At 46.7% G+C, this 124173-nt stretch overlaps 3 protein-coding genes across 8 annotated transcripts in view; 2 read left to right on the top strand and 1 right to left on the bottom strand.

The window, feature by feature from the left end:
- Positions 1–12154: 12154 nt before the first annotated feature.
- Positions 12155–17569, bottom strand: FAM72A (family with sequence similarity 72 member A). Its single transcript, XM_069875830.1, has 4 exons — positions 17405–17569; positions 15434–15511; positions 14295–14419; positions 12155–13469 (listed from the first exon to the last, which is right to left on the bottom strand). Exons 1-4 carry the CDS (start codon positions 17548–17550, stop codon positions 13375–13377), a joined length of 444 nt encoding a protein of 147 aa, XP_069731931.1. The 5' UTR covers positions 17551–17569; the 3' UTR covers positions 12155–13374.
- A 365-nt stretch (positions 17570–17934) lies between these two features.
- SRGAP2 (SLIT-ROBO Rho GTPase activating protein 2) lies at positions 17935–115130 on the top strand. Of its 6 annotated transcripts, none has more exons than XM_069876080.1 (23): positions 17935–18000; positions 18688–19244; positions 49746–49938; positions 59103–59265; positions 70422–70484; positions 74532–74747; positions 75651–75779; positions 80665–80886; positions 81431–81532; positions 82393–82590; positions 86700–86784; positions 89976–90003; positions 92095–92125; positions 92834–92894; positions 95344–95421; positions 97142–97276; positions 98604–98709; positions 99323–99547; positions 101786–101865; positions 105100–105280; positions 105695–105841; positions 107912–108239; positions 110810–115130. In XM_069876080.1, the coding sequence occupies exons 2-23, from the start codon at positions 19178–19180 to the stop codon at positions 111191–111193; spliced, it is 3222 nt and encodes a 1073-aa protein (XP_069732181.1). In that variant the 5' UTR covers positions 17935–18000; positions 18688–19177; the 3' UTR covers positions 111194–115130. The 6 variants fall into 6 exon arrangements, with proteins under 6 accessions (XP_069732181.1, XP_069732180.1, XP_069732182.1 ...); XM_069876079.1 differs by having other exon boundaries at positions 80662–80886; XM_069876078.1 differs by lacking the exons at positions 17935–18000; positions 18688–19244 and adding an exon at positions 41660–41796.
- A 4862-nt stretch (positions 115131–119992) lies between these two features.
- Positions 119993–124173, top strand: part of IKBKE (inhibitor of nuclear factor kappa B kinase subunit epsilon) — a 13381-nt gene continuing 9200 nt past the window's right edge. The window contains exons 1-9 of the mRNA XM_069875880.1: positions 119993–120248; positions 120362–120462; positions 121201–121341; positions 121691–121820; positions 121926–122107; positions 122382–122542; positions 122784–122894; positions 123028–123207; positions 123562–123764. Of these exons, the coding sequence (XP_069731981.1) occupies positions 120376–120462; positions 121201–121341; positions 121691–121820; positions 121926–122107; positions 122382–122542; positions 122784–122894; positions 123028–123207; positions 123562–123764 (1195 nt within the window). The 5' untranslated portion in view covers positions 119993–120248; positions 120362–120375. The remainder of the gene's footprint in view (positions 120249–120361; positions 120463–121200; positions 121342–121690; positions 121821–121925; positions 122108–122381; positions 122543–122783; positions 122895–123027; positions 123208–123561; positions 123765–124173) is intronic.

The following is a 124173-nucleotide window of genomic DNA, read 5'->3' as shown; positions in this document are numbered from 1 at the left end:
AAACGTGCCCTTGAGAAATCTCGCTGGATGCCTCGGCTACCTCTGGATGGAGGGCAGAGCAGCTGCAGAAGTTGAGGGGAATTATAGCGCCGTGTAATTTGGGTTTGTTCCTGTCGGAGAAGAGGTTTAACGTATCTTGCTCTTGCAATTGTGCTTTCATGCTAGGTGTGGGAACAGCCTCTCTGCTGTTAAGAGGAGCAAGCACAGCCTTTTGCTCCGCTTGGGGATAATTCTACTGAACACCTCGCTGCAGGGAGCCATGGGTGCTCTTCTCATCTGCCCCACTTGAAAGACCACGCTCAGAATAGAAAAGCTCAAGGAATTGCTTGGGAAGCTACAAAGGTCCCCAGAGCCCTGGGCAACCCTATTCAACTAATATTCTGACTGTGACAACCAATATCCACTGTCCTGCCCCCAAACTAATTAATTTTATACATGAGTGAATTTAACACCATCATTTAGCTCTGTCTGCTGGCGGAGACTTTGAAGTACAAACTGATTATGTAGGGAACAAGCTGCGAGCTAGTTAATAAGTTCCGACAAAGCGTGTACTGCTGGGAGGCCATGTGAGATTAAACGTAGAGTTTTATTGTTATTTTGTCTTGGACTTCAGCTCAGAGAGACGTGAAGGAGCAGGAGAGAACCACAACGGCAGCATTGGGAGGTGTTTAAAAACTATATAACTGTTAATGGATGGGACCCAACTCTGCCTTTGCTGAAAACCTCATTCTTCACGTCATTAGCTTGGTTTTGCTTCTCTTCAGGCTGGTTGTTAATGGAGGAAATCAAAGTGAATCAGGTCAACAGCTCTGCTTTTGTGGAGCTGATTGGGGTGCAGTGTGAGATGGCTTAGACCTGTGTTGGGTAGCCCCTGGGGGAAGAGTTCTTGCCTGGTTCTGCCCTGGCACTTCCAGGGGCTCCAGATTTGATAGAATCATTGAGTAGTTTGGGTTGGAAGGGACCTTAAAACTCATCTAGTTCCACCCCTCTGTGATGGGCAGGGACATTTCCCACTGGATCAGGGGGATCAAAGCCTCATCCAACCTGGCTTTGAACCCCTCCAGGGATGGGGCAGCCACCCCTGCTCTGGGCAACCTGGGCCAGGGCCTCCTGACCCTCATAGGGAAGAAATTTCTCCTTATGTCTAGTCTAAATCTGCCCCTCTCTTGTTTATACCCATTGCCCCTTGTGCTACCACTACAAGCCTTTGTGAACAATCCCTCCCCAGCTTTCTTGTAGCCTCTTCAGGTATTGGAAGGTCGCTACAAGGTCTCCTTGGAGCCTTCTCTTCTCCAGGCTGAGCAACCCCATTTCATCCCACGAGGTTCTTCCCTGTGGTCTCTGGAGACTCTGTGCTTGTGGTGAAAGGCTGAGGCACAAATGAGCCCTTCTGCAGCAAGGAGAAAGCGAGTCCCTGAGTATTTGCCAGGATGCAGCCCTGCTGGGAAGCATTTGTAACCTTTCTGCCAAGCAGCAGCAAGGACCAGTCCAGGCTGGGAAATAGGAGATAAGCTCAAGCATCCACCCTGACTTGCAGTCAAACAGCACAACCTTTCTGACATCCTAGGTCATTGCTTTTTCCTCCTTTCAAATTCGCTGTACGGCCAAGGAAGAGAGGGAGACAGGACAAAAAGGAGTGGAATCAAGATCAACGGCACGAGGTTTAACAAGGCTGAATGCTGGGTCCTGCACTTGGGGCACAACAACCCTGGGCAGCTCCAGACTAGGAGAAGCCTGGCTGGAAAGCTGCCTGGAGGAGAAGGACCTGGGGGGGTTGGTTGAACAGGAGCCAGCAGGGGCCCAGGTGGCCAAGAAGGCCAATGGCATCTTGGCTTGGATCAGACACGGCGTGGCCAGCAGGTCCAGGGAGGTTCTTCTCCCTCTGGACCCGGCACTGGTGAGACCGCTCCTCGAATCCTGGGGTCAGTTCTGGCCCCTCACCACAAGAAGGATGTTGAGGCTCTGGAGAGAGTCCAGAGAAGAGCAACAAAGCTGGTGAAGGGGCTGGAGAACAAGAGGAGCAGCTGAGAGAGCTGGGGGTGTTTAGCCTGGAGAAGAGGAGGCTGAGGGGAGACCTCATTGTGCTCTCCAACTCCCTGAAAGGAGGTTGTGGAGAGGAGGGAGCTGGGCTCTTCTCCCAAGGGACAGGGGACAGGACGAGAGGGAATGGCCTCAAGCTCCGCCAGGGGAGGGTCAGGCTGGAAAGGGTGATTGGTCCCTGGCAGAGGCTGCCCAGGGAGGGGGTTGAGTCCCCTTCCCTGGAGGGGTTTAAGGGGCGGGTGGACGAGGTGCTGAGGGACATGGGTTAGTGATTGATGGGAATGGTTGGACTTGATGACCCGGTGGGTCTCTTCCAACCCGGTGACTCTGTGGGCGCTGAGGGGAGGGCGCGGTACCGCCGGCAGCCGCCAGGGGGCGCCATGACAGAGGCTGGAGAAGAGGAGCCCCTCCGGCTCCTCAGGGTCCTTCTGGCTTCAGCACAAGCGACAGGAATCCCCCCCGGGTCTGCTGCTCCTCCTCTAGCTGAGGCTGCTGGTGGGCGCTGGAAATGGCTTTTTTGCAGTTTCTGAACACGCTGGGATGAGCGATGGGGCTGTGGAGGAACTTGCTGCATCATGAGCGCTGCAGGGATGTCTTCAGAGCGAGCTGGGGCTGTGGTTCAGCTGCTTGTGCTGTTAATTCCCATCTTTCCTGGCTGCAGTAGGAAGACTCTGGTTGCATCCTCCAAAACAAGTTGCCAGTGGGGCTCCAGGGTGGCCACAGGGCTGATACCCCTGTGGCTGAGCTTGGATGGGGTCTGGAGTGGTCACTCTTCTCACATAGCATGTGGTCAGGCATGAGGAGGCTTACCTGTTAGTAAAGTTGAATATTGTTTGAGTCACTTTGCAACAATTGAAGGGAAAAAGGGTGGCTTTCCCCTCTTTTGGGCTGTTTCTAAAGCTGTGGTGCAAGCCCTGTTCTCACCCAGCTCCCTCGACACTGTTGTTGGAGGCCGTTGCTGGTCCACGGGTGAATTATCCCCTGTCGGACCAAGTATGTCTGATGCCACCGGGGTCAGGATTTCTGCATCAGGAAGACTCGCCAAGCAGCGTTGCTGCCATTGCTTTCCCACTGTTGTTTCCTGGCCAAATCCCTTGTAAATGAGACGGAGCTCTTTGCCCCAAGGATGCCTGCCATACCGTTCCTCTGGTTGCACGCGAGCAGCTGAACGTTTTGGAACTGGTTGGGAAATTTTCACTGGTTTTAAAGAGGGCTTCGGTGAGATTTTGTTTGGTTTTGCATGTGTGAAATGTCTGGATTTGTTCCTCATGTCTGGCAAGAGAGTTAGGGAATATTCATATCCTGATCTTGCTTATGTTCCTCAAGCTGTTTCTGTTCCTACCACAACTCTGTCCATATATTGCCTTCTTTTATCCCCTGTAGAATAAGAGACATCTCCTACATGCTTCAAACTGTGAGGAGAGTGGGGAGGCTTGGTTTTGTTCGTTAACCACCCCTATGCAATCCCAGGTTGGTTGTTCTCCCTCTCCACCTTCCTCTGAGTCTCCTGACACATCCCATGGCTCTGGGAGGATGGAGCAAGGAGGAACAGGAAAATAAGCAGCATTTGAATTAGATAGTGGCATTTCTTACCCCTGCTACATGCCTTGAGAGCGGCTCCAGGCTTGGCCCCGCGTCTCGCAGAACAGATTTGGCATTCTTAGGAGAGCTGATGTTTTTGTCTAGTTGGGGCTTCTGATAAATGTTGGCACATCTGATTTATTGTCTAACTCTGTTCCCAAGGAGACCACATATGGAGCGGGCTGAGATAAGCGGCTTATAACCTAAAGGTGAATGTCTTAAAATATCAATGTCCCTTTCTCTGTTTCCGTTGATAGCGAGTTCTCGCTTTTTTCCCTGCTGTCTTTATTTCACCCTGTTATCAGAGAATTAAACTCTCTGTGTTGTGTTGAGGAACCTTTCTGCCTTTACAACTGGCTGAAGTTATAAATGTAGTTGGATTTTCTGTTATCACTCTTAATGCAAATTCGTTGAGCGTCGTGCCAGTGTCTTTTATTCTGTGGCCTGATGACAGCTCTCACGCTGAGACCTGGAGCTGGAAGACCCCCAGATCACCACGGAACGTGCACACGCATGCATTTGCTCTACTACCCCCACCCAGCCTTGCTTATTTGTGTGCTTCATCCTCCTCCTGCCTTGGTTAGAAGGAAGCATTGTTGTCCTGCTATGGCCGTGGGACTCAATATAGGCATGTTCAGCCTGGAGAAGAGAAGGTTGTGAGGAGAGCTTAGGGCAGCTTCCAGGACTGAAAGGGGCTCCAGGAAAGCTGGGGAGGGGCTCTGGATCAGGGAGGGCAGGGATAGGAGGAGGGGGAATGCTTTTAAGCTGCAAGAGGAGAGATTAGGATGAGATTTTAGGAGGAAATGTTTTGCTGTGAGGCTGCCCCATCCCTGGAGGGGTTCAAGGCCAGGTTGGATGGGGCTTGGAGCAGCCTGGTCCCATGGGAGGTGTCCCTGCCTGTGGCAGGGGTGGAATTGGATGGACTTTGAGGTCGTTTCCAACCCAAACTGTTCCATGATTCTATGACTCTACCAGCTGGAGAAAGGATTTGGTGTGTGGGGCACAGCTTGTGGTGATGCTGGGTTTATGATGATGCTTTTCCAGTAGTAACCCCAGCAAGGAGACTGTCACCTCCAGTGCACATCAACAACCAGGAGGACACCGAAGGGGGATCGGAGGGTGCAGCTGGGGGTCTGTGGGGGATGAGAAAGGGGTCTGTGGGGGCACAGACCGGCAGTGCCTTACACTAGGAAAAAAAAGACAATTTGTCAAGCATGAAGCACTTGTTATTTATCATTAAACGATTACTGGTTTGTGTTTAAAAATGGGAAGGGGAAGGACTTGTCTGTTTTACAAAGGAATTTGGAAGGTAGTAGGAGAGGCAGAAGTGCCTCTGATTGGCAAAACAAAACTGTTCCCAGAGCTTTGGAAGCACAGAAAGCTCTTGAACGAGAGACTGGGGTGTTCAAGCACTCTAGGAATGAAGGCAGTTGGCTCCTGAAGCCTTAGCCAAGGCAAAGGCAAGTTTATGAGCTGGAGGGACCAGGTGTCTTCTCAAGCATAGCGACAGACCCATCCTCAGAGGGGCACAAACGTGCTTCCTTGCTCAGCCTGGCATGCCCAGACATCCCTTGCTGCAAAGCCAGCCTCCCCACCTCACCAGGGAGAGAAAGGGTGAGTCTTGTCAACTTCTTATACACCTTTTTCCCCTGAGCACATTCCAACCCGTTCAGCACCTGGGGTCAATTTGCGAAGGTGTGCACAGACCTTGCAGGCTTGATGGATTCACCCAACTAAACCTGTACTTTGTACTCTCCCTCCCAGCTTTTCTCCAGTCGTACCTCAGCAGTGTCTATGGAAACAGCAATTTGGTCAGAAGCATCTTCACCTTCCATGAGGCGGGTAGGACTCCCCTGTGATGACTCCTGATCTGACCACTTGCCGAACAGGGAAGGTAAGAAGAAACAAGTCACTAGGTCTGTGCTGTGGCATCAAAGCCTGCGTTGGTGTGGAGTTTCTGCTCTTCAAAGTGCATGTTTTTCAGCCAAGATACGCTCGCCCTGATGCCTCTCCCCCTAGGTCATTTGCAACCCAAGCTTGTTTCCAAGGAGTAAACTGGGGCAGATGCAGTTTTGGTGGGGGAGAGGTAAGTGACAAAGAGGGAACCAGTTCTTTTTCTGGCAGCGAAATGTTCAGACTGTAATTAGTGTGTCTTCTCCACACATGTATGTGCTTGCACACACCCAGACGTAGCTGTCTTTGATGTCTGCTGGGAGGCTAGGAGAACACAGAGACAACGAAATCAAACGCTCGGCACAGGAAGGACATGGTTCTGTTGGAGCGAGTCCAAAGGAGGTCACGAAGGTGATCCAAGGGCTGGAGCATCTCCTGTACAAGGACAGGCTGTGAAAGAGTTGGGATTGTTCAGCCTGGAGAAGAGAAGGATCCAGGGAGACCTTAGAGCAGCTTCCAGGACAGAAAGAGGCTCCAGAAAAGCTGGGGACAGACTTTTTAGCGAGACCTGTTGTGACAGGACAAGGATAATAGTTTTAAACTAGGGAGGGGGAGATTTAGCCTGGATATAAGGAAGAAATTACTTTCAGTCAGAGCGGTGAGGCGCAGACCCAGGTTACCCAGAGGGGTGGTAGAAGTCCCATCCCAGGAAACATTCAGGGTCGGGTAGGATGAGGCTCTGAACAACCTGATCTGATTAAAGATGTTCCTGCTTCTGCAGGGGAGGTTGGACTGGATGTCCTGGAAACGTCCCTTCCAAGCCAAAGCGTTCTACAATTCCATGAAACTTGTTAGGGACAGAGCATGGGAATAACTGCACTGCTTTCCCTTGGGCTTTGGCAAAGGGCAGCCTTGGATCCTCCTGGCATCTCTTGCTATAGTGTACGAAGAGATGCAAGTGCTTTAAATACACTGGAGAGGCACTGGGAGGAGAAAGCAATGCTGCTTTGTTGTCAGGTCTGGCAATATACACCATAATTAATGCCAAAGCCACCAGTGCCCACATTTTCACCCTCCTGGCAGGAGCAAGAAGAGGCTCAAGTGATGCACGAAGAGTGGCAGGTGGTTATCAAAGCGCCTGCCGCTGCCGTTGTTATTAACTTCTGTGATTTTTGTGGTTGACTTGCAGCAAGTGCTGCTCGGTTTGCTGAGCATCTTCCATCAGGGTGGCACAAAGGTAAAGTTCATGCATCACTGGCATGTTTATATCAAATCAGAGTGGTAAAAAGTTATTTAGAGTGGCCAGTTCAGGGTGCTTTAAGCAGGTTTTGAATTTTGATTTCCCGTAAGAGCTTGAAGAAAAAAATGGACATATTCTGCTGAATATACACTTCTTGACACTTACGAATGCTGCCTTCCAGTAGGAGGTGGGGTGAAAATAACCATATTTATCTGAATTTTCACTCCTAATGTACAATGAAAGTAATTTGGGCTTTGACTAAAATTTGAAGCAGAAGAAAATTCACTTTAGAGTAAAAGGCACTTCCAGCCTGGGGTCCAACAAAAAGCACAGCAATGCTGTGGAAAGTCTTGCATTGGACCTTTGCACAAAAGCAGATTACTTAATTTTTTCCAATCATTTCAGGCTCTCATTAACATCTGAGTAGAAGCTGGGGTGAACCTGCAGTAACTTTCACAATTTTCCCTCAAATGTGACCCGGTGCTGTTCAATCTGTATTTTTAACCAAATAACTCTCTGATTGCATTGCCTTCACTGATCCCCTGGAGAGGAAACTCTGACAGCTTTGGCGTTCTGGTGGTCCAGAACCATTTACTTCATGGTAGAATCACAGAACAGTTTGGGTTGGAAGGCACCTCAAAGCCCATCTGGTCCCACCCCTGCCATGGGCAGGGACACCTCCCACTGGATCAGGGGCTCCAAGCCCCATCCAGCCTGGCCTTGAACCCCTCCAGGGATGGGGCAACCACAGCTTCTCTGGGCAACCTGGGCCAGGGTCTCCCTGAGAACTCATCTCAATCTCCCCTCTTTCAGCTGAAAATCTTTCTCCAGGCTGAACAACTCTCTCTATGTCCATTTAAACAGTGATGAACCAAGAGAATGAATTGATCTTTCAAAGCAAGTGGCTCTAAAGCAGTTTTAAAAGTCTGTAACTGAAGTGGCCTCAATTCTGTATCTGGCAGACTCCCCTAATGCCTTAGAGCTTTGCTTGAATATGTTGGTTTGGAAGGTTCATTCTTTTTGGGGCGAAGGGTCTGTCTGTGTTGGTCTCTTGGTCTCTCCGCACGCTGTGTTTGCAATTCAGGCCAAAGGCTCCCTGCCGTGCTCCCAGCACTGACTGGCACCCTTCGCATCCCGAGCAGCTTGCTGCACGCTATCTTGTGCTCTTCCATTGCCAATGTCTCTCAAAACCACTTTCTGGGTATGCTTTGTAAGCACAGCAGAAATAATACATCGGATTCATTCTTGCTGGTCTCAGACCTAAATATCTACTTACACTTTTGATATGAAGACGGATAAATTGGCAAGAGAAGAACAGCTACTGGCAAAACCTCCAGAAGGTGCAAAGGGCGTGTGAGCTTTGTATTTTGGATTTTCTCAGTGTCCTTTGGCCCTGAAATCCCTTTGCTTCTCTGGGCAGTCTGTTGCTGGCACGTGGCGTTGGCTCTGAGAGGTGGACAGATGATGGGAAGAGGTGAAATCGGATGATTGAAAACCAAAAATGAATTCTTATGAGATTGTTTTTGATCTGGAACTTCAGGTGCGTCCAGTAGGCACGGGACCAGTTTCACTCTGGTTTGATATTCCTGTGTAAATTGGGATTAGAGTCTCAAAACCGCTGTATTTCCAGCATTATCTCCATGAGTGGAAATTTCCTCTTCCAGAAGAGGCCATATGCCGGAGGGGGATCAACTAATAAGCTTCTGCCATAGCACAGCAGGGAAGAATCCTAGCACGGCTGCAGTTGGGTTGGAGCGATACCGCGTTATTTTTAATTAGCCGCTTTCCTCCAGGAAATAAGAATAGTCAGAGAAATACAAAAGATGAAGTATTTTTTTTTATCAGTCTCGCTTTATAGCTGCCTGCACGAATTTCTCTACCCGTTGACGTGCAGATGGCAGAGCCTGGGAGTGCGATGGTGCTAATTTCCCTCGTGTGGCTCTACCCAGAGACATCAAGCTGTCAGCGTTCGGATGACACAAGAAGCGAAGCACTAGAAATTTTATTTGGCTTCTAGTCGACCAGCTTTGTTGCCTGTTGTGGTTTTTTTTTTTCCCCCTCCTCGCTACTGTCCAAAACGCGAGGCGTGCTTCCTAATGAGAAATCAATCGAGTGCAGGCTCACTCTGTTAAGCTCGTGTCACGCAGGCAAGATGACAAGAGAGGCTGCAGACAGCAAAGCGGCTAAAATGTCCCTCTGGCTAAGTGCTGCTGGGAAGCGCTGATGCTTTCAAAGCATAGCGTGGTTGATGTTTCCTGATGCAAAGAGGGAATTTTGGGTGGTGCATCAATGACTTGGAGTTAATTTCACGGGAGATGTTCAAGGCAGGCATCCTGCTCTTCTGTCTTGTTGTTCTCATGTACTGCATAAATTGAGGAGCGCATCTCTCATGCTCTATCTGCGCAGGTTTGGAATAACCTGTTCTCTTTGTAGGCTTTTTTCTGGGTATTTGGCTAGAGGCTGCATCCGCTTTGTGTGCTAGAGCAAGAGAAAAGCCTAATCATGCAGGAGAAATCCAGACACACCGGCATAGAGAAGGATCTCTGCTGTAAACAGATGATTGAGTCTGTCTGCTGGAGGAGCTGAATGTATTCATAGACTTGCAAATGCTCGTTGGAATAGGAAGAAGTGATCCATAGCTGCAGGAGCAGGCACAGCTCAGTTCTGTGTTGTAGTCTTGGGACTAAGGAGTCTCCTCTTTGGGTTTACACAGCTGGGGCTTTACCTCTGACCCCCGATGAAGCCAATGCTGCTGTTCCCTTGCCATCCCCTGGCTGCTCTGTTTACAGGGCCCTGTGCCCGTACAGTTTCTTGCACAACAGGTACCACAGTTGTTACACTACACCAGCCTGCAGACACTCCCTTAATCCAAATAATAACACACAAAAGCTGTTCGCTTGGGATATGTGCTGTTCCTTGGGGTATGCTTTCAGAAACTAGGCTGCAAATGTAATAAAATATGTAACAATGACCTCTCACAACAAAGTAATTGGGTGATTTATAATAAATGACCATTTTCCTTGACTTTAAAAAGCACGCTTGCTCTTGCACGCTAGAGAGAAGAGCAGAAAATGAAAGACAGCTCAGTGATTTCTGTCTCTTATCCTCGGACTCCATCTCAGATTCAAACCCTGGGACTCCAGGTTCGGTCCGAGGAGAGGTGACCCATCTGTCATCTGGCCAGAAGTGGATGAACCGCATTCCAACCCGTGTAAGAAGAGTGTCTTTCAAGTCGAACCTCCCTCGCTAATCAGCGTATCGGTTTGTGCTGATAGAGATCACGTACGGAATTTCATTACAGAGCGATGCTTACCCTGGTCCTTGCAGCATGTTGTTTACTTGGCAGCTGCTTTGCATCCTGGAGTTGGCTGCGGTTCAATGGTAAAAGAATTCTTAGCTGTTTGTCGTTGGGAAGCATTTTGGGATGAATGGTGTTACCTAAATGTAAGATTATGCTTAGGCATGAATGTCTACTGGAATAGTGAAGATATTTAAATGTGCTTTTTCTAGCCTTATTTAATATAAAGGGGAATCAATTTATCACTGTCATGCTGTGATTTCTCCTGCGCCTCCAGCCAATATTGTGCATTGCAGATCAGGCATTGCAGGAAAGAAAGTGGTTAACCATCGATGGCAGCGAGATTACGCAGGTCCCTGCGATTTAAAAATCAAATCAAAGTTATTTATCCTCCGTGGTGTTTGGAATTCTACTTTCAAATGTGCTCATCCCAACAGGTCTGTGACCCTGAACCTACAAGTCTGTGTTACACAAGACCTTGGAGCTGCAGAGCTGCTGGGAAGGGGCCCGGGACGTGGTGTGAGCGAGGAGCGCCCTGTGACAGGCGCAATCCGTGGGCATTAAGGCTCGTAGCATCGATTCCAGCTGGGCTGTCGGTGCCAGGAGCACTGGGGAGTCTTGCGGAAGCACTGCCTTTGAGTCTGAAATTTAAGACCCTTTGCCTGGTGCTCTGAACAAACCTAGATCTGCTTAGAGCCACTCAAATCCTTTAATTATTTGCCTTGCGTACCTTAACGAGCAGAAGAGAAAAGCCTCAGGACTCGGTTCTTGTCTGTCAGCTTTGTGCTCTGCTTTTGCCTCCATTGGCTGCGCAGCGAGGATGACGGAAAATTTCACTGTGTAATCCTGCTCAAAGACAACAGCTCGGTGGCTGCTCCAATCCAGACTGACCATCGACCCCACAGGAGCCCAAGCCCTGCTGAGATATCCACTCTCCAAGTTAGCATCTGTTTTCACGTTCAGCATTATTATACCAAATACCATGTAACCATCATCTTCCAACTGACTCACACCAGATTCCAAGGTTGTGCCATGCACAACTACTTTGTATGTTAAGGATTATGGAGACAACAAAAAAGCCCACGGAAAATTGAGTTGTTTTGTTTCAAATGAAGCTTTTCATGGGGTGAAGTACTTGGGAACGTTTCTAGAAATATTGATCTGGGTTTGTGCCAGATCTTTGGTGTTAGATCTGTCTATCAGCCCTACACAGGGTGATCTTGGAAGCTTAACCCAAAACATGAAGGCTCTGCGAGCAGGGCTGATGGCTTTAGCACAAACAGCTGAGCTAGTTGTCTTTTTATTTTGGAGAGAGAACAGATCTGTTTGTTTGGTAACACTCAGGACAGCTGGAGCAGTAGATGGTATTTGTTTATTTTGTATATGATACCTACAACTCCTTTATCCTCAAAAAAGAACACTGAACTGACTTAAAAGTTGGCCCTTTTTTTTTGTTTCAGGCTGATGCCTGGTTGAGGTGTAATTAAGGCTGGTGTAATTAAAGTAGAGCTGGAAGTTCTGCTATGAACGATGTGTATGAACAGATAGGGAGCAAAACTAGAATTGTTGACTCGATGTGTGTCAGAGCAGCTCTAGAGCCAGCTCTGCTGCTCACACAGGGGTTGCTGGAAGGGTCAGGGTTATAAATGGCAAGTGCCAAATTTGCACCAAAGCGGAATTATATTATGGGAATTTTATTTGAACTATTTGTGCTACTTACACAAAAACAATCGGATGTATTTTTAGCTCGTGAATTCTGTTGGAAAGAAATCTTTGTGTGATATGTCACTTTGCCAGCTTAATCCTGTAGTCACAACATGATGGAATTCCTGCAGCAGAAAGAACTGGCAAGGAATGGGATGTTGTGTTGCAGAAGAGTTAACTGACTAAATACCTTTCAGACTGAGAAACTGTCATCTTTGTCAGTCTAAAAGGGAGGAGATTTTTTTAGGGTGTCTGCAAAACAAAACCATAGTAGTAAGAACCTCATTATTCAACTAGTTTAATACAAAATGCTATTTAATTGTTTTGATTGGCCAGTATCATTACACAAACTTTCGTTTAATGAGCAGGTGTTCTTTAAGGTCCCTTCCAACCCAAACTATTCTATGATTCTATAACACAGGAACTCAAAACAAGACATACACATCCAAGTCCATGTACATACATACATATATATATATCTCAATATACATTTAAACAATGCAGAAGAGGTAGTACCATTAATTAAGAAATGTGTAATGTACAGTAAAGGTATTAAGACAATTCAGATCTGCCTTAATTGCAGCTCTTCCAGGTATTGCAAGAGGCTATAGAATGATTCATTCAGCATCAGTCCAAGTTTAAATATGTACTCTGTTCTCTTGTACGATTGTACCTTTAGTTTTCCAAAGGTGATCCTTCAGGGAAGCAGGTGAAGGAGCATTTAGTTTATAAAAGTTAAATACTATGCCTGTAATAACTCAGATAGTGAGCTTTGAATCCATTATTTCTTACAGTAACCAGATTGTCTGTACGCTTCAGGATGTAAGGTTAGGCATGAACACCAAAAATTTAACCTGATTTCTTTTTTCATTCTCTAAAAAGACCCAGTAGGATGACTGAGTTCTGTTTTGGAGGGATGCCTAGGGGAAAAAATGAACTGTATCTCTACAGAAACGTGATCATAAAATACTGAAAGATGAAGATGGGGAGAGTCTGTAAGACAGGTCCCCAGCCCAACTTCAGAAGCATCCTAGCATGTGTTGGGTGCCTGGAGAACAAGCTGCTGAAAGCAGGAGAGCCAGATCATAGAGCCATAGTGCCAAAGCTTGCAGCCACTTATTCAGAACACTCAGAATAGAAGCTCTGGGCAATGGGCTGTGCAACCACGAAAGCAGAGCTCTTTCAGAACTTCGTCAGCCAGATCGACTATTTCTTAAGATTTTTAAGCCATACTTACAGCAACTGAAAAACTTTGCTCTCTGAATATTCCTTTAGGAAAGAAGAAAAATACAGTTAAGAAGCACTGTCAACTCTTGAGATTTAAAGGTAAAGAACAAATCAGATCTAGACCTCAGTAAAAGCACCTTCCCTCTGCATTTCACATCTAATCAAGGTGTGTCTCTAGTCAGAGGATAGACTCTTGCATCTGCCTAGCGTGTGTGGAAGGCTACAGTGATAGAGGAAGATGATGCCTTCCTTTTTTGGGATTGTTTTCCAGATTTTCTGGTTGCCTGTATTGTTTAGGCTGTGACAGGTCAGCAGGAAAAATAACTATATTCAAACCAAACAGCAGTGTAAGGAATCCAAGGAAGATGCTGTAGTATGTTGTAGTTAACATTTATCTGATATACTCCTCCTCAGAGGTGCAGGACGTATCTTCATCTGTGCTTTCCTCCAAATCTGGCAAGTTGCCCCAGAGCAAAACATTCACACCTGGTGGGAAGGAGACAGGAGGAAAAAAAGTGTATTTTTGGCTCATGACCTTATTTTTCAGTTGCACAACTGTATTTTCAGAGAAAATAAGTACTCTAATTATTGCAAAACCTGATAAGTCATGTTCATGATAAATATATCTCGACTATTCCCTATTTCTCTTCCAAAGTAATCTTGTAAGCGTTGCTGTTTACAGCACAGTTCAAAGAATACGTCCCTGCCCACAGATGTATTTATGTAGCTAATTCATGTAGCTATTGATAATCCCCTCATGGCTGATTTATTTATAAACGCATTGATCTGAAGCACAGGTGACACTGAAAGGTTTAGGCAGTAAGTTACTCCCATCTGTAAGGAGGAGGAATGATTTGTCAGAATGCTATGCACTCCTGAGGACTTGAGGCAAATTATGCTAGACAGTTGGCACCCAGACAACACCGAGCTGGAGAAACTCGCTCGCACGGGCTGTAACTTCAGGTTGGACTAATGAGGACTCAGTTCTAGAGGGTCAAAGCGCTACATGACTCACCCAGAGTGCCCGTTGGACAGCTGCCTAACAGCGCAGTAAAGCTATACGTGCCACTATAAATAGCAACCGGTGGTTGTGTTTGTGCTGGTTATAGCATCGCTTCAGAAAATCCTTCAGTTTTCTGGTGAAGATAAATTTCCACTGAGAAATTTGCATTTGCAAAGTAGCTACAGCTACTTGCTTTATGCCTCCATATGTTAGACTCCCTCCATATGCTTTATCTATATCGAGACACTTCATTAGAAGGGCTTAGAATTCAAGATTTTAGAGATGAGAAGGAAATACGTGTTCCTTACCAGAAGAGTCTAGTCTGTTGATGCCAAAGACTGCGTGGCTATGGAACATCCAGAGGTGGCCGTTGTTGCAGGACAGCAGGCAAGGTTTGCAGGGAGAAATCACATGATAACCCACAACATTACCACTAGAAAGACAAGGGAAGTCATGAGCAACACAAATCGTGTTGGCTTTTCCAGCTCAAACTGATGCAAAGTAGCCACGGTACCAGACCATTATGTAATGGTCCTGTTTCGATAAAGTTCAGGGAACATCTGTCAGGAGTTACAGAATATCTAAGTTTCAGATCTCTGGCACAGAGAACCACTTAGTAACCTAAATTGTGTAATCCAGACTAGTTTGCACATCAACAAATGGTGTTGTGTCTTTGTTTTGGAAGGCCAGTCATTCCATTGCAATCAACGTAGAAGTTCGTCTCACATAAAATCCATTTGTGCAGAAGCACTGCGCATGGGAGTAATGAGACTGGGAATATCGAAGCCTTTCCTGCTCTCCTAGGTTGAGACCCTGAACAATCATTTTTTTGACTTTCTCAGTCATAATCTAGTGAGAAGTTTCTTTTTCTCTCCTCCTGTCCGAAATATAAAATACTGTGTTCCTATCACACCATTTAAATCTGAGCAAGGTAAAAGTCTTTATTGTGAAGCTGGAAGGATCTTCTCACATAACTGTGAGCTACTTGAGAGGTGCTGTTTTCACTCTTAAATATCAGGCATTAATAAAGAGCATAAAAGAACTCTGAGAACTTCAGTGACAGCATGTTCCATCTGCTAGCAACAACTCGATCTGCCAAGAGGATGTTCTATTAATTAGAATGTGAGTAACTACTTCTTACTGTGGCCTTATTCACACAGTTATCTCAGTGTTGCTGCAGACATTTAATCAGGCAGGTGGCATGCAAGCTTTCCCTTAGACTCAGACTACTGACAAGGTTGTCACATTTCCACCAGGGATTTGCACAGAAATAGACTGGCAGCCGTGCCCACGTGTAGTGGGTTGAGTTTCTATCGAGCAGCATTAAATTTGAAATGGAGTGTGCAATCTGTTCATTCATCCCTTGCCTCTCCAATCGCACTCGTCCCCAGTGAGGTTAACCAGTAGCTCTCGAGGAGGTGTTGGTGTCACTGAATAGCATTCTTACCACTTCAAGCACGCGATGTTCTTCAGCTTGCATTTGCAGATCTCTGTGAAATAGCAGCTTCCGATGAAATCAACGGTACTAGATGGGAAGAAAGGGAAAATACAGATGTTTAGATGTGCCTATGATTACAGCTGTCTGGATAATACGGGTCTGAAGTCACAACAAAATGTTGCCATTAGACTTGTGGGGGGCAGGAGGGGTTAACTTTCCCAATCGTGTAATCACAGAATCATGGAATGGGTTGGGTTGGAAGGGACATTAAAGATCATCCAGGTCGAACACCCTGCCATGGGCAGGGACATCCTCCCATGGATCAGGTTGCTCAAACCCTCATCCAGCCTGGCTTGAGAACCTCCAGGGAAGGGGCAGCCACCGTTCCATCTTCCTATCAGCTGCTAATCGTGCTCAGATAGACACAGAGACGCGTGTGACATTACAAGAGCATATTGCAAGTCTTTTCAAATCAGCCTAGGAAGCACGGCTGCTCCTGACCCCAAGGCTTGCCCACTGGGCCCTAAGGCTGCCAGGCACACACCCAGCTATGGACATCACCCTGGTTCCTGACAAACCTCAGCTGAGGCTGCAGAGCCGTAGCTTAAAGGCGAGGACATTTAAAACCAAACCTTTGATTTCTTATCTCCATTTTAACTCATACTTTCTGATTAACATATGATTTTGCAATCTTATTTCCTTAGTATTCAAATATTGTTATGGGAAAGGAACATGCGACCGGCTTGGAGGAGAGTCCTGGAACCAGTGTGAGATCAGGTTTGTTCTGTTTGCACGATTTATTTCAAATTCCAATCTTTGCTTAAGGAGGGAGCTGGAGAAACTCCCTGTGGCTTCCCCAGCCTACATTTTCCTCATGGTAAGATGAAATTAGACTGTGACTCTGCCCCTCTGTTCTGCTCCTGTGAGACCCCACCTGGAGTATTGCGTCCAGTATTGTGAAGCATCAACAAAAGGATATGGAACTGTTGGAACAAGTCGAGAGGAGGCTATGAAGATGGAGCACAGGCTGAGAGAGTTGGGGTTGTTAAGCAGGGAGAAGAGAAAGCTCTGTGGAGACCTTAGAGCAGCTTCCAGTACTGAAAAGGGATCAAGAAAAGCTGGGGAGGGGCTTTTGATCAGGGAGGGCAGGGATAGGAAGGGAGGGAATGGTTTTCAGCTGAAAGGGGAGATTGGGATGAGGTCTTGGGAAAAAATATATTCCTGGGGAAGTCTTGGGCCAGAGTGCCCCAAGAAGTGGTGGCTGCCCCATCCCTGGAGGGGTTCAAGACCAGGTTGGATGGGGCTTGGAGCAACCAGATCTAATGGGAGGAGTCGCTGCCCATGGGTGGAACTGGATGGACTTTGAGGTGCTGGTTGCTGAGCAGCTTGGCATGGGCTGGCGACACGTGCTCACAGCCCAGAAACCACCTGTGTCCTGGGCTGCATCAGAAGCAGCGTGGCCAGCAGGGCGAGGGAGGGGATTCTGCCCCTCTGTTCCTCTCTCGTGAGACCTCATCTGGAGGACTGTGTCCAGCTCTGGAATCCTCAACATACAAAGGAGATGGAGCTGTTGGAACAGGTCCAGGGGAGGCTAGAAAGATGATCTGAGGGCTGGAGCACCTCATGCATGAGGAGCACAGGCTGGGAGAGTTGGGGTTGTTCAGCCTGGAGGAGAGAAGGCTGTGGGGAGACCTTAGAGCAGTTTACAGTGTGGAAAGGGGCTCCAGGAAAGCTGGGAAGGGGCTCTGGATCAGATTGAGACTAGACATAAGGAGAAATTTGTTTGCGATGAGGGTGGCGCGGCCCTGGAACAGGCTGCCCCATCCCTGAGGCATTCAGGCCAGGCTGGATGGCGCTTGGAGCCCCTGATCCCTGCCAGGGGGTTAGAACCGGATGATTTTTAAGGCCCTTTCAACCCAACCCGCTCCAGGAGCTTTCCAAAGCTCCCCCCCCGCGGGCGCTTTCGGTGCCGGCGCTTACCCCGAGGGCGGGACGTCGGTGGAGTACAGGTCGGTGTCGGTGTCGGCCAGCAGCACGGCCTTCATGCCCCGCGAGCTCAGGCGGTGCGAGCAGAAGCGGCAGCAGAGCACGGACACGCAGCGCTCCTCGAAAGCGCCGCCGGCCATGGCCGCTCCCTCCTGTCAGTTTGAATCGCCGGCCTCTCCTCCCCATTGGCCGCGCGGGGACACGCCCCCTCCCTCTGATTGGCCCGCTCCTCGCAGCCCATTGGCGGAGACGCGTAGCCCCGCCCCCTCCCGCATTGCTATTGGCTGCGGGGCACGCCCTGCCCCGCTCCCATTGGCCGCGCGGGGCGCTCCTTTGCATACCGCGCCCCGCCCCTGCGCAGTCCTAGGGGCGCGTCTCGGCGAAGGGGGCGTGGCCCGCGTGCAGACGGCGCCCTGCGATTGGTTCTCGGTGCTGTCCGTCTTCCCCACGCCGAGCGCTGATTGGCTGCCCCTCCCCGAGGGGGGGCGGGGCTAGCGGCGCGGCGCCGTCAAGGGGGGCCGGGGCGGCGGGGCGGCCGCTCAGCAGCCGGAGGACGCCGGGCTGCGGGGAGGCGGCTCCGCGGCGCCCAGGTAACCGCCCCGCCCGGCTTCACGGGGGGCTCCGTCCCCTCCCCTCCTCGCTCCCTGCACCCCCTGCTGCCGCCGGGACCCCTCCGTTCACCCCAGGTGGCCCCCAAACCGGGGACCCCCCCTCATTACCGGGACCCCCCCCCCCCCCCCTTCCCGTTTCCTCCCCCCCCGCCGCTCTCATTGTTCTTCCCGGGCGGGTTTGGATCCGGTTGGGTGTCGTGTTTATTTGTTTTTTCCTCCCTCGGGGGCTGCCGCTTCGCTCCCCCCCCCGCCTTTTATTTTTTACGCTGAAAAATTTTCGTAAAGAAAGGGAAAAATGTTAAAAACCAAAGTAAATAGCCAGAAAAAAAGTTGTGTCCTGCTCCCCGCCCCCCTCACCCCGGCTCTGACCCCCCCCCAGCCTGGAAAACACCCCTAAATAACCCAGACCCCCCCAGTCTGGGGGTGGCCCCGCTGCGGGATGCTGGGGGCTGGCTGCTTCCCCTCCTCCTGCCTCACTTCTCCCTCTTTTCCCCTCCTGGAGGTGTTTTCCCCTCCTCACCTGGCTGCTCTGCATTTCCCACCCCAAAAAAAGGTGATTTGCAATGTCAGGGCAGCTTTTTTGCCCTCCCCAGCCCTCCCTGCGCATCCCGTGGCTGCGAGCTCTGCCTTTCTCCATCAATAAATCTATTTATTTTGCCTTTTCAGGCAGGCACCTCGAAGAAAACGGCTCCTCGTCCTCCTTTTCCGCTCTCCGCTGGGATTTGGTTTGAATCAGCTCTGAGCCTATTTAAAAAAAACGAGAAGAGGAGGAAGAAAAAAAAAAAAAAAGCAAACCAAGCCCACCCAAACCATGTTGTGCGGAAGGACTTCCAGTCCCTGGCTTTGCTGTTAACGTTGAAGCATCAGGAAGAGCCTTTGGGGGCTGCAGGAGCTGCCAGGCTGATGCTGCTGCTCAAAGGTTTGGTGCAGGGAGATAAAACTGCTGCCTCTGCCATCCGCTGAGCTCCCCAACATCTGCGTTTTGCTGCTGCTCGGCTCCCTCTCCCACCCTGTCTCCATGGACCCATCGATTGATTTTTTTATTATTTAACTCTTCGAGGCGTCGCGTCGAGAGGAGCGAGATTGCGTTTCTGTCTTGCGTTCGGGTGGGTCTGGTTTGAGGTTAATTTTTTTTTTTTTTTTTGGAAAAGAAAACATGACGTCGCCGGCCAAATTCAAAAAGGATAAGGAGATCATAGCTGAATATGACACTCAAGTTAAAGGTAGGGATGGTTTTATTTGTGTCTCGGTCGCTTGCCTTGCAATTGTAGGAGTTTGCAGGCGATTTTTGGGTGGGGAAGGGGGAAATCATTTGCAGATTGCCTGGAATTTGCAGGGCTGGTTCGGAATACAACGCTGGATCGGGTTCGTAATGCTTTTTCTTGCCCCCTGGTATTGCTGGAAGGGGTCGGAATCAGAGCTTTTTTTATGGAATGCAACAAATCTTTGAGTTGTGAGAGATCCATATTTTTCTGTCTGCCGTTCTGAAATACGCCTTTGAAATATGAGAGCCAGTTAATTGCTTTTTAATCCTTCTCCTACCATGGGAATCCTTGAAAAATCTGTGTAATGTCAGCAGAGCGTATTTTCACGGGTGCCAACGGGGACTGTGCTGAGGGTCCCTGCAAAGCTGTTTGTGCTAGAAAGTTCCATTTATTCGAGATTTTGCTTTTGGTTGAGTCCATAATATCAGTGCTGGGTTTTATTTCCTGTGCTTGTGTTACACCTTTAGGTTGCAGTGTGTGTGTATCCACAGATATATACATACAGACATCTATAAATGAATAAAATGAATGCATCACTGTTCTTCTCATCGTCATAAGGAAGGTAATAAAGACTTAGAGGCGGATTTGCAATGCTCATGCGAGTCTTCTGCAGAATTCACTTGGCTGCGTTTCAGGCTATCATGTGCCCTAGGTGAAAAAAACTGAAAGGATGGTGAAATGTCTACTGAGCTGCTTATTTTTGCAAAGTTTTCAAGGTGACTCCTGTTGAAAAAAGGGAATTGTGGCTTCTGTATCGTTGGATCTATCCATCTAGGGGAGTTGTGAGATTGAGTGATTTATCTAACCAGGGAAAACTCGCGTGGTGTGTGCACAGCAGGCAGGAAAAATGGCCCATGGGCAGGGCTGATTGAGTTAAATCAATGCGATTTAAAAAAATGTGATTTAAATCTGAGTAGGAAACCTCCATTAAAGCTGTCAATTAAAATATTGCTTTGCAATTATGTGCTTAGTTATTTTTCCTACTGGGGGGGCTGCTTGCTGGTTGAATGTCGTGATCTCATGTCCTGCAAGATTTGTGTCCTGCGCTGACCCTACTGCTCTGTGCCTCAAAAAGTTTTGATGTTCATGTTAAAAATGCTGATCTGAGCAAACATAAAGCTGGGTAGGAGTTGATTTTCGTTTTTATATTTCTTAATTTTCGGGTTCTTAAAGTCAGAAATGGAGAAGAGCGTGTTTCTTTTTTACTGGTTTAGTTTCTATTCCTGTTTTCTAGCTGTCTTTGGAAATGGGAATTAAACTCTCTAAAATTAGAGGCTTGCATGTTCTTTCATTATTTACCCCATCAAAATGCGCGTGATGGGTACAAGCGTGTAGTCACAATATTTGTGAATTACATGCGATAAGAAGAAAAAAGGCTTTAGAATTAGCAAAGCGCTTTGTCTCACCTCTCTGCTTTCTCATCTGTAAGAAAGGCGAAGCCGTCTTTTCCTTCTCTTTCAAAAAAGAGACCCATCAGGATGGGTAAAATGGAGATGAGCCCTCCCTGTGTGCTGAGCTCAAAGATACACATGGCAGCGTGGTGACAATCACCTCATCTCTTTCAAAGAGCAGAGAGGAGTGTTCCTTCTTCATCTGGCTTCAACCTTCCAACAGCCTCCTTGGACATCAAGGGTGGCCGTTCCCCACCTTTGAGGTACCAGGTTTGGGGGAGATATAGAAGTTACAGGCTTTTCTTAAAATGAAATTTGCCATCCCCATCCCTGGAGGGGTTCAAGGCCAGGTTGGATGGGGCTTGGAGCCCCTGATCCAGTGGGAGGTGTCCCTGCCCATGGCAGGGGTGGGACTGGATGGGCTTTAAGGAGTCTTCCAACTCAAACCATTTCATGATCTCATGGACACCTTGGTTCAGAGTTGGGTAGTGATTTGGCTTTATAGGAAGCTCCAAGGTGGTGAGTTAGACCTCTTGACTCTCTAATTCCAGAGATGTGCTGGTTTCTGCTGCAGTGAGAAGATGTTACTAAAGGCATACTTAAATCCCCACGTTGGGTACTGGCTGGTCCTTAAACATACTTAATTTTGTTGCCCTAACCACAGTCTGACTACACCTACTCCTACTTGTACTCTGATCATGGAGTATTTGGTTTCTCCTGTCTTGTGAGATGATGCTGTGGAGGAATTGCTGTGGAGTGGGATGAATCAGGTGTTGTGCTACATGAATTATCAGGTATTGCCCGTTCCTCAGATGAGGAAACCTTGATACGTTTCCAGTGGCATCTGAAATCTCTGTGCCTTTGTTTCTGAGCTCCAGCCTGGCTCTGCCTTGGGTACAGTGTTTAGAGGCTTCGTTGAAAACCATTAATCCACAAACACTTACTTAAGCACTTTAGGTTGTTACTAATAGAATGATTGAGCTATGTTTAAAAATTTAATAGTCTTAAGTTGTTAATCAAAACCTATTTAAAGAATACTTTGGTTATGGTTAATAGGTAATTGTTACACTGAGTTTCTGGTTTTCTGTTGCTGAATGCACCTTGTAATTTTTCTTGTGTGCCCACGGGTGAAACTCCTTGTTCTCCCACGTTTGTCTGTTATGGGATTTGTTGTTGTCTTCCAACAGACGGTTCTTTGCTTCTTTTGGGTTGGTGTTAACTCTTCCCATGGTTTGTGCGTGCACCTGCTGGCAGGGGAGACCAACCTGAGGGTGAAATGAGTTTCTGAAGATGACGACTCTTCACCTCTTCCACATCCAACTGATCATGCAGCAGTCAGGGGACCTGGAGGGAGTGATGTGCTACTTCTGAATTACTGGTGCAGTGTGGCAGAGGACCAGCTTTGCAGTCTGTAGGTGTTGGTGCAGTGCATCCATCCTTGCAAGCTGGAACCAGACTGGATAGAACCTTGACTTACTTGGTCTGACCTTATAGCTGGCTAATAGAGACTAGGCTGGATGACCTCCTGAGCTCCCTCCCAGCCTGGATTATCCAATGATTCCCCAAATCCTGTGTTCAGTTTTGGGCTCCCCCTCACTTCAAGGACACCGAGTTGCTGCGGTGTGACTGGAGGAGAGCAGGTGAAGGGTCTGGAGACTGAGGGTCATGAGGAGTGGCTGAGGGAAATGGATTTGTTTTGCTTGGAGAAGAAGAGGCTGGGGGGAGACCTTATGGCTCTCTGCAGCTCCCAGAAAGGAGGTTGTGGTGAGGTGAGCGCTGGGCTCTTCTCCCGAGAAACAAGTGATAGGGTGAGAGGAAATGGCCTCAAGTTGTGCCAGAGGAGGTTTAGACTGGATATTAGGAACAATTTCTTCATGACAGAGTGGTGAAGCCCTGGCAGAGGTTGCCCAGGGCAGTGGTGGAGTCTCCATCCCTGGAGGGGTTCAAAAAGTGTGTGGCCGTGGCGCTCGGGGACATGGTTTAGTTGGCATGATGGTGTTGAACTGGATGAGCTCAGAGGTCTTTTCCAGCCTTGATGATTCTATGATCTAGAGCTTCAATTACAAACCTGTCTTCTGTAAAAGTGCAATAACCTGCTGTGGTGTCTGGACAGGGTGGCTCTCCTCAACGACTGCGATGACCTTGAGTCTTTTTGCCTTTAGACGATGCAAGGAAAGCCTGCATTGTGCGTGGCCGTGCCATCCGCGCTGGGATGTTTCGTGCTGTTGGCCAGGTGAGGTTGCCACTCTTTGCAGGCTCTTCCTGCGAGGCTTTTTGGGAACGCTCCTCTCTTTGAGGAGACTCCGAAATGGCTGCGTGCGTGCGGTAGGAATTCTCCTGGCAAGATGACACGGGGTCAGCAGGGGAGGGAAGTGCCGCTTTGATCCGTTTCTGTACCACGTGCTCCCAAAGATGGTGAGTTCTGGGAAGCCGGAAAGTGAGATTCTGTGGTCTCCATATGGAGCCTTTGATATCTCGAGCTCATTCCCTTGTCTGGATTGTCTCTCCCAATTCCTTTGTGTAAGTTGTGGTACAGCAGAGATAATTAATTGATGCTGCGTAGCGTGTTCCATGTGAGATTTGGATGCTGCCTGTCTGTGCCCAACCAAGCACTGTCAGAGTGTTTTTTGGTTTAGTGTGTTAAATTGGAGCGTACATTCGCTGAGGAAAGAAAACCCAGTGATTTATCTCTTAATTCTTCTTTTCGTTCTCCTCGTGTCCCACGAGAGCCTTATATTTAATTAGTTTGTATAAAGCTTCAATAAATAGCTTCATGGTTTGGGCTGCAGAAATGTAATACTGAAGGTTTTCACACAGCGGTGGCTCCTAAGCCCCTTCTGTCCTTGAGGAATCCCTAGCAGAGGTTAAAATGCACCTCTTGCAGATCTTGCAGCACAGCCCAAAAGTGTTAGGAATATGAAAATATAGAAAAATAAAGAGTTTACATCATAGCACAGGGGTGGCTGTGTGGTTATTTGGCTGAGGGCGTCCTAAGTGAAGAGAAGATGCAGGAGAACTGCGTCTGTGTGAACCTCATGAGGCTCAACAAGGCCAAGTGCAAGGTCCTACACCTGGGTTGGGGCAATCCCTGGTTTCAGTCCTTGCTGGGGATGATGGGATTGAAAGCAGCTCTGCAGAGAAGGACTTTGAGGTGCTAATTAATTAGCTGGCAGCCCAGAAACCACCCATGTCCTAGGCTGCATCAAAAGCAGCGTGGCCAGCAGGGCGAGGGAGGGGATTCTGCCCCTCTGTTCTTCTCTTGTGAGACCTCATCTGGAGGACTGTGTCCAGCTCTGGAATCCTCAATACAAGGAGGAGATGGAGCTGTTGGAACGGGTCCAGAGGAGGCTACGGGGATGATCAGAGGGCTGGAGCACCTCATGCATGAGGAGGACAGGCTGAAAGAGTTGAGGTTGTTCAGCCTGGAGACGAGAAGGCTCTGGGGAGACCTTAGAGCAGTTTACAGCTTGGAAAAGGGGCTCCAGGAAAGCTGGGAAGGGGATCTTGATCAGGGAGGGCAAGGATAAGATGAGGAGGAATGGTTTTTAGCTGAAAGGGGGGAGATTGAGATGAGCAGGGGTGGAACTGGATGGGCTTTGAGGTCCCTTCCAACCCAAACCATTCTGTGATTCTGATTTCTGCCCTCTGTTCAGGTTTTTCAGTTGCTCGCTGTGCTCTTGCTCTGTTTGCAGACGCGGGCACCGTGTGTGGGTGCTTTGGAGAGTCATGGCTGAGCTCTTGGCAACGTCTTCGGCAACGCCTATTTAATACACTCTGCAAAGAGACTTCTCGGCCACGCACCCTGATGTGGTGGAGTAGAATAGTTTTGAATTTTGAGTTTCTATATATTGGATTACCATTTATATTGCAAATGTAAAACTACCTTTTAAGGGGTTTTTACAGTTAATCATTACTTGGTGCGTGTAAGTGATTCCATTTGTTTGCAACAATGACTTGCTCCAGACTCCGGCGACGGAATTGCTGTAGGATCATCTGGTTTGCTGCAGTTCTTGATAGTGCTAATCCCTCGAGTTTTGGAGCTGGATTGGGCCAACGAAGCAGCCTGCTGCCAGAAAGGGGGAAGGGGCTGTGGGGAGACGGGGCTGATGTTAGAGCAATAGTTTATATTTCTTTGTCCTGTGTGCAGCTCCTAGTAATGGATTATTAACGAGATGGGAAGAGGTGAAAGAATGCAGGCTTCTTTCTCTCCTCTTCATCTCTGAAACTGCTCTGTTAGGGATTCATCACGCACGGCAAGGCAAGAGACCAAAGCTGACCGAGAGCATCGTACACTGAAGCATCACAGTTTCTTCCAAAGGCAGAAGGAATTGCCAGTGTAACTCAGTAGGATTTAGCCAGTTTTCCTGAACTCCCAACTAAGAAAGCCTCACAACATTTTTTCTTAGCCTTAAATCATTTCCTTTCCTGGTAAGGGTACACATTAGTATCTTGACTTTTCTTTTTTTATGTTTCTAATGCTTACTAATTTTTACCCACTTGGGGAATTTACTTGGAAGAACCAGTTTGCCCAATTGACTCTTCCAATTGTCATTATGAAGAGTGAAGAATCTAAACCTATGTTGAGATGGAAAGTATGTTTAAACACATGTTCTTTTGAATAGCTTTCGCTATGCCATGCACAGTTGATATTCATTACTTAGGACTTTATTTAGTTCATTTTTTTATGACTTTTGCAGATTTCATGCTTTCTGTTTGAGAATCTCTACAACGTCATGGGAGTTCTGCTCTCTGAGTATTGGCAGCACTTTGTAGGGAGTGGGAGCAAATACAGAGTTATGGTTAGATTTGCTGGGGATTTGATTTTTATTTTGCTGAGAGGAGGTTGTGATGAGGTGGGTATTGGTCTCTTCTCACAAGAAACAAGCGATAGGATGACACGAAAAGGCCTCAAGTTGTGCCAGAAGAGGTTTAGATTGGATACTGGGAAAAATTTCTTTACTGTAAGAGTGGTGAAGCCCTGGCAGAGGCTGCCTGGGGCAGTTGTGGAGTCCCCATCCCTGGAGGGGTTTGGAAACTGTGTGGCTGTGGCACTTGGGGACATAGTTTAGTTGGCACGGTGGGCTGATGGTTGGGCTGGATGAGCTTGGAGGTCTTTTCCAACTTGAATGATTCTATGATAAAAAACCATGGAGAGAATGGGAGAAAGTATCTTCACTGTAATTCCATCACTAGAGACAATTCTTTATTTCTACTTTGTTTCTCCTTTTCTTCCAAAAAAGCAATATTACAAAAGAAATCCAGAACCTTCTCTTTGTGAAATCTCTGGCTAGTGGTCAATGAAACTCCTGATGTGAGTGTTTAAAGTTGGAGAACACGTGGCTAATACGGTAACTGTGTCCAGGAAGCTCAGCTGTTATTTTTTCCAAGTTAGATGCTGCAAGTGGATTTGAACCCTTTAAGATATCGGGGTTTGCCTTCAAAGTGGCTTCTTATTGTTGTTAAACTCTAAAGCTTCTTCCTTTAACGACCACTTCTTCTCCAACGTTTTCTCCCAAGGTCTTGCTAAATATAGTGCAAAAATTCTTAGGTCCTAAGTGTTTCCAGCATTTGTGCCTCAAATTTATGTCTGTGAAATCAGCTGAATTAGGGCAGGGAGCTGCCTTATCCTGTGGCACATAAGCAGCTCCTGGCTTTTTGACTCTTGAGAAGGAGCCAAATAACCAGATTAACTCTAAACCAAGAGCGGATTTTAATCTACAGTCGCAAAGTGGCAGCAGGGTGATTTGGTCAGTCTGAATTTTTGATGTTGGTTTTTCTTATCAGAGGACTTTTTGGTGTTTTCTTGGACTGCTGTCATAGAATCACCAGGTTGGAAGGGACCCACCGGATCATTGAATCCAACCATTCCCATCAATCACTAACCCATGTCCCTCAGCACCTCGTCCACCCGTCCCTTAAACCCCTCCAGGGAAGGGGACTCAACCCCTCCCTGGGCAGCCTGACGTTGGACAATGGTTCTCCTGCACGGTATGAGCCGTGGAGCTGTGCAATTTATAGACGGGGAGTGCTTGCAAATTGAATCTACTTAAAATAACGACAGTTGTTGCCTGGGAATTATTCCCGGACTCTTTGGAGAGCGATCCAGGCTGCGGGGCTGCGCTGTGATGGTCCCGTGAGGAATGGGGAGTTGTTCCTGGCAGACCTGTAGCTGCCAGAATTGCTCAGAACAAGCAGATCGATTGTTTTCTAACCCAAGATCCCAAGTCTCGGTCCATCAAGACGGTTTTGTGTCACTGGTGGGTTTTTGAAAGGCAAACTGTACAGGGCAATGAGGGTGATTTTCTTGCTGTGGCCTTTGTTTGCTGCCTGAAAAGAGAAAGGAAGAAATGTTTTGCTGTGAGGGTGGGGAACAGGTTGCCTGGAGCAGTGGTGGCTGCCCCATCCCTGGAGGTGTCCGAGGCCAGGTTGGATGGGGCTTGGAGCCCCTGGATGGGCTTTAAGCTCCCTTCCACCTATTCTATGGCAGCAGCACAAGCTTGTGCTTATCCTACTTGTGGGGTTGTTTAGAAAGATCTTTATTTTCTTTGTTTTTTAGCCCGTGTCTAGGGTGAGGGGAGGCTGAAAAGCTGCATTTCTCTGCCTGCTGGTCACATCATCATTGATCCCCACAGTAAAGGAGAGAACAGGGCTCTAAGCTATTGTTGTAACACGTTAAGGTGTTTTTTCCCCCTTGCATTTGCAGCTTGAGACTTAGTAATGATGGATGAGGTGCCGTTCTGTTTCTCATTTCTCACCTTCCCCACCTCCCATCCATCCTGTCCCAGCGCTCCTAGGAATCGTGAGGACGGTGCTGCAGATAAGGTGGTGAATGCCGATGTTTTAATCGCCAGCCTGTTCAATTTTGTTTGGAGCGTGTGTGGATATTGCAATAATAAAACAGAGGATACTGTCTGCTGCCGCTGGTAGCTTAGTGGGCAGGAATCTTAAGGGAAAATCCAGTTTGCAGCACTAAGTCCTTTACAGCGATTGCTCTTTGTTGGCTTAGCGATCTGAATGAAATGAGGCAGGGATTGTAATTTCCCTCTGTCAACCATTATATTTGGGCATTAACTGATCCCTTCGTTTGCCTTCACGGCAGGGAGGGACCAATCCATGCAGGACAGGAGGAAACCAAACTGATGGACGGCTTGAAGGAACTTTCAGGGCTGTGACATGTTCATATCATGATGAGTTTATTTGGGGAGTATTTAGGATGCCTGTTGGTTGAGGTTTAAATACGGTGGGATACGTTACTTGTGTGTCTTTGAGGATGCTCCTACTCATTAGCACTTAATTTGCCAAGTTAAGTGTTAGGGGAAATTCCACAAAATCCTTTTCTTTATGCTGGATTTTGAGGTCCCTTCTGACCCCAAGTGCTTTCCTACCCTCTAGGCAACCTGTGCCAGTGCCTCACCACCCTCACAGTAAATAGAATCATAGAATAACCAAGTTGGAAGAGACCCACCGGATCATCGAGTCCAGCCACAATACTTTGTGCAGCGGATTTATTAATGACAATAAGGAACGATAGCCCCTGCAGTGCTTTATGGGTGATAGTTGAGAGCTCCGAGCAGGCCAGTAGAGGATTTTCCTCTGTGTTTGATAACCAGTTATTCAGAGATTTAATAAATGACTGTCTCTGTGAAGTGGGTTTGGAAAGGAGCCTGGTTTTGCTTTGGTCTCTTTAATGAAAGTAACTCGCCCTAATGCTTCTGCGTTCTCTCCATCTGTTGAAGAAGGAAGCTTGCCTCATCCCATCTACTCTTTAAAAAAAAAATAAGCAAACCCCCAGCAGTTCTGCTGCTCGTACCCATCCGTGTCCCAGCTCAGCGGGGCAGGCTCCGGGGCTGCAGAGAGATGCTGAAATATGAACAAAAGGCTTTGCCAGTAAACGACTAAGAAGTGTGCAGCTGGAAAAGGGAGGGGGAAAGGATTCCTGTGCTGGATGGGGGGAGGAACAAACGCCACGCTACAAAGGTCACAGGATGCAGTAATGATGTTTGGATGGAAACTTAACTTGTGCTGAATGAAATCGCGCTCTTGTGTTTCCCCCCTGGAGCCGAATGTCTAAAACTCTGGATGCTTCTTGTTCTGTTCCTTTTTTTTTTTTTCCCATTTTCTTTTTTTGGCTCTTGTGAGCTTCCATGAGTTGTGCTGTAGAGATGAAAACCATGGAAGAACGGAGGCTGGACAGCACGTGTGATAGGAAAGGCTTCAGTGCACCCATTTCTCCTGAGTTCTCCAGAGCTGTGGTGTTATTTGTTTCTGGTTACGCTTGTACAACTGTTTGTGAGTCAAAGTTTTGTCTATGTTAAACAAACATGCAATATTTCTGAACTGGCCAGGGTTGTTGGGTAAACTCAGATCTTGGGCTAACCACCCCTTGGAGCCGACTGCTGGAACCCTAATTGGATTTCCCACGTCAAGTCTTAATGCCCATTGCTAAATTCCCTTTTCTCCCTCCACGTGCTGTCATCCCGTCCAGATTGTCTGTGTTGTCTCTGAGGTTGGTTTGATCTTTTATCAATCCATGTGTGGTTGTTACCTTCCATGATATGATTAATTTCTGCCTGTAATGAATTACCTTACCCCAAAGTGGGAGAGAAATCCTTCTATTTAGCCCAGTTGTCTAGTGCCAAACACGCTCATATGCATTGTCTTCATATGCAAGGCATTAATCTTTACTTAAGCTTTAAATGGAATTATTCCCCTATCCCCATCACAGCGAACTTGACAGGAGATGGCTATAATGGGCTCTTTGCTTCCAATAAATTTCTGCCTTTCCCTCTTTCTCCTTAGAAATCTTGGCTAAAAGTGCTTCCCTCAAAGATGCTCCCAGAGGTTCAGATCATAGGGTTGTTTCAGATTTAAAACAAGGGAAGCCTGGAGGAGAGGAGGCTGAGGGGAGACCTCATTGCTCTCTGCAACTACTTGAAAGGAGGTTGTGGAGAGGAGGGAGCTGGGCTCTTCTCCCAAGGGACAGGGGACAGGACGAGAGGGAATGGCCTCAAGCTCCACCAGGGGAGGGTCAGGCTGGACATGAGGAAAAAATTTTTCTGGAAAGGGTCATTGGGCAGTGGCAGAGGCTGCCCAGGGAGGGGTTGAGTCCCCTTCCCTGGAGGGGTTTAAGGGATGGGTGGACGAGGTGCTGAGGGACATGGTTTAGTGTTTGATAGGAATGGTTGGACTCGATCTGTTGGGTCTCTTCCAACCTGGTGATTCTATGATTCTATGAATTCTGGCACCAACATCTCTGGAAATTGTCTGTAGGTAGAATTGCCTTTTACACCTTGAAAGCCCTGACAGCTGCTGCCAGCAAATAAGAGAATGTTTTGGTTTGGTTTGGGGATTTTGTCTTAGTTTCTTCTGAAACTTCAAGTTGTTTTCTGGTTGAGATGCTCCAACAGTTGGTCATTCTTGCTGTGGTTTATAAATTGGCTTGACCATCACTGATGAATTTTTCAAGCTCAAGCCTAAGGAGCACCCATGGTGATAGTCTTGGAGGGGAGAAGGCTCTGTGACTGTATTTTAGGTAGGAGCTTGCAAAGTCCAGACCAAGATGTTTGGAGTGGACAAGCGTGTTGTGTTTCTGCTGTGGGAGGTTCCTCCCAAGAGCAGCGTCTGTAGCTTGTGAGCTTCCATAATAAATACTTGCTGTGAGCTGGCAGATCAGCTATAATTTTCTGTGTCCTCTCTTGCCTTTTCCAGCTCGCTCGCATCGTTTCAGTGGTTTGAGGCTTTGTGTGAATAGTTCTCCTCCGTGCCCCACCCTTGCCCAAACCTCGAGCAGCGTGGACGGTTGAGATGAAAGTGCTGCTGATGTGCTGCTACCTGTACTTAAAGGTTTCTGCATCTCCTGGAAGGTTTGCTGTTGCCCTTGCTGCAGGTGGTGTTTAGATGTTGACTATCTAAACACATTTATCGGAGCTCAGTGCCTCTCCCTTCGAGAAGGTTGCTTTGAGACCTTGCAGGGAGAGGTGTGTGCAGAGGGTGGCAGCTCCACGCGCCTGTGGGAAGGAATCAGTTGGGAGTTATTAATTTTTGAAGGTGATGGGGACTCAACCTCGCCTGGGCTGTCTGTTTTAGGAAGGTTACACTCTGCTCGCAGCACTGCTTTGATGGTGATATTAAGAATAAATGCTGTTCTCTGCACTAAGGACTCTCCGATACACAAGGAAAACGGGTTTCTTTGCTTTCCCTGCCTCCTTTTTTTCAATTGCTTCTAGTCGTGTGCCTCTCAAAGCTTATTTTGTTCCCAAAACAAAGCTCCCTCTGAAGCCTCACTGTGCCTACTTCTGGCTTCTAGCAATAATATTAAAATCTTGACCATTAACATTTTGGAGTGCAGGTGTTCTCACTTCTTTCACATAGATTGGTTTTTCTCAGATAGAGGAAAATCTCTTTTATTTTGATTTTCAATGTACAAAGTATTTTTTTTCTCCCACTTTGGAGAGGTGAGTTGAGTTTCAAGTCCCTCAAATGAGTTCCCTGTTTGTTCGATGTGCTAAAGAGCTTTTCAGCTCTTATAGTTCAGGCTTTATTATAGTATCACTTTCTAAACTTCTACTTCACTTATCTTAAATCTACTTCCAGTCTTTGTGATGACCCCTCAGCTATCACTGAAAGTGTGGTCATTAATACATCACACATAATATAGGTAATTAAGAACTCTTGTGTCTCTGATATTTAAAGAAACCCCACAAACCTGCCCAAAAGCCAGAAGTTTGTAGAATTCTCCCATTCTGAAACTTCCTGTAGGGTATTTAAGGCATCGTAGATGTGATTCCTTGTCGACTTTGAAGCTAAACAAAGCAAATTATTTCGGGGTATAACTGTGGGCATAACTGTGTATTTATAACATGCTCGTAGTAACAATTTGCTTTCTTTCTGCCTCAAAATTCCTTCCATTTCCCTTTCAAATAGCTTGAAGTGTTGTATGATCATTGGAAGAGCATCCAGTCTAAATTAGCATTTTTAGCGTTTTGGTGGTGTTGGAGCTGCGTGGGTGCCGTTTTCCCCTTGGATGAGGAGAGGGATCCTCCTGTGTTTGGTGCCGTTAATTCCGATCCTTTTGGAGGAGCCTCTGTTCCTTGGGTTGCTGAATTGGATCTTTCAGCAGATCTTGCACGGTTGAATGACGTTGTGTTCCGAGCAGACAGACAGTAGGGAGAAAGATTAAAGGGTAGTGAATTACTCAAAATGACCTAAATCAAGGTCTCCATTGAGATTTAAGGGATTCAGTTACAGATCTTGAAACATGTTGAGTGAACATTGAGCTCTTTTTCTTTTTTTTTCCTGTCTGGCAACACAGTCGGCGTGGCTGGAAAGGATGAGCCGCTGTCTTTCAGAGGAGATAGTTGCATAGTGAATTTATTTTTTTATTCTTTGTTCTTGTTTGGGCTTTTTGGTGGTGATGGAATGACAAATCCCAGAATTTTTTGAATGAGAAAGTTAGATTTGGGAGGTGCTCAACGGTCCAAATGGAAACAGGGAGCAGGAGAAGAAATAAGTCAAATAAATCAAATAAAACTCCATTGAGTTCACTGCAAAACAGTCAAAACCGATTCCATGAGTGAGTCACAGTTGTACCATCTCAAATGAGGTTGTTGTGTAGCTGAACCATGTCTAGGTATCCCTTCTTTTAACTCCTTTCTCCCTTCTCTTTTCTTCTTCCCTGGCTTCTGCCACTGGGAAATTGTTGGGGTAATCAGTAGGAAGTAAACACTTCCCTGCAGTTTCCCAGCACAAATAAACAGGTTTGCTATTTTAAGTGCCAGTTTTTTTATGACTCTTCCAAAGTTTTTTGCTCCCCTGGGATCGAATCTTGAACGAATGTTTTCTTTAAGGTTTATTTTTAGGAATTAAAGGCTTATGTGAACCTCGGCGTTGGCAAGACGCTGGGTTGCCGGTCCTAGATGTCAAATTTGTAATTTAGAATTTGTACATCTTTAAGCTGCCAAGAAGAGAGGCCAGTTGAGAACATTGAAAAAGATGCTCATTTTGCCACCTCTCGTGCCAGGATTTTGCCGACACTTTCCTACCTCTGTGAGAAACGCTCGGTGTTGAAGCAAACCTTCAGCTGCTGTGGGAACAGGGAACTTCAGAGCTTGGTGAAGATTTTCAGTTTAAATAGGAGAAAGTTTGTGAACCTTGCATGTTAGTGGTGGAGCATGCAGGTCAAACTGATTTGGGCTGATTCTCTGTTGTTTTCTTGTGATCTGGTTCCTCAAGGTGGGCCCTCTTCGTCTTGTTTGTGGTTGTGAGAGAGCAAGCAAGAGCCCCAGTGCTGCAAAGCCCTTCTCCTTGGCTTTAACACATGCTGCTGGGAGTCGCCTATTGCTTTCTGAGCTGTTTATTTTGTCCTGGAAGACGAGGGTCAGGGAGGCTGCTCCATTCTGGGCCCCTCACCACAAGAAGGATGTTGAGGCTCTGGAGCGAGTCCAGAGAAGAGCAACGAAGCTGGTGAAGGGGCTGGAGAACAAGAGGAGCAGCTGAGAGAGCTGGGGGTGTTTAGCCTGGAGAAGAGGAGGCTGAGGGGAGACCTCATTGGTCTCTCCAACTCCCTGAAAGGAGGTTGTGGAGAGGAGGGAGCTGGGCTCTCCTCCCAAGGGACAGGGGACAGGACGAGAGGGAATGGCCTCAAGCTCCACCAGGGGAGGGTCAGGCTGGACATTAGGAAAAAATTTTTCACAGAAAGGGTCACTGGGCAGTGGCAGAGGCTGCCCAGGGAGGGGGTTGAGTCCCCTTCCCTGGAGGGGTTTAAGGGACGGGTGGATGAGGTGCTGAGGGACATGGGTTAGTGATTGATGGGAATGGTTGGACTCGATGATCTGGTGCGTCTCTTCCAACCTGGTAATTCTATGATTCAGGAAGCTTTCTCAATGCTCCCAAATGCTCTTAATCCCGATCAAAGTGTTAATGCTTTCTTTTTTTTTTTTGTCCTTGGCAGCCGGGACTAGAATAGACAAGGAAAGGGAAACAAAGCAATCAAACACGTTGGAGGAAGGGGAAGAGTGTGTCAAGAGCGAAGGAAAATCCGCTTTGCCTTGTCAGTCATTATGGTAGATTTAGAATTTTAGCAAGTGCCTGGCTCCTTGGTGATTTCATTTTCTGCGTGCCTTAGCTTGGTTTGAGGTTAGATGGCTCATCCTCTTGTGTCTTTCCAAAAGGGATGTTCTCTGCGCCGCGGTGACGGCGGGTACGTCTGCTGTTGCTGATGGCAGATTGGTTAATAATGTGGTTACTCTAAATAAACTAACAGTGCAGACTGTGCTTCTTTCATTGCCTAAGTTAATATTTTTATACACCTACTATTAACTTTCTGGTGATGAGTTGTTTTTTCAGTTTCCTTTTATTTTTTTCTGCTCAGCCAAGTGTGGGGTTTTTGTACATCAGTTCTGTAGCCTTGGGAGAGTTTGAAGAGCAAGTGGTGATTCCTCCCTACGAAGGCTTAAAAATGTCAGGAAGTGCTGCGGGCTCAGGGCTTGAACTCCTTTTTATCAAGCCAAGCAACTTGTTTATGGCTTCACTGCTGTCGTTTTGTTGTGGATAGAGATTCATTTCAGTTTTCTCCGGTTGGCACATTTCTAGATGGAGAAACAAATCCTATGAACTCAAGTGGAAGAGAGCTGGGTATGAGTGAGTTCACTCTTGGGGGCTGACTTCTTTCTTCGCACGCTAAAGAGTTCCTTAATTATAGTTTCTTTAGTATACTCCTCATATATAGCAAGTTGCAAATTGGGAATAAGTACAATCTATTTTAATGAGAGAGAAGTCAGTGCGGATGAGTCAACCTTCATCTTTTTTAGGTCCAGATTCCAATTCATTCCCTGTTTGTAGCGATTGAAATGTCACCAAATGTTCACACTGTCGGAATTGCTGGGAGTGACTCCCGTCTCGATGACTGATTGCACCACGCTGCCAAAGGTGGTGGGCTCCGAATCCTCCTGGCAGCTCTGGCTGAGAAGCAGGAGCCTGGATGGAGAGTGGGAGGATGAATCACTTCTCTGCTCCTCTGGACCCACATTGGGGCTGGGAGGAGCTTTTGGCCTCGCACGGCTGCAGACAGAAGAAGAAATTCTGCCTTGGGTTTTTGCAGATGTCATACAAGTGCTCAGGCTGGGATGGGGCTTCTGAGGCTTAAGGAAAATGGTTTTGTTGAGGCTGATATCTCTCTGTTGATTATGAATCAAAAAATATTCATGTTTTTAGAAATCACCCAAGTGCGATGATTTATCTTGTGAATGGAATATTGCTTAGAATCATAGAATCACAGAATAGTTTGGGTTGGAAGGCACCTCAAAGCCTATCCAGTTCCATCCCTTGTCACGGGCAGGGACACCTCCCACTGGATCGGGGGCTCCAAGCCCCATCCAGCCTGGCCTTGAGGAAGACATCTGGAGGCAGCATGACTTCTCTGGGCAACCTGGGCCACCCCACAGGAAAACATTTCTTCCTAATCTCTCTCAATCTCCTCTCTTAAATCTACCCTACTTCATAAATAATTACGCGCTCGTGCTGAGATGTGCGCAGTATCTCTAGGTCATTCAGGATGTGCCTGCTGGTTTTGATGTATTTTGACCTCTTCACAAATGGTGGAGGTGAGCTCGAGTTACTTTGTTCTTGGAAAGCTGAGGTGCAGCCGTGGCTTCCAACTTCCATTTGTGACTGAGGTGTTGGATGATTTACTTGGTACCCATCGTGGTACCCATGAGGGAATGGCCTCAAGCTCCACCAGGGGAGGTTCAGGCTGGACACTAGGAAAAATTTCTCACAGAAAGGGTCATTGGTCCCTGGCAGAGGCTGCCCAGGGAGGGGGTTGAGTCCCCTTCCCTGGAGGGGTTTAAGGGACGGGTGGACAAGATGCTAAGGGACATGATTTAGTGATTGATGGGAATGGTTGGACTCGATCTGGTTGGTCTCTTCCAACCTGGTGATCCTATGATTCTGTAGTTCTCTGTGCCTCTGTTTATCGTGGATGCTCTTTGAAACCTTCCCCCCATTGAAGATGATGATGTTGTCATGCACAACTTTCCAGACCTGCGCTGGTGTGTTTCTCCTAGTGAGATTTTCCTCCCCTCCGTCTTTAAATACGAGACCCGCTCTGTGCTGCTTAATTCATGGGCAGAGTTTTTAAAACCCAGGGACCTCAAAGACTGCGTTAGCTCTGACTTCCCGTACTCTGACGTTCAAAGAGAAGCTTGTGTGTCGTACGCTTTAAATAGCTCTCTGGCAGGGAGGTGGGCAGCGAGAGCTCACAATACAGCCAGCACTGGGATTATTATTAGATGACAATAGCCGGAATGAAAAGCCGTCGATGCTGCACCACGCTCGGACCATTGTGTGCAAGTGATATTTTTAATTTGCAGAGCCAGAGGTCTTTTCAGATCTCCTTCTCTTATGCTCCTCGCTGGAGACCTCTTCCACTCTTCCTATATTTCTTTGCTGGAGAGAGTGGAGGTTATGAAGGAAAGTGGCTGCTTTTAAAGCAGATTTTCAAATCCTGCTCGCATGGGTTAAGTTTTAGGCTGTCTGACAGGCTTTATCTGGGTTCCCCGTCGGGTGCTTGCAAGGTGACAGCTTTTGTGAAGATGAGTCAGCTGTAGGTTCAAAATGTGACAGTTTTGATACCTTTTTGTGAGTGTTTCTGTTTCAAAAGGAGGTTCATGTGTTCAGATGGAAGGTGAGGGTCTGTGTGTGTATTTCTGCAAAGCTGGAAACTCCCAAGGCTGCGGATGAAGCTGATGGAGCCCAGTGGAGTCACCTCCACCCTTACTGGTGGCAGCGACGAAGAGGATGTCTTGGTGTTCTGCAGAGCAATGGACTGAGTCAGCTTAGCAGTAACACGGCCAGAATTTCTAAGCAAAAAGGGTTTTTTTTTGACTGAGCAGGTGACACTTCTGTGCAGGAAAGCAGGCTGCTCCTTTGGAATTTCTCTGGCTCTGGTTACTCGAGTTACACATCTCCACGGCTGCATCCACACGCAGGCGTCCAGGCAAGAGAACTCCTCAGTTTCAAGGACCTGCAATTCCTGACAGCTGTATGGGCCAGGGAAAGAGCGTGCTTAAATATTTACCTTGCAAAATAAAACCTTTTTTGAAGCTGTGGATGGACAACTACATTGTGTTGTTCACAATACGCTGTGTGAAATGCCTTTTCCTAGTCTGGTTTCCTCCATGTGTGGTTTTCCCTTTGCCTTCTGAAGCTTTAGAGGAGAAAAGCAGCTGTTACACAAAATAAATGTGACTTTTTCTGGCTTTATCAGGAGATCCTAGAGGACAAATTTGCCAGTTTCACAGTTGATAAAGGCATTTTTTTATCTGATGCTATAGAGAAAAACATCTAGTGCAATCCCTCTGGTCTTTGTGGGTCTGCTGAAGGGATGTATCTGGCACCTCATAAACAACCCCAACTGCCTCACAGCACCTAATATAGTTCTATTATTTAAATATATTTTAATAGCTCTTTATCTGCCTTGTTTGCAGAGCGAAATGTTGGTCTGTTTGTCCCCCAGCGTTGTATCCTGTGTTCTTCTGGTTTGGTCTGCAGTTCTGTATGGTTAATTCGTGATTAATGACTTACTTTTTGAAAGTTGAGTCCCAAAGAGTAACTGGCAACTGCCTGGTTTTGGAGATGTGAACGTGTCAAACAGGGAACGGTTTGGTCGTAAGTCGTTGATGCAGCTTTCGAAAAGAGGGAACTGAAACTTCACGGAAAGAATTTTCTGTTCATTCTATTTCGAGTATATTGTGAAATCAAGGAAAATACCAACTAAAACTGAAGTTAAGATTGTGATAGCTGTGTATGCTGCAGCAAGAGTCGGTGCCTTGGGAGAAGGGTATGGTGGTTGGGAGGGTGTATCCATCAGGAATCTTACAGTAACAGCCCTTCAGCTGTGCTGAAATGTGGTTTTTGAACTGAACCGCAAGAAGAAACATTGAGCAGAGAAGTGATGGGGTTAAGCCACAACCTAGTTTAGAGTGGTGGGGATTTTAAAATTCTCTTCTTGGAGCGTAGTCATCTAAAATCCTCCCATCAAAGTAGAGGGGGAAGAAGTAGTTTCTCTTACAGCTTCATTTTTAAACATGGGGCTTTTTGTAAGAAGCTGCTGCCTGCTTCTGCTTCCAGTGGCTGCTGTCGGTGTCGGCTGTGGTGGAAGCAGCTGCTGTCACCAGGCGCATCGACTTCTTCCTCAGCAGCTCCTGAATTTGAGGAACATCATTTGCATCACTAAGTACGTTGCTGATGCAAGCTCCAAATGTGGAGCTGCTGGGTTCATTGCGATCCGTTTGTACATCTGGATTGTCGTAGCGGAGTGCTGCAGTGGCTAAAAATGAAGGTTTTCAGGTGGGATGAGGTGGAAAGCTGGAACGTATCAGTCTGTCTTCAGATTGATGGGCTTGGCTTCCTTCCCACGCAGTGGTCCTTTAGCTCTCCTTGAGGAGATTAAAAGCTGGACATCCTGTTCTTGAGGAGGTTTTGCACTTTTGGCTTGCCGTGTCGCTTACTTGTGAGTAGGAACGCTGCCACGATTGATGCCTTATGCTTATCTCATTAGTGTGATGGAATTCCCAGTCCAGCGCCGAGTGAACTTCCAGCCATGCGATGGGACAGCCAAATGCAGCGTCAGCAGCTGGGAGATGCAGGGTTTGGGGGATTTTACAGCTCTTTTTAGTCTGCCTGCAGACATAAGGGAGAGTGCAAGGTTAGGGATGGGAATCTTAGTTGCTGTGCTCCATTAATCCCAACTTTTGCCTTTCCCTAAGTTCAACCCTGACTTCCCATTAAAAGCAACTCGCCAAGAAGCTGCTGGAGTTTATCACACAAAAAGGCTGAGGTTCTTAAAACAATGAAATACTTAAGAACAAGAGAGAACATCTCCTTTGCTTTTATTTTTCAGAATTGTGGTAGTGTGTGTAATTCAGGACTTCAGCGTTTGCTGACTGACTACTTGGTGTTGCTGAAGAGCATCTGCACCTCATCACTTGCTATGAAATCTACTTCTTCAGGCAAATAAGCTGATTGTGTCCAGGCTTTCTTTTTAAACATAATTTTATTCTTTAATTACAGCATCCTCTGCAGATGTCGGAGCGTCATAAAATGAAATGTGGAGACAAATGGTGAGGTTGTCATGGCTTGCTCCAAGTTTGAAGCAGTAATTAAGCTGTTGGGGGAGCAGGGAAAAGTTTGACTGGTTTTATCTGTATGGCTTTTGGCAAATGACCTGTGGAGTCGTTAGTGGGAAAGGCAGATGCGAAATGAACTGTGTTCGGTGGTTTATCTGTATCAGTGCATCTACTTTGGCAGATATAGGATAAAAACTACTCTGGGTGATTAAGTCTTAAGATTTGAGGTTTTTACTGGGTCCCTGGTTGCTGTCTGGGGAAATCAAGGTAGGAACAAGCAGCAATACCCAGCTCTTGAGTGTTTCTTTTCTGGTTGATATGATAAACAGTGGTGTAGCTTTCACGTTGGGGGAATTACTGTTTTAACTTGGAAAAGCAGGTGCTGAGGATGCCCCAGCAGGTCCAGAATTGCTGCTACATGGCAGGAACTCAAGGGGATGCGTGGGAGTCAATTTGTTCCAGCAGACAGCGACCTGATCCTTTAATGACACTTTAGGTCCGTTTTCCTTTAACGCTGGTGCGTTATCTGCTCTCGGGTTCTGGATCTGAAAAAGTTGAAAGGTAAAAGAGATAAATTGTATGCGGATTCCAGCAGGATCCGCGTTTCCTGCCCTGCGTCTGCTTTCAAAGCTTTCCTGGCCGTCTCCACCACGTTCGACAGAGCGGTTTGTGTAATCCTGTCTGGCAATTTGTTTCGAGATGTTGGGTTTTTTTTTTAAAGCTCTTGTCTGAATGTTTTGTCCAGATGGTCTTGGTGTGAGTCAGACTGCAAGGTACAACGTCTTGCTTTGATAAGGCTCCTTGCTCTGTTCAGCTGGCTGATGGCTTCATAGCAGCAGCAGAACGATCTCCTGTTCATTGGAAATGACCATTCATCCTTTGAAAACCAAAATAAGCCCAGAGCGTCTGAAGCTTTCACCATCCCCTTCTCACTGTAAGCGATTCTCATGTTCCCGTGAAGGTGTTGGATTTTCAAGGGTGATAACACATCCATCTGTCCCGGCTCTTTGCAGGAATGTCTGTTGATAATAGTGATCCACCACGCTGAGAATTCACAAATGTCAATCACGGCTTCGTAGCATGAATGATTTATGCGTGTAATGAGCAAAAAATGAAAATTAAGTGTCTTGTATTGATAATTCATGATTCGGGGATGTCAATAACTGAGTTTCGTGAGTTATCTGAGTGTTGTCAGCATATAAATCGAATTTGAATAGTTTTACTTCAAGTTACACATGTAATTCCATCAATGGAGATTTTACTACGCCACTTATTTTCCAGCTTTGTATTGTTAAGATGGTTTTATTCTTGTCCCCTCCTGACACTGGCTTTTAAGTCCATATATTTCCAAAAATACCTCAAACCACCCCCCAAACAAAACATCCCTGGAGGGGTTCAAGGCCAGGTTGGATGGGGCTTGGGGCCCCTGATCCAGTGGGAGGTGTCCCTGCCCACGGCAAGAGGTGGAACTGGCTGGGCTTTAAGGTCCCTTCCAACCCAAACCGTTCTATCATTCTGTTATCTAACCGGTACTGGGAACCCAGACCGGTACCTGGTTCAGTGTCTCCTACTCTGGCTTCAACCGATTCAAAGTGATATATATTAATAAAAAGGTTTTGATTTTCCTCTGACTATTAGTCGTATTTCTACATGATCATCTTAATGAATGACTGCAATTAGCGTGGTGGATTGCCTCTATGTTTCTTTGGAAAAAGCTTTTTCTGCGAAGGTGGCTTTCCCCAGAGGGGACAGAGAGGAGCAGAGTGGATTTTAATTTGATTTTTATTGCAGAAGTTAGTGTGCAGAGCTGAGGTGGAACCTTATACATCTTCCCAACAGTGTGTGTGGTATGGAGCTTTGGAGCCATTTATTGTACGAGTTGGAGCCAAATAAGTGATATTTCTAAATGGCAAAGTGTGCATGTGTGTGTTTGTAAAAGAAGAGCTGGGTTTTTATGTTAATTTTCTGACAAAGGCAGATGAAGAACGAGCGTCTCCGTGTTCCTGGTCTGGGCTGCGCTGCACCGAGCAGGGGGTGTTGCTGTAGCTGACAAAGAACTGGTAGCAAAATGATGATTCACGTAGTTAAAGCTTTGTGGGCTCTGTCAAATATACATTTCCCCTCTTCACGAGAGGTGCTGTGGAGTAAAATGTGAATTCCTTTGAATTCAGCAGTGCTGCACTCACACAGCTGAATATTTATAGCTCTAAAGGAATGACTTCTCTCTTTCCTATGGTTGTATGGAAAAGCTGGCTTGGGATATCCTTGCTTTCCTTGAGTATTCCTGCTGTAAGCTCCTCTGGCTGAACAAAGATTGAGCTGGAAAGGAACAGAGAGACTGGAGTCTTTTTGTATAAACTCAATTTGTGGTTTTAAGTCGAGCTAATATCTGCTGGTTTCTGGCTGTGCTGTATTTGAATTAAAAACAATGCTCCAATTAGATTTCTTTTGTAAACAGTTAAGGCTGATTTATCTTAAACTCTGGTGCCAGTTTAGAGGCATCACTTTGATTTTATGGCATGGTTCTGGTTAATGGCAGGGGTTGGTCATCGCAGTGGGGAAAACAAGAGGTGGAAACCAGCTCTGTCATCAGAGTCCACTGCTCCTGCTGGCACATACCTTGGACCCTTTTGATCTCGTTGAAGTCATCTGTGAAATGTCTGTAATGATGCTCATTATTCACCTCTCCTGGAATGCGTACGGTTAATTAATAGCTCTCCAAACCTCCCCGAAACAGGCACGGCGCTCTCTGGCAGGGAGGCAGGGGTGGCCGGATCAGTCTGCTGGAATATATTTGACTCACCTTGTTGACTTCTGTGGGCAGTCGCTGTCTTCTCCATGGACTGAGAGCCTTACTCGGTGTTGCGGCAGGAAGGGAGACGGGGACAGAAGAAGCAGGGCTGTGGGGATCCTTGATGGGTCACCTGCACCGGTCTGCGGGCTGCTGGCCTGCGATGCCCTTGGGTGCTCGCTGGGTTCTTCGTCACCGACCAGGTGGGTCTGACTGGGATGGGATGGGGGGGCCAGGAACATCTCCAGCCTGGTGGCTCCTGGGCACCTCAGCTCTGGAGCTGGAAATGCGTGTTAGGGGCGAGGCTTCCGATCTGATCCGTTCAGACCGTGGCGGCTCCTAACGAGACCAAGGACCAGAGGAGAACTTATTGGCAGTATCAGGGAAAGATGCTTGTTTCCATGGTAACTTCAGGATGCCTCTGGAATATTGCTGCTAACCTAAGGCTGTCCTTCACTCTTATATAAATTACCAGACTTCAAAAATGAAGCTTCCTTCTGTTCGCTTTTTTCCTATCTTTACAAAATATCCCAGGTAAATGGGTGTTGATTCTCTAAAATGCCAGCTTAAGTACAAGCAAGGATGAAAACCATTGATGCAATTAAAACACCAACCCCACATTTATCTGTCCTTCCCCTGGCTGCCCAAGACAGGCGTGGAATTTGGCAGTCTACAGGACTGAATTTTGGAATTGAGTTTACTGAGCTGTGCTTGAGGAGTGTTTGCAGTCCCTTTCTGTTCCTCTTCATTTATTTCTCGCTCACTTATGCATGCGAACATCTTTAGTTACCAAAGAGGAGAGGGAGGGAGGGGGAGAAATCCTGAGGTGAAATTAAATTAGACACCAGCATTAATCATTCTGTTTGTATCTCTAAATATGTGACATAATTCACCATAGGAGTTTCCTCTTGGTGAAGAGAGTAAAACATGTAAGGCGTAAATTGCCACTTCTGTTCTAGCAATGTTATTGATTTGAAAAATACACTTGATGCTGCTTTGCATGAAGTATTTGTGCATAAGAGGGTAACGGTGGAGTCTTATTGAGGAGGGCAGGGACAGGGTGAGGGGGAATGGTCAACGTTTCTGGTGCTGCTGGATGCTGTTCAGGCTCAGGTTTTGATAAATGCTCCTAGAGCTTGTGTCTCGTGTCCTGTGTAGCTTTATAACTGAAGAAGGCGAGACAGAGGCTTAATTATTTGTTAAAGGATAAGAGGTCAGGAACAGAGAATGCCTCTGAACTCCAGGTAGCTCATATGGACCGAGGCTGAGTGTTCATTGCTGACCAAGCCAGGTAATCAGCCTGCTCGGTCTTTTGTTGAACTTAAATCAAAGATAACGCTATAATTCAGCATTATGTGACCCACTTCTCCAGTTTTTGAGGGGTTTGTGTGCTCTGTGTAATGCACAGGAGAAGTACGCGCACGCTGCAGAGCGATGATGAGCTCCTACACCTCCTTCTCAGTGCTGATTTCAGGTCATGGTTATCACTGCTTAGTTTTCTTCTGGATTTTTATTTTTTTTTCTGGATTTCTCCAATAAGGTGTGTTTTTTCCAAACTGCTTTCTGTGAAGTCTACTTAGCAGAGTATCAAGGAATGAATGCAGCTGGTCTGGAGCTGAGGGGGTCCCACAGCCCCTTCCTCGGAGCTCAGCAACATCTTCATTCTGCCTTTGTCTCATGGAACTGTTCTGCTGACTTCCTGATGGATTTCCATGCTAGAATAAATAGATATTTCTGTTGAAAGCAAGCGCAGCCTCTCCCTGTACAGAGGAATTTACCTTCCTTTGTGAAGTACAACATTCTTCATTCAAATCTCCTCCTGTTTTGAAAGGAAGAGCAATGAGTACCTGGCTCCCCTCCCTCCCTCTCTCCACACCCAGGTGGCTCATTGCTTACCAATGCATTTGGTGGTTTCTGAAGGGTGTTTCTGCACATTTCCCACACTTTTGGGTCAATCTAATTAATTCTCACACTCTGACGGACAAGACCAAGATGATGACTGCTCATGAGCCTTCCCTGGACTTGATCTTTCATTCCTTCATACTTTCTCGTGGCATATGCCACGAGAAAGTATGAAGGAATGAAAGATCAAGTGTGGATAGCGGTGTCCGGGGGTGGTTGCCTCATCCCTGAAGATGTTCAAGGCCAGGTTGGATGGGGCTTGGAGCCCCTGATCCAGTGGGAGGTGTCCCTGCCCATGGCAGGGGAGTTGGACCTGGATGATCTTTAAGGTCCCCTCCAACCCAAAATATTCCATGATTCTGCTTTGTTAGACAAAACAATATCTAAATATTTAATTAGAATTCCGTGAGGATTAAATGCCTTGGTGACTTTGTCAGTGTGTTTAGTTGCATAATATTGAGGATTTGCTTAAAAGCTTTGCAGATCTGAAGCCTTGTGTCAGTCTGCAGTCTGTGAATTGCAGATGAGTGTTTTATAGGGATATAGAAAACCAAAGTATGGGCTTGGTGCCTTCATGAGATTCTAGTGTTAAGGGTGCTCTCAGTTCCAGTTCCAGCTCTGGTTGTGATGGGGACATCACACAACTGCCTCACTCCTCCTGTGAGTGGCAATTTGTTCTGCCTAGAAGAGCAGGTAGACTCAAGTAATGCAAATATATTCTGATGTAGGTATGGAAATAAAAGGTGAGTGTCCTCCGTGCTGCACTGAGACCAGTCTTGAGTTTTGCCTCTAAGTTTCTCGTGTCCTCTTCTTGGACTTCACCAAGGCAAAACTTCATGCACTCGTCTCACCCCTCGAGGCAATTTATTGATCTCTATAAGAGTTTCAGCTCCTAACTCCTATTTTGTTTGTGTTTGACGAGAATCCCTTTATAGTTATAATGTGCAATACCTGATGTTAATAGTTCTCAAATGCATAAGAAATAGCTTGTGTTTTTAAAAGAAGATTTACCTTTTCCAGGGCGTGCAGTGTCTGATAGGATTATGAACCTGAACCTGAATCTTCCTCCTGGCTTTGGTCTTAAACAAAGGACTGCATTTCTTCCTTTTATCTCATTCTCACTTCAAAGCCTGGTTTTCAAATTACCAGCGAGGTGTTGAAGGCTGCGATGACTGACAGCTTTTGGCTAGCAACGCAGTGTGCCCCATCAAATCCTCCCTGTTACTGGCTTTTTGAAGTCCTTAAACCTCCTGGCCATGGTCAGGGTTGTTGACTGTTGTTTATCACAGTCCTATTTGTAATGAGCTATCGAAATAATAATATTGGGGCTGTTTTCACAGAACAAATCCTTTTGCTTTTGGAGCACAGCCTTGCCTTTGTGTGAGGTTAGGGGAAATGTGAGCAACTCTTGGCAATTAGTAATGTGTGCTCAAACTATGCAATCCAAAGCATCTTCTGAAACTTATTTCTGTATTTAAAAGGTTTAAACCTTTACTCAAAGCTGTAGTGTTGGTTTGGGTTTTTTTTGAGGAGGAATGGAGAGTTAACTTCACGCTAAGCATCTCTCTGGGGTTGGCAAAGCGAGGAGGAGGGTCCCTGTGCTGCTGCCGTTCTTCTCTGGTGTTTAGTACCCGAGCACGTGGCAGCTTCCAGGAGACAAGGATTTAAGAAACCCATCACAGAGAATCATAAAATCATGGAATGGTTGGGGTTGGAAAGCTCATCCGGTTCCAACCCCCTGCCAAGGGCAGGGACACCCTCCAGTGGATCAGGTTGCTCAAAGCTCCATCCAGCAATGTGCAAGATCTGAAGTTACTGCTCCAGTTCTCTTATGAGCTTTTGTTCATTTTGGACTGTTTTATCTTTCCTACACTGCTGAGGAGCCTGGGAGATAAGACCGTGTTAGAGCTGTGTGCACAATTTAACGCTTGGTGACTTCCACTCCTTCTGTATAATAGCATCTTCTATTGGGGGCGTCTGGGATAACTGGACTAGGAGCAAAGGTTTTGAATCTGCTGACTTCCACCTTCCCATGTGTGCTTTAATTCTGTTTTGCTTTGATTTTGGCATGCCTCCTGCTTGTCCTGAGCTTGCACGGCGTTACCATGGGAGGAGAACTCCTCACGCAGCAGCCGTGGGGACCACTAAGTTAGGGTGAGGGCGCGGGAGGGTTTGGAGTTCAGCTCTGCCAGTTGGAGCAGGTTTGTGTGGGTGAGAGGATTGCTGTTTAATCTGGGTGGGGGCTGGGGGTTGGTGGTGCTGTTTTGTTGTCATCCCACTCCTTTCCCAAGCTTGTCATCCTTTTGCACAGCGTGGCAGTCAGGATAGGGGTGGGAACATCTTGGGGAAGCTCTGGAGCAGATACATGGAGATGGGGTAGATACTCAAAAGCTGCTCAGGTTTTGTGTGCCTTCTCCTGGTACCCTGTGCTCTGCAGGCTGTGATTCACTCTCTTGCTGTCCAGGGAGAGCAGTTCAAGCTTAACTGCTGGAAAGAGCTTAAACCCTGCCTGGGGAGATGATCTCTCCTGGAGCACAAGGTCTCAAGAGTGTGAGTTCATCCTCCTAGCGCTGTTCATGACCTACCGAAGAAGGAGCAAGTTGGTACAGAAGTACTTTCAACTTTAGTTTACAGGATGCTTAAGCCAGAAAACCCTCAATCGTTGTGGTAAATTCTTTTTCAGAAGCTGTGTGCTGTAGAAGAGCAGGATATAGTCCCAGGCTAAAAGTGCGTCTGCTTGCTCAGGGCTGATTCCTTTGTAAGAGCACAGAGCCTCTGTAGAAACCTTCTTCTGTTTGGTGTAGTTTGAGAAGCCCCCGTGGTTCAGTAAAGCTCCATAATTGCACCACAGTTCTTATAATTTGCTCAATTGTAAAAGAAAGTATGATTTTTTAATAATAAAGGGTAAGCTACTATTAATTTTGTTTGCTGGATCCTTCCCAGGGTTGTAGGGTGGGAGTGTTTGGGGACCCGGACTTTGCAATTTAAGTACTGGGGTACTGGGGCACTCATCTACTTTGAAAGGATGGGATTTTTCAAGCAGGAATACTCAATTCATGGAGATCATCCAGTTTTTTTTTAAAGTGACCAGGTATGGTGGAGCCTAAAATCACAGAATCATAGGATGGTTTGGGTTGGAAGGGACCTTAAAGCCCATCCAGTTCCACACCTCCCACTGGATCAGGTTGCTCCAAGCCCCATCCAGCCTGGCCTTGAACACCTCTGGGTGCTTCAAAGTTTAAAAAGGTGGAAAAAAATGTCAAATAGGTTTTTAGTGTTGAAAATGACAAATGTGACTAAAATATGAAAGGCAGAAGATCCTTCCTTGCCCTTTGCATTTGTTAATAACTGGACATGCCCTCTGGTAGCTACAGGGAATGCTGAGAAGATAGGAGAAAGGACCAAAGTCAAATTATGCAACTGCCCAGCATTATACAACGCTCATTCCCTTGGTGACCTGGATGACTTTAGGATCTGGTGATGAAAGTGAATAAATGGTTTGCTTTAAATGGATGGGAAACTTTTCTATTGCTACTGGGGATGTTTTAATTATGTAGTTGTCAGCCACGTGAGCTCAAAATGCAATAGAAAGGATTCTGCAATGCAGGGTAAGGCTTATTGTGAGAAGAACAATACCTGGTGTTTAATGCTTATTCCACTACAGCCATCCTGACCTTGAATTAAACATGTTTATTCACCTTCAGGCACTTGCAGCATCTTTAGGATGCTGTTCCGTGTCATGAACCATCCTGGTGGGTGGGATCACTGAGGTCTATGGAGTTATAGAGAAGGAGAGGAGGTGGAGGGCTTTTTGGTGTTTAAAGTGGCTGTTAACCTAATAACCTGAGTAAATTAAAAGATGCAAAAGCAGCAAATTGAAGATTGAAGTGGTTGTTGTGACTGCAGACATGAAAAGGTCCCGTGTAACGCGGTGACCCTCGGGTTACAGCACGCACGGGCTCCGGCTCCACCGCGGTATGTTCTCCGAAGGAAAATATCTTTGGCTTGTGTAAGCAAGGGGAAAACAAGCAGACGCTTTATGCCCTGGAAAGCTGGGTAAGCCTCAGGAAATTCCTGCATTCTTGATTTGATTTTCTGGGGAAGGACCGGGCGGTGTGTTTTTTTGAAAGATGAGCAAGGTTGCCCTTCTCCAGCCCAGCGCCACGGCCCCGATAAGCTGGAGCTGAATAGCACATTGTTGCCTTGCGGGCAGCCCGATCTGTGGCTCCGTTCCCCTCGAGAAACACGGAGTTCAGTTAGAAGGAAGAAGTGCTGATACTGCATTTCTTACTAAAGGAAAAGGTTACTGCTTCTTGCTGCTGTTCAGCAGGAGAGCTGCGCGTGGAGCGTCCCACCTTGAGAACCAAGAGCTTGGGCTTTGTTGTAGCTCTATAATAAAAATACGTGTGCTTTGATCTTCTCTAGACTCTGAGCACTGCTAGTTCTTTGGAAGTGGCCCTTTGTATGTCTGCTTCTTCTCCTCGAGCTAGTTTCTCAATCGAGAATGTCGTGATGGAGACTGTCAGGGTTTCCAAGGTTGTTGCCCTTGTAAAAGGTCTGTTGGTTGAGGCACAGAGAGGGGTACGTGGCCACACCATCACCTGTCTGAGCTGTATGTGGTATTTTCTATTCCTGTATCTGGTATTTTCTATGCTGTTCTATAAGGTCTAAATGTGCAAATGCATCAGACACAAGGAAGACTTACCCCATCCCTGGAGGGGTTCAAGGCCAGGTTGGATGGGGCTTGGAGCCCCTGATCCAGTGGGAGGTGTCCCTGCCCATGGCAGGGGTGGAACTGGATGGGCTTTGAGGTCCCTTCCAACCCAAATGATTCTGTGATTTTATGACTCTAACCTCTGTCTGACAGCGCAGGGCACAACCCTCGATCCGTGGTGCAGCACCAGCACCACCAGGTAAACCTGCCCATCGCCTTCCTTGCCAGTGTGCGCGATCTGTTTGTTTTGAGATTTCTTTGTTGTTTGCTCAAGTATTTCAGGATTAGCAGGGCCTGGGAGGGGCACAGGGAAAGAACGAATCCTTGTGTACATTAGATCTTCCAGCACTTAAGCAGCTGCTTGATGCTCAATATACGCTGTGTGTATCTGTATCTGCTCCATTCAGCCTAGTCCCTCATTACAAAACTTGGATTTGTAAGGCTCTGCTCAAGTGGCAGGCTTAGTGCAAGCAAGACAACCCCATTCTACCCATGGCTCTGTCATTAAGACTTTCATTTTGAGTTTGAATGCTCGGAGTTCTTTAGAAGAAAATGCATCTTTTATTGTTTTCGTGTTGAGTTCATTGCCTGTGTAAAAGCAAAATACTCTCTACTAGCTGTGTCACTGAATATTTTTGCTTTTTTAGACTGGTACTGATGCATTTCTGCTATGTTTTCTTGCCCTGCTTGTCCATTTCACTGTTTTATCCTTCGCATTCAGGATCGGTAAGATGAGGTTATCAGCATGGCTAAAGGCCTAATTAGAAGCTTTTGTATTTGTGAAATGCTTGAAAACTGTAAAATATTGTGTTGATACAAATAGATCACTTCAGTAATAATTATGCATAACAGTAATAATGTTAACAGCTCTATCTGCATGCTTTGTGGGTCCTTTAGATGTAGCTATGTCACTTGCCGATCTTCTAAAGAAAGAGGGTCCTCCTGCAGATCATTCCCTGATGGGAAGCGCTATCGTGTTGGCTCTCCAAAGGGGGTCTCTATCTGTTTCCATGGCTTGGTTTATAATGAGAGCTGCACAGCTGGAGCCCCAGTAAACCAAGTGAATAAACTGAAGTCGGTGCCTTTGGGGAGCACCCCTGAATGTGCAGCCTCCTGTTTGTGCATCCAGAGTTGTCTGCGAAGGAATTGAATAGAAATTCCCTGCAGTGATTCCCTGAGCTGACGTGGGGCATTGCAGCATTCGGTTCTTTTTCCAGATTGAGATTCAGTACATTTTTAGGCAGTGACCGCTGCTTCTTCGTGCCAAAAAATACACTCGACCTTTGTGATTGATGCTTCTTCAGCAGCGAAGCTTTGCTTGTCGGGCTGTGCAGCAGGTTGCAGGTATCAGATGCCTTTCCTGCAGCATCAGCGCATCCGAGGTGTGGTTGCAATCACCTGTCTGCAGATAATCATGATGGAGCTTTGCTGGGATGTTACTAATGAGGGAATATACTTGCAACTGTATTTTACTGGAGAATTGTTATGGTCTTAATCGGGATTTCGTTTAATCTGTAGTGCTTTTATTTGTTGCAGAGATCCGTGCCCAGTTGGTAGAGCAGCTGAAATGCCTTGACCAGCAGTGTGAGCTTCGGGTCCAGTTACTGCAGGACTTGCAGGATTTCTTCCGCAAGAAGGCAGAGATTGAGATGGATTACTCAAGGAATTTGGAGAAGTTGGCTGAGAGATTCCTGGCTAAAACTAGGAGCACCAAAGACCAGCAATTCAAGTAGAGTATTTGCCTTTTATTTCTGTCCCCTTTTTTTCCTGCAAATGTGGTTGCAAGGGTAGGAATGGAAAAAAATGCTGATTGAGTGAATGTTGGTGTCAGCACCGCTGTGGATGTCGGAATAAAGTGTTTCCCGAGTTTGCAATAAACACAGAACCCATTTCATGTTCCCACACGTGTTTCATTTCAGTAATTCCTGGTAGGGCATATGTTGTCAGTAGGGAACGGAACAGTAAAAATTGGCACAGTCTAAAAGGAGTCATTTTCTTGGGAAGCTGGGCAAAGCTGTACACCAGATTTGATGGACAAAGCCAGGATTTCCTTCAATGTCAGTGGCTTTGGTCTGATGTTTTTTTTGGTTTTTTTTTTTTTAGAGTAACTGTTTCTAATCTGTTATACTCTGGGATTTGCCGTTGCAGCGCACTGTTTTCAATATCCTATGCATACTCAGTGTAGGATTTAAATGTTGTCTCTCTGCTAGTATCACTTCAAACCAGTAGAGAAATAAGGCTGATAGTAATTCTGAATGGAGCTGTGCCGTTTGGAAGGATGGGGAACCCCTAGATACTAAGTTGATGGGACTCAATTGAAATTTAAAGCTGTCCTTATTGATAATCAGTTTTCTCACCTGCTTGAAGCATTATTTATGACTAGGTCTGATGATACCTCATTATTCCCCACTTTATTCTTTGAGTTGCTATGACTAACGTGTATCGAATGTGGCTTCGAGGATTCAAAGCCTTCTGATTTACTGACTCCTGCCTTGAGGAAGGGACACAGGTGCTTTTCCCAGGAAGGAAGGAGGCAGGAGAGGACCTGTGGGTGAAGAAGGGGCTGGTGCAGACCGTGTGACACGGAGACGTCGGCCCCATGAGGAGGTGGCCAGCGCCAAGCGCAGCCACGAGGCTCCGGGTGCTGACATCTGGGCTCGGTGGGGTTTGTTGTCAGGGCAGCAGTTGGGGAAAACACCGAACAAAAGCAGCCCTGGGATGTGAATCACTTCTGCTTTGGACAGATTGGGCTGAGAGGATCCATCTGGGTCAGCCTCCGCCCAAAGTGCAACTCACTTTTAGCCTTGTTTGGGCTGGGCTCTATTTGTTTTGCTGTTGTTGCTGTGTTTGGAGGGAGATGGGGATATATCAGCTTTCCCTTCCCACTGGAAGCTTATTTGTGAAAGCCATTAAGCAGGCACAACTTCAGCTTCCTTTCTGTACAGCTTTGATGTCGTTTGCTATAGTTCTTGTTTAAACACACATTGTGTTACTCTGTTGGGAAGGCGCTGTTTTAGTTTTCCTTTATGATGAAAGTGGTTTTGGAACTATGAGGTGCACGTATTCTGCACATGCAGAATTTGAGTCCCAAATGCACTAGTTGTTAACTTACTCAAGAGTTTGGAATGAGGGATGAAACCAACTCTTATCTCTGTGGGCAGCGGTGTCACAGCTGCACGTGGTGCAGAGACATTTGTCCTGGGTCACATCGGTTGCTTCTTTGGTCACGTCTGTCTCTGGGCTGTAACATCCAGAAATCATAGAATCATAGAATCACCAGGTTGGAAGAGACCCACTGGATCATCGAGTCCAACCATTCCCATCAATCACTAAACCATGTCCCTCAGCACCTCATCCACCTGTCCCTTAAACCCCTCCAGGGAAGGGGACTCAACCCCCTCCCTGGGCAGCCTCTGCCACTGCCCAATGACCCTTTCTGTGAATTTTTTTTTCCTGATATTCAGCCTGAACCTCCCCTGGTGGAGCTTGAGGCCATTCCCTCTCGTCCTGTCCCCTGTTCCTTGGGAGAAGAGCCCAGCTCCCTCCTCTCCACAACCTCCTTTCAGGTAGTTGTAGACAGCAATGAGGTCTGCCCCCAGCCTCCTCTTCTCCAGGCTAAATACTCCAGGGATCAGTAAGGAAGCAATTCTAGTTATAACTACCTATCCCTTGCACTGTTCTGCTTGCACAGGGAGGAGGAGCTTGGCTGGTGCCTCCTCTGTAGAGGCTGGAGCCACAATCTCCTTTAGAAGCCCCCAGAAGACCATTTGATCAAAGCCAACCCTCAGATCCTCCTCCAAGGAGCCTGCTGTTACACGACTTGGAGATGCACACAGGCGGGCGGCCGCTCTGTAATCGCCTGGCTGCGACCCTATAAATATCCAGTAATAGCATGTTCTTTCGATAACACGATAATTATGTCGGAAGGTACCGTATCATTCAGAGGCTGCTTACCCCGTCGCTTGGCGTTTTTAGATCTCGTAACACGCTGTCAAGGAGGAAACCTGTCAAGCAGCAACCCTGTAATTTGCATGGGCTGTCATACTCGAGAGCTATCGTGTAATTGCCAAGTTGCTCCTGATGTGTTCATCCAAGGGAATGCTGTCAAGGGCAGGAGGCTTTAGTCTGACCCTTGAAATTGGATTGTGGGGCTTTCTCCACCATCCTTCTCCACGCTGGTAAAAGCAGGCGCTTAAGGGAAAGAGCGAGGTGACGTGCAGGCTTGTGCTGGGTTCCCAACAAATGCATTGGGTGGTGTTTATTTTTCCTGGACATGGCTTTCCCTGCAGGTTTGGAACGTTGGGTTTTGACAGCAAAGTGTGTGTCGCCAGTGATGGGCTTCAAGGGTGCTCGCACGCTGCACGCTTTGAAGCTTCACTGGAGCATCCTAAAATGTTTTGCAGAGGTAGGTGTGTGTGATTCTCATCTTGTGTCTTCGAAGAAGGGGAACAGATTGGGTTAGCCAGGGTGGCGTATGAGTTGATGACAGTTGGATCTATCCCAGGTTTTTCTTGCCTTTAACTACTCTACCGTGGCTGCTAGACTTCACGTTGCCTAGTCCCCTCTAAAAACAGCTTTTCAATCAGAATGGGCATTGAAGAGAGTTATCTTATAAGCTGTATATATTTGTTAAAGCTTCTTCAGTACCTGTTGGTAAAATCCTTGCACAAGAAGTGAGAGCTGGAGGGGAAGGCAAATGCATTTCACAGCCAAATTCTTATAACAGCTGCTGTTATGAGAACTTGATGGTCACAAGGTAGATGTGGTCCTTGCTCCTTAAAGCTCTGCCTCAGGAAAGGTCTCTGGTGTGGCAGTTAAATGGGAGCATCCCTCTTGGCAGGTGCCTGTCCTGCCTGTGGGGAGAAGGTCTGATGTTGATCCTCGGAGGAAGGCTTTTCCCCACAGCAGGGAAACCCTGGAACCTTGAATTCCAGGTTCTCCTCTTCCATGGGATTTTGTGGTAAAGGCGTTTGCCTATTCAAATAATCAGTTAACAGTACAAAAACTGTGGCAAACCTTGAGTGATTCCTTTAAACAGAGAAAATGGGAAAAGGAGGAAAAAAAAAAGAAAAAGGAAAACCTGAAAAGCAAATGCTATTTTAAGGCTGTATTTTAAATCAAGATAATCTTTGGAAGTAGGATACCGAGTAGCAATTGTCAGCTGGAGAGCTGGATGTCCAGGGTATCCCAGCATGAGGTTCAGATGGCTTTCTGGCAGCCTTTGCCTTGCAGTACAAGATGCAGAATGAGTCTGGCAACCTCCAGGCTTGAGCCCTTGTAAACAACAGATGTTCGTGACCGGGATCTTTTAGAAGAGAAGGGCAGGGAGCAGCGTCTGTGTCCGTGCCTGTGATTCTCCAAATTTGCAGTTAGCACTGAACTGTGTCGGGAAAGACTTTGAGGGGAAATCAAACGTCGATTTGAACGAGCAGCTTGTAGAGAAATTCAGCTTTGGTTTTCTTAAAAGTGAAAGGAGAGGCGATACAGGCTATGCGAGAGGTGTTGACAAAAGCATTTGGGTCACGTGGACTTCAGTTACATTATCATCATCATCATAATTATTGCAATTATTATTGTCATCATCATCATTGTTGATAAATATTGTCCCAGGCCATTTTGACCTGTGATTCTTTTTGGTGGAGCAGAGTTCTGAACGTTTTTTTTCTTTCACATAATGGCATTTGGAAGGTTTTTCTATGCATGAAACATTCATTAATTCATTGACCTCACAGAACCCAGAGAGCTGCGAACACACGACCAGCAAAAATTGATGTAGAACCCCAGGGAGAATCCTTGTGATGCTTTTCTTCCTATCAGCAATCCCAGCATCACACTCCATTGGTTGCTGTGATTGTGGCTGCTCTTCCTGAGCGCACTCAGAGGACAAAATTCAGTTGGGTTTGAAGAAGCCTGTACTGAAACAATTACATCTCTGCACCAGCACTGGGTCTTGCGCTGATGGTTTGCAGGGTGAACTTGACAATTGCCCAGATCTGAAAATAACCTTGTTTTCATCTCCTTCTCTGCTTTGTAGCTGATTTTAGCAGGTGGTTCAGGAGAGCTGGGCAGGATTCAGCACTGCAGAGCTCAGACCTGAGCCTGTGGGTCACTTGAGATGGGAAGGATTCCCCCGCCGGGTGGGAAATAAAGCAGTTCCTGGGCTTGCAGGCTCCGGGTCAATATTTTGGGATGTAGCAGATCCCCTTTGATTTGATGGAGAGGCAGAGGGAGGTAGAATGGGAAGCTACATTTTTTGTATGTCCCACCAGGAGAGTTGCTTTAATCCCCTCCATTCAGGGGAAGGATGGTCTGAGGAGTCTTTTCTATTCACACAGATGTGACGTGCCTGTGTTAATTTAAATGTTTCTCTCTTTAGTAATATTTTCAGTCCCATCTGACTCATTCCTTCAGCTTGTGCTTTAAGGAAACCCAATAGTCCTATTCCTGATTCATGGCAGTGTTTTTTTTGTTTGTTCTTTTATTTTAATCAAGTAGGGGGGGGAAAGGGCTGCTTTTTAAGGTGATTTTTCTGCCTTTGCTCTGAAGGGGGGTTGCCTTGCAACGCCCAACGAAGTGTCACTGGGCTTTGTTGCTCTCTTTTCCTTCCCTTAAAGCCGATAAATCTTGGATTGTCTGCCAGTTCCTTGTATGAATGAGTAATTTAATTAAGATGTTTCAGATACTTGGGACTCAATCTTCCCTTCTGATCTTTTGAGACCGGCTGAAACCTTTGAAGTAGAAGTTGCACAGAACCCGATCAAGATAACACCCGAGAAACCACAGCGCTTCATACTTTGTGGTTCCCTGAAAATCTGTGCGCAGCTTCCTCTTCCTGCTCCCAGACACCCCCGATCGCTGTGATCTGCTGTAATTTAGGCTAACCTAAATAAACTCTCCAGGCTCACTATCATCACACGATCTTTATATGAGTATAAATAACGCTTGAAATAAACCTGGAATTTGGCATCTTCCTCCTCTCCTTGCGGGGGAAGTTTGAGTCAAACAGCTGTTGTGAATGAGAAATCGCCAGCACTTTGGGAAAGTTCATAGCCAGGTCTTAAAGTTTTGGGTTGATCTCATCAATTTTGTCTCCAAAGGGTGTAATCCTCACTCTAGTCATTCTGCAAGGTCTGTGGAATCAAGCTCACTCTCTGTTATACCCAGTGCTCCTTATTGCACATTTTTCTGCCCTTTCCCATCCCTCCTGTGGTGACGTGAATCTGGAAGCAAGGTCTATTTGCCAGCTCCTTTGAGAATTGAAATGGTTAATGAAAACCACAATTTGCTTCTCTGCCATCTGCTCGAGGTTATGATAGAGAAGGCTCTGTTGTAAACACTTGGATAACTTTTGCTCCGTGTTGTGAAAACTGTTGCCGTGCTCCACCTCAGAAAACGCTGTGTTTTTCGAGGTGCTTCAACAGTTAATCTGTGTGTAGTTCCAAAGGCTACTCGGAAGGTTTGAAGCAAGGAACTGCCTCTTCCCTTTTCTCCTTAATTTCTCTCTGAAAGCCTTTATCTGCTTTTAGCCAGCACTAGGAAAACTATCACTAGCAAATAATGAAGAGGTTTTGTCTCGCTTCCTTTAAAAACTTTGCTTGGAAGATGCTAAACCTGTATGAAAGCGAGACAGACCGTTTAGAGAAGGTACCAAAGGGGTTAGGGACACTGAGAAAGCAAAGGAATTCAAGCGAAAAACCTTGAAGCGCGGAGCTGTGGCTGCATGAGGTTGAGCTCAGGGTGCGGCGCTGGCTGCGCGGACCCGAAGGTGGCAATCCCGGGCACGGATTGGAAGCGTCGAGGGTTGTGCTTATTTTCTCCTTGCAGGATGGCCTTTCATGTCTAACCACATGGAGTGTGTCAACAACCCATCTGGCGCCATTAGACACCAGCAATTTTACTCACCACGCTTTTCATGGGCTCTTGGTATTCGTGCTATGCGCTGCCTTAGAATAGCTCCGGGAGTTGTGGTGGAGCAGCCCGGACAGCTGGGAATCGTCCGATTAACTATTGCGTCTCCTAGGATGAGAGGAAATGGACTCAAGATGAGGGTTAGATTGGGTGTTAGGAAAAATCTCTGTACTGAAAGTGTGTTAAAGCACTGGCAGAGGCTGCCCAAGGCGGTGGTGGAGTCTCCATCCCTGCAGGGGTTCAAAAACTCTGCAGACATAGCACTTTGGGACGTGGTTTAGTCAGCACAGTGGGGTTGGGCTGATGGTTGGGCTGGATGAGCTCAGAGGGGTTTTCCAATCTTAATGATTCTGTGATTCTGGTTCCATTTGGTGCCTCAGCTTTCTTTAGAAAGCGAGGCACTCGCACCGTGCTGCTCTCTGGTCCCACGCTTGCATTCTTATCTGTAGTCACAGCCCTTGGACGTTGCTCGCAGCTCTACTGAGCTTCTGAAGATGGGGTTGGACTGATTCCTGAGGTGGGGGCATCCATGACCAGCCAGGTTCTCTTAGTGGAGTGATAGTGAAAATTCATAACAAGATGGACAATGCAACAGGAAAATTAGTGGATCGGAACAGCGGGGTGGTTACGTGCTGGCAGTTGTGCAGATGAAGGGTGCAGAGCCTGGAGAGGCTGGTCAGCAGGCTGCATGCAGCTGAAGGACTCCTGCCTGCTCAGAGGAAACCTGCGGCTGCCCTGGTCTTGGGAAGAGGGGAGCAGCGAAGCGATGCAGCAGTAACAGGCTCTTAAGGGCTTCGAGGCAGGATTGTGAAAAGGTAGGAGAGGGTCAGCTGGTAGAGAGCCTGAGCCTTTGCTTCCTAGCTTTCATGCTCAAATTTTTTATGGTGGTTGATTGCAAGAGCTACAGCAAACGAAAAATAGATTTAGAGAGCAAATAAGAAGTCGGATCCTAAGATCTCATCTCAGTCTCCCCTTTTTCAGCTTCAAACCGTACCCCTTGTCCTATTCCTGCTCTCCCTGATCAAGAACCCCTCCCAACCATCACCTTCTCCTTGCACCACCTACAGTGTCTTATTTAGTTTGTTTCCTGACTTCTGCCTTTATCAGTTTGCCCGTTGGCAGAGATGGTTTGTGCACCTCTGAGCCAGCACTGTTCCTCAACAGAGCTCCTTCTAACCCTTCCTTTTCTCCTCCTGCCCTCTTTATGGGAAGAAACTCAATCATTGCTTCTTGTCTCACCTAAATAGAAAGCCCCCAAGCTTTTATTTTATGTATTTATTGCCATCTCTTGTGGTGGCAGCTTCTGTATCAGCATCTGCCCCTCCGAGGGCCGGCTGGGGCCTGGAGATTCACAATTCTATTAGCTGAGCCTCACCGTCGCTAATTAGCACTCTGGCATATTAACAAAACAAACAGTATGCTGCAAACGCTGATTGCAGGAGATCTAGGGGCAGCGATTTGATTTATGTAGCTTAACATCTGGCAGCTTCAACCTTATGCAGTTCTGCATTTTGATCTCTCCATCTGGTTTTGCGCATCAGCCCTATCTGCAGTACGGGATGGTAGGGTACGAAGGCAAATATTGTCTCTAAATAAAACCTATGCCTTCTCACAGCTTATTTCCTATTTTTTTAACTCAAAACACCAGGAGAAATGGAAGGCCAGGACCCTCTTTATACCCTCTCCTGCTGTGCACGCCCCCATGTGCTTCAAACCATGAAGCAGTCCAGATCCCATGCTGCAGTCATTTCCTGAGCCTCTCATTCTTATTTTTAAGGAAAAGAAACAAAGCATTGAGATCAGCTGTTCTCAAACATTAGGAAAAAAATTTTCACAGGAAGGGTCATTGGAGGGGGTTGAGTCCCCTTCCCTGGAGGGGTTTAAGGGACGGGTGGATGAGATGCTGAGGGACGTGGTTTAGTGATTGATGGGAATGGTTGGATTCGATGGTCCTGTAGGTCTCTTCCAGCCTGGTGATTCTATGATTCTATTCTTCTTTACCTAATATTACCCGTATTGCACTACGGATCCAACTGTCAGTGTTATGAGGAAGGTGATGGAAGTCTGCTATGGCTTCACTGTCACCTTCTCCCAGTGTCAGATGTCTCTTGCAGCAGAGATTGCTGTCCTTTTCAGCACAGAATATTCCCTTTTCCATTGGAAAAGGGACACCTCCTACTGGATCAGGGGCTCCAAGCCCCATCCAACCTGTCCTTGAGCCCCTCCAGGGATGGGGCAGCCACCCCTGCTCTGGGCAACCTGGGCCAGGGCCTCCCAACCCTCACAGGAGAGCATTTCTTCGTAAGATCTCCTCTCAATCTCCCCTCTTCCAGCTCAAAACTCTCTCTCCCTGCCCTCTCATCTCCCCTTTTGTGTTGCTTGTTTGCAGGTTGCAGGGTGAATCAGCCGTAACAGGATGGAGAAAGTTCAAAGATGAGAAAATAAATCTCGCTGTGTGAACGTTGCTTTCACCCTTGCTCAGGACAGATAGGGACACTTGCACATAATTGGTTTTGTACATGAAACGTAGCATTTTGTTTTCTATGCAGATGCTGTTTAGCAAGCTGGGTGTCTGAAATCTTTTTATTGTGGTTAAGTCCCAAATGCCTGAGACAGGGCTGTGAAACCTATCGTCAGACGCCGGAGCCGTCGCTCTCCCTCAGGCACTGCAATTTATACACCAATTCTTGGATTCAAAAGGAGAAATTAGAGCCTGTATTTGGAATACTGTGCCTTGCATTGCCTGGTCTGTTTGTTGGGGGACAAGAGCCCATGGCCATGTGAACCTAGTCCTGTGTGGGTGAGGGTGTGTTTTCCACGTGTGCAATTTATAGCCTTCCTCTGCTCTCCTCTCCCTCAGCTAATCCATACATCCCAGCTGCATTTCTATCATTTATAGCTATAGAACATCGTGAACAGAATCATTTTTGTCCGCTTCAGGTGAAGTCCTTTCCAATTCTTGTTTCTTTTTTGTGTCCTTTATAGGAAGGATCAGAATGTGCTGTCACCAGTCAATTGCTGGAACCTCCTGCTTAATCAAGTGAAGCGGGAGAGCAGGGATCACACCACCTTAAGTGACATCTATCTCAACAACATCATCCCACGCTTTGTCCAGGTCAGCGAAGATTCGGGGCGCCTGTTCAAGAAGGTAACTGAATGCTACAACGCATCTTTTTTTGTTTGGCCCTTCTGAAATATAAAGTTTTAGCTATTACTTCTGGTGGATCAATTTATTGTTGACTGTGCCTAACACGTGGAGCTTTTTTTTACTCTTCATGGATAACTGGGCTTGACTTACCTTTGATTTCTGTAGTTTTTTTCTTCTCCTTGTATTTTAGGGTTGTCCAGAGAGTTATCAGTTGAGATCATTGATGTAAATTCAGGCTGTGTTTTTCCCTCTGAACCTGCACACAGTTTTGTATGCGCTTCTATTAAATAAGCAGAAACCCTCCAGGTCTTAAACTCTGAATATCACTGAATGATTTCGGTTGCAAGGGACCTCAAAGCCCATCCAGTTTCCACTCCCTGCTGCTGCTCCATCTCCATCCAACCTGGCCTTGAACACCTGCAGGGATGGGGCAGCTACCAACTCTCTCTGGGCAACCTGGGCCACTGCCTCACCAATATCACCAGGAACACCCAAATTTTTATCTGCCGTGGAGGAGAAACTGCTGTTAAAAGACAAGTTAGGGAGAATTCCCACCATACCAAATAATAAAAGGACATATTGTCCTTCAAGGCCAGGTTGGATGGAGCTTGGACAGCCTGATCTAGAGACACGTGTCCCTGCCTATCGCACGGGGCTGGAACTGGATGGTCTTTAAGGTTCCTTCAAACCCAAACTACTCTAAGATTCTCAGGAAGAAGGAGAAATGCAGCTGAGATCTCTTTTGTTAGCCATGTCCCCTTTCTTTCCCTTTGATTTCCACATGGAAAAATAGGTGGGACAGTGTGGGCGGGTATTTTCCTATTAAGAATCTGCTCTTCCACTTGAAGGAACCAGATATGGAAGCTTTGAAACTCCTATTAAATGGTAATGCCTCATCTCTTCAGAGATTTGCCAATCGCTGTAACATCTGCTGGTTAACATGTTAAAACATTGCAGTTCTAGCTTTGAAATCAATTTCTCATCCCCCGCTCCCACCCCTTTGCAATGTGATGATCTCAGAGAATTATTTCTAGTGCTGCCAGGCCTGGAGACTGGGTTTGCTGAAGGACTTGAGCTTTGAAAGAATACTTTTGTGGAGACACATCTGAAATCTCATTGTCTCTGAGAGAGAAATGGAAGAGGAACACTTGATAAAAATCCTTCTAGTGTATTTTCATCTCTTTTTGCCTTCAGTGGTGTCAGGTGTTATTTTAAAAAAGTCACATGAATAGTGTGTGACTTCGAAATTAAAAGCATGTTGGAATTAATAGTGTGTGACTTCAAAATTACAATCTCTTCATGTGCGGCTGGCAGTAACTGGAGACCTTGTCGACTTTTCACTCTGGTTTTGGCAGGCTTTGGAAATATCTTAAGGGAAGAGCGTTGGGATAGTTTTTAACATCTCTATATTACTTCCATTGCCCAAGAGCGTCTCTGTAGTGCAGCCTGTTTAGTCTGTGAGCAAATGAGCAGTGCTGGATATAATAATACCCATATTGTGTGGGGTATTTTGTTTTCAGGTGTACTCGAAGCAGCTGTGCCTTGCGTGGTACCTGCGAGCAGGATTTGCTCCTTTGCAACAGGTTTTTGTGTGTGTTGGCAGCTGATTTCTGTAGGGAATGAACCTAAGTGAGGTGCCCGTGTGCTGTTTTGTTCCTGGCCGTGGCTGTGAGTATTTCTTGAATTTTTAATGGATGGCAAGAAGGTATAAAAAAATACATTCAAGTGGCACCTTCTGCTCTTTTATTTTTGAGACGTTACCCAAGCAGATGAGGAGCCGTCTCTTTTCCAAGGAACATCACACTGAGGCCTTTTTGACCTTTTAAAACTTTGTGGTAATTACATTATGGTTGATTAGATACTTACACGGGATTATTGAATGGCAGTTACTCTTCAATTCCTTTAATCCTTCCAAAGGAGAAGTAATCTCCCCGCTGAATTTCAACAAGGGCTGAGCTTGAGCAAGGTGGCCGAGAAAATGCCTCAGCGTGTTAGTTCAGGGCAAGTGTTTCCATCCCAGTTTGGCTGGAAACAAACGCCTTAATTTTCAGTCCCTTGTGTGAGCGTGGTCTCACATGATTTGACTTTATTTTGGGCAGCAGGACTTGAATAAAAACAAATAACTAACCAAAACCGAAACAGCCCTCTGGTTTCTTTCTCGCAGACCAAAGACAAACTCTGTATTAATTTGTGCAAACAAAAAGGGACTTGTTACTGAATTCTGAGGCCTTGCTGTCTGTTTGCCAGGCAGACCGAATTGGGTGAAGGCCAGAACAGGTATTGGATTGCTGTTCCACTTGTGCTGGATGGATAAAAACCAAAAATTGCATCCTGTCTTATCTAGAGACTCTTAGTTAGGTGAGATAGCAGCTGCTAAAGAGAGAACTTGGGCTGAACTCGGATCTGCCACTACTTGTGTGTTTTCACTGGAATCTTTTACCTCCCTGAGCTGCAAGAAGTAGCCTAAGCGGCTAGAAAAGCCAGCGTGGATGTCATGTGTGAATTTTGAAATGAAATCCTGGGGCGTGAGATTCTTTTTGCTGGGTTTTTTATAATGTAGGGCTTTCTCAACTCAGCGCTTTGTGTCACGCTGGGGTTGAAGAGGTGAGCTGGGAAGAACAGACGAGATAAAAAGGACGTGCTTCGGGTCCCTCTTGTTGCTCAGCTCTCGAGTCGCTGTGTCTGGCGCTCTCTGAAGTGGTGAGATTTTTCAAACGGGAGAGATCTAAGTAGAGCGTGCAGCTGTAATCCAGCCTTAGGGCTGCGAGGGGCCTGGGTGGGTGTGATAAGGGCCATGCTGGGAGGGAAACGCATCCCCAGGGGTGGCGGAGATGCTGAGGGAGGCAGGACAAAGCCTGAGGTGGGCAAACGAGGAGCGTCCCTGGCTAGAAGGGCACCATTCGTGGTGGCAATGTGGGATTGGTCTCTTCTAGCAGCTGCAGTGGAGGATCCTCAGGCTGAGACAGGTTTTTATCTGCTCTTTCTTGGACCCCTCAGGCCAGTTACACAAAGGGCACAGCAGCGCTGAGCTCAGCCACGTCCATCCTGAACCTCTGACATTCCAGCGGTGGTGCCTGCGTTGCATCCAGGTTTCCAGAGGGATTGTGTTCGCGGCGTTTGGATTTGTGGTATCATAGGAAGCCCGCGTGGTCTGGCTTTGGTTAACGCAGCTTTTCTGTTGGTGCCGTACGATGAAGAGATCCCTCTCCAGGGCTGTGTTCCCATGTGGAGGGTCTCGTTTGTTTTGAGTGTTAGATGGAAGTTTGCCAGCCACTTCAAAGGTATCTTTGTTGATAAGAGAAGCTGTGTTTGCTGCCAAAGCCGGCGCTCGAGTGGTGCTGGATGTGCCGTGTGGGTCAGCCCCGTTTCTCCCTGCCTCTCGGATCTGTTTACTTCTGGTTACCATCCCCTGCAGAACCTTCACGTGTCCGAGCACGGGGCTGTTTGCACCGAATGTGAGTTTGTATCTTACTGGAATTTGCAGTCTTAAGGTGCAACTGTGCTCTTTCCTTGTGCTTTGTTTTGGTTTCTTTCAAGGAAACACTTTTATGTTGCGGTCAGCAAGGGGCTTGCAGATGAACCTGCTTGGTGTTGGTGTGGGGATCTGGCCCCAGGAGCAGGGTCAGTGCAGTCCTGCGCCGCTGCAAAAGAAACCAAAGATAAATGATGTAAATAACCGTGCTCTTGAGCAAATAAAACTGGGAGGGAATTGGTGGGGTTGTCTTGAAAACAAATTTTTACACTTTGTTATGGGTAGACCTGTATTCTAAGCAGAGACCAGTTCCTTCCCTGGAGGGGTTTAAGGGACGGGTGGATGAGGTGCTGAGGGACGTGGTTTAGTGTTTGATGGGAATGGTTGGACTCGATGATGCGGTGGGTCTCTTCCAACCTGGTTATTCTGTGATTCTTTCCTGCATCTGCCTACCTTGCTCTAGCGTGTGCCTCTCGTGCAGTGATGGTCTGGCTGCATTTCAAGCACTTATCCTCTGCTCTGCTTGCAACCTGGGGCTCTGGGCAGCTCGGACTGGGAGGTCACTGGGCATCTTGGAGGATGGCTCCATCCTGCCCCGCTCTGATTGTTCAGGGAGATGTGTCCTCTTAGTGTGGAGTTATAGGGGGGCAGGGAGGGGTGGTTGCCCTACAGATTTTGCTTTGAGTGTGTAGCGTTCCTTTACACTATTGTGGTGAGTTCAGTTGTGGTATTTATGGGGACAAAAGGGACTGAAGAAAAGTGAGGATTTGAAATGCGCTTCCTGTTTAATACCTTTGATCATGGAAAAAGCAGTTTCTCTGCTAGTACACTGCGCAGTGTTTGATGTGAAATGAAAAATCCACAATGAGTTGGTTAAAAGCCTTGCAGTAATCAAGGCAGAAGAATTATTAATTCTCTGAAGGGGTCCGTGCTGCAGATGACCTACTTTACAGCTGCAGCGTGTCTCATGGCTGCGTTGGTACCAAGATATGAGGAATCTTAATATACAGCACACACGGAAAAGCCACGTGCTTGAAAGACATGCAGTGGTCAAAATGTTGTGATAATATTTCTCCATAGCAGTGTAAACCCCTGAATATAGAAATGCCGTGAGTAAAGCTGTTGCTGGGGTGCAGAAGTGGTAAATCTGGCTGTATCCCTGCCCTCGCGCTTGCATCCCTACCCACTGTGCCTTAGGAAATAGTAATGCTGAGTTCTTAATGTTTTCCCAGAAGTTAAAGGATGCAGAAGGCTGTTGAGAAATTGGAAAGCATCATTTCACATTGAGGACATTAAATCTGTTTTCCTACCCGCTTATTTTTAGAACAAGCGGGATGGGAGGAGGTGAGGGAGTGCAGTGATTCTTGTGCCGCTCTTATCTGAGTTGGTGGTATATAAATTTGCTTCCAAGGTAGAGGTTTAATTCCCCTGCTGGTAACCGGAGTGGGTGGTTTCTGTTACACCGCTGGCACTTTGTACCTGGTCCGATACAACGAAGGGATTGGAGCCTGTTGCCCAGAGGATGTGCCGAACACCAAAGCTGCAGCTGGAGTGATTGCACTACATGTGTTATGGGCTAAAATGTCAGTGCTGCTTCTGCATTGGCAAGGAATACGCTGCATTGGGTCCTTTTACGCGTGGGAAAGTAGTTCATTGTCACTGCTTTTTGTTTCAAATTACCTGTATGATTATGCTGCCCCAGTCTTTGTTTCGCTGCAGCGCGGATGCAGGTCAACCAGGAGGAAGATAACGGTGCTTCTGCGCTCCAGGTCATCCCTCTGATCCCTCCAGGCACTCTCACCTAGAGATAAATCACAGCCCTTTGAAAAAAGGTACTGGGGGAGGTTGACAGCACAAAGCCACCTTGCAGAGCATTAAAACTGTGAGCAGAAGTACAGAACCTTGCTTCCAGTATTTCACAGGAGCTCACTGCTTGGTCCTGCCACCTTCTGAAGCCCGTTTCACATGCAGCTCATCAGCGAGGGCGAGCGTAGCTGGCTGTAAAATAAATAAACCAAGCTATAAAATTGCTTGGTTTGTTGTAACTGAGCGCCCCAAGCCCAAGATTCAATAGCATCAGCACGGAATTATGCAAAAAAATAGAGGAGAAAATGGGAGTGAGGGTTGTTGGGAAGCAAGTCGTCCAGCCTCGAGTGTGGGAGGCAGTGGCGTAACGTGGTTTCATGTAGGAATGGCTGTTTTGGAGTACAGTATTCTGCTGTAATAAGGAAAATTCCTTATTACTGACATAGTGGTGAAACAAATCACTAGCAAAATGGTGGAGAAAACTAGATAATATGTCTGTAATTTAAATATGGCCAGTGGATAACGGATTATGAAACTGGGAACTGATGATCTGTCAGCCCAAATATGCATGTGCAGTGTGTGACATTGTTTTGTTTTTCTGACTTCTCTTTAAATTTTGGAGAGTTTGAAGCTGTAGAACAAGTCTTTGCAGAATTCCTGTTCATTAGGGCTGTGTGATGATGGTTGAGTGCTTTCTCCATAAGTGTTGTGGGAGAAACTTGCAGAAGATTCAGGTGAGCTACAGGCTTAGGTGAGAGTGCGCCCTTGTGAGATGAGGATTATTTTCATAACAAATGGATCGGATGGATCAGATTGCCCAGAGCAGTGGGGGCTGCCCCATCCCTGGAGGGGCTCAAGGCCAGGTTGGATGGGGCTTGGAGCCCCTGAGCCAGTGGGAGGTGTCCCTGCCCATGGCAGGGGGTGGGACTGGATGGGCTTTGAGGTCTCTTCCAACCCAAATCATTTTATGATTCTATGATCTTGATTTAGGCAGGAATAAAAAGCATCTTGCACATCTACAGATGCCATCTCAGATCTCAGTGGGAACTCAATCCACTTGTCTCCCAACTCCGTTGATTCCAAACCCATGAGAACATTTAACTTTTGCTTTCCAGCCACGTATATCTAATTATTCCTTTTAAAAAGATGTAGAGAAAGGATCCTGCTAGAGCGTGGTTTTTTGGAATCGGTAGATTTGGGTTCCAGTTCGAGCCCTGTCACTGCCTGACAGAATTTCAGGCAGTGTATTAGATAAAATCTCTTGTCTCAGTGTGTTACGCGTTCACCCGCCAGTGGTTTCTGAGCGTGTCCTTGCTGCTGTTGAGTTTAGCCAGAAAGCATCTCGTGAACTTCACGGCGTGTTTGTTTTGAAGCGGTACCATCTCTCTATCAGATCTGGAACCACGTTGCTGCATCTTGAGATCCGGGGCATAAAATGTTGACAGCATTCCTTAGCTCTCATATTTATTATCCCCCCTAAATATTTTGAAGCTGAAGTCGTTAATGTTCGCTGGAATGCGGAACAGCCGGGCGAGAGCTGCAGTAGATCCCAAAAACATCTTGATTAAATTAGAGGGGAGTTGGAGGGGAGGAGGGCTGGAACAAAGAGGCCGTTGAGAAGCTGGCACGGCGTGCTGGGAATTTATGTTCCAGCGAGGGGTGGCAGCAACCTACAGCTCTGCACTTGGTGCCTGCACACCCTGCTGTAACAAAGGGGTATGTGTGCATGTGTGAGCCTGTATGTGGATGCGTGTGCACGCACGCGTTGGGCACCTTCTTTACTGTTTTGAGCTGAAGAAAAGCCTTGAGAAAGGCAGCTTGCAAGAAAATAGTGAGCTTGCAGTTAGCACCCCTGGGCGAGAGTTGCTGTTGTCATCTGGATAAAATAACCTCCTTGTTCTCTCATTTTCCTGACTTGCAGAGAAAAGGGAGCCTGTGTTTGGCTTTGCTCAGCCCAGGTGAGGTGGTGCTGGCTCTGTTCTCCCTTTCCCCAGCCTCTGGTGTTTGGTGGGTCCCACACCTTCTTCCTGAGGTGTTGATGGTGCATACAAACTAGATAATTGTCCAGAGCAAGAGGATGAGTGTTTAGTCCTGATGGGATAAGGAGACAAGTTTTGTGGGGACATCCCCACTCACACAGTTCATTATTGGAGCCACTTAGAATCATGGAATCATAGAATAATTAGGGTTGGAAGGGACCTTAAAGATCATGTAGTTCCAACCCCCCTGCCATGAGCAGGGACATCCCACTAGGTCAGGTTACCCGAGGCCCCATCCAACATGGCCTTGAACACCTCCAGGGATGAAGGATGAGATTTTTCTGCAGAAGCTCTTCCTCAGGCTTTTTAGGGGATGTACGGATAAACTGGATTTGCAGATACAGGCAGGAATAGGTGATAATCAAATTTATCAGCTTTTCTTTCGCTTTTATTCATTGCTTTACCTGAAAGATTGTTTGCAAAGTGAATCATTCTAAACTCTGCCTTTGGTAAACATAATATAGGATTTGATGTTGAAATAGGAATTGATACCTGGAGACATTTACAACTGCGGAGACGATGGTCTTTTCCTTGGCATGCGTTTCATCCATCATTCCACACCCCATTCTAATGTGATCTCGGAATCTCCTGTGCCTGTGTGGTGATGGTTAAGATCAGCAGCCTCTAATCCCGATGCACTTTTGAACTCATGAACAGTTCTCTGTGCATCAGGTCCATCACGCTCGAGCAACGATTCTTTTGCTGATATCTATGGCTTTTTCTTTGACTTTCCCAAGTGAACCATTCTGATTTTTCCAATATCTCTTCGTTTATCAGGCTCAAGTAGCTCAACGTTTTCCTTCTAAACCTTTTTTCTGTGGAATCGGTACTGAGAGCAGCATTAAATTAATGTTCATTGCATAGCTCTTGTTTTCATGACACCTATGATCTATCTTACCTTCATCTTAATGTGAGTTTTTTTCCAGTCCAGCAATCCGATGGTTTCTTTCTTGAGAGCTCATTTGGAAGCACAAAGAGTTTTGTGTTTTGACGATTTGGCACTTGCACGTCTTCTTTTCTTCTTCAACCTGAATATGCATGAAAATATTCATTTTAATCTATTTCGCATAATTGATGCTTCAGCAGTTTGTACAGTGAATGAGCAATTTTATGCACGAAATAAGCAAATGGGCTGAAAAGAGCAGGGTGAAAGGCAGATGATTGGGCCAGGCCGGGCAGTTTAAGCAGCACAGCGAAGCGTAATGCTAAAAAGCTCCTTCTGTGTGAGAAGTTCAGTGCTCAGGGCGTTGAGAACAGATCCAGCCAGTCACTTCCATTCATCGTCTCCGCTGTTGAGCAAAAGGCGCAGTCAGAAGAGCTTTGCAACCCGTATCGCTGTGGTGAGGAGCAGCTTCAGCTCGTTCTGTGCTTTCAGAGATGGAAAGCTGGAGATGACGTTTCTGGGAGTTTGGGCATCACCGACTTTTTTGTTATCTTTAAATTCAAGACTCCTCAGAAAAGGCCAGATGCTCCCTTTTGTGAGCAATTATGTCAGACTCTTGTTTTTCCAGAGGCACATCTGGGTACCTGGGGAGCAGGTTTAGGATCCTGGGACTGGAATGTATGCAAGGGTGAAGGACCTGACCTTGGATGCTCCTGCTTGTGCATCACATTGTGCTGCTGGCAGCAGGGTACCAGGCTGCTCTGAGCAGTCACAATGTTCATCAACGTAATAAAACGTCTGTCATCCCAGAAACACAGTAAACTGAGTGCAACTGCTCTGGACAGCGTTCCCAAAAAGATCATTTGACATTAAATCATATAATCTTTTTGCTTTTTAATTGATCAGGGGGTTTATCTTTTCATGGCTCTCTCAACTCGTAGGCAGAAATGCTAGTTCAATGTGGATTTGTCTGCATTCCTTCTTTCTTTTCCTGGACTTAGTAGGCGTAAGCAATCTTGAACCTGTCCAATTTGCTTGACCTGGTAGATATATTATACTTCAAACATGCAGAACGTGGAGCTTCAGTCAGGCAAACCCTGCCTTAGCAGTCAGGGGATGAGTAAAAGCTGTAAACTCAATCAAATGGTTCTTGTTGCATTTGTGCTTTCTAATTAGTGGAAAAATGTGGAGAAATCATAGTTATTAGGTGATGGGTGTTTAAGTCTACCTGTTTTTTTGTGAATCGGAATGTTAGTGTAGAGGGACAAGGTGTCTGCTCTCTTCCTTGGCTTCTCCAGTTACTCACCTGGATGTCTTTCATCAGTAATACCTCAGGAAAAGTGGGATTTGGTGTGCTTTAGCTCTTTCCTGCACCTCAGAATGATTGGAGCTCTGAAATTGCAGATGGGGCTTTGAGAACATCGAGGGTTGTCTTGCAAGGGCTAAGACTGCTTCTGAGATTTGTCATTAGATACCAGGAACTGTTGGGTTTTTTTCTGGTTCAGCATTTTATAGGGAGTTGGAACTGGATGGGCTTTAAGGTCCCTTCCAACCCAAACTATTCTGTGATCGTGTGATGCTCTGAGCCCCCCAGCTCTGCTGTTTGTATAGAACGTGGCAATCTCGGCTGCTCGATACAAGGCAGGGGTTGATAACCAGCTGCCTGTCAGAATGGGTTTGGATTTCCCTGGAATTTCAAAGTGATGATCAGGCATGCGCCACACAACAGGGCTGAAGTAGTAAGTTAAAATCATTTCAGCAGCCCGTTGGGATGAGCAGCGTAACAGTCAGGACATTACTTCTTGGAGTCTCCAACAGTGAAGAGGCGAAACATCTGTTTGTGTCTAACTATAACCATTGGCTTTAATCTCTTCCAGCGACTGTAGGCTGAAAGATGTAAATTGTGTTGCAAATAGAGATTTGTCTTGATCGTGTCATGCTTCTGCTACAGAAAAAGGGGATTTGTTAAGGTTCGTGTGAGCTGGAGGCGGCAAGGCTGGAGCGTGTGGCTGCACCTCCACGCTGCTCTGCAGGTGTGTCAGCAAATGCCTGCTCGCTGCGCTGCCTGATGGGTCTGACTTTCTCGGCTTTTCTCAGGGAAGCTCTTCAGAATGCAAGCAGTGACAGTTTTAGCATGAAATCCTGTCTCTAATGAAGTGAAGATTAATGGTACCATTGAACTCATTAAGGTAGACATTCGCTTCACCCTTCTTTGCATGCAGAAACGCCTCTTCAAAGAGGGCTTTGCATACAAAAGTACCATCCATTGGTAATTATAGATGCACATTGCTGGGTGTTCAGTGTATTTATTAGAAAGCCAGAAGTTTATCTGTTCCTGTGCTAGTAGCTAAAGCCAGATGTTTGCTGGCATCAGCTCTCTGTGCAGTAGTTGGGTCCAACAGTGATGTGGAAGTGCTGGCTGCCTGTTACCTGGCAGGGAGTTTAAAAAAGTAAATATATTTATATATTACAAGGACAGGCTGAGAGAGTTGGACTTGTTCAGCCTGGAGAAGAGAAGGCTCCAAGGAGACCCTTCCAAACCAATCAGTGCTTCTATGTTCAATAAAGGAAGTTTATTCTTGTTGGCTCCCTCATCCTGCATTTCTCCAGCTTCCAAACCAAGGTTGCCTAGATCCAGTCTTGCCTGATCCTGCTAAAATGGGCAAATACATATGTTTTTGGGCTTGTCATGTTGAAAACCTCATGCTGTCTGGAAATTTTCCCTGCCCTCACGCAGCAAGGCTTTTCTAACTGTGTGTGTATAACATTCAAGTTTATTAATACTGTTTGTGCAGTGTGCCCGTGAATGGCTCTGAGCTGAACAGTTATTGGATTTGCTGGCATTAATGGAAGTCCTTAATTGAGCCTAAGTTATTCGGAGGTCCGGAGCACGCCCTCTTCCTCTGCCTTTTCACCATCTTGCTCAACTAACTTTCATTTCTCTGTTTTGTTGCAGAGCAAGGAAGTGGGATTGCAGCTCCAGGAAGACTTGATGAAGGTCTTGAATGAACTGTACACGGTAAATCAAACTGACCTCTTGGCGTCTTTTCAGACAGAAGGAAAAAAGTGTTTGACTTCTCCCAGCCTGTTTTTACAGCAGGGACTAAGTACCAAGGCTGATAAATGTCTGCAGCCGTTGCAGTGGGAGGCAGCTTGTATTTGCCAGTCTATAGAGCACCGTAAATCTTACTTTTTCACTCTATCCCTATATTGTTTCAGCTCTGTAAGTGCTGGCTCTGCTTCTCAAAGGACTCACCTTAGCACACACCTGCTTCTAGCTGCAGCATTGGGTTTAAAAAGAGTGAGAGAGGTTAGAATTAACTCCAAATACACTAAAAATCTTCAGGCTGTGGTTTTGTGTGGTCTGAGCATACAGCTTCTGGGGAGGGCATGGCACTGTGTTTATTTGTTCCTCAACTCTTCCAGCAAAACAGCTCTCTTAACAGAAATAGTTTTCCGTCTATGCTTTCTGCTTCTCAGTAAATCCATTGGAGACACCAAGAAGGAGGCACTGTCTCGGGAAGGAGAAGGAATGTGTTCATAAAAGTTCATGAGCTGCTTGGGGATTTTTCCCTGCACGGAGATGAATGGAAAAGCGCCTGTTGTTTGATTTGATTTTTGCTTTCTGCAGCTGTTAGCAAGCTAGTTCTCTTTTAAAAGCGGAAGCTAGACATGGTTTTCTTGCTCAAGATGTCTTTTCTTTCACCCTTCCTCACAATACATTGGGTCATTACACCAAGGTATGTGTTCTTTCCTTCGTGATTTTGAATGATCCAAGGACATTGCTCAAGCTGTGGTGTATCAACCTTGCGATGAAATCTGGTGTTAAGCTGGACTATGAGGGGGTTCTCAGAAATTTCCTGTATCAACATGATGCATAGAAGGGAATTGTTTCATTAGAGCATCAAAGCCCGGTGTTTGGACTCATCTTTACGGTAAAAAGGGAGCTCAGGGGTAGGAAAAGGGAATTCATTATGCACTTACATTCCTGCTGCTGCAGCGGACTTGAAAAGATGAGGCTCATTTATGATTTTCCTTCTTTTCTGCTTTAGCATTTAGCATTGCTGAGTGTTTTCTGCAGGCACAGAGAGTTTGTGTTCCTCGATGATGAGCAGGATGGTGGAAGCTGGAGGTGCTTTGAAGCTGGTTTGATGTTCTGGTGCTGTAGTTGTTAGTGCAGCCTTGGTTTATGATAATCTGAGCAAATTGTCTTGTGCTGGTGTTCCTGAAAGGCAGACGGTTTGCCCTGGCTGTGAAGGTGGCTTTGTAAATGTAGCAGTGCCCATCATCAGCACTGCCTGCTCTGGAGATGGTTCTTATTTTGAGGGCACAGTCTGATTCAATTTCTGAGTCATGTACTTGGATGGGATCCTAGGGAAGGATGTAGATCTGTCTCTAAACACAGACTTTTAGGAACGGATATTTATTCCTAATCCAAGTTCCCATGGCTCTGGAGCTGATCTGGTGGCTGGTTCTTGGAGCTTGTGTAGCCGTGTGTCATCATTGCTGCATCTCTGACATATCATCGAGCCAAATACCGAGTCCTGACTATTTTTCTGTCTCTGGGAGGTCTTCCAGAACTCAGCCTTTGGTAAAGTGATGCAGAATATTACCTTTTTTTAATGTCAGTGCTAAGAACTTGAAATCTATTTATTCATCCCTTCTGCTGTGAAATTTTTAAGTGTCCTTTTACGAGAAAATGTCTTTTCTTAGAAAAAGCCACCGGTGCTGATCGCATGAAAAGGAATTTCTTGCTGGACTCAGTTTAATCCCTGGAGGGATTGCTTTTACTGGTACTTTTAGAAGAACTCAGCGAACCAGAGGTGCAAGTATGGGAAGGATTGGTGCAAAGCCTCTGGTTTTCCCTACACCGATGAAATAGAGGGGGTTGTTATCACCTGTAGGTCTTATCCTGTGCTGTTCTCTCCTAAACACGGGGTGGGCAGAGCTTGTGGCTGCCAGTGCGGCGCTGTCAGCGCCATGAAATCATTAACATCGTGATTTCTCTTTCTGCTTCCCTTGCTCTCTGCCAGTTCCACTTCCAGTGATAGGCGAGAAGGAACTGCTTTGCATCCATTATTATAAATGCCTGCTTTACAGTCTGAGCATATGCAGGAGCTGAAAGTGTGTGCGTAAATTATTCAGAAAGTCTCTCTTGAATACTGGCCGCGTTCACATTCGCTTTCATCTTTAAATACAGCGACTCTTTGTATCTGGGAACCCTTCCCAAGCGCTGCATCAGGAGAGAGAACGCATCCCCCTTACGTAAAATTATGTTGTGGTTCACATTAAGGTGAAATAGGTATAAATGAGGTTTTATCTGAAATAAATCAAAAGATTTGCAAGCGAGGTTTGGATTAATGCTAGAACGACGCTGTCGGGGTGTCTTTATGCAACTCTGCATCTTTTTGGCCCCCTGTCAAAATTATATCATCGTAATGCTTGCTTTGGGATGTGAATTGAGTTGCTTGGATTAAAAAAAGCTCATTTATATTTTATGTCCTTTGTTTTTTTGGTTCCGTTTCCTTAACGCAAAGTTGGACATGAATATCCCGTGAGATTTTTTTTCTGACTTTGGGGGATATTTATCTATACTTATTTATAAAAAAAAGTCCTATAAAATAGTGTTTGTATAGCACAAGGTCCAGGTCTCCCTGAGCAAAAAACCCACACTCTTTAATTAATATTTTTATTACCTGAGGCGAACAGAAGTACTTTTAGATATCAGATTTGATTTAAGCAAATCCAGCCTAGGTTGCTTTTGCAGCTGTCAGGTTCAGGCTATTGATTTGTATATAGTTCCCCGAGACCTGTGATGTTTAAAGGACTGATTCATCCAGATGAAATACTGAAAGGCTCCCTTCAGCAACCTTACCTGCTGATGAAAAGCGATCATTTCCTAACGCTGGCATGTAATTTTCTTTGAATAGTAAGGAGGCTGGATTTAGCCTCTATCTTGTTTGGGGGTTTATAACTCCTTTATTGGATTCCACAAGAAGGCGCGTGCCAAAGTTAAACAAAGAAACAGCTGCAAAATAATCCACTTTGATTTGTGATGCATTTTGAGAGCTGGGCTTTCATTCATGCATCTTCTGTTGTGGTTTTTTTTTTTTTTTAGATGTGAGATTTCCCTGAGTATTTTGCTGGCTTAGATATTTCTAGCTCACAACTAGCAACCAGATCAGACTTGCTGGTCACTGACCTAAGCCTTTGCTTAGTTTGCATGATGTCTTGCATCTAATATAAACATGATGGACAAGAGTTAGTGTAGAATAGTTTGGGTTGGAGGAGACCTTAAAGATCACCCAGTTCTGACCCCACTACCACGAGCAGGGACACCTCCCACTGGATCGGGGGGATCAAAGCCCCATCCAACTTGGCCTTGAACATCTCCAGGGGTGGGGCAGCCGCAGCCTCCCTGGGCAACCTGTTCCAGGGCCTGCCCACTCTCATTGTGAAGAAATTCTTCCTTATGCCCAGTCTAAATCTGCCCCTCTCCACTTTATCCCCATTGCCCCTCATCACCACAAGACTTTGTGAACAGTCCCTCCCCAGCTTTCTTGTAGCCCCTTCAGGTACTGGAAGGTCACTACGAGGTCTCCTTGGAGCCTTCTCTTCTCCAGGCTGAACAACCCCAACTCTCTCAGCCTGTCCTTGGATGGGAGATGCTCCTCATGAAATAGTTGAAAGAAACGTAACAGTTTTGGAGAGTGTATTGGCCAAATCAAGAAAGAAAAGTGTTGCAGCATAGAATCAAAGAATCATTAAGGCTGGAAAAGACCTCCAAGCTCATCCAGTCCAACCATCAGATCAGCACCACAGTGCCTACTAAACTATGTCCCCAAGTGCCACGACCACACAGGTTTCAAACACCTCCAGGGATGTGACCTCTTTGCTAGAATTTTTCCTCCCTTCTAGACTGTGAGTTTTCCAGACACACAAATGGACTTGGTCACGTAGATAGGACAAAAGATCTATGTGCCCTGTTTGTGGGTTAGGTAAACCCATTTCTTGCTCAACAGGCTGAACTGTGGTGTGCTCTGATTCTCATGTCATTTTTCTGCAGGTGATGAAGACCTACCACATGTACAACGCTGACAGCATCAGTGCTCAGAGCAAACTGAAAGAGGCGGAGAAGCAGGAAGAAAAGCAGATTGGGAAGTCAGTGAAACAAGAGGACAAGCAGACGCCACGCTCCCCTGACTCGACTTCCAACGTCAAGTTTGAAGAAAAACACGTTCGACGGAGCTCTGTTAAAAAAATAGAGAAAATGAAGGAGAAGGTACTTCTGCAGCATCACTGCTGCACGTCGTGTGCCGCAGGAGGGGAACTTCACAGTAGCTCAGCACAGGAGTTACTGAGTTCCCTCCTTTGTGATGTTCAACTGGAAATCTCAGGTTTTTTATGAGTTTTAAATGTTCAGGTTTAGGAAAGGCAAGAGCATTAGGTTTCTTTTTAGGACAATCGGATAGGCTTTTTATATTATCCTGGGGTATACAAGCATGGCATGCAAAGCTAAAACGAGGTTACAGTGTGAAAGTAGCAACTGCTGCCTTGGGAGTCGTGGTTAACATAGGTTTTTCTTGTACAGAGTACAGGAGTTTTGTTCTCCATTTCATGCCAGTTTGAGATCTGGCCTGTGCTCAGGAGGACAGGCAATCCCAAGCTGACTTCATGGGCAGAAGTGGTTGCCTTAGCCATCAGTCAGTCAGTCCAGTAGTTCAGCACTAAGATTCAAGGCAACAGAAGGTGAAGAGTTATTTTTGGATTGATTATGGTCTGAAAGGTCCAGGCTTAAGTCCATCTTCTGCTGGAAGAAGTGGGATGCCTGCAGTAGTCCTCAGGCTATCTTTAGGCTTCTAGCAGTCATTCTAGTAGTGCTGGAGCTGGCTATAACCTCATAAACCCACCTTGTTCCTTCATTCTTCCCTTAATCTTCCCCAACCTGCAGTCTGTTTTAAGAGATGACTTTACATGCAAAGCTATCTATTATAGTAATGCTTAAAACTATCTAAATAATTAATCTAAATTCTGAGTCCTTGAGTTTTGATAAAACTGGAGTCCAGATGAACAGTGAGCAGAGTGAGATTTGCTCAGTATTCTCTGGTGTTAGTAAGAACGCTACTACTCCTGCTGCACCTCTTTTTTTTAAAATGCATTCTGTGTTTTTTCTGCTCTTTTTTAGCGCCAAGCCAAGTACACAGAAAATCGACTGAAGGCTATTAAGGCGAGGAACGAGTATCTGCTGGCTCTGGAAGCCACCAATGCATCCGTGTTCAAGTATTACATCCATGACCTGTCTGATCTTATTGATGTAAGTGCTGCTGCTTGGGTGCTAAGCAATGAATATCATTGTCATTAACCCTCGCGTGGGCCCCTCCAACATCTTCTATACCAGCACAACTGGAAATCTCTATACAGCTGTGGACTGATGGTCTTGGCTGGGCAGCTTAGAGGGTAACAGCGGGCACGATAATTGGTCGTTAAGCTGTTAAATGAGCTGTTCTTAGATGGATAACTCAGAGTTTGTTGCGCAGATGGAAGCCTGCACAAGAAAGTTGGCATTGAAATGTGTAGAAGGAGGAGTTGCTTAGTTAAAACGGAGCTCAACTTCAGTATCACACTGTTGCTTGACATTTTCTATTTACTATTTTAAGCAAACCTGCAAGATTATAGCTCTGAAGCAGATTTTTTAAAAAAGGAATGTAAACTGTAGAAACAGTGTCCCAGTTTGTGAAAGAAATTGAAGACAGAAGCATTTTCTAAAGCTGCTTTTAACTTGTTTAGAAAAATTCCATTTATCTCAAGGTTAATGCTTTCTCTAGCGTATCTCACTAGAGGGATGAACCTCCCTGCTTTTTAGACCTTCCATCCTCTGATACCCTGACTCTCCAACTCTGCAGCAGCTTGATGCATTTCTGCTGTTGTTGGGACTGCAGAGGACTTTGAGTCCAGCTCTGAAAGGAGTTGGAACGGTGTCAGCAGTGGTGGAGGTTCCATCGCTTGCCACTCCGTACTCTCTTTGTCTACGCAAAGAAATGGAGAAGTAAACTGGCTAGAGAAACCTGTTCCCCCTTTCATCACAGAATGTCCTGAGTTGGAAAGGACCCACAAGGGTCATCGAGTCCAACTCGTGTCCCTGCACAGGACACCCCAACATTTATACCATGTGCCTGAATACATTTGTGCAAATGCTTCTGGAATATTGTCAGACTTGGTGCCGTGACTGCTTCCCTGGGGAGATGTTCCAGTGCTCCACCACCCTCTGAGTGAGACGCCTTTTCCTAATGTCCAACCTAACCCTCCCTTGGCATCTTCCTGCCATTCCCTTGGGTCCTTCCTTGGAACGCTCTGCAGAACCAGGCAGTGGAGCAGAAGGTGGAGGGAGCTCCTTCCCCAGCTGCCTGTAAGCATTCTGTTCTGCAGCTGGGTGGTCCCCGCTATTCAGGGGGTGTCAGTTCTGCTTTTAATAAAATGTGCAACAAAAAATACCCCAAATCTCTCTTTGAGAACTCAGAAAAGCCCTGAAATCTTTCAGAAACACCTAACTACCCACTTCAGCCTGCAGAGCTGGAGTACCGACTGCACTGAACGCATTGTGCCTGGGTCACTGGCTGTTGCTCGATCTTATTCTGCTCGCCAAGGGCAGCCCGTTGCCGTCACAGTTAGAAGCACTCAGCTGCAAAGCCTGCAGGGAACTGCCTGGGTAGGAGAGGGAGTGATGAACGTGAGTGTCTCTAGACACAGGCAATAAAGAGCACTCACATCACTATTAATTAGCCAGCTATTATAATACCTAACAATATATATAATGCATTTATTCAGCTGATCATAAAAGCGTATCAAGTGCGCTTGTGCTAGGCATTTATTTAAGCCTGTCCTTTGGAGGTCAGGCTCATCAGTGCTGCAGGAGTTGGAAAAATACTGTTCTTTGACAATGTCACGTTCTGCGGAATTGCTGTTCTGCAGAGGCACGTTTCCTTTCTATCTGCTGCCTGTTGAGGAGACCTTGTTTGGGTACCAGTTGCTCAAGCTGAGTTGTGCCCTCTTGGTTTTCAGTTTTCTGCGTATTTTTATATTGCAATGTAGGCAATAGGGATTCGTTTTGCTGACATCAGCCTAATTCACTTGTCTTAATTTTTTATTTTAAAATCTTATCTGTAAGCCCTTCCCCAAATTCTACAAATGAGCTTGGTTCAGTTGTCTCTTAGCAGACTGCTCTTGGTACCTTTTCATGAGCTGAATATAGTAAAGAATCCATTTAGATTTCATAAACCTGTAACAGTTTTCTGAATTTTTAGGCCCTGGCCCAGGAAGCCTGAAGAAGTCCTGGCTGCACATCCCTGGAGGGGTTCAAGGCCAGGTTGGATGGGGCTTGGAGCCCCTGATGCAGTGGGAGGTGTCCCTGCCCATGGTTGGGGGTGGGACTGGATGGGCTATAATGTCCCTTCCAACCCAAACTCTTCCATGATTCTATGACTTTTTAAGCACAAGCCCAAGATCTTTTAAGCAGTACATTGACAGCTAGAGGTTCTCCAGCCTTGAAGGCAGTGCTTCTCCAACTAGGCAGTCTCAGCCCTCTCTGAGTTGTGGTGGGCAGTGGTGCAAGACAAGAAGCCAGGCTTCTGCAGGACATGTGTTTGTCACAGTTCCTAGAGAGGAGCCGTCCTGACTCTTGGTGATTCCACACCCATCTTAACCCCCTTGTGTTCCTTGCAGCATTCAGTTTAACACCACATTACAAGTTCTCATAATCTTTAAAAGAAAAGTATTATCTGCTCTGTTTTTAGAAGGAAAAATGTGGGACTTGCCTGGGAGCGCAGGAAGCAGAATTCAGTTTTCTCATTGTTAATACAGATTTACTAATGCCTTTGATCCAGAAGGATCGAAAATTAACAATTATAAGCAGCGATGGTTATCTGAAGCATCTGACTTAAACAGAAATGTGATTTTTAAGCTAGGTCTTAATTCTTTCCCTTGATCTAACAAGTCGATGATATTGAATTTTGAAATATAATATAAAAGCGTTCTTTAAAGTTACTTACAAGCAGATTACGTTAGGCCAAATGGCATTAAACTTGTTGTGTTTATCCAACACATTGTGTTCCCCCTCCACGGAAGGATAACAGAGGGTTAATTCTTCATCGTGACTTAAGAGCAATGAATTGTTCCTGACATAGCTCAGTAGTTTTGTATTTCCTGGCTTTGGGGACTGAGGCAGCTCTTTGATGCTGATGAAATATTACAGTAATGGGGAAGTTTGTGTTAACTCATGCTTATGGAAGGGTCACTAGGACAGAATTAAAGAGAGATAAAATGTGTGTGAGTGCTTAAGCCTAGTTTTCTCTTCTAAGAATGGGTATCCTGTTGCTGTGGACTCCAGGATCTCATGCTTTCCCTTCCAACTGTAAATTCCATTATAAAATAGAGCGCTCTTTCTCCGTATATCTTCTGTTTGGGCCTGTTTGGAAACGCTGGCTGGCAAAGGGTTAATCGCTTGTCGTGTTGGGAAGTGAATTTGAATGAGTTATGATTAAGTTCTTATAAAAAATTGATTTCCTTGGAGAGCGATTCCATCAAACATTTATATAACCCAGAAAGGGACGGCAGGACTGATACGTTTATAAATACGCTACGTTGGACATCTTAAGACGTTAAAGTGGGGGAGTGGGCTCAGAATTGTTTTCTGTCACTGGTTTCAGTAACATAAAGCTAAAAACCTTCATCATTTTAATGTAGTCGTGCCGCTCAGCGTTTGGGGCTGTACAACGTGAAGTCCCCTTTGCCTTCCCAGTCCCCCAGCAGATCTGCACCGTAATGCGCGTGCGGAAGAGCAGTAGCTACGCGTGGCTGTCGATGCGAGACCGCTCCACACGTGCAAATTCCCAATCAAGCGTCTTTTGTGGGGTTTTGGCTGGGTTTTTATTCTTTCTGATTGACTGTAATGTCCTTTAATTCTCTGCCTCCAGCCTAACCAGCAACTGCAGCTCTTTTTTATGAGACTCCCCACCTGCCACAGCTTCTTGGCAGAGGCGCCGGGCATCCAGCGGCTCTTGGTGACAGGAATTCTGTGAAAGCAGGGAATGGTCCAGTAGTTGCTCTCTTCTTTCCCTCCACCCCTCCTTTTTTTTTTTTGCCTTTGCACACAATGACAGTGATGAGCCCCAAATGATGGGCGAGGAGGAGATTTCATGTGATTTTTGCTTACGGAGCAGCACAGCAATCAAGCAGATGGTGGCTTGCTTTCTTTTTGGATATTCTCCTAGCGTATGTAATCTTGCTTCTAATTCCAAGAAGGTGGGCTCCTTTCTTGCTCCTTTCTTGCTCACTTTATTAGACGTCTGAAAAATTCAGGCTGTTTCTAGTGAGCTAATGAAAAGCGCCTTTTTTTTCTTTCTGAAACATTAAGTCTTGGCTGCAGAGATGAAGCTGCTTGATTGTCTTCCAGTGACATCATCTTGGTGTCAGTAACAGCCAGGAAATTCTTGACCACGACCACTTTCTGCTTGAAAGTTTTTTTGCTCTTCTGTTTCACCCCAGCAATGAAGTCATCCCAACTGACGGCTGCGTGCTCTTTGGATGACTCCGTGCTTTATGCCTGTGATGCGCAGGTCATGTTCTTGCTTCCTGACGTGCACTGAATTAAGCAGTTTTCTGTATCTGGGGTGGAATAATTTTGATGCAGATTGACCTTTGCGGGTGATCCAAATCTTATTTCTCAGAGTAGTTTTTAATCTATTGTTTTCCTCGCACTTTGAATAATTTTGTTTAAGGATTTTGGAGTGTTTTCAGTAGGAATCAGTCCCCTTGAAGGTAAGGTTAGGATCTAAGGAGATACATTGAACATACCTGCTTTGAGGTTACTTTTTGGGGATTTAACTGCATGAAATTACCCCTCTAGTACTCTGCGAGGACTCTGCATGCTCTTATAACAATTTAAGCTGAACTTGACTGGGAGACTAATTATTACGGTGTTGCAATTTGCAAGGGATTATAGGTTGAGAGTTCTGTTTAGGACCAGCTCTGTGGAGCCCTAGTCAAGATGCCTCCACAATCAATGAGAGATGTGGGACCACTCTGGTACCCAGAAGATGCTAAAATATCCACCCCACTTATGTAAGTTCTGGCTTTGGAAACGTTTTTTCTGTTTCAGAATTTCTTTGCTTATTCATATAGAACTGTGTGTGTTCTTCCAGCAGTGCTGTGACCTGGGATACCACGCTAGCCTCAACAGAGCTCTCAGGACCTTCTTGTCGGCTGAGCTGAACCTGGAGCAGTCAAAGCACGAGGGTCTGGATGCCATTGAGAACGCCGTGGAGAACCTGGATGCCAACAGCGATAAGCAGCGCCTGATGGAGATGTACAACAATGTCTTCTGTCCACCCATGAAGTTTGAGTTTCAGCCACATATGGGTGACATGGTCAGTTTATGTTCCTCCTCTAGCTCTGTAAACAATTGTAGCTTCGCCTCTTCTCTCATTTTTGATTCAGACCCACTGAAGACCACCCATATGGCTCTATTTTTAGGAGATGGGAGGGAGCCTTGGAAAAGGGAGATGATTTGAAGGTTAAGCCCCATCCAACCTGGCCTTGAACCCCTCCAGGGATGGGGCAGCCACCACTGCTCTGGGCAACCTCACCACTCTCATGGTGAAGAAAATCTTCTTAATGTCTAGCCTCATAGCTGTGATAAAGGACCTTCAGACATTCAAAACTCAAGATAAGCTTATATTACTAAAGTAGATGATTTTTTTCTAGTTCTTTCTCTTGCTCGCCGTCGGGAAGTGAACTGCAAGTGGGTAGAATTGGCTTTGTCTACAGGTTGAAATCCAGGGCTACAAGGACTTAATTTTAAGTACTTCGGAGGATGTTTTTTTATAATAATATAATGAACTACTTGTGGTGTTCTCAGTCGTACTGGTGTCTTTTCTTAGCCCTCTAAAAGCGGTGCCCTATCTCTTCCAGGAGTCACAGCTCTGTGCCCAGCAACCCGTCCAGAGCGAGTTAGTGCAGAGGTGCCAGCAGTTGCAGTCCAGGTTATCCACACTCAAGATTGAAAACGAAGAGGTGAGCTAACAAACCAAAACCAACCACCCTTTTACTACTTCCAAAGGGGAACAGGGACTAATTAAGGAAGAATTTAGTTCTCTGTGATCCTGTTTTATGAAGTAAAATTCAAGAATAAGGCAACTGAGGCTGGCACGACGTTAGTGTGGGATTTCACAGGAGAACTTGGAGCATGGAGAGGAGCCTTTGGAATATGCACATGCTTCTCTGTTCCCGTCCTTTAGTTGGTTGTCCAAGTTGTATTTGGGTAGCTAGTAGTAAAAGAGGAGTTTAATGGTTTGAAGTGAAGACAGAGAGTTTGCATAACTTAAGGTAAGAAACAATTTTTGTTTAATCAGTGGTCCAAGACGAGGAGACAGGATAGATGGCATTTGTTTGGGAACAAGTCAAAATACCTAATCTACACCTCGGTGTTCAAGCAATTTTAATACTCCTGGGGCAAAATTTGCATCTCCTTTGTGTCTAGGAAGTAGATTCAGGCCTTCAGTAAAAATTTACAGTGCAACAAAGTCCTGTTTTTAATATCTTATGTTTGATACCTGGTAGATATAGTTACAGAAGACAACTAGAAGATCTTTATTCCAGCAGTCTTTGCTTTGAGGTTAAATTTCTTTACATTTCCTCATCCCAGCCTGTAAGACTAGAGGTGTTTTTCTTCTCCTGGCAGGTTCTGTGTGCTGCCAGCCTTTTTTTTTTTTTTATATCAACTAAGAAGCAAACCTTGCACCTTGGTTATGGCGCACGAGATGTGGAAATAGGAACATCTGTTTATCACTGAAGTGCTCCAGGGTAGTTCCAACTTCTGTTCTTGACTTGTGACGTGTCTTCATTTTTTAAGTGCTCTCATTCTTGCTGGGCAGGTGAAGAAGACTATGGAAGCCACGCTTCAGACAATCCAGGATATAGTCACGATAGAGGACTTTGATGTCTCTGACTGCTTTCAGTACAGCAACTCGATGGAGTCTGTTAAATCCACTGTCTCGGAAACGTTCATGAGCAAACCGAGCATCGCCAAGAGACGGGCCAACCAGCAGGAGACAGAGCAGTTCTATTTCACAGTAAGGAGCTGATTTTCTGTATGAGCACATATAATGCATTTAGAATTATCCTCGCAAGAGAGTGCAAAACAGGGCGATCGTCTTACAAAAATGCTTCTGTAATTGATTTTGGACAAGCAGAATAAGCGTATTAGATTATAAAAGCGGGTGCTTTCAATTCTTTACAAATATATTGGGATACCTTTGTTGATGCAATCTTACTCGCTGGATAAATTGTGTGAAATCTGATTTCTTCTGCATTTAAAAAGGACTTGTCTGAGAAAGAGGGTAATGGCTTGTAAATATCAGTTTTCAAACATAACACAAACTAAAAGAATGTTTAGCTTTCTTGTTATTATCGTCTTACAATTTCAGCTCACATAAGCTTCTAATTGTGTTGTTGCATTTTTACAAGATGCTAAGAGCTTTTTGCATTGAATTTCAGACCAGACTGTGTGGGTTTTTTTTTCCTAAATTCAGTTTATGTTAAACTGTTGGATTCGCTTCTATTTTAAAAATATTTCAAAAGATGAAAACCATACCCCTTATCCTGCTTACTTTATCATTCCTTTGGGCATCCTTTGCTGCACTTGCTGCCCTTTACGTTCCTCTCCCACGAGTGGGGTTGCTGGTGAAAACCTGAAGTTCCCGTGCATGTCACAGAGGCTGGTGGGATGGTTTCTGTCAAGCCTAGACTAAAGAAAATTAAAAAGTCTTTCTAGAAGGTGAAATTGGCTGTGGAGATAAGCGGGTGGAGAAGCTGATACCATTCAGAAGGGATTGACCACCCTGCCTGGGGTTACGAAGCTAGAAAAATTACTTTTTAATTGAGATCTAAGTGTTCCTTCCCTAGAGAGGGGCTGCTGTGAGTTCACAGGAGGCTGAACCCAGGGCTTTATTTGGTTGGAGTGTTCTTCTGTTTCCCTGTGTTAGTATCCTGCTGCAGATCAGTGAGGTCCCAGCAGGATCACCGAGCATCTCGGCAAGCAGGGGTGAGATCTGCCCTCTCCTGCACGATGCAGGTGAAAGAACTGCTGGCAGAACAAAGCTGCTCCCAAAATTGCTCTGTAACCAGCCGGTCAGATGCTGACGGATCTGCTTATTGACCAGGCTTATAAATACCCTTTATACAGACCGTGAAACTACAAGGAGCAGCTTTTTCAGCGTGTGAGGAACGCTCAGGTGAATGTTGCTGAGCCAGAGGACAGTGCTGTGCAGCAGCATGGGCGAGGCTTTCTTTGTGTAGGGGAAAGTCAAAGTGCAGTGCAGAGCAGAGATTTAAAACCCCTCCTGCCTTCTGCTGAGCTAAATGCTGAGCAACAGGGATCGAAATGAAGATATTTAATTTGAAAGAATATTCCAGGTTGGAAATTCCATGTCCTGCCTCGCTAGGCAGAGCTTTTAGGTAAATGTGGTGATGCCAGCATGGGAATTGGATTGCGGGAGGACTGACTGCAGCATCTCTGAGCTGTGTTTCCGCTAGAGGCGTTATCATTGCATGCTGGTGCTGCGCACGCTGTTGTCAAGGCTTTGAAGGAAGATTTGTATTCAGAATAGAAGCTTAAACTTCCTCGTGTCAAGGCAAAGCTTGGGCTTAACGCTGAGCTAATGCAGAGGGCTAAAGCAAGGAAGCAGCGGTGACTTGAGGGAGCTGGGATGCAGGGATGTCTCCTGGGTGCCCGGCAGGCGGGTACCGCTGCTTCCATGGCTACGCTGCTGCTCCCTGAGCCAGCAGAATCCGAGCAGGGGAGGATGCTTGTCAGCACCGAGATCTGCTGCTGATGCTGCTGCAGCTGGCACTCCGCCCTCCCTACCTGCGAGTGAAACGGGGAGTGAATGATTGGATTCTTTCCACCTCTAAAACAGGGGGATAATTTTAGTTCTCTTTTGAAATGTTATTTTTCCGTCTGGAAAGATTCAACCCCAGTACAATGCTCATTCTGTCAAGTGCTTTAAAAATGAATGTAAATTTATTGTTAGCAAACCCTTAAATCACGGGTAAGTATTATGCAAAGTTCCCTGGCTAATCGGCCCTGCAGGAGCATCGTGCTGGTCGTGTCAATGTGCCCCTGTTCCCATGTTCCATTGCTCACTGGGGAGCAGGGATCTGATTCGCCCTCTTCTTCAATCGATATCTTGTTTGAAGTCCTGGGGGCAGAGAGGGTGGGGAGGAAAACTGCTGAACTTTCCAGATTGGAAACAGTTAAGGATGCATGACGATGGCAGAAACTGTTTTTCTTTAGAGCTTCAAAAGCATAAAATCTCCTTTCCCAGGAGACAGGAAGATACAGTCTAGGCTGAGTTTTGCTGCACCGTGTGTGCCCTGCCATGAGGTTGGGCTGGGAGAGGGTCAGAGTTGCCTGGTGATGAGGAGATGGTAGGTGCAAAACGCTCAGTGTCTCTGCCTAACGACCTTCACCTCTTAACTTTATAATGCAGAAACAACATGACAGGAGAACGTTTCTCCTGCTTTGCGCCTGATTGTCTTTACTCTGACTCCAGCTCTGCTCCACCAGAAGTGGAATCCTGAGTTCTCTGCAGCTTGTGTTTGGTTTTTTTTTCTTTCCTTGACTGCTTTTATTAAGCCAGAAAATAAAACGCTGGAGCATCTTTGTAATGCATTGAAAAAGCCTGAAGCCTGGTTTTGAAATTGGCTGTTTCAAAAGTGACAGGCAGGGTGTGGAATGCTAGACATGAGGAAGCAGAAAGAACGCCTGGAATACCGCACTGGATAGGAACCTGACCTTTATAGAATCATAGAATCACTAGGTTGGAAAAGACCCATCTTCTCCTTTAAAACAATCCCTGGTACCCAGCCGCGGGCAGGCGATATTGTTGAAGCGAGCGCTGCAAATACCTCAGAGCCGGAGCTCTGGAAGTGCTGGCAGCACATCCCTGCGCCAACTGCAGGAGCCTGAGTTTTTAGATCTGCTTCAAAGAGCAGCTTAACTCTCTCTTAGATCAAGATGATTTGCTATCTGCAAGCTTCAGTTAGAGGTATTTGGAGCTGAGCCTTCAAGCCCATCTCTTTGCCTGATCATGACTGGGCAGCTCAGCACCTTCCAGAACCAGATTTATCCACACATCCCCGCTTTGAATTCACTGGTGTTATATGTATATAAAAACATGTGTATACGTATATATATAAATGTATATATTACTTCTTGGCTCTTGGCGTCTCATGTAATAACTGGCTTGGGACAACCAGGGTCCAGACACTCCCGTTTGCAGTCCAGTTTAACAGTACCAGACCAGACTGGGAGAAAGTGGTTCAAACTGGAGGTAGCTGCAGAGAACAACTGGAACGTTTTGGTTTTAAATGACAGTCCTTTCTTTGTGTTCATTTTCTATCTGGATTTTTGAAAGATCTCGTGATTCTAAAACGTGGCCTGTGCTATTTGAAGAGCTATGTGCTATTTATGTATTTTTGAGTGTAAACATGTCCTAATTATACAGCTACTGTACAGCAGAGTATTTAATGCGCTGCAGCACGGTGAGGATAAATAATGCTGTTCTGAACTGCAAAATGAGAGATGAAAGAGCTGTAAAAAACGAGCTGTGAAAAATCAGAGGCAAGTGGGAGAAATGACTGTATGATTGTATAATATTTCACCGAGAGGGCAAATCTGAACTTAAATAATATCTTTATTTGTTTTGTCCCATGTCCTCCCCCCCGCAGCCCTGTGCATCATCCAGCGTGGAGGCAGAGACGCTATTTGACAAGTAAAGTGGGGTGAGGGAGGTTAAGTGAGAGAATAAGCACAGTAGCAGCCTTTTAGTTTGTTAAAACAGATTGCTCATTCAGCTGCCCGGGACGCGGGAGGGAAGCGCATTTCCATTTCGCCCTGTCTGGAGAGGAGCTGCTTGACGGCCCCTTAGATGGGTAGAAGATGCCAAACCTTCAGCTGATTCCTCGTTGAAACAGTAGGAATCGCTCCACGGCTACATATGGAACGAGTTCCAGGTTTGCGTGGATACATAAAGCAGGAGGACTTGGTTCATCTTTTGCTCCATAGACTTCGGTCTCATTCTGTACCTCAGCATTATGTCAGAATCCAAGCACCTAAAGATGCAGTCAAAGAAATAAATTGCCCACTCATGATCTTGATGGTTTTTTCTGCCTTTCACAGAAAATGAAGGAGTACCTGGAAGGCAGGAACCTGATAACGAAGCTCCAAGCCAAACACGACCTCCTTCAGAAGACGCTGGGAGAAAGTGAGTTGAGGACCCGCTGGTCGCTGTTAGCCAGGCTGTTGCACTCATCGAAGTAGCCAAGCGGCTGGTGTAACGCTCTTGGGTTACTGATGCAAAGTGGACAGCCTCATGTTTTATGAATTTACTTTTCCAATCTGCTTGACGGAGAAGCCAAGTGACCTACATGGCTCCTTGATTAATTGTGAACAGAAAATGCTTAATGAATCACTAATATGCATCACTTACTTGTTGAAATGAAGCGTGTGCCCATTTGTTCATCCTGTCCTCTCCCCGTTCCCACACGTTCTGCTTCTCGCTTAAGAATCTGTGTTGGAGTAAACCTTGTGATTTATGGTTTACTGATGGGTTGAGAAGTATTGCCCTGTTAGGCTACTCAGAAGTTCATTTGTGTGGTAGTTCAGCTGCTTCTCACCTCTGGGGGTTCCATCCAGACCGAGCTAATGTGTGTGAGCACAGGCTTTTGTTAGGAGAGCAACAAACACACTTCAAAGCATGTAAAATATGTTGCCTATCCAGAGGGCGTTCGGCAAGGGGCACCAGCCAGAACTGAATATGCATTTGCTGTTAGTGTCAGAACAAAGGGAGATTTCTTTCCCTTCATGATATGGGCAAATCCTGTTGGCCAAACACACTTCAACTATGCATCCAAGTTTCCATAGAAACCTGTCTGCCTCATATTTGCAGAGGAGAAGGCTTTAATAGTCTAAATGTCAGGTCAGAACATGGCTGGAGTCGTTGCTGGGTTTCTGTGCGGTAGCAGGGCTCGTGGTTTGATACGTAACTGAACTGGACTCCCCGCAGTTTATGGCGTGCAAATCTTCTCAATGAAAACTTAAACAGCATGTGGTCTTTGAAGTGCTTTGCTTTCAGTTTAAAAATGCACTATAAAAATAAAATCCTTATTGCTCCAGTAATTAAGAGTCCCATGTTTAGCAGCCCTAAACCGCTAGAAGGTAAGGGGAGGATGTTGCTGTTGGTTTATTGTTGAGCTTTATTGTTTAAAGTTGTTCATCTTTTCAGCTGGCCTGTAGAAAGGGTGGGTGAAGCCAAAGATCTGTGTCCTCAGGGTATTTTCCTTCTGCCTCTTAAAAATCTTGGAATGGCACCCGTGCTGCCCCTGTGACTAATCCCATTCCTGGATCATAGCTGACCTCTGCATACCGAGACCAATTTCCTCTTAACCTGCCTGCCCCTTGAACCCATCTCAAGCTGTGGTGGGGGAAAAAGAAGAGGAAATTAAATGTGATTTCTGTATTGCTGTGCAGATTTAGAGGCTGCTTCTGTTTTCATCTGGTTGCTTTGCAAACCAGAGCTCGCGTAGTCGCTCGGAAGGGACTCAGTGTGTGTCAGGATGAGCTCCAGCAGCTTCTGAAAAAACCACGTTTATCATTTGTGGGATGAAAAGGAGCTGAGAGAGGGAGGTACGACCCATCTCCAAAACCACATTAGCAGGTTAATGGTACAAACTGGGGACCGTGCCTAGACTTATCCATAAAATGTCACTTAATTGGGAAACAGGAAAATAAAATCCTTTTCACAAGTCCCTGAAGTATGGTTAGGAGCTTTAAGGAAGAACGTGCATGCAGCTGCGGGTCTTCAGTCCCTGGAAATTCATGGGTTTGTTACTTGTTTTGTTCTTCTTTGCCCCATCTGCAGGTGACATTTATTAGTCCTTTTGCAAATTACCTTAATCTAAAGATGACAAGTTTCCAGTAATAAAAATAGCAGCAAGTCTTCCTATCTACAAGTAATTATGTCCCTGCCTACTGTACACATTTGTCACCCTAATGCTGGAGCCCCTTGATGTTGCCACAGCCGTGTAATTTATAGATATGAATATTCTGTGATGGAAATTGGACAGATGGCTGGAAATCCTCTTCGGAATAACATTTTCATGTAAATTATGTGCTGTTTTGGCTTTACGTGGGGAGAGGAAAGTGCCTATCGAGATGTGTTCAACTAATCATCAGCCATCAGCAATTAGATGTTTCCCCAGTTCATTCTTCGAGCTCCCCAGGAGCAGGAAGGACACTGTGGGGAAGGTGGATTTTCAGCTGTTGTAAATCAGTATGATTTCACTGATGATCATCGAACAGTTTGGGTTGGAAGGGACCTTGAAGATCATCCTGTTCCAGGGGGCAGGATATTTCCCATTGGATCAGGGGGCTCCAAGCCCCTTCCAGCCTGGCCTTGAACCCCTCCAGGGATGGGGCAGCCACCACTGCTCTGGGCAACCTGTTCTAGGGCCTCCCCATCCTCACAGTGAAGAAATTCCTCTTTATGTCTAGTCTAAATCTGCCCCTCTCCAACTTAAAATCATTCCCCCTTATCCTATCCCCACAAGCCTTTGTGAACAGTCCCTCCCCAGCTTTCTTGTAGCCCCTTCAAGTACTGGAAGGTCACTCTAAGGTCTCAGAGCCTTCTCTTCTCCAGGTTGAACAAGCCCAATTCTCCCAGCCTGTCCTCGTATGGGAGGTTCTCCAGCCCTCAGATCATCTTTCTAGCCCTCGTCTGGACCTGTTCCAACAGCTCCATCTCCTTCTTATGTTGAGGATTCCAGAACTGCCTCTCTTGCTCCTGGTTGTGCTGCTTGAGAGCGATGCCGGCGTTAGCAGTAGCCGTTAGCTTGGCCGCTTCCTCGCAATCTCCGTGCAAGTTAATGGAATGTTGTTATAAATATGTTTGTGGAAAATAGCATTAAACGTCTGTCTCCCGAAATAGCTCAATGCCAGCACGTTCGGTCTGTGGGCTAACAAATCTGTGAATGTTTCCAATCTTACGAAGGGGCTTTTATAAAGTAAAATCTCTCACCCTGCCATTCCCCTGGGAAGGGGAGGGAGAGAGAGGTTGACAAGCCCAGTTTTTTTGGCAGCAAAGTCCACAATTAGAATGCACAGAGAACTCATTTTCAGAAACAATACTTTCCAAAGAAAGAGTCCTCGGGCAGCCCAAGCTGTTTCCTGCCTTTTCTGGTCGGCTGCGGCAGAGCTGGGCCCGCGGGGATGGGCTTTGGTGGCCTCTCCAGCAGCGCTTCTAGGGGAGGCAGCTGCTGCCCGGCTCCCCACACCTACTCCTACCCCCTCCAATGGTTTTTCTTCTCCTTCTCCTTCCAAAACTGGTTTTACAAAGCCATTGCAAGTATTTTCCTGGTCCGCTCTCTTAATGCTGTATTTCTTTGTCTTCTTTAACAGGTCAACGGACTGACTGCTCCCTTGCCAGGTAGGTGTGGCTCAAGGGATCTCTCCTTAAGGAAAACCTGATGTGAATTGCTCACTGAAAGAGGGGAGATTGAGATGAGATCTTAGGAAGAAATGTTCTCCTGTGAGGGTGGGGAGGCCCTGGCCCAGGTTGCCCAGAGCAGTGGTGGCTGCCCCATCCCTGGAGGGGTTCAAGGCCAGGTTGGATGGGGCTTGGAGCCCCTGAGCCAGTGGGAGGTGTCCCTGCCCGTGGCAGGGGTGGGACTGGATGGGCTTTGAGGTCCCTTCCAACCCAAACCATTCCATGGTTCTAGCCCAGGATATGCATCTGTTAGAACAAGTTATTAATTTAGCTAATATATAACCAAATTCCTGGTGGTTAAGCTGGCTTTTAAATGCCATTGCTGTTACCTACGTCAGTGCAGGGTAGTGGCACAGCTCATACACGTATTTAGTAACCTCTGGTCAGCTGAGTAATTAATATTCCTTGTGATTCAATGCCTGATTAAACACCTCTCACTGCCTGTGGCTGCACTGGGCACCCGCTGCAGTCGTGGCTGTACACAGACATGCAGGGCTGCCTCTTCCAACAGTTTTAGCAACTGCTTGGGGTTAAAAAATAAGCAAGGATGGGGAGGTCTTCTGCACTTTCTTGCCCTGGTGCATTTAATCCACATCAAGAAGGGGATGGGCAGGTGTGGAAAGTGTTTAATTTGGCACTGTCAGCCAGAGAGTTGTTCTTCAGACTTGGGTTTTAATAAACCCACTTGTGTTTGCACAGGGGAGATGGATCTGCAGGGTTCATCCACAGGGTTGGTGTGCAGGGCTGAGTGATGTAAATCAGGAAGCTTTTTATCCCATTGGCGAGTTCTGCTTCGCCGTGGAACTGGATTGTGGCAGCCGAGAGAACCTGGAGAATAAACTTTTCCTTTAAAATTGGGACCAGTGACAGAACCATAACTAAGCTGCTCCTGATGGGGTTTCTATAAAATGTAACAGATCTCCATCTCCCAGCTGATGGATTCAAGGGGCTCTGCTGGGCATGAGGAGCTGGAGCAGGGACTGTGCATCATCCCGCTTCGTTAACAAAAGGAAGGTGATTACTACTGATCTGGAGTCATTACTACTTTTCACATTCCTTACAGCAAAGCAAAGCTGACAGGTCCTAATTAGAGCCTGACATCTGTAATAATAAAATATTATTCATCATGAAACAATTTTAAATATCAAAGAATCATTACTGCTAGTAGTTTAAAAAAGACCTTATTGTCTGTGACAGCCCCTGGAATCTGATTTCATCTTTTTTTTATTCAGCAGTTTTGATTTTTATAAAAGGAATTTCCCCTGAATTAACACATTGTACAGTCTTTTTAGAAATCACACTTCTAATCACCTTATTTATAATTCAGCAGCCATCTGCCCTAGCAGGGAATTGGCTTGAGTGATACATTAGGGCTTCGTTTTTACAAGAAACTATAGGAATTTTAAATCCCGGTAATAAATTTTGAGGGGAAAAATCCTGGCAAAGCAAGGCTTTTTTCTGTTTTCCTACAATTAATGCCTCCTGACATGAATAAATAGGACTGTTACGGTGTATACTGAAATGGCTTAGCCTGGCTGATGTATGCTGGGGCTTGAGGGGGAGTTGTGTTATTTGTTTCTTTGAAGTCTTATCAGAAACGATGATAAAGACGCGGCGATGGCAGCTGTGACCAGCACAAATAGGCATCAGCAGCTCCTGCCTCTCCCGCTGGAGAGCGGCTCGTGGGGAGAACAGCTCTGTGCAGCTTAGAACAAACTTCAACAAGGAGCCCAATATTACAGATGTCCATATGGTTGGAATTAAAATGTCAAGGATAGTCTTTTCTCCAAGCAGTGGACTCGCTGGTGTCTGTTTCAGGTTTTTAGTGATTTGAAGTCGCTTAAATTTTTCTTGGAGTTCCCTAAATTGAATGAGACAAAGTCTTTATGATCGACTTGTATATCTGGCTCCTTCCCTCCTCTGAAATACGGGTGGTTTGGAATGCTGAAGGAATGAACCGATGATAGCAGAGGATTATCTTGACTTTTCTGTTCTGTTTTTCCCTCCTCACCAATGGGCTGATCCCACCAGCGGCAGGCGCAGCTCCACCGTAAGGAAGCAGGTAATGACCATTTCCCTAAGTAACGGAACAAGGAGGTGTGTGTAGAGAGAGATGGAGAACAGGCAGGTGTCTTTGTCCTTCCATCTTGCTCTTACATTGACCTTTTCAGTCGTGTTCAAGCAGAACTGGTGTCTGCTCATCCAGTAACGGAAATCAATAAAACCCGATCCACAACCTTGATCCATTTACTTGGATAAAATGCAGAAATAACATTACTGTGTTTTGGCAGACCTGGAACCAAAAATGCCAAAACAGCACTGACTTTCTGGACGCAGAGATGGCTTACGGCTTTCATGCTGTTGTTTCTTTGTCCTCTTTCCCTTTATTTTCCTTGAAATCCCACAACAGTGCCATTAAAAGCAGTAACTGCTCACTTAGTGTGCCTTGGTGTAATAAAGACTTACAGCAGCGATGCTTTGTCTCTGGCTGTGGTGGATAATCTGTTACTTTTAGCACCTGATGAGCTAAAATGTGTTTCTGTGAGATATTTGAACTGTGACAAAAAGAGTAGAGGTCTGATTCAATCCTGGAATTGCTCCTATTTGAGATGTTTGGGGATCAGTCCAGAAAGTGAACACATCTGGAGCTGCGTGGAAGCAGAATGTGGCAGATGAGAGGACAAATTTGTTGCCCGTCCCCCCAACCCTTCCTTTTGCCATCGCTGCACTCTGATTGCTGCTCTTCTTGCTCTCGTTTCTCTTTGCGCAGGACTCCTCGCAAGCCATTCCCCTGGTCGTGGAGAGCTGTATACGGTTCATCAGCAGGCACGGTGAGTTTACGGACAAAAGGCATCCTGTCATAATTCCATAAAATGAGTGATGATACACACCTGAAATGCATTCAGAGTAGCTTGGGACGAGGTGCTTGTGCAGAGGAATCCTAGAGACTCAGTGTAAAGAAACCACCCCTGGCTGCATTGTTGATATTGCGTGTGCGATCACTTTTCTATATGGTTATTGCAAATAACTGACCTTGCAAATGTTGTTCTTCCAACAACACCCCTTTGTTTCTTGCAAAATAAGGTTGCCATCCTTATGTACCACTCATACCTCACCTCGCTTTGAGCTCTGGGATGTGGCCTTCACCAAAAATCATCATGCTTTTCCTAGAGGCAGTGCTATACTCTTAAGTATTTGAATGTAGGAGGTCAAGTAGTGAATTCGTTGCTTGCTTCTTGCTGCGATGAGATGATTTATACCTCTTTCAAAGGTTAACTTTGCAGCCTTGAATGCTGTAAAAGATTTGATATGTTTATTGTAATTTGTTTTCATTTTTAATCGGTATCATTTGTTAGTAGCATGTGAAGCAGCTGGTAATTAACATACGTAGAAAGAGGTTGAATTTATCTTCATTAACCAAGATGCAGAGCCATGTAGTGGGGCCTGTTTCATTTTCCTTGTTTAATTACCAGTTTAGAAACTATAATCTAGAGTCTCATTCTCATCATCACTTGAAGAACCAAGCGCTATAATGCTTCATTGAGGCTGTGCTTGGACACGTGCTGGAGAAATCATTGAAACAACATTGTCGTGTGAACCTAACCGGGGTTTATCACGTGATAAACCGGGGCCATCGGGAGGTTTTATTCTTTCATAGAATCACAGAATGGTTTGGGTTGAAAGGGAACTTAAAGCCCACCCAGTTCCAAGCCCTCTGTCATGGGCAGGGACATTTCCCACTGGATCAGGGGTGCTCAAAGCCCCATCCAACCTGGAATTTCTAGACTCGTATTCCTGGGTTAGCTTAGATCCCCAACAGAAAGGTTTTCCAACAGACTCAGCTGCTACCTGCTCTGACAGCTAGATTGCAGCCTCACAGGTACAGTTTGTGATTAAGAGGAATGTGCCTTTACACAACGAATGCGCTTTAGCCAGAAGAACTGCTAGAACTGCCTGCCTGACGCACTTAGATTGCAGGAATGAATTTCCTTGGAGGTTGCCTGCCTGGCATTTCTAAATGTGTTGCTGCGGAGGTGTGGGATGAATGTCATTTTCATTCTTGCTTCTCTGCGCTTGGGATTGTTTCTTTTCACTGTTCCTAGCTGTGTGTCACAGCTATCGGCTACAGCCACGTCCTCAATGGTTTCTCTGCACTGAGATAACAACGCAGAAATGCAGGGGAAGAGGCCACGAGTGCCTTCAAGAGAGCTTATTAGCTTATAGCCAGTATCTAAATAAAGCAAGGATGTTGCAGCGTGTCCTATTTCAGAAAGTCTACAGTTAAAAAGCTGGAATGAATGAATAGGAGATGATTTCTCTCCATGAAGCGTAGACTTTGTTCGTTAGTTGATTCAAAACGGTCGTCGCTCACCTTACACGTACCAACAAAACCCTTGTGATAGTGTGTTCCATTTTACGCTAGAACGTCATGCCTACTTGGTAGTCGGGTTTAATAGAATCATAGAACAGTTTGGGTTGGAAGGGACCTCCAAGCCCATCCAGTCCCACCCCTGCCATGGGCAGGGACACCTCCCACTGGATCAGGGGCTCCAAGCCTCATCCAACCTGGCCTTGAACCCCTCCAGGGATGGGGCAGCCACAGCTTCCCTGGACAACCTGTTCCAGGGCCTCCCCACCCTCATTGTGAAGAAATTCCTCCTTATGTCTAGCCTAAATCTGCCCCTCTCCAGTTTATCCCCGTTGCTCCTCGTTCTATCACTCCAAGCCTTTGTCAACAGCCCCTCCCCAGCTTTCTTGTAGCCCCTTCAGCACTGCTGATACTCACTTTTTAGCAGGAATGCTTTAAAGACTCTCCTAACCCTGAGATGGCAGGTTGTCCAGGGGTAATTAAATGCTTCCTTTTCAAGGGGCCGATTTGCTCTGGGCCTTTGCGGTCTCGCTCTCACAAAATAAACTGCTTCATTGTGTTGTTGGCCATACTTCACTTCTGACTGATGTACTGTTAGTTTATGACTTTCTGTGGGTTATAAAATCCTTGGGGGATCCTTCAGGGTAAGAGATAACAGGCATGGCTGTTAGAACCCAGTTATTCTGTCAGTTTGCAGAGAAGGGTTCATATTTTTTTTTACTCCGTAGTGCTGAGTTTTTTGTTTTTACGTATTCTCTATGTCTATAAGAGAAAAACAACCTTTAAAACACTGTATTTCTGCTGCTGTTGTGTATGTTTCCTTTATCATGTTATCCTTCGTCTAGTTAATGAAGGTGCCAGCTTATCTTATCTTACTCTTACCCGCATCTCTTACTATTGTTGTCTTACAGGTTTGCAGCATGAAGGAATATTCAGAGTGTCTGGGTCACAAGTTGAAGTGAATGACATCAAAAATGCATTTGAGAGAGGTAGGGAAGATCTGTTCCAACATCTCGGAAATTATTACCAAATGCATGACTTTGTTTAAATATTCCAAAAGGGCCTGTTTTGAATGCAGCTTCTATATTCTGATCCTTTGATTCCTGTTCCCCAAGTGAGTCAGGCCCAGACACTTCCCTGGTGCTCATTAACCTTGAGTGCTCAGTTGTTTGGCATTATGCATTCTATCTTGTAGAGCGTCTGTATAATAAATACTCTGGATTCAATCTTCTGTCATGTCTGATAGCTTATTGATTATTTCTAACACTGAAGGATAATAGAGGGTTTCATTATTGGGTGTAACTGCATTTTCATGCCCTCTCCCCACTTCCTCGGCTCTTTGGGAATAGGCTGCCTGCTAGGGAGTGAAATGTCGTGTTTTCCGTGTTCTTGATGCACAGCTTGTTACATTTATTCTAAATATCAGCAAGTGAGAGAGTAAATTTCAAGATGCTTAACTTGACAGAGCTTTTAATAGATTTGATTTTCTGTGTGAAGAACCATTCCATACAAAGGCAAAGAACGGCTGGGAGCCTCCTGACTCATCAGCTTCTGGCTGGGCTGTTCTGCCTAGCAGAGCAGGTTCAGAAGAGCTTGCTCTTCAGGCAGTCGTAGGGTCTGAGGATCATTAAGGTTGCAAAGACCTCTAAGATCATCAAGTCTCACCGTCTCTCCGTTCCTGCTTGGGTCAGTGAATTGATGGGGCTCATGTTAATTCCCAGAGCAAGTCACTCTCCAAGAGTACAGTTAACGTGTTTCTGTGCTCGCTGTTGGAAGAGATGAGGAGTGATTGGTTAGGCTCAGCAAGTTTAGGTTGCTTTTGGGAAGAGAGGAGTTTAGTGGACAAGGTATGTGAAACGCGGCATCTAATTCCACCTGTCTTCATCGCCACCTACCTGAGAGTTAAATCCTCAAGAACAGAGGGAGCAGAAATGTGTAGCATAAGCAGCAGGTAAAGGCTTGGTAACAGGCTCAAAGATCCCTTTTTAAAATGAAGGAAATTGCCATTCGTTTGGTGTTAACATGCAGAAATAAAAAGGGGATTTTTTTTTTTCCCCTCTCCATCGCACTTTTCTCTGTAAAGCATACAATATACAGGACTGATGAAGTTAACAATAATATCTCTGCAGTTTATTACTTCGTCCAGGACCCTTGGTGGCAGTTAATATCGAGGATAGTGCTCTGGTTTGTAGTGGCCCATTTATTATCTTGTGTGTTATTAAGATAGTACGCAAGCTTTGGCAATTTCAGTCACATAATGGATATATATAGCTTCAATTTGAGGATTGCCCCATCATTAAATCTAATCATATCTCAAAGGGAGTTTTCCCTAGGGACCAACTCCTTAAGTGGACATCTTTTCTTTTGTAACGCAGACAAGCTGTGGCATATCCACAGTGACAAATTATCTGTCCCGGAGACACTCCTCCCCATCCAATTCAACATCAGATGTCTGCGTCCCGCTGAGCCGAGTGCGCGATGCTCAGTGGCATCCTGCGAGTCCACTGGATGCCTCTCGGCTTCGGTTGAGTTCGCATAAAGAGCTGCTCCTGGACTCGTGTAATGTGCACCTTCATGGTGGAGCTGCGAGCTTCACACCCACCAAAATGTCTGGAGTGCTTGTCTCAAGCTTAGGTGCCTCCTTCCAGTCTGATTATTTCCTCCAGTATTCTGATTTTTCTTCCCTGTTTTTCTTTGTTTGTCACGAAGGGGAAGATCCGTTGGCTGGGGACCAGAATGACCACGACATGGATTCAATAGCAGGAGTTCTGAAGCTCTATTTTCGAGGGCTGGAGCATCCTCTCTTCCCCAAGGATATCTTTCATGATCTGATTGCCTGTGTCAGTAAGTATGTGAAGATCTGAAAAGAAATTCATTTTCCACTCTCATCTTCCACTTTCCTCTTTTCCTGTTTCCCCTTTCTTCTGGCTCCAGAATAACCTTCGTATGGTTGCTGTGTTTGGGTCCGTGTTGTGCTGGTACCCGGGGCTCTGTTAGCCAGAGCCTGGGCATTTACCTGCTTACAGCCCTATTTATTCTGATAGTGATTTTCTTATGAATGAGCAAGGAGATAAAATCAAATAGATTTTAAGGATGGCGTCATGGATTTTTCCAAAACACTGCTTTGTGAGCAGTTTCTTTTGAAAGAGAATAAACCAAAAACCTCCACTTATGAAATATAATCTTCACAAACTCCCATCAGGTTGTGTCAAAGGTGCCCTTGTAGGAGCAGAGGTTTCTTTCCCAGCATGTTTTCCCAAGAGCTGTTGGATACGGGCTGCTGGGATGCCTGCTGCCGTGCTTCCACGTACTCTCTTTAGTTGATGACGTAGCAGTCGTACACCTTTTAGCTCCATAACCACAAGGAGCATCTGTTGACTCCTGTAGAGAATATCCATCACGAGGGCAGTCACAGTCCCATTGTTAACATTTTTGATGGTTTCTAAAGGTGGTTCTGGTGGGCAGAGGGTTATTTGTGTTTTTTGGACATGAACAACCTCATTTTAACCGGCCTGACTATTGCCACATCATTCAGATGAATGGTTCTATTGTCCAAGCAGTGAAATGGCCTTTGCAGTGGCAGCCTTTGAAGTAAAGCAGAAGATAACTGCTTCTAAAATGACTTGTGGTTTTCTTCTCCTGATAAATGCATTTACAGAGTTGAATTCACATTATATGAAAAGAAAAATCTACTTCCAAATAAGTTCTCCCTTCTGAGATGATTTATTCTGCCCACTTATTTCTCAGTAGGCTGCTGCACACAGAGCTTTTTGCCTCACCCTTTAACTATGTTAATTTTCCTTTGAGCGTTACACAATTTCTTTTTTAAACACCCACCTTTCTAAGCTAACTTGAATGAGCTTTTGTGCCAGAACTATTGAAACAGATGACATCCAGTGCTCCCACGCTGGGAAGGATCTTACAGTGGAGTTTCGCGTGTTCGGGGCCCTTTGTTGTCCGAGGCTTTGCCAGCAGGTTCTGCAGCCTTTGCGTTTCCAGGCTGGGGAGCCCTGGAAGGTGTGGGAAATGGGCAGAGCCTTCCTCCTGCTGCTGCTCTGCTGGTTGCCCTTTGTAATGGTTTGTCAGGAACCATCATAGCTTACTGGTTTGGACTCGAGTTGTGTGGGCATGGCGATACGATGACTCGATGGTGCTCTTTTCTTTCTTTCAGCAATGGATAATTTACAAGAGAGAGCGCTCCACGTCCGGAAGGTGCTGCTAAACCTGCCCAAGACCACTCTGATTGTAATGAGATACCTCTTTGCCTTCCTCAATCAGTGAGTATCAGCTGTGACCCTGCTCTTGTACTTGATCCGTGTGCGTTTAGGCAGAGGGCACTCTGGCTGCAGGTGGGCTATGAGCACCAATAAGGCAGAAGAGTTAGATGAAGATTAAAGGAGAACGTCCTCCCCTTGCTAAGTCAGCACCCACTGTTTTTTATGTTCCCTCAGACAGGGAGCAGGATGAGAGGGAATGGCCTCAAGCTCCACCAGGGGAGGTTTAGGCTGAACATTAGGAAAAAATTTTTCACAGAAAGGGTCATTGGGCACTGGCAGAGGCTGCCCAGGGAGGGGGTTGAGTCCCCATCCCTGGAGGGGTTTAAGGGACGGGTGGACGAGGTGCTGAGGGACATGGTTTAGTGTTTGGCAGGAATGGTTGGACTCGATGATCCAGTGGGTCTCTTCCAACCTGGTCATTCTATGATTCTATGACTTTTAAACTCCTTCAGGGTTTTCTATTCACTTCTCCACTTTTCACACAGACCCAGACCGTTCAGCTTTGAACAGCAGGAAGCCCACAGCAAACCTTCCCAGCTCAGCTGTGCATTCTCCAGCTGACTATGTGCTGTTTTCTGCTGTTAACCCTCCTCCCCGCTTCTCTCTCTTGCAGTTTATCTCAGTTCAGTGAAGAGAACATGATGGATCCCTACAACTTAGCCATCTGCTTTGGGCCGACGCTGATGTCTGTGCCTGAAGGTCACGATCAAGTCTCTTGCCAAGCTCATGTCAATGAGTTGATCAAAACCATCATCATCCAACATGAGAACATCTTCCCAGGACCAAGGGAGCTGGAGGGCCCGGTCTATAGCAGAGGTGGAAACACTGAGGATTACTGGTATGATGAATATCACTGAGGAGAACATGAATGGGTGGATATTTATTGACAGATTAGCGTGTTACCGTCGTGCGTTCTGCGTTGTCTAATTCTGGATTCAAGCATCTGGTCCAGCCTTTCAAAAATCTGCTTTATGTAAGAGGAGATGGCTCTGATAGCTCTGGAGAGTCACCAACTTAAAAGAAAAAAAGCTGTTAGAAAGTAGCTATTCGGTTGTCAAACCTAGTTCGCTTATCTTGAAAGGCATGGTTGTGTAGGGATTTTCTTGGATGTTCTGGTATGGTAGCTGCCATAAATCAATCTTTTTTTTTTTTTTCCTCTTCTTCTGCTTTTGCCTTTTTCTGCTTGTCTGGAGTGTCTTTGCTTCAGACACAGGGGTCACTTGCAGCTGAACCTGGAAAGCTGCGGCATGGTTTAATTTTCAGGGCAGGACTGATGGTGGGGGAGGGAAGAGGGAGGAATGCAAAATCACCGTTTCCATCCAGCTTAAAGCTCCAGAGGCCTGGCCGTGCGCTCAGTCTGAAAGCCACATCTGGAAGCAATTCAGCCAGAGCGGCTCCTGTCATCTAGGGTGGAAGGTTGGGGAGTGGGGGAAGGAAAGGAGGTGTTTTCTTTCCTACTGGCCGAGCTGATCTCTCCCTCTAAAAATGAGGAATGTTAAATTGTGTCCTGCCTCTCCCCCCACTCCCTCCCTTCTCCAGTGGCCCAGGAGTGCAAATGATTATTTTCATACACTAAAATAAATACATTTTTTAAATGAAGTCACTCTGGTGACAGAGCCAGCCTTGTTTCCCTGGTTTGTTTCAGAGTAGCTTTAACCATCGACTTGCTCCTCTGGATGAGCTGCTGTGCACAGACTTGCCAGAGCCTCTTTTGGAACCTCAGTTCATTTTACCCTTCGCTCTGATGTTTTTAGCTGATGTTAGATGGGAAAGAATTGTAGAGAAAAAAACCCAAAACATTTAAGGATCTTTATTACCTCAAGGTAACACATTAACTCGGACAAGAGGGTTTTGTCCTGTAAGGTGAAGGAGATAAAAATGTTCAATAAGCTCAGCGTGGGTGACGCTTCATACAAGTGTGTGGGAGGCAACGTGGATTGATCAACACCATCATCATCCAGCAATCGTGATCACTTTAGCCACTGCAAGGCCAGAACGAGGGACGAAGTCATGACTGTGTGAGGAGAATTAAAAATCACCTTTGATGAATTACAGTGTAAGAGTACAGCAAACACATTTTGTCTTTAATAACAGCATCTGGTCAGATGAGGACCCTTTTTTTGATCCAAGACAAGCAGGCAGGGCAGGAGGCAGCGCTGCCAGCTGGCACAGGGCTGCTGAGCTGCCTGGGAGAGGCAATGGATCCTCTTCCAGTTTCCTTTCTGCTCCCGTCCTGAGGGAACTGCTTGTGTAGCTTCTTAGAAAAACATAACCTTGGGTCGCCACTTGCTGTCTGCTGATCCTTTCCAAGCTTTTCTTCATGCAAAACACAAACGAATACTCTTGGTGGTTTAGGTGCTCTGCAGATAAAGGTTACAGGTGATTGATCTGGCTCTATGAGTCGTTCAGTGAAATGCAGGAGACGACCTAGGATTGTGATAAAAGGGAAGGAGGGAGATGACGAACTCAGACCTGGAAATATCATAGAATAGTTTTAGTCGGAAGGGACCTTAAAGATCACCCAGTTCCAACCCTCCTACCATGGGCAGAGACACCTCCCACTGGATCAGGCAGCCCAAGACCCCGTCCAGCCTGGCCTTGAACACCTCCAGGGATGGGGCAGCCACAACTTCCCCTTCTCACTCATTATGAATTGAGAAAGAATTTCCCCCTAGGAAGTGTCAGCTGTCTCATCAGTCACTTAATGAGCTAATTAGAGCAGTGGAGAACGGAGCTGAGGGAGTTCTGGCATGGCAGAGACAGGCTAGACCCAACATGCCACTGCTACCTGGCTTCTAAACATCTCCAGAGGTCCAGGCAGTAAGAGCTGAAGTTGGGCTTTCCTGATAGGATACAAGAAGGTTAACAAAGATGTTTGGTTTGCTCGATCAAATAAGAGTATAAAGTTTTATACACGTTGCCTGCAGTATGTGTAAATGCATCCGTGAAGTGTCTGTCACAGTGGAGCTGGGATATTGACTTCTAATATGGATGTTCCTAGTCCTTTTTGATTTTTGTAAATGAAGGAACTCAATTGCTACCACTGTAAAGCACCATCTCTTTCCTTCTGTTGTAGTGAAAGTCCTCACGGAGAGAGAGCCTCAACAGAAGACTCAGTTCAGGACGTTACGGCTGAGCACCATACCAGCGATGATGGTATGCATGAAAACATCTCCTTTTTGGTGTCGTACCTAAAGAAGGAGCAGTTTAATTGCTGTGATGAAGGAAAGGCTAACTCATCCTGCATCTGGACAGCCTGGGCCTGAAGTCTGCAGGCTGATACACCATTGGGTGTACTTGCTTAGTTTCCATATGGGATTTTTAGGTTGCTTTTGTGGCTGAGAAAGTACAAGGATGAGAAAATGAGCAGCTAGAGATTAGAGAAGGACAATGTTTTACAGTCTCTGGAACTAGATTGCTTGGGGCCCCTGTGCAAGGTAAAATTCAGAGGCGTTTTGGATGGAGTTCTGCAACCTACATGGAATATTCCATAGGAAGCATTTGGGAGGGAGCATTTGGCACTGAAGCAGAGGAGGGAGCTGGTCCTCTATCTCTTCTAGGGAGCAGCAAGGTCTGGTTAAGTAAGGAGCCTAATTGAGTTGTGCATCATTACACCTTCAGTGGATTTGTCAGGCGTGCAGCGTACAGCACCACGACCCAGCGGGACAGATGTTCCGAGGTTTTCCTTGCTCCTTCAGTCTGGAGATGTGACCAAGCAATTGCTCCTTTAGGTCTTTAGTGAGGCTGGCACTGGTCCTCTCCAAGGAAAGCTGCCGTCCCAGGAATGGGGGTGGCATCCCGAGGAATTGGTTTTGAGGTGGGGGGACAGGTCATCTTCCACAGAGCATCCCTGGCTGTATGGGTGAGCAGACACCTCGGTTTGAGACAGGTCAGAAAGGCTGAAGGAGAAGCAGGTTGTATGTTCACTAAGTTATGTGTGTGAGTGGAAAAATTTTAAACGACTGCTTTCCTGCCCAGGCTGGCAGGGTAATTGTTTGGCTTAGCCTTGTTGCTCTTTATTCACACAGCTTTCTTCTCTGAGCATAAGTGTGGTAGGAAAAAAGCTACTGGAAATTAGAGTCTAAAAATCGCTTCTTTGGATAAAAGCCAAAGTCCTAAAAAGCAAATTGGAAACATAAGAAACCTGAGTGCCGCACTCATCTGGAACAATAAACACTTCTTAATGAAACAGATGGAATTTACAAACCACACTCCCATCCCCTTCGTAAATGGAGGGGGACACCAAAAAACAGCATTATCGTTGTTTTAGTGTTATAAAGAAGCTGGCTCCAGAGGCAAAACAGGCGAGGGGGAAGAAGGAGCCAAAACCAGATACCCGTGAGCTTTGGGGAGTCTGGAGCAAGGCGGCTGCCGCAAGCTGCAAACGGGGGCCGGGCTTTTCTTACCCTTGCAAACATCCTGCTGGTTGTGAGGGCTGAGAGCGGGATTCGTGTGAGGCTGGTCGCTACCTGAAGTGATTTGACAGGATTCTGAGTGATCTGGTTTAGTAACAGAGAAATTGTTGAGGGGTTGATCCAGCAGGTGCTGTTGCCGATTGCCCTCGGCGTTTGGTCACTGTGGTTTTGATGCTGATGGGGCTCATTGGTGGGAGATGCTGCTCTGCTCTCAGCCCAGCTGATGGGATGGTGCGCAGCGTCAGCTCGTGCAGGCATGCTGTTTTTCTCAAGCCCAGCTACCACCTTGTCTGCTTACGGGCAGCCTTGGAGACCTAATTCTTGAGCGTGTGGTCTCACAAGGAATAATTCATAGAGTCGCAGGATGGTTTAGGTTGGAAGAGATCTTAATGCCCATCCAATTCCACCCCCTGCCATGGGCAGGGACACCTCCCACTGGATCAGAGGCTCCAAGCCCCATCCAACCTGGCCTTGAACCCCTCCAGGGATGGGGCAGCCACCCCTGCTCTGGGCAACCTGGGCCAGGGCCTCCTCACCCTCACAGCAAAACATTTCTCCTCCCAGTCTCCCCTCTTTCAGCTGAAAACTCTTCCCCTCGTCCTGTCCCTGCCCTCCCTGATCCAGATTCCCTCCCCAGCTTTCCTGGAGCCCCTTTCAGTACTGGAAGCTGCTCTGTGGTCTGCCCAGAGCTTTCTCCTCTCCAGGCTGAACAACCTCAACTCTCTCAGCCTGTATGAGAGATGCTCCAGCCCTCAGATCATCACGGTGGCCTCGTTTGGACTCGCTCCAACAGATCCATGTCCTTCCTGTGTTGTAAAGCTTGTGGCTTGTGCTTGGCCTTCCAGTCCCTTCTGGCTCTGTAGAATCCTCCCATGACGCAGAGGAGACCCTGGGGTGAAAGGGCGTATCTTTATATCTTTTCTTGTCCTGGAGGAGGAGCTGCAAATCTTTTTCCCCAGAAAAAAAGCTCAATTTCCATGGACCGCTTGGCTGTTTTAAAGCTCCTTTAAAGTGATTAGAGGCTGAAGTCCTCTGGGGCCGTGTGGCTGAGCTCATATCCATTCCCCTGCTGCCTGCCTGGGACTGGGAACTGGCTTAATGTATGTAGTTAGAGTCAACCAATGGCAGATTTTTCTAAGTCTTAAAAATAATCCACCTGAATTTTGTGGGGGTTTTCCCAAGTGTCTCAATGCCTGTATTGTCCCTCTGTATAATATCAGAATGCCACAGGGACTGGGATTAGCGGCTGGTTGGAGACACAGTGTGGTTAGACTTCTGTGAGCTTTTCCAGTTGGATTTGGAGCACGTTGTGCAGCTCCAAGCGCATGTCCAGCTCAGCCCAGCTGTAGGGAGCCCAGAGGAGCAGCTCGCTCTCCCCATCGCCGCACAAACCGCAGCGGTGGAGGCGCTCGGTGTTTTGGTTAGAGTCCTTGACAGTTCGATGAATAGCACGGCCTCCCACCATGCCCGAATCCCGTCTCCTGGGTCAGGTGAACCTCAAGGCAGCAGAAATTTCCTTCTGAATAGCTGCTTTATTCCTGCAGCAGCTTGGAATCGAGGATGTTTCCCTCCCTAAACGCTAACGGCAGCTCCTGCCTGCCCCGGAGGCTGAGTTGAGGCACCTTTAGGAAGGCAGATTTCTGTCTGGAACAAACCTGATTGCTACCCAGCTTTGAATTTTTCTTTATTTTAATGAGACTCATTTTGCCTTTGCCGTTTACTCTGAATTGCTGTGAGGGGGTCGATGACTTGGAAAACATGAATGTGTTCATCGTGTAGGGATTGGGTAAATGCTGAAATGGCACGTTGTAGGGGTTGCCCTCCAACTCTTCCTGCTTCACCCCTCGAGAAGGAACACTTTATGCTCTATTCCGTGCTCTCATCATAAGCTGTTTTATGGTAGCTTGAAACTGTTGAATACTTGCCTGAGCCCGAGTGTTTAGTGAATTATTGTTTATTCCCTTCTATCTCCTAGAGTGTGAGCCCATAGAAGCGATAGCGAAGTTCGACTACATTGGCAGGACTGCACGAGAGCTGTCCTTTAAAAAAGGAGCTTCTCTCTTACTCTATCAGCGGGCCTCAGATGACTGGTGGGAGGGACGCCACAATGGAATTGACGGCCTTATTCCTCATCAATATATCGTCGTTCAAGACACGTATGTTACACTTTAAGCCCATCAGCGAGATGGGCTTGCTTAAAACTCAGGTGTGGAATGGAGTGTTTGTGTCAAGGTGTTGACACCAGGTGGGGAGAGAGAGAGTTCATCCTTCCACCCTCCCTGCAAGGAGGGAATCCTTGAAACAAGCAGAGGCGTAGGTGTCCATGTATGTGGAGGTGATATAAAAATTATTCTGGTGCTGCCAGCCTGTTAAAGACGCAGAGCTGGGATCTCCAGGTTGCTCAGAGAAAGCAGGCTCTCTCATTTGAAAGATACGTAATGATTCGTTAGAGAAAGATGCCAGCACAGCGTGGTTTTCCTGTACGTGTGTTTACGTAGACAGTGCTGTATTGGAAATTCAGTGCTGCTGGTCCTGCTTGGGTTGTGATTTCCTTCCCTCCTCCTTCCTAGTGAGGATGGTGCCTCTGAAAGATCCAGTCCGAAGTCTGAAATAGAAATAAATTCTGAGCCACCGGAAGAAAAAGTGACAGCTAGAGCTGGCGCCGGTTGCCCGAGTGGGGGTCACGTCGCAGATATTTACCTTGCAAACATCAACAAGTAAGAACAGCCTTTTGTTATTTTACCTAACCCTAAAGATCTTGGTGACGAGTTCAGTGCTGGATTTCCTTCCCTGAAGAAGGTTACCCAACGAGCACTGCCACCATCATCCTCTGCTTCCCCCTCTTCTAACGTGCTCGCATTTTGCTGCCCCCTCTCTCGCTGTCACTGGTGTGGCCAATGCTCATTTACAATCCCAGTGGCTTCTCTTCCCTATCCCCAAGGTGCCATCTGTTCCCGTTTTCCCAAATACATCCTATTTTTTAAGCTAAGCACGCAGAGAAAGGGTGGGGAGCAGCAGAGTGACTTCTTGTAATTGTGTGTTCCCATTGCGTGTTACGTTTGTTGTGTCTCGTTTATATTTAACACGTTTTGTTTTATGGGGTAGGGGACAATTTCTTCAGAAACCAGTGTTGCATTCTGTGCTAAATGACGTTCCTCAAGTCCCACCATCTGGCATTGTCCGTAATGTTCTTCCGTTCCCCTGGCACCTCTCACCTTGGGTTACTAACCATATGCTTGCAGTGAAACAAGCTCTGTTGCTCTGGCTTTACCTCCTCGAACAGAAATCATTACTTCAGCCAACACTCCACGTAATAAAAACCAGACTAAATTTCTTCATCTGTCATTTAATTATTCTAGAGCAGACTTATCCCCCATATCTTTCTGATTATTTCCTTCATATTAAAAAAAAAATAAATCCCATGTCTCTCTATTGTGCAGTGAAGGTATTAATATGATAATTGCAATTGGTTGGAAGTGGATATTTTTAGCCTTAATTTAATGAATGTAGGCTGTAAAGGCATTAGTAGAAATGCATCCTTGTAAAGGTTTGGATCTGCTCATGTGCTACACGGAGCCTGGTCCGTAGTTTGCAAGTCAGCAGAGCTCCATTGATATCGGTGAAGCTGCGTTAATCTGCATCGGCTTGGGATCTGGTCTTTCTTTTGTGGTATTCGTTGTCTGAGCCATCGAGGTCCAGTCATGGAGAGATTTGTATAACGAGCAGACCTGTCTTGGAGCTTCCCCATCTGCTGCTTTGGTGGTGTCTGTAGTGTTTGTAAGAAGCCTGGCTAATGTCCACTCCCGCTTTATTTCCCTTTAGGAGGGGAATTGATATTTAGCAATAGTAGCATAAGACTCATTTTGTTGTTTTTTCTTTAGGAATGAATCTTCTGACCTATGTGAGAACAGACTTGAGCAAAATTAAATCAGATGGTTTCGCAGTGACAGTTGTGCCACCCACTGAATTATTATTTGGATGCCAAAATCCTACTGGAGTTAACACTTTCTTGCAGTTATTCGTGGGGCTGGTGCTATATATAAACGGATCCTTCCCTGTATAATGGATGCCAAGCTTCAGACCTATGGCATAAAGTATTCTGCTGCTTTGATTTGAACGGAATCGTGCTATCAGACCGCATGGTGCTGGGGTAGAAATAAATTGTTTGGACCAGCTCTTCCATTTGACATCATCTTTTGGTATATCTGTAGCCCTACCTAGATAACGCCTCATGGTCCTGCTAAAGCAGTGGAAAATAAACATCTCTTACCACCAGCAAATATTGGAAATGTTCGTTAACCCCAAGCTGTGGGGTTCTTCGCTTGCCAATCTCTGAAAATAACAACTTGATGCCTTGGGCCAGGAGCTTAGTAGACTTATACTGTGTCCTCCAGTAAAAAAAAAAAAATTGTAGCTCTGCTCTTCTAATGTAATAAAAACACATCATCAAAACCTTTTGATGGCACAGAGGGTTGTTTTTCTTTTGTTCAAATATAAATCCTTTTCTTCCTGACCAAGTTAATTACACTCCATCCAAGTTTTTTGTTCTTGCTGTGAATGTGCACAGCTGCCAGAACCTCAGTCTTGTTGTTAGAAGTATTCAACTGGAATGAGTTATAATTCTGCTGTTTCACAACGATGCCTAAAATCTTGGGTGTGTTTATACTCTGAGTATCCTTATGTCTCTCCCCGTTGTCTTCTGTGTCATTTTTTGGGGGGATAACTTCAAATGAGAGCCCGTTACGTGTACCTGCTTGTATTGACTTGTTTTGCTTTTGTGACTGAAGGCAAAGAAAGAAACCAGAGTCAGGCAGCATCAGAAGAGCCTTCCGTCAAAGTGACAGCCACGGCCTAGGTAGTTCAATGGCAGAACCCGCCTCCCCAGGAGCCATAGCCGGTTCCAGACCCTCATCTCAGCCCATTATGAGCCAAAGTCTTCCCAAGGAGGTTCCAGATAAATGCTCCATCAGTGGCCACGGCAGCCTCAATTCTATCAGCCGACACTCGTCTCTGAAGAACAGGCTAGACAGCCCGCAGATCCGCAAAACGGTGACAGCAGGGAGGTCCAAGAGCTTCAACAACCACCGGCCCATGGACCCTGAAGTCATTGCACAGGTAAATAGGAGCGCTTTGCCGTAACGATTGGGTTTGGAAACTTAATGTTGGATGCGGTGAGATGTTTTAATGTGAAGTCTGATTTAATCTCCTAACCCTTCCCTTCTCTCAGTGCGATGTGAACTTACCTCGCAGCGTGAGCCTAGGCTTTCACCTCGCTCGGTGTAAGTCACTGAGGCTCCTTTCATGAGTGAAGATAAACAGCCAGGTCCTTCCTCCTTAAAAACTTGGCCCTGTTCATTATTCAGCATTTAGTTTCAACAATAAAAACATCCATTTCAGAAAGTTACACAGATTCCAAAGCTGTCAGCAAAAAATTAAGCAGTCATAACTTCAGGACATGAGAGAAGTGAAATATTTAGTGTCAATTTAACATTCTCCTGTCAGTTATGCAAACTTGCCTGTGGTTCGACAGTGGGAGCGTATGGAGCAGCGCAGTCAAAATAAAAGCAGGCTGCTGAGTTGTACAGGGCTCACAGTGGCATCTTTATATGCTTGCAGGGCTCAGTGGGTGATTAGAAACCACCTTTGAACAGAATACTGCTAGTTTTTATTAGCTGGTTATTTAGACAAGTGCCTTGAAACCAGAGCAGCACCCGGGCGGCTGCAACGGAGCTTTAACTCTGCAAAGAGCTTTGGGGACTGACTCCACCAGACAACAAGGAAGCCGTGTCTCTAGCTCCTTCTGCGCAGCTTAAAGGGGAAGGTGATGATAGTATTTTTCTTCATCCTTGGTAGCTGGTTTATTACTGATTCTCTGTGCACGTTCTCTGCATCTCCATAGGCAGCGGTCAGAATTGAAAGTCAGAATTAGATTGGAACAGCTCCTGATGGGGGTGGAGGATGTAAGCGTTACCCATTTCCCTCTTCCACGTAGGATCTTCCCTTTCTCCCAGTCCAAGCTGTTAGATGTGCCTGCACATGAGCGTGTCCTGTACCAACTGTTCTCACTATGCGATGGATCTATCTAAAGCCAAGGAATGCTTGGGTCTCGGGTTACAAAGCCAGCCCTGGGAGACCTGACTTCTGCCTGACTCACAAGTTTGTAGGTTTTTTTTAGGAGCTGAGGGGAAGATATGTGAAAATTAACCATCGTTTTGATTGACGAAACAGCAGCATCAAGTCATAAATAAGGTCCAACTAAAATTCTGCTGTGTATTCTGATGGAGGGATGGGGTTTGCTCTGTTATGAATATCTTCAGCTCATTTGTTCAGTGGAATTATGATATATGGTCCTTGTTGTCTTCGTATTTCATTGTCCTTCCAAAGCTTGCGTTGACATAATTGAAAAACCCAAGACGCTGATTTAAGCTCTAACAAAAGTTGTTCTGTCTCCTCTTCCTGCCAGCACGTTACCTCCATTGTTTTCACTGGAGAAGAGTCTGGGGAGGAGAAGAAAGGAGGAAGAGGGGGGAAGAAAAAGAGAAGGGGAGCAGGAAAAAAAGCTCAGTTAAATTAGTGCTCCTCTTTGCCCTGTAGTACCTGTTCCAACACCATCTCACAAGCATCATGCATTTTATGTGTTTCCCTAACTTCACAAGCACAATCTGCCCGGCTTCAATAGCCTTGGAGGTGTCAGGTTACTGTCTTGGGCTTCCTCCACTTGACTGATTTACCTTCCCCACACGCTGAAAAACCTCTCTAAGGAAGCGAAAAGGCTGCAGCCAAACTGTGAGTCACTAAAAGGCGGAGTTCTTCTGCTCTCCCATGAATCGTGTGCACCAGTGGGCTCCACCGCGTGGGCTGCAGCCAGCACGGAGGTCCCGCTCTGAGTGAAAAGCCACGTCTTTATCCCCAAGTTCTCTTTATTTGTTAATAACGGCAGTATTTTATGAGAGTAAGGAGGAGCACGCACTTGAATTTCTATATATGTTCCTGATAGCTTCTGTGTTCTCTATGATTAAAATGTTGAATCCCACATAATGCCTTTCTGGGAAGGGAAGGCTGCTCGCCCAGCAGGAAAACCAGCGAGGTAGCAAGAGCGCACAAGGATTTCAGCGTTCAGTGTGTGGCCCATCAGTCCTTTTGTCAGGCATTTACTCTCCTGAATGTCACATGCCAAATAAAGTACAAGTATCATAGAATCGTAGAGTGGTTTGGGTTGGAAGGGGCCTCAAAGCCTCAGTTCCAACCCCCCTGCCATGGGTGGGGACATCTCCCACTGGATCAGGTTGCTCACAGCCTCATCCAACCTGGCCTTGAACACGTCCAGGGATGGAGCCTGCTACTTGGAATCACGTGTTTTTCTGTTTGGTTTGGGATTGTACTCATCTTTTGAAGTCCAAGTGGCGTCAGGACCGGTAAAAGACCAGATTAGTGTCAAGAAAGTACCAGCTATGATATTGCTCCCCGTGATGGAAAACATTACAGCTTGTTGGCTTCAGTACGTAACGCTGTGTCATTTGGCGTGGCCTTTACTTTGACACCTAAAGGTCCTCAACCTTCCAGTTGATTTGAGTGTTGGTGCTTAGAGGCTGAAAACTAATACGTCCCTCTCAAAGGCTGACTTTATCTCCGTAATTATGTGTCTGGGTTCTGTTATTTACTCCGTTTCTCTTTTGTGCTTGCAGGATATTGAAGCTACTATGAACTCTGCTCTGAACGAGCTGCGGGAGCTGGAAAGGCAAAGCAGCGTGAAGCACACGCCAGATGTTGTTCTCGACACCCTGGAGCCTTTGAAAACGTCTCCAGTGGTGGCCCCCACCTCTGAGCCTTCCAGCCCTCTGCACGCTCAGATCCTCAAGGACGCTGAACCCGCTTTCCAGCGCAGCGCCAGCACGGCCGGCGACATCCCGTGCACCTTCAGGCCCGTGAAGTCCGTTAAAATGGCCACCCAGGTGAAACCCCCGGCAACTCGGCCCAAGCCAACAGTTTTCCCCAAAACAAACGCCACAAGCCCCGGCGTCGCCTCCTCTGCGTCTCAGCAGCCTCCCGACAAGTCCTGTACTGTCTGATAAACTTGATGCTGCTCTGTGGATATAACTGTGTTGTTTCAGATGAAGAGACTCTGTTAAAGACGTTAAAATTCCTATTTAACTCATTGGTTTTGGACTTCTGCTGAAGGGTAGTTGGGAACTGCTGCTTACTGCTGGGAGTAAACTCAGTGGTAACAACCTCGTCCCAGGTACAAAACAGATGCCACGCTTAGGAAATCCGATATCGGGTCACTGTGAAGCTGAGCAGGAACCCACAGAGAAAGCGATGAGTTGGATCTTGGTGTCTAGTCGATGCCTTGTTCCAAGCTTTTGGCCGCTGAAAGAAATACTTAGTGGCCTGATGTTTTGAATACTGGTGTAGTGACTTCTATATTCTGTGTTTCATTTATCACAGGGAAACAATAGGATAGATTTTAGTCTATTGCATGTTTTGGTGCCACTGGTTACGTGGAGCTTGGACATGCCTGTTTCTTGTGCATTATTATGATTATTCCGTCGCCCACTGGTGCCACGGTGGTTAAGGGTCTGTCTCGACTTCCATCACATCCTCTGGTTTTGTTTGTTCGCTTCCCCTGTTCCTCCCCCCAGGGCCAAAGCTCTTGGCCATCCAGCCTCATCCTTTAGTCCACACTTGTCATGAAAAATAGTTTACTCTGGAACGCTCTTAGATTTTGTGGAGTTAAACGTAATATGTGTCTGTGCAAATATAAACAAACATGTTCCTGAGGTTTAGGAGCATAAGAAAGAGCCCAGTTGTTGCTTATGGACAATCTAGCTGTTTTCCCCCTTTGCTCTCCCCTATTTAAAAACAGCTTTATTGTTTTTCAGTGTAATTTTCAGCCCTTAGGCTCTGATGTGGTGTGTGGTCTCGGGAGACTGAATGTAAAAACAAGTTAACTTTTGGAAACTAAGCATCCTCTGATGGGAGTTCATTTACTAACGCACACGTTCTTGTTTTGATCACGTATCAAGATGGATCCTTACCAAAATCCCAGTTACAAGCACTGTAAAGACTTCAATCCGAAGTTCTCAAGCTTCCCATCTTCTCCCTCTTCCTGGTTGCAAACGCTTCGGCCGGTGGCCGTGCTCGCCGCGAACGGCTTTAGGCATCTTCGCTCTCATAGAGCGGGATGGGAAACGCTGCTGGGACGGGGCCGTGACGGCACGCAGCTTCTGGAGTGGCTTCCCTACGCGGTCCTTGCGAGCCTCGCCTGCCTCCGTAGGACTCCGCAGACATGGGAATGAAGTCTTAGTATTTGTATTTATATGGTAGGCAGCAAGTGCTTCAGCAGCTAGCAGGCTGCAGGGACTTTTTTGTACTCGACTGAGAATCTTCCACAACCTAATGCTTATTTAATTTAAAAACAAAAGGCATGCGCCACTTCCAACAGCAAAGATGATCTCGCAGTCCTCCAAGAGAGGAGACTCTGGCTGACCCTCCGTTCACCTTGTTCCCAAACTCTTCTGGGATTTAAATAAAGCTGCACATCTTATTTTTATCATCATCTAAATTCAGGCAAGGACAAGATAAGGAAAGATATTCTTCTCTCCCATTTAACTGAGTTTCACTTTTAAATTTGTGGGTTTCTCGCAGTCGGCTTCCTTGCGACTGCAACGTCCTCTTAATTAGCACTCAGTAATTAAAAAAGAAGAAACAAAACTTACATTTTTGAGAACAGTTCCTGAAATGTACTTTTCTGGTTCGTTTAGGATGCTACTTGGAGAAATGAATAGGGCTTTACTGCAGCCCTGTCCATCCCCGCACGCACACCCCCATCGCTGCAGGAGGAATTAACCATGTTAATGATGTTTTTTTTTTTCTGTGCCCTAAATTAAGATCATCTGAAAACTGGGGAACACAGAAAAGATTTCGCTGAGAACGCTCCTCATTCCTCATTTCTCCATAGCGGATCTGTAGCAGCAGTTCCCCTCGGGAAGCACCGCGGTACGTGTGTGACCGTCACCGGACCTCTCGCAGGGGAGACCCCAGCAGTGCGACCAGCGCCCTTTGCTCTCAGGTTCTGATGGACTTCTACCACCGAGGAATCACTACTTCTTTTGGGGAAAAAGTAGAATTAAACTGGTGATTTTTTGCTCAGGCAGAACTTTTTGGCATTTACTTTATGTAGGGAATTTGTTTTCTTTTTGGTCTTGAAGGACCAAAGTCAATCTGTGTCAAGAGCAGGATCTCTGTATATTTACTCCGACTCATTTGTAATGCCTTATTTTCTTTATATTTTTATGCCTAGCATTCATGCTTTTAAGTGTCCAGCCACGCACAGCATATTTGGAGGAGATGCTCTTTACTGTCTTCGAGGTCTGAAGTGTGAATGGGAATTCAGAGATTAAAAAGACATCAGGTTACTGTAACAGCAACCGTCTGTATCTGAATTACTGTGCTTATCTCGAACATCCGTAGCTCTGGGACAATCCTACTGTCCGGGGGGAAACGCTTAGCAGGATTAACCTGTATCCGGAGCAACTCAACTGGAATTCTGGTGTGCACTGTGATTGACACTTACCCCTACAGCAAGCAATACGGCAGGCTGGAGACCATCCTTCCTCTTCCTTGTGCTCCAGCTCTGGCCAGCCAGCGGAAAATTCACACACGCACACAGATGGGAGAATTCAAACCAGGAAAGGAAACTTTTAGCTTGTCTCCTTCGCTCTGTGAACACAGAAGGCTGAGAGAACGTTTGCCACAAGTGTTTGATGACCAGTTGTTGCAGGAGAGGTGGGAAGGAGGAACTGGAAGTGCCAGCTCCACTCCCTGCAGAACTGGTGGGTGTCTTGGAGAGGACACCACTGTGGAGAGGACGAGTACGATGCAGTGATTTGCTTGGGGAGGTATCCATGTTACTTCATATCTTCATATCCAGAAGAAATATTAGCTCTTCCATGGAAATTCATGACTTTTATGTAATGTTTGTGTCAAATATAAGGACAAGAAGTGTTGGATAACTGGAATAACGTATGTCTGTTTGATAGTGCTTTGTATGAACAAAGGGTTCTTGTTCATCAGGTGTTGGATTGAAATAATCCAAAGTGAAACTTTTAAAATAAAATCTGAATTTAGGTGATCAATCTTCATAGTTTCTGGAGCTCTAACCGGTTATGTTTTATTTCCCTAATTGGGAACTGAGCAGTGTGCTTTAACGATTGCTAAATTTCTGCCTCTCTAAGGTAATCCAAAGGCTCGCAGATCATAAACGGTAGATCTGTTCTTCATGTCAAAGCAGTGGGACACCACCAGACTCTCACTTTATCTGGGTATTTCATTGCAATGAAAATGATTAAATAATTAGAGTGCACTGTGACAGCAGAAAACAAATTGTTGTTTCTATGTATGTATTTTGATGCCTGTTCGAAAAGAGTCTTTGGGTTTCCTGTGCTGAATACCTCATGTGTTGGGTTTGAGGAGTGTTTGTTGCTTTATTTTAATTTGTTTCTTTTTGTTTTTAAAGCAAGATTGTTCTTGCGCTAAAGTAGGTTAAGGTAACCGAGTTCTCATAAATTTATTTACCGCATTGGAACACCTCAGAGTTTGGCAAGAAATTCCATCTGTACTAGTTCTCCACCTTGCACTTGGTCCAGAGCTCAGCTGTTTTCCTGCACCTTCAGAAGAGCTCTAGCAATATTCAGACAAAGGAGGTTGTTGGAGATGGAGTTTGCTGCCTTATTGCTCTTCTTCTGGGTGTCAAAACCTCAAATTCAGTTGAACGTTGTATAGGGTTGGGGGTTTATGAAGCATCTGAGGGCTGTTCTTCAATAGAAGTAAATGTCTCTAGGTAGCACTTTGGATCCGTTATGGACCTCCTAGACTGGAATGCTCTCTCCCGATGGAATACGTGTTGAGGGAACGCTTCAATGAGGCTGTACTCCCAGCAGGGCCGAGTTTGCTGGTAAGTCAGTGGGTAACGATGGAGGAACACCCATCGGGAGAGTCTTTCTGATGGCCTCAGTCGGAGGCTGGGCTGGCTGGCTCCTCTCCAGCACGTTGGTGAGCGGAGGAATCAGCTCTGCTCGCAGCGTGTGGAGCTGGTGGAGCGAGGCAGCTCGGGGTCAAGCCCTGACTGTACAGGGATGCATATAAATACATTTGTCACTGGCCTGGGAACCACGAGCTAGGAAAACAGAAGCCTCTGGGCACTCCCATCACTCATGAGCTTGCCCAGAATGGAAAATGAGTTTAATGGAATTGATTGATTTTGAGTTTTTTTTTTAGTTTTCATGAATTAAAAAGCATTTTTGTGGGCTTACCTAGACGTGGCTGACATCCCCAGGTGGAGCTGTAGACAGACCGGCTGGGATTTAGCGGGCTGGTAGCACCAGAGGCATTTGGAGAAGGGAGCAATGTTGTCTCTCGTGGATGGACCTCATTCCCTAGGGATGCTGCCAGCCTCCGGGTCTGGGAAAAGGCCGAGCACTTGCTGGCACTCTGGATTGAATTTTGGGATTTGCACTTACCTTTCGCTTCAGAAGATAATCCTCTCTCTGGAACCGCTTTCTATTTGTCTCTGTGTGTGTGCGACAACCTGGTACTTGAAAAAAATAGGGAATACTTGACCCACTGCCTTGTGCCGCCGGGGCCGGGCTGCTCCGGCGCTGCCTCCCGCACAACCAGCTGCCGGGGCGGCTTTAGTCGCAGGAGAGTTATTTTCTAGGTTCTAGGATTCTATTTTGGTGCATGTAGTGATGCCAAAACAGCAATTCAAGGCCTGGAAGATACGGGATTTGTGGGGTTTCTTTCACATTACGTTTTGTGCTTCCTATAATGTAGTTTGAGACGAGTTGTTTCTCACCGATGGGCCAAAAAGAGGTGGAGGGGGAGGGGGAGGCAGCTCCCAACTGCTCTGATACTTGATTCACCAACCTTGTACAGGGTAGATACTTGGTGGTTTGCAATGGAACAGTGGGTGGACCCTTCCTTATGTAGTAACTTTACTTCTGAAGTGGACTTCAGCTTTTTGAACACCTGAAGCCCAGTAGGATTAGCCTTGTGAGCGTGCCAAACGGCCGGAGCAATACTTGAGAGCAGCGGGTTCTCCGGGAAACCAGCTCCATGGAGCCCAAACAAGGCAATTGAAACCATCTCTGACACGTTGGAAGGATAGCAGGGATGTCCCTGTTCTGTTTTCACGTCGGAAGGCTCCGTTCCGAGGTCTGGTTGGTTCCTCTGTTGGTCTGAAAGCTCCGTCCTACAGCGATGGGCGTGGGCTTGGGCGGCGCGTTGGGATTTGGATGATGAACAGCGGTTGTTTAATGGTGGGATGGAATGTTCTTGCTAAAGCGTTTCCATTGTTTCGTGTCTTCTACACCAATATATATACGGTGTATATATTAAACTGTGTAAAGTCGTACTTTGTACATACAACTGTACAATATGGAGGTTCAGCCTTCCCATCCACCCCCTTTTGGTACAGTATTGTACAGTATTAGGAGTAAACATGTTGGAAATGTTAAATCCCTACTGGGGCAACCAAGTGTATCCGTTGTCAGTAGCAATAGTTTTGGAGAAATAAATGTTTTGGGTATGGTGGAAATCCTGACCGCTGGGTGCCGGTGCGTGATGTACGGAGCGCGTGGAGCGAGCGTGTCTGGGATCCCTGGGGGAGAGAGGATGAAACTCCCCCATGGATGCTTCCTCGGCTGGAGACTCTGACGTCTTGGAGCCCTCGGGAATTTGAATAGTGGCTGGTGCTGGTAAGTAGCTGAGGAGGGGTCTGCAGGATGCAAAAATACAGCGTGGTGTTCCGTGGCACTGGGGGGCTTGGTGACAGCGAGGATTGTAGAATCATAGAATGGTTTGGGTTGGAAGGGACCTTAAAGCCCATCCAGTTCCACCCCTGCCATGGGCAGGGACACCTCCCACTGGATCAGGGGCTCCAAACCCCATCCAACCTGGCCTGGAACCCCTCCAGGGATGGGGCAGCCACCATCCGAAGGGCAAGTGGCTCAGCTCTGGTGCTTTGAAGAGCCGCGACGTACCAGTAACAGCATTCAGCAAAGCATCAACCTCCCTTGCAGTGACCTGATTTAAAAACACTTAATCCTCATCATTTTTCTGGAGAGGACGAGCCTCCAACTGTCTCTGGATTTAAGATTGAGATTATGGATTGTACTTTGATGATTTTTTTCCCCCCTCTCAGTTTCTCAGTTGGCCTTTTTCAGAGTACGATGAGGAGATAGTGTTGGATTCCCTTTGTTTAGGTCTCGAGGAATTAGGAATTCTCTTTGATTAGGTCTCAAGTGACCTTCCAGCACCTGAAGGGGCTACAAGAAAGCTGGGGAGGGGCTGTTCACAAAGGCTCGGAGTGATAGAACGAGGAGCAACGGGGATAAACTGGAGAGGGGCAGATTTAGACTAAACATAAGGAGGAATTTCTTCACAATGAGGGTGGGGAGGCCCTGGAACAAGTTACCCAGAGAAGCTGTGGTTGCCCCATCCCTGGAGGGGTCCAAGGCCAGGCTGGATGGGGCTTTGGGCAGCCTGATCCATGGCAGGAGGGTTAGAACTGGATGATCTTTAAGGTCCCTTCCAACCCAAACTGTTCTATGATTGTAATTAATTGTTGACGGTGAGGTTTGATGTTTAACTAAGCTGGATTGTGCTGTGCTGGAAGTCAGTGTCCCTGGGATGGAGCATCCCACGCTCCGCGGGGACCAGGGCGAGGAGGAGGCTCAGGCAGCTGCTCCCTCACACTGGTGATGTCCCCCATCTCCTCAAAAGCTGCTGTAGGGGTTCAGGAGAGCCGGGCTGCTTTTACTCGTTAATTCAGAGGCTCAGATCACAGCCTGGTGTGTGACTGGATGTGTAACTGGTATGTAACTGGGTGTGCAAGCCAGTATATAGCCTGGTGTGTAACTGGATGTGTAACTGGGTATGCAAGCCAGTAAATAGCCTGGTGTGTAACTGGTGTGCAAGCCAGTATATAGTCTGGTGTGTAACTGGGTGTGTAACTGGTGTGCAAGCCAGTCTATAGCCTGGTGTGTAACTGGTGTGCAAACCAGTATACAGCCTGGTGTGTAACTGGATGTGTAACTGGGTGTGCAAGCCAGTATATAGTCTGGTGTGTAACTGGGTGTGTAACTGGTGTGCAAGCCAGTATATAGCCTTATGTGTAACTGGGTGTGTAACTGGGAGTGCAAGCCAGTCTATAGCCTGGTGTGTAACTGGTGTGTAAGCAGGTGTGGGAAGGTAACTGGGTGTGTACCCGGTGTGTAACTGGGGTGTAAGCCAGCACAGCCCCCGTTTCAGGGCTCTCTGGGGCGCACGCGATGCTGCTCGTGGAGCCCAGGGACAGCGTGGGGACAGCCCTGGGCTGCTCTGCCTTCACCCCAAGCCCCCCAGTCCCTGGTTCCTGCTGCAGGCTCAGCACCCTGCTTGCTTTTTATATTTTAGGCTTTGCTGCCACCAGCTGGAATGATTATTTTTTATCACAAAGGTGGTTTTGAGGCTGGGGTTTTGCTCTTTCTCGCATCCCGCAGGGTTTTATCCCCTGTGGGCACCTCGCCACCCCAGGGTCTCACCATTTGGACCATGGATGTGAAAAACTGGAGCAACCAGACAGGATTTAAGTGTCAGCCTTGAGACAGGAAGGATAAAACCTGCTCCTGGGGCACCCAGGGAGAAGAAATAAGCTACAGGATTTAAAAGAATAGTGAAAGAAAGGCTAAAGGAGCTGGGTGTTGGACCAGGATCTCCCCCTGGGGCTGGAAGTGACTGTGCAGCCAGCCAGGAGAACTACTGGGTTAACTGGGATGTGCTGAAAGTCCAAGAGCTCCAAGGTCTCCAGTTAATTTGGCACAATTCAGTCATCGAGGTGTATGAGGGTTCCCTTCTGCACACACTTATGGAGAAATGTGTGAAAAAACACACAGCACAACCCAAAACCAATCTTTTTTGGGGGTGTTATAGAGTATTTTAATGATTTCCTTCCAGTCTGTCTTTCCCCTCACCAGCCCAAATCTGCTCACCCATTGGTGAGACCCAAAACAACAGGTACAGGTTGGAAGTCTCAGAAAACGCCTGAGTCTGAGTTTTCTGTCTTTGAAATAATTTTGTTTCAGGGTGGAGGGAGGTGATTCTGCCCCTCTATTCCTCTCTGGTGAGACCTCATCTGGAGTATTGTGCCCAGTTCTGGAATCCTCAACATAAGAAGGGGATGGAGCTGTTGGAACGGGTCCAGAGGAGGCTACAAGGATGATTTGAGGGCTGGAGCATCTCCTGTACGAGGACAGGCTGAGAGAGTTGGGGTTGTTCAGCCTGGAGAGGAGAAGCAGCAGTCCAGAAGCACCCATCCCTGCAGCTGGATGTGGGAAAACTCTGGGACCTGTAAATCCTGCAAAACAGCTCTCACAGATTGATGGGTCGAGCTAAACCGCCTTGGCATGCCCTGTGAGCACCCATGGGTGCTCCAAAGCACCTACCTGGAGCAGCTGGTGGCTCGGTGAAGTGGAACAGTGGTGGCTCATCCCAAATGCACCCCAGTGCAAGGGGCTGTCCCCTGTGCCGGGGTTGAATACTGCAAATCACTTACTTGCAGCACCTATTCTGCTTTATTGCATGTTTGCCCCATGCCCCCTGGGCACCAGGACAGCCTCAGGGCTGTGACTAGCCCACATCCAATGCAGCCAACGAGGTTGAATGCAGCCAACGAGGTTGAACGCAGCCCTGGATGTGGATCCCCATCTGACTTTGTCTCCCGTCTCCATCCTGCGAGCGAGGCTGCAGGCTGGCCGGAGCTCAGCACCCTTTGCTCTTCCCAGAGTCCATCCCGGCCGCAGCGCCCTGCGCGCCGCGGAATCGCTGCAACACTGGGAATTTTTTTGCTCAAGCAGGAAGCTGAAGCATTTCCTCCTGCCGCCACAGCTGACGCCTGCAGAGCGGGTTTTGCAATGCCATAGGTTTCTGCTCTGGGGTGGGGAGGTGCCTCTCGCCACCTTGCAGCTCGCTGAAGTTTGTTTGCTGCCTCTGTCAGGGTTGAGCTGCCAGGTCGCAGCGCCAGGGTGGGTTTTTTGGGCAGTGCCGACGGCTCCATCCATGCACAAACCTTCGCTCGACGCCGGCGAGGTAGGAGGCTGGTGGCTAAGGGGCATGTTCTGCGGCCGGCGAGGATGGATGAGCGCCGGAGCTTGGTGGTGGGGCTGGCTGAGGATGACCCGTGTGCTTTTCCTCCTCCGCAGCATCATTGCTGGAGATGCAGAGCACCCCAAACTACCTCTGGAGCACCGAGGACCTCCTGGGCCAGGGCGCCACCGCCTCCGTCTACAAAGCTCGCAACAAGGTGAGCGGGGGAAGCGAGGGGAGCAACCACCCCAAGGTCACCGTCCACCTCAAAGACACCATCCACCCCAAAGCCACCGTCCAACCCTTCCTCCTGCCTGTGCTCCTCTCTTCTCACCCTCCCAGGAGGTTCCTAGTGCCAGGGGCCGCGTTGGGTTGTATTTTCACTTTTCATTTTCTCCTTCCTTCCAGGCACCAGCTCAGAGTAGGGGGTCGAAGGCAGCTTTTGGTGTCCCGCTCCCCCGTGCTCCCACGCATCACGGGAGGAAGAAGCTGTTTGCGGGGGAATACCCAGAGGTTTTGAAAACCCCATCCCCAGCAATTTGCATATTTCATGCAAACACTTGCAGGGTTGGAATAGAGACTCTCCGCCTCGCCGGGCTTTGAAGTTTATTGAGCGAGCTGCCTCTGCAGGGCGCGGGGCACGAGAGGTGGTTTCAGGGATGGTTTGGAAGCTGCCCTGTGGGGAGCTGCAAGCCTCGACCCCAGCTATAAACAATTTATGAAGCTGAATAAACACGCTGCCCCGTAGCACGTGGGCTTCAGGGACAGGAAGAGAAGGATGTGAATAAAAGCAGGTTGCGTTTGCAGCGGAGAAAACAGCCTATGGGTTCAGAAACCATGTTTTACTGTCAGAGTGGTTTGCATCCCAAGTGGGATGTGGGAGCCGACAGAGCTGCTGAGGATGCGGGTGGCGTCGCCTCCCATTTCCTTTTTAATCTTTTTCCTCTTTTCCCAGAAATCTGGGGAGCTGGTTGCTGTGAAGGTCTTCAATAACGCCAGCTACCTCCGGCCCCAGGAGGTCCAGTTGCGAGAGTTTGAGATGCTGAGGAAGCTGAACCATAAAAACATTGTCAAATTATTTGCCGTGGAGGAGACGGTAAGTGGGACCTCAGCTCGGAAACCTGCTGTGCCACCTGGGCCAGTACTGCTGGGGACCTGGGCTGGGCTGCAGGAGGGGAGCTGTGGTCCTGGGCTGCCTTCTCCTCCCACCTCCCTCCAGCTCCGCACCAAGCCCGGGGGCGCTGGGGGCACTGGGTGGCTGGGCTGGAGCATGGATGTAGCCTGCTCTCGTCCCTGGCCAGGCACGTAGCTCAGCGGAGCCGTTCTCCAGCTCCGGTTTGTCCAAGCAGGAGAATCCTAGGGACCCACCAACCAAAGAAGGGGACCTGGCCCCCTCAGCTGGGACACGGGGCCAGCTGAGCCCTCACGGCTGCTCCGTGTTGCAGGGCAGCAGCAAGCAGAAGGTGCTGGTGATGGAGTACTGCTCGAGCGGCAGCTTGCTCAGCGTGCTGGAAGACCCGGCGAACGCCTTTGGCTTGGCCGAGTCCGAGTTCCTCATCGTGCTGCAGTGTGTGGGTGAGCAACCAGGTTGCTTCTCCCCTCCTCGGCCCATCTCCTACCTTTAAACAGACCCCAGCTCCAGCTCCACACACCAAAAACTCTCCTCCCACTTGTGCCCAGTGGCAGGGATGAACCACCTCCGCGAGAACGGCGTCGTCCACAGGGACATCAAACCCGGCAACATCATGCGGCTGATGGGGGAGGACGGGCAGAGCATCTATAAGCTGACGGATTTCGGGGCCGCCCGAGAGCTGGATGATGATGAAAAGTTTGTGTCTGTCTATGGAACGGAGGAATATCTTGTAAGTATGGACGTCACCACGCTGGAGTCCTGGGGGAAGCTGCTCCCCATCCTTCCATCCAAAGGGCAACTTAGAGAGAGCAGCAGTGACCTGGAGAACCCCAATGCGCAGGGGCCACGTATTTTGAAGAGGGAGGGCAGTATTTTGAAGTGGTCCAGGCAGTATTTTGCTTGGAGGATCCAGCAGTAGAAGAGGTCAGACCAGTCAGTTTTCAATCCCAGCACCCGAGGCTTGATACCCGACGGCAGCGCCACTCTCTGCTTCATCCCCGCAGCACCCAGACATGTACGAGCGCGCGGTCCTGCGCAAGCCGCAGCAGAAGGCGTACGGCGTCACCGTGGACCTCTGGAGCATCGGTGTCACCTTCTACCACGCTGCCACCGGCAGCCTCCCCTTCATCCCCTTTGGGGGACCCCGCAGGAACAAGGAGATCATGTAGGTACCGCGGCTGGCTGGGTGCATCCTCGCGACTTTGTGGTTAAAGAAGAGGAGGCAGGGTTAACACCTAGTTGAAATTTTTTGCCTTTTTTTGAAATGTTTACCCCCTTTGTATTTTTTTTTAATGCCTCTGAATAGTGTCTCTCCCAGCCCATCCCCGCTCTGCCCTTTCCCTCTTTGCTGTACCCAAAGGGAGGTCCTTGGCTCGTTTCGCCTGTGAGCGATTCCCTCTTGACAGGTATAAAATTACGACCGAGAAGCCTCCAGGAGCCATCGCGGGGGTCCAGAGGCAGGAGAACGGGAGCATCGAGTGGAGCTACGAGCTGCCCATCACCTGCCGACTGTCTGTGTGAGTGTCCCTGGCCGGGATCAGCTCCCACCACGCAGGGCACCGAGGCTGGAGAGGGCATCCCACCTCCGAGAGCATGGGAAGCTTTAACGAGGCAGAGGAGTCAGTGTGAACATCTCTTCTCCTGCTGCAGGGGGCTGAAGGACCAGCTGACACCCATTTTGGCCAACATCCTGGAGGCCGATCAGGAGAAATGCTGGGGATTCGACCAGTTTTTTGCAGAGACCAACGACATCTTGCACAGGATCGTGGTCGACGTCTTCTCCCTGCAGCAGGCTTCCTCGCATCGCATCTACATCCACTCCTACAACACGTAAGGATGCCGAGGCTCGCTCTCAGACTCTCAAAAGCGAGTCTGAGAGCTGAGCTCAGGAGCCTCAGCCCCTCATTTCAGTAGGTGATGTAGGGAGGAGCTCCTCTGCTCTGCGGTTAAACCAGATTAAAGCAAACAGGGTTCAAACCAGCCCTTGTGGGGGAGTGCGCTAACTAGGAGTTGTCAGCTCCTGGTGTGGCACATGGGAAACTCCAACGAGGTTGTTTGAGGGGCCCCGCTGACCCTCCAGGATGTTTTGCTCCAAGAAGAGGGTGACAGGCTACTCAAGCAATAGGAGTCTGAGTGCTCACCTCGTTGCTTATTAGTCATCCCTTCATTTCTTTCTCATTTCAGTACCACCAAGTTTTTAGATGAGGTCTTCAAACAAACAGACATAGTCCCTCACCATCAAGAATACTTCTTTGAAGGTCATCTCTATGAGTTGGATCCTAATCTACAAGCTCATAGTTTCTGCAGAACCACAGAGCACAACCCTCTGACCTTGCTGAGCACCGCTGAGCCACCAGAAGATGTGGTAGGAGTCCGATACAGAGATCGTGAGTATCTTTGGCTTGGAGACTGATTGTGGCACGCAGGGTGGGCGCCAGAGGAGAGATTTGCTTCAATTATTACCCTGATACAAGGTAATGGTTTGAAGCTGGAAGAGGGGAGATTGAGATGAGATATTGGGAAGAAAAATATTGCTGTGAGGGTGGGGAGGCCCTGGAACAGCTTGCCCAGAGCAGAGGTGGCTGCCCCATCCCTGGAGGGGTTCAAGGCCAGGTTGGATGGGGCTTGGAGTCCTTGATCCAGTGGGAGGTGTCCCAGGGGTGGAACTGGATGGGCTTTGAAGTCCCTTCTAAGCCAAACCATCTGTCATTCTATGATTCCACATTTCCAAAGCATCTCAGCGAGCTGCTCTAAGCTTTCAGCATCAGAGCAGCTCCCGTGCTTGAAACCCTGAGC

Source organism: Phaenicophaeus curvirostris, chromosome 24, assembly GCF_032191515.1.
Source record: "Phaenicophaeus curvirostris isolate KB17595 chromosome 24, BPBGC_Pcur_1.0, whole genome shotgun sequence".
In the NCBI taxonomy this organism is placed as follows: Eukaryota; Metazoa; Chordata; class Aves; order Cuculiformes; family Cuculidae; genus Phaenicophaeus; species Phaenicophaeus curvirostris.
The sequence above is the reverse complement of the archived record's forward strand: the minus strand, read 5'-3'. Positions and strand labels throughout refer to the sequence as shown.

What these genes read in the sequence shown, in the direction of transcription:
- FAM72A (XM_069875830.1), bottom strand. Translation starts at nt 17,550, where the DNA reads ATGGCCGGCGGCGCTTTCGAGGAGCGCTGCGTGTCCGTGCTCTGCTGC. An exon ending in AACATCGCGTGCTTGAAGTG is followed by an intron (nt 14,420 to 15,433) that starts GTAAGAATGCTA and finishes TTGTCTTTCTAG; the next exon opens with TGGTAATGTTGTGGGTTATC. An exon ending in CAACAGACTAGACTCTTCTG is followed by an intron (nt 13,470 to 14,294) that starts GTAAGGAACACG and finishes CCTTCCCACCAG; the next exon opens with GTGTGAATGTTTTGCTCTGG.
- SRGAP2 (XM_069876077.1), top strand. Translation starts at nt 41,718, where the DNA reads ATGGGTCACCTGCACCGGTCTGCGGGCTGCTGGCCTGCGATGCCCTTG. An exon ending in TGATCTGATTGCCTGTGTCA is followed by an intron (nt 97,277 to 98,603) that starts GTAAGTATGTGA and finishes TCTTTCTTTCAG; the next exon opens with CAATGGATAATTTACAAGAG. An exon ending in GGAAACACTGAGGATTACTG is followed by an intron (nt 99,548 to 101,785) that starts GTATGATGAATA and finishes CTTCTGTTGTAG; the next exon opens with TGAAAGTCCTCACGGAGAGA.